General features: G+C 41.1%; 2 protein-coding genes, 1 non-coding gene and 2 pseudogenes across 17 annotated transcripts in view; 1 reads left to right on the top strand and 4 right to left on the bottom strand.

Moving 5' to 3' along the window:
- Nucleotides 1-30,334: 30,334 nt before the first annotated feature.
- Nucleotides 30,335-30,438, bottom strand: LOC111550259. Its single transcript, XR_002733978.1, has one exon. It is a non-coding gene; the product is annotated as a small nucleolar RNA U13 (small nucleolar RNA).
- Nucleotides 30,439-35,083: 4,645 nt separating this feature from the next.
- On the bottom strand, nt 35,084-37,233 carry LOC111550227 (annotated as a pseudogene).
- TNPO3 (transportin 3) lies at nt 37,143-138,314 on the top strand. Of its 4 annotated transcripts, XM_023223531.1 has the most exons (24): nt 37,155-37,679; nt 49,898-50,058; nt 74,232-74,432; nt 75,334-75,407; nt 77,314-77,470; nt 87,953-88,096; nt 91,729-91,904; nt 92,399-92,537; nt 95,428-95,574; nt 99,020-99,127; nt 100,847-100,938; nt 102,834-102,973; nt 106,019-106,210; nt 108,731-108,822; nt 110,735-110,811; nt 112,947-113,007; nt 113,857-113,997; nt 117,334-117,450; nt 118,311-118,405; nt 120,360-120,516; nt 122,627-122,794; nt 125,477-125,589; nt 135,190-135,281; nt 137,115-138,309. In XM_023223531.1, exons 3-23 carry the CDS (start codon nt 74,310-74,312, stop codon nt 135,248-135,250), a joined length of 2,574 nt encoding a protein of 857 aa, XP_023079299.1. In that variant the 5' UTR covers nt 37,155-37,679; nt 49,898-50,058; nt 74,232-74,309; the 3' UTR covers nt 135,251-135,281; nt 137,115-138,309. The 4 variants fall into 4 exon arrangements, with proteins under 4 accessions (XP_023079298.1, XP_023079299.1, XP_023079300.1 ...); XM_023223530.2 differs by lacking the exon at nt 49,898-50,058 and having other exon boundaries at nt 37,143-37,679; XM_023223532.2 differs by lacking the exons at nt 37,155-37,679; nt 49,898-50,058 and adding an exon at nt 61,879-63,002 and having other exon boundaries at nt 137,115-138,314.
- LOC111550226 lies at nt 61,143-62,349 on the bottom strand (annotated as a pseudogene).
- A 4,820-nt stretch (nt 138,315-143,134) lies between the features above and the next one.
- IRF5 (interferon regulatory factor 5) overlaps nt 143,135-144,179 on the bottom strand; it is a 13,174-nt gene continuing 12,129 nt past the window's right edge. For all 12 annotated transcript variants that reach the window (XM_023223519.2, XM_023223526.2, XM_023223529.1 and 9 more), the window contains one exon: nt 143,135-144,179. This exon is cut by the window's right edge and continues 410 nt beyond it. The gene's annotated coding sequence lies outside the window, so the exon portion shown is untranslated.

The following is a 144,179-nucleotide window of genomic DNA, read 5'->3' as shown; positions in this document are numbered from 1 at the left end:
GCCAGAAGGTACCTAAAAGACCATTTGCTCCTGTGCTGCTCAAATTATGCCCAGTTGTCACCAGCACCAGAATCAGCGGTGCTTGTTAAAATGCATATTCCAGGGCCCTGACTCAGAAGCCATTGGGTGGGTCAGAAACCTACATTTTAAATGGGCACACCCCCTCCTCCAGTATATACATGTGGTTATCCATGCACACTAAATTTTGAGAAGTTCTTTAGTTCAGCTCTTTCCATGTACAAGGGAGAAACAAATCTCAGAGGTCAAGGGTCATGCCTAAGGTTACCCAGCAGATTGGCAGCATCACTAGGACTGAAATCAAGACCCTGTACCCTGACCTCACATCAGGGTAAGTTTTTATTCCATGTTTCTGAGAGCCCTAGAGTTTTCAAGAGGTGCTTCAGAGGTTCCACAAATATTTAATTGCAAAGTGACCTGTTTAAAAGAAAACAGAAATTTGGCATTTGCAACTTCCTATGATGTGAATCAGGATTTTAAAAAATCTTGGGGTTGCAAGGATCAGCCATCATGTTCATTTAATGTTACTGAGATCACTGCAAAAGTCCTACCTTTATTATTGACTGACTTAGATAAAATAAATGATTGAAATGCCACTTTTATTTGTTTTATCTATTGGAATTCTGTTTAAAGTTTCATTTGACAAAACAATTCTACTGCTCTATATAAAATGTATTGGGCAATCACTAACTCTGAAAGCACAGTGTTAAGCACTGTGGAAATAAACAAAAACCACCCAAGTGAGAAGAAACAGAAGCTGTTTATTCAGAGCTTGCTTTAGCCAGGGACTCAGCCACCATTACTCGCATTTGTCAGAGACTCAGGCAGGCAGGGCTGTGCAAAGTTTTATAGTGAAACATGGAAGTCTTCAGCTATGCCTTGCTTGGAACTTGTTGGCTAGAGGTAGACTGGCTAGGAATGGAGCATCCAGTGTGATTGGATTGGGGACCATATTTGGCTTTCTGTGCTTGGTCCTGAGTTGGAAGTGGGGGTAGAAGTTAGGACAGCTGCACTTACTGACTTGGTCAAGTTCTGACTGTTCTGGGCTGATTGCTGCAGAGGCTGTGGTTTGGCTTCCTGGACAGGTTGCTGCAGAGGTTGTGGGCCAGAGTTCTATTGTCATATATGATCTGGCCATTGTCTGTTTGTATTTTCAGTCTCTCAGCCTTATCTGCATTACTTCATCTAAGCCCTTTCACAGCCCCATGAGAGTGATAATATTATTATTTCAGCTTTATGAATGAGAAATGGAATTGCAGAGAAGTTAGGTAACTTGGCCAAAGTCAGACAGTTATGAAGAGGTAAAGATGAAACTTGAACCTGGGCTGACGGACCTCAGAGCCCTGGGTTTCTGTCTCAGCTTTACAGGAAAAAAAAAAAAAAATTTTAGAAACTGACAAGCTGTCTAAAAATTCCCATGAAAATGCAAAGGAACTAGATTAGCCAAAACATCTTTGAAAGAGAATAACAAAGTTGGAGGGCTAACACCACCTGATTTCAAGGCTTCATATAAAATAATAGTCATCAAGATGAGGTGCTATTAACATTATGATAGACAGATCAATGGAACAGAATAGAAAGTTCAGACACACATACATACACACACATACACAATTGATTTTTACAAATACCCTAAGGCAATTAGAAAGGATAATTTCTAATGAATAGCTTCAGTGAGTTGGGCTAGAACAATTGGATAGCTATGTGTGAAAAAAAAAACTTCAATTCATACCTCATACCATGTTATAAAAATTAAGCCAAAATCGATCATGCACCTAAGTGTCAAATCTAAAACCACAAAACTTCTAGAAAACATAGAAGTAAAATCTTTGTGACCTTGAATTAGATAATATGTCTTGGATACTACACTAAAAGCATAGTTAATAGAAAATAAATGTGATAAACTGGACTTCATCAAAATTAAAAACTTCTTTTCCTGAAAAGACACTATGAGAAGAATGGAAAGACCAGCCACTGACTGGGAAAAAATATCCGCAAAGCCCGTATCTGATAAAGGACTTGTATCCAGAATATATAAAGAACTTTGGAAATCAAATAAGAGCAAACAATTCAATTTTTTTCAAAAAGTAGGCGACAGATCTAAACAGATATTTCATCAAAAAAAATGAATGGCAAATCAGCACATGAAAAGATGTTCAACATTATTACACATTAAGGAAATATAAATTAAAATCACAATCAGAAACTACTGCATACCTATTAGACGTCTAATTAAAAGGACTGATCATACCATATGTTAATAAGAGTGCGGAGGAACTAGAACTCTCATACACTGTTGATGGGAATGTAAAATGATAAAACCACTTTGGGAAACAGCTGATCTGTTTCTTAAAAAGTTAAACATACTTACCATATGATCTAGCCTTTCTACCTCTGTGTATTTACCCAATAAAAAGAACATGTTCATACAAAGACTTGTACACAAATGTTCATAGTAGCTTTATTGTTTTTTCTTCAGCTTTACTGAGGCATGAGTGACAAATAAAAAATCATAGCAGCTATTTTTTTAAGAGATAAGATCTTGTATTGTTGCCCAGGCTGGACTCAAACTCCAGGACTCTAGTGATCTTCCTGCCTCAACCTCTCAAGTAACTGGGATTACAGGCAGGTGCCACCACACCTGGCTTGAAGCTTTATTTTTTAATTGTATTTAATTTTATTTAATTTTATTTTATTTTTGAGACGGAGTCTCACTCTGTTGCCTAGGCTGGAGTCATGATCTCGGCTCACTGCAAGCTCTGCCTCCTAGGTTCATGCCATTCTCCTGCCTCAGCTTCCCAAGCAACTGGGACTACAGGTGCCCACCACTATGCCCAGCTAATTTTTTGTAATTTTTAGTAGAGACGGGGTTTCACCGTGTTTGCCAGGATGGTCTTGGTCTGCTGACCTTGTGATCCGCCCGCCTCGGCCTCCCAAAGTGCTGGGATTACAGGTGTGAGCCACCGCACCCAGTCTGAATTTTATTTTTTTAGAGATAGAGTCTTGCTCTGTTGCTTAGGTTGGAGTACAGTGGCATGATCATAGCTCACTGCAGCCTCAAACTCTTGGGCTTAAGCAATCTTCCCACCTCAGCCTCCTGTGTAGCTGGGATTACAGGTGCAAGCCACCATGCTGGGCTAATTTTTTAATTTTTTGAAGAGATGGGGTCTTGCTATATTGCCCAGGCTGGTCTCGAATTTCTGGCCTCAAGCCATCTTCCCACATTGGCCTCCCAAAGTACTGGGATTACAGGTGTGAGCACCTCACTGGTCTGCAGCTTTATTTTTAGTAGCCAAAAGCAGGAACCAATCCAATGACTATCAATAAGTGAATGGCTAGACAAACCGAAGTATATTCATATAATGGAATAACCTAGTAAGTGAACATTTTTTCAGTAACAGCTTTATTGAGATATAACTCACATATGTAAAAATTAGCCATTTAAAAATGTAATTTTATAGTTTTTAGTATATGTACGGGGTTGTGCAACCATCATCACAATCAATTTGAGAATATTTGTATTACCTCACAAAGAAATTCTGTACCCTTTAGCAGTCACCTTCATTGCCCCCAACCACCCTCACTCTGACCTGATCAACCACTAATCCACTTTCTGTCTCTATTTGCCAGTACTGGACATTTCATATAAAAATGGAATCAGGCTAGGCATGGCGGCTCACACCTACAATCCCAGCACTTTGGGAGGCCAAAGTGGGCGGATCACTTGAGGCTGGGAGTTCAAGCCCAGCCTGGCCAACATGGCAAAACCCCATTTCCACTAAAAATACAAAAATTAGCTGGGCGTGGTAGCGCACACCTGTGATCCCAACTCTTTGGGAGGCTGAGGCAAAGGATCGCTTGAAACCGGGAGGTGGAGGTTGCAGTGAGCCGAGATTGTGCCACTGCACTCCAGTCTAGGTGACAGAGTGAGATCCTGTCTCAAAAAATAAAAAATAAAAATAAAAATAAATAAAAATGGAATCATACAATATGTGGGGTTTGTATGTGTGTGTTTGGCTTCTTTCAGTTGGCTGAATGTTTTCAAGGTTAATCTATGTTGTGGCACGTATCAGTGTTTCATTCGCTTTTATGGCTGAATAATATTTCACTGTATGGATAGACTATATTTTGTTTACCCATTCCTCAGTTGATGGACATTGGAGTTCTTTTCACATGTTGACTATTATAAATAATGCTGCCATTGGCCAGCAGCGGTGCCTCACACCTGTAATCCCAGCACTTTGGGAGGCCAAGGCGGGAAGATCATTTGAGGGCAGAAGTTTGCGACCAGCCTGGCCAACATGGTAAAACCCCATCTCTAATAAAAAAAAAAAAAATACAAAAATTAGCTGGGCGTGCTGGTGGGCACGTTATCCTAGCTACTCCAGAGGCTGAGGCAGGAGAATTGCTCGAACCCGGAGGCAGAGGTTGCAGTGAGCAGAGATCACGCCACTGCACTCCAGCCTGGTTGACAGAGTAAGACTCTGTCTCAAAAAATAATAATAATAATAGGCCAGGTGCAGTGGCTCACGCCTGTAATCCCAGCACTTTGGTAGGCTGAGATGGGTGCATCACGAGGTCGAGAGATGGAGACCATCCTAGCCAGCATGGTGAAACACCATCTCTACTAAAATATAAAAATTAGCCAGGTGTGGTGGCAGGCGCCTGTAGTCCCAGCTACTTGGGAGGCTGGGGCAGGGGAATCGCTTGAACCCAGGAGGTGGAGGTTGTAGTGAGTGGAGATAACACCACTGAACTCCAGCCTGGCAACACAGCAAGACTCCACCTAAAAAATGTATAATAATAAATAATAAATAATGCTGCTATGAACATTCATATACTGGCTTTTGTGTAGACACATGTTCTCATTTCTTTTGGGTATATATACTTAGGAGTGAAATTTTGGGGTCAAAGGGTACCTCTATGTTTAAATGTTTGAGGAACTGCCAGACTGTTTTCCAAAGTGGCTGCATCATTATACAATCCACTCACCAGCAGGGTATGAGAGTTCCAATTTCTCCCTGTCCTCACTGACGCTTGCTTTTGTCTGTTTTTTTAAATTTTTGTCATGCGAATGGATGTGCAGTGGTATCTCATTGTGGTTTGTTTTTAGTAACAGATTTATTGAGAGATAATTCAAATAACGTATGACTCGCCCACTTAAAGTACATGCAGTAATGTGGCTAGATCTTTAAATAATTAGACCAAGTGAAATAAACCAGACAAAAAAAGAGTATGAACTTTTGAATAAAAGCTATTTTAACTGGAAATAAAAGAATAAATATTGTACGATTGTATCCCTATAAAATTCTAGAAAATATAAACCAATCCATAATTACAGAAAACAGATAAGGGACAATGAGGGGTTGGGGAGATAGTTTGGGGGAAGTTTCCGGGAAGAAGGGATCACAGGAGGACACAAGGAAACTTTTGGGGGCTGATATTTATTTTTATTATCTTTCTTTTCTTTTCTTTTCCTCTCTTCTCTTCTCTTCTCTTCTCTTCTCTTCTCTTCTCTTCTCTTCTCTTCTCTTCTCTTCTCTTTTTTTTGAGACAGAGTCTCACCTTATCGCCCAGGCTGGAGTGCAGTGGCATGATCTCAGTTCAATGCAACATGCACCTGCCAGGTTCAAGTGATTCCCATGCACCACTGTGCCTGGCCTATTTTCATTATCTTGACTGTGGTCATGATTTCACGGTGTATATGTATGTCAAATCTTATCCAATTACACTATAAACATGTAGTTTATTGTATGTCAATTATACCTCAATAAAGCTATTTTGAAAGAATACAAAGGACTACAATATTCTGTTACCTCCCCTTTGTCATGTCACTATACTTTTACCCTGAAAGCTCTCTCCAAACCATACTCCCTAAAATTTATTTTGCTTTCTACCCTCACCAGTGTCCTCCAACTTCTCCCATGCCACATGGCTCCATTCCAAGGCATCCCCTATTTCCAGCCACATTGATTGGTGTTCCTATTCCTCAGCTTCCTGGGTCCCCAGGCTTCCTGTGTTCAAGCACAAACTCTGGAGTTGGTTGCTTGGGTTCCAATCCTGGTTTTTCTGTTCTGACCTTAAGCAAGTTCATTATCCTTTTTATGCCTCACTTTCCTCATCTATAAAATGGGCATAAGCCTCATACCGTTGGTGCGAAGATTAAATGAGTTAATAATATATGTAAATGAGTGAATGGAAAAACTGGGGGAGTCAAAAGTGAGCAGAGGCTCTTCATTTCTACTTTTGTCACAAACCACATTAAATTGTAAATAAGGCCCTTCTCTACTTGACTTGAGGCAGCAGATTGTCAGAAGCATACGGACAGCAATTTCTCTGACAAGACAAAGTAGATATTTTATACCAGGGGTTGGCAAACGATTGCCCACAGGCCAAATTTGGCCCAGTCTGTTTTTGTATGGTGCAAACTAAAAATGATTTTTAAATTTTTAAAGAGTTATAAAAGAAAAAATATGTGGTCTGTAAAACCTAAAATATTTACTACTTGGCCTGTTGGAGGAAGAGTTTGCTGAACTTTGGCTTTTTTTTTTTTTTCGAGACGGAGTCTTACTCTGTCGCCTAGGCTGGAGTGCAGTGGCGTGATCTCGGCTCAGTGCAATCTCTGCTGCCCGGGTTCAAGTGATTCTCCTGCCTTAGCCTCCCAAGTAACTGGGATTACAGGCACCTGCCACCGCGCCCAGCTAATTTTTTTTTGTAGTTTTTAGTAGAGACAGGGTTTCACCATCTTGGCCAGGCTGGTCTTGAACTCCTGACCTCGTGATCCACCCGCCTCAGCCTCCCAAAGTGCTGGGGTTACAGGCGTGAGCCACTGCACCCAGCCATGACCTGTGTTTCATACCGTTAACTATGGGATTAACAAAAAATTTTACCTTTGTGCAGAAGATTAAAAAAAAAAAAGTATGTTCAAGGAGAAGGAGATGTGTTACCTCTTCATACACTCCTACAACCATGGCATTGCAAAAAATAAAAATAACCACCTTTAAAAAAATAAACCTTATTTAAATTGCTATTAAAAATAACAATATATGTAAGATGATTAGATCAGTTCCTGGCACATGATAAACATAGGTAAGGGTTCGCTGTTATTTTTGAAGCAAAAATGAGGATTTGCCAAAAATTGGGTGAGCAGCTTCTTATGGAGGATAAAAGACCTTTCGGGCTGTTTGGGAAAAGCTTCATTCTAAGTTTCTTCTTTGTAAGGGGACCTACTGCTGCCAGCGCTTCTCTTGCTAACAGTTCTGGTGGGTGATTTGTCTTCGTTCTGCATTTCTTTCCGTGGCTCCTGTAGACATTGAGGGTTGGGTTATTTTTTCTTTTATAACTCTTTAAAAATTTAAAAATCATTTTTAGTTTGCACCATACAAAAACAGACTGGGCCAAATTTGGCCTGTGGGCAATCGTTTGCCAACCCCTGGTATAAAATATCTACTTTGTCTTGTCAGAGAAATTGCTGTCCGTAGGCTTCTGACAATCTGCTGCCTCAAGTCAAGTAGAGAAGGGCCTTATTTACAATTTAATGTGGTTTGTGACAAAAGTAGAAATGAAGAGCCTCTGCTCACTTTTGACTCTCCCAGTTTTTCCATTCACTCGCGTTTACATATATTATTCACTCATTTAATCATCGCACCACTGTATGAGGATTATGCCCATACAGTTACTGAGGAGAGATACAAAAGTGGTGCCGGGGGTAAGATTAATCACATGAAATGAAATATGCTCTGAGCTTTTGAACCTTTGTTACGTGAACCCGAGGAATGAAATGATATACTGAGCACTCCATAAGCTGTTTTTTCCAGTCAGTTGTCTGGTCAGAAATTCGTTAACTCACTCCTCCCTGATTCATCACACTGTCAGAAAGCTTATATAACATGGAGTCTGAAGCATTCCAGAATCTTTTTTTTAATAGAAATGAGGTCTCCCTATGTTACCCAGGCTGGTCTCAAACTCCTGGGCTGAAGCGATCCTCCCACCTTGGCTTCCCAAAGTGCTAAGGCTACAGGCGTGAGTCACCACACCCAGCCCAGAATCTTAAATTTACTATTGTACTTTGGGACTGCAGGAACTTAAAAGTAAGAGGAATAAAATTATCATGAATATTTGTTAGAATTCAGTTTGGTAATAATAGAAAAAAAACCTAAAACACTAGCTGGGTGTGGTAGCTCATGGCTACAATCCCAGCACTTTGGGAGGCCAAGGCGGGCACATCACGAGGTCAGGAGATTGACACCATCCTGGCCCACATGGTGAAACCCCATCTCTATTAAATTACAAAAAAAGTTAGCCGGGCGTGGTGGTGCAGGCCTATAGTCTCAGCTACTCGGGAGGCTGAGGCGGGGGAATCGCTTGAACTCAGGAGGCAGAGGTTGCAGTGAGCTGAGATTGCACCACTGCACTCCAGCCTAGCGACAGAGGGAGACTCCCTTTCAACAAAGTGTATTGCTTTCTCTTGTAAAATTCCAGAGGTAGGTGGTCCAGGGTTAGTGAGCACTGCACAGTGTCAGGCACCCAGGCTTCGTGAAGAGCAGAGGCCATAATCTTGTTGGTGTCATAGACCCCTTTGGCAATCTGGTGAGCCTATAGACCCTTTCTCAGAGTAATGATTTAAAGCAAATAGACTAAAACACATAAGACTATAACAAAAGCCAATTATTTCAAAACATAGTTATTAAAGTATATTTTTAAATTTTGATAATTAATATATATGCTTCTATGTTAATACATTAAACAAGTTCTAGTGGCAGATCTAATAACTACCATAATTTTCAAGTGGTGATGAGCATAATGATACATCATGATACCCACAATTATACTGTCATATGAATACATCAAATGTACTGGTAATACACTATGATCTTTTGACTACATTCATGACTGAAGGACATGGTAAATTTCTATTAGAGGTTAGTGAAAGTAATCCCACGCAAGTTCACAGATCTCTTTATTCTATCCATGGTCTCCAGGTGTAGAATCCCTGTTCTAAATCACTGTTCTGTCATGCATCCCTCCATTCCTAGAGTCAACTCATTGTCTAAGGGGGTGGCCATTATATCTGCTTCCCAGGGAGCAAGATGGAAGAAGGGATGAAGAAGGGAAAGGGATGACCCATGCCAGGTGTCTTTTAAAGAAGGTTTCTAGAAGCTGCTGCAGAACACTTTCACTTACATCCCTTGGCTAGAACTTAGTCCCTGTCACCATAGCTAGCTGCCAAGGAGGCTGGAAAATGTAGTTTTTATTCTTAGTAATATGCCAGCTAACAGCTCTGTTACTGTGTTAGAAGGAGGGATTGGCCAGGAGCAGTGGCTCATGCCTGTAATCTCAGCACTTTGGGAGGCAAAGGTGGAAGGATCACTTGAGCCCAAGAGTTTGAGCCCAGCCTGGGCAACAAAATGAGACTCTGTCTCTACAAAAAAATTTAAAAATTAGCTGGGCATGGCGGCATGTGCCTGTAATCCCAGCTACTCAGGAGGCTGAGGCAGAAGAATCGCTTGAATCCGGGAGGCAGAGGTTACAGTGAGCTGAGATAGTGCTATTGCACTCCAACCTGGGCAACAGAGCAGACTCCATTTCAAAAAAAAAAGTGATTGCCCTGAAGAAATCTTTCCCAGCTCCAAACCACTTCTCTTAGATGACATCAATCAGCTCTCTGCTGGTTCAAACAATATGTTGAAAAGAGTGTCAGAGTTAGCTATTTTCATCTTAGTATAGTTCTTTGAGAACTGGGAAGAGATAGTGGGAGTGTCCTGGAATACATACTAGGTTTGGTATCAAGAGACTGGTCTAAATTCTGTCGTTGCCAATAACTACCTCTCTAAACCTCAGTTTCCTCATTCATTTGTAAAGTGGGGCAAACTCATAGCAGTCTTGCTTGCCTTAAAACTTTTAATGCAAATAGTAAAACTCCTTTCTAAGGTAGATTATTATTCTATGAACACCTGTGGTATTCAGAGTTTAATATAAAGAAATACAATCGATATCCATTATAGTTACACCTTGTCTATAACTTTCAAGCAAAATGTCTTACTCGGTAGAATACTCAGCACCTGTACCATGTCCGATAGTTTATAGTACCCAAAGGCACTCAAACATGGTTTTCATCCTCTGTGAGCTTATGGTTTTTCCTCTAATATGTTCTCTTTTTTTTCCAAAATGAAAATAGCTTTTAAAAATTGTAAATATCATATATTCTGGCAGAGAAAATAGAAAAGTATAAGAAGAAAGTAAAAATCTCCTTAAGGCTGGGCACAATGACTCACACCTGTAATCCCAGCATTTTGGGAGGCCGAGGCGGGAGGATTGCTTGAGCCCAGGAGTTCCAGACCAGCCTGGGCAACATAATATTTGTCTTATAAATTAACATAGTGAGACCCTGCTTCTACAAAAAATACGAAAATTGGCCTTGGCTACAGGTGGTGCTTGCCTGTCGTTCCAGCTACTTGGGATGCTGAGGTGGGTGTATCACCTGAGCTAGGGAGGTGGAGGCTGCAGTGATCTGTGATTGCGCCACTCCATTCCAACCTGGATGACAGAGTGAGACCCTGTCTCAAACAAAAGAAACTCCTTCAATCCCATTGCTCAGAGGTAATCACTGCAAATTTTGTTTGTTTGTTTGTTTTTGAGACAGAGCTTTGCTCTTGTCATCCAGGTTGGAGTGCAATGGCACCACCTCGGCTTGCTGCAACCTCTGCCTCCCAGGTTCAAGCAATTCTCCAGCCTCAGCCTCCTGAGTATCTGGGACTACAGGCTTGCAGCACCATGCCCGGCTAATTTTTGTATTTTTAGTAGAGACAGGGTTTCATGATGTTGGCCAGGCTGGTCTCAAACTCCTGAACTCAGGTGATCCGCTCACCTCAGCCAAAGTACTGGGATTACAGGCATGAGCCACCATGCCCGGCTGGTCACTACACATTTTGGTGCTCTCCCTAGCTAGTCTCATTTATAGATGTGACAAATGTAATTAGAGGGGGAAATGGTAATCACTAGAATGTAAAAGGGGAAGTGTTTCAATATGATTTTTTTTTTTTTTTTTGGCAGAAGGGAAAGGTAACATTCATGCATGATATATGATTCAAAGGGTTAAAAAGTGCATAATCCTGTAAAAGGATGTCTTTCTTCTTTCCTTGATTTACAGCATCCTTCCCCAGAGGAAACTTGTTACCACTATCTTGTGTTTCTTTTTTGAGAATTCTTTGCTTAGCTCTGTATTCCTTTGGATGAAGTTTTAAAATTTTTGTCTTATAAATTAACACACAGAACAGGCAAGGTGGCTCACACTTGTAATTCCAGTGCTTTGGGAGGCCGAGGATTTGGGAGGATTGCTTGAGGCCAGGAGTTTGAGACGAGCCTGGGCAACATAGCAAGATCCTATTTTTATTAAAAAATTAACAAAGAAGTCTGGGGGTGATGGTTCACGCCTGTCATCCCAGCACTTGAGATGCCAAGGCAGGCAGATCACTTGAGGTCAGGAGTTTCAGACCAGCCTGGCCAACATGGTGAAACCCTGTATCTACTAAAAATACAAAAATTAGCTGGGCATGGTGGTGCATGCCTGTAGTCCCAGCTACTCGGAGAATTGAGGTGAGGGGATTGCTTGAGCCCAGGAGGTCAAGGCTGCCAGTGAGCTGTGATCACATGCCCCTGCACTCCAGCTTAGGTGACAAAGCAAGACTCTGTGTCTAAAAAGTAAAATAAAAAAAAGTTTTTAATTAACAAAGAAATCAACATACAGCAATATTGACCCTCTTTTGAAAGAACTACAAGTTTTAATACGTGCAGATTCTTTTAACCACCTCCACAATCAAGATACAGAATGGCTTCATCACCCCTCTGAACTCTCGTAGGCTGTCTTCTTTGGAGACAAGGTCTCATTCTGTCACTCAGGCTGGAGTGGCATAATCATGGTTCACTGCAGCCTTGACCTCCCTGGACTCAGGTGATCCTTCCACTTCAGTCTTCCAAGGAGCTAGGACTACAGGTGCACACCACCACACACAGCTAATTTTTAAAGGCTTTTGTGGAGACAGGGTCTCATGTTGCCCAGGCTTGTCTCGAACTCCTGGGCTCAATCAGTCCTCCCATCTTGGCCTCCAAAAGTGCTAGGATTACAGGTGTAAGCCATTGTGGTTGGCTTTATGCTATCTTTCTGTAATTATATCCACCCCTCAATTCCACATCCCTAGAAATCACTAATATGTCCTTCAACACTATAATTTTGTCTTTTTGAGAATGTCATATAATGAAATCATACAGTATGTAACTTTTTTTTTTTTTTTTGAGACATGATCTTGCTCTGTTGACCAAGCTGGAGTGCATCGGCACAAACATGGCTCACTGCAGCTTCGACTTCCTGGCCTCAGGTGATCCTTTCACCTTAGCCTCCAGAGTGGTTGGGACTATAGACATGTGCCACCACAACTGGCTAATTTTTGCATATTTTGTAGAGATAGGGTCCCACTCTGTTGCCCAGGCTGGTTCAAACTCCTAGTCTCAAGCGATCCTCCTGCCTTGGCCTCCCAAAGTGCTGGGATTACAGGTGTCAGCCACTGCATCCAGTCAATATGTAAGTCTTGAGACTGGCTTCTCACACTCACTGTAATGCCTCTGAGGATCATCCCAGTTGTTACCAGTGTCGATAATTCATTTCTTTCCATTGTTGACTGGTATCTCATTGTATGAATGTACCAATGAAGAAAGTTTCTTGGCCAGGCACGGTGGCTTACACCTGTAATCCCAGCACTGTGAGAGGCCGAGGCAGGCAGATTACGAGATCAGGAGTTTGAGACCAGTCTGACCCACATGGTGAAAGCCCATTTCTGCAAAAAATATGAAAATTAACCAGGCGTGGTGGCACACGCCTGTAATCCCAGCTACTCTCGAGGCTGAAGCAGGAGAATCACTTGAACCGGGAGGCAGAGCTTGCAGTGAGCCGAGATCATGCCACTGCACTCCAGCCTGGGCCACAGAAGGAGACTCCATCTCAAAAAAAAAAAAAAAAAGGCCGGGCACGGTGGCTCAAGCCTGTAATCCCAGCACTTTGGGAGGCCGAGACGGGTGGATCACGAAGTCAGGAGATCGAGACCATCCTGGCTAAAACAGTGAAACCCCGTCTCTACTAAAAAATGCAAAAAAACTAGCCGGGTGAGGTGGCGGGCGCCTGTAGTCCCAGCTACTCGGGAGGCTGAGGCAGGAGAATGGCGTGAACCTGGGAGGCGGAGCTTGCAGTGAGCTGAAATCCGGCCACTGCACTCCAGCCTGGGCCACAGAGCGAGACTCCGTCTCAAAAAAAAGTTTCTTTATAGTTTCAGCCACTGAAGAGCATCTGGATAATTTCTAGTTGGGGGTAACTATGAACAGTGCTGTGATAAACATTCACGTGCAGAATTTTGTGTGCACATATGTTTTCATTTCTGTAAATACCTAAGAGTGGGGTTGCTGGGTCATGTGGTAGGTATATGTCTAACTTTATAAGTTGCCCAACTGTTTTCTAAGTGGCTGTACCATTTTGCATTCCTACCAGAAATGTGTGAGAGTTGAAGTTGTTTCACATTCTTGTCAGCACTAGGTGTTCCTAGCATCTTTCTTTTTTTTCTTTTGAGACAGAGTCTTGTCCTATTGCCCTAGCTGGAGTGCAGTGGCACAATCTTGGCTCACTGCAATCTCCACTTTCCAGGTTCAAATGATTTTTTCGTTTTTTTTTGAGATGGAGTCTTGCTCTGTCACCCAGGCTAGAGTATGGTGGCACGATGTTGGCTCACTGCAAGCTCCGCCTCCCGGGTTCACCATTCTCCTGCTTCAGCCTCCCGAGTAGCTGGGACTACAGGCGCCCGCCACCACACCTGGCTAAGTTTTTTGTATTTTTAGTAGAGTCGGGGTTTCCCCATGTTAGCCAGGATGGTCTCGATCTCAACCTCATGATCTACCTGCCTTGGCCTCCCAAAGTGCTGGGATTACAGGTGTGCACTATGAGGCCCAGCTAATTTTTGTATTTTTAGTAGAGAGGGGTTTCACCATGATGGCCAGGTTGGTCTTGAACTCCTGGCCTCAAGTGATCTTCCCACCTCAGCCTCCAAAAGTGCCAGGATTACAGATGTGAGCTCCCATGCCTGGCCTGTTATTTTTTATTTTTATTATTCTATTAAGTGTGTAGTGATGTCTCAATTCGTATTCCCCTGATGGCTAATAATGTTGAAAATATTTTCATGTACTTATTTGTCTTCTATATATTTTCTTTGGTGAATTGTCTGTTCAAGTTTTTTGCCCATTTTTAAATTGGGTTGTTTGTCCATTTCTTACTACTGAATTTTGAGAGTTCTTTATATATTCCAGATGCAAATTGTTTGCCATGTGTGTGATTTGCAATATTATGCCTCATCTGTAGTTTATTATTTCATTCTCTTAACAGTCTTTTACAGAGCAACAATTTAAGTCTGATGAAAACTGGAAGAAAATATTTTAATAAATGTTTGGGTTAGAGGTAAAACTTAATGGTCAGTAGAATACTCAAGAAAGGAAACAGTCTCTCTGCACTGTTTGGTGATGGTAGCTGGCAGGCACCTAAAAACACCCATTTTTGAGCACTTCTCTAGCTTTCTCACTGTGTTATTTTCACACTGTGTTATGGTTTGAATGCTTGTGTCAGCCCAAAATTGATACATTGAAACCTCATCTCCAATATGATGACATGAGCAAGTTGGAGTTTTAAGAGATGAGGTCATGAGGGCAGAGACTTAATCAATAAAATTAGTAACTTTGTAAAAGAGGCCCCAGAGAACTGCACAGCCACTTCTACCATGTGAAGACACAGCAAGATGCTGCAATCTATGAACCAAGAAATGGGCCCTCACCAGACACTGCATCTGCCTGTACCATCAGCCACCCAGTCTGTGGTATCATAGCCCAAATGGACTAAGACACACTGCTTTCTCAAATATTCTTTCTCGCAGTCTCAACAACCATTCTGTCAATGTATTGCCTTCAAACACTTTGAATTGTTGACATTTTCGGAGACTGTGCCAAAAAGGAGCAAATATCCCTTAAGCCAGGCTTCCATCTCGAATTCTACACACAAGATGAAGAGAAGAAATTCTTTTACTCCTAGAAAGGGGTGAAAGAAGGAAAGAGGAAGCTAATAGGAACAGAAAAGCTGTGATCTGCCCGTGTGACCATTCCCTGCCATCTCCAAATGGTCACCCAGCATTTCCAGAAATAACTCATGAATGCTCTGAGTGGCTCCGTCTACATGACAGGGAGTTCTAGATGGAATTCCTTGTAAGCAGCTCTGATGGCGGGAGGGGAGACCATGGGAAAAGGAGTGCTGGGGCTGGCGGAAATCTACAGGGATGATTTTGGATTTCAACAGCCTGTGGCCTTAGCAGGGAATCTATGTAAACTCTGCCGGGAATCCCAAGAAATGAGGCAGGGAAGGGGTGGGGATGGGGTCTCTGCTAACTTCTGGTATGTGCATGCATGTATAAATATAAAAATATCTTTTTTTTCCCCCTGAGACAGAGTCTCATTCTGTCACCCAGGCTGCAGTGCAGTGGCACGATCTCGGCTCACTGCAACCTCTGCCTCCTGGGTTCAAGCGATCCTCCTGCCTCAGCCTCTCAAGTAGCTGGGACTACAGGCGCGAGCCACCATGCCTGGCTAATTTTTGTATTTTTAGTAGAGATGGGGTTTCACCATATTGGCCAGGCTGGTCTCGAACTCCTGACCTCGTGATCCAGTTCCCCCCCTAGATTCCCAAAGTGTTGGGATTACAGGCGTGAGCCACCGCACCTGGGCAATATAAACATATCTTAAAATTTACATGTAACTGGAACCACATTACATATGGTTAGATAGCCCATTTTCCACTCAATGATATGTCAGCAAATATACAATATTTCATCAAACATAATATACTATCACCTGTTAAAGGCCCTGTAAGTTTAGGTGCCATTAAGAGAGAAAAAAAATGCTGCCAATTAAACTGTGATATGCCATGGACTGTAATAACTGTGAAAATGCATAAAATAATCATTTTAGAATTGGTGGCATATGGTAGTATGCATCATTCTTTGTCATGACTGCCTAGTATTTCACTCTGTGGATGTTTCAGAATTTAACTACCTGTCCATAGGTGTATATAGTGTTTCCATTTTTTACTTTGTAGGCAATACATTGTCAAATAATCCTGTACATCTATCATTGCTCACTTGTCAGATTACCTAGTTAGAATAAATTCCTAGGAATGTAGTTTTGTGGGTCAGAGGTTGCAGATATTCAACATTTTGGCATAGATTGCTAGAATGCCCCTCAGCACTCCAAGATGACACCCTTTCCCCCAGAACCTTGATAACATAGATAAATATTTTTCAATATGTAAACTGTTTCCAATATGGTAATTGAAAAGTGCTACCTTATTGCTCTTTACTTGCATTTCATTGACTACTGGTGAGGCTTAATATATTTTCATGTATCTATTTGTCTTTTGTGTTTCTTTAGAAGCCTGTTCATATCCCTCATAAGAGCTGCTCTTTACTCATCTATGTGTTTATCGACACAGGATCTTGCTCTGTCACCCAGGCTGGAATGCAGTGGCGCAATCACAGCTCACTGTAGCCTGGACCTCCCAGGCTCAAGCAATCCTAGAGCTGCTTCTTGAAAAGGAGACCACACATAGGCAATTATAGTAGGTAAATTCATGATTCTTCTAGAGGAAAGCAGCAGAGTCATAGAAAACAAAGAACACCAGATAGGACAAATACGTTTTTCATTTATTTTTGAATTCAGAAACTGTGGTGAAATGAGCAGAATTGCCTGGAAGCTGCTCTGGAAGTTCTTTCAAGATTACCTGGGCCAGCCAGTTGGAACTGCAAGTAGCCCTATTCCTGGTGGAAGGAATTGTCCCAAACTCAGCCTCCACAGTGTGGTCAGACTTCTTTCTCACACAGGGTGACTGCACCTTCCCACAGGCACGAGGTCTCCAAATACTGGGAAGCTGGAGTTCCTGCCATCTCCTCTGAACCCCTGGCACCCTCCATCCAAGTTGCCCAGTACCCAAACAACTCATTGTTCCCCACTCACAGACTGGTCTCTTACATTTACTGCCTAACAAGTACAGCAGGACATGGACCTATCCTGCAGATCCAACCGAGACCCTGACCTTCACATACTTCTCTATGGGATGACAGAAGAGTGGGAGACTCCTGCTTCCCCTTTGCTTGTTGACCCAGCCTTTCCCTAATGAAACCCAATCCTTAGCCCACGCAGAGTGACATATTAAAATTCATCCTAAATCCTGGAACACATGGGCAATGACCCATAAAGGCCAATGTGCCATGACAGAAACACTGAGAGTCATACCGTCCATCACTCTGTCTCAGTTCCTGTTTATTGTTGGCCAGAGAACTAGGATGATCCTCTGAGCAGACAAGTCCTTGGAGGAGGATTAAATGGGAACTATATAAATATTTCCATAAATTAAACCAAGGAGGTATATTAAGTTCAGCTGAATCTGGATACCAACTGCTTCCTTTGACCACATCAGAAGGTCTCCTTTTAAAAGACATTAAAAAAAATTTAAATAACTTTTGCCAGGCACAGTGGCTCATGCCTGTAATCCCAGCTACTTGGCAAGCTGAGGTGGGAGGATGGCTTGAGCCCAGGCGTTCAAGGCTGCTGTGAGCTATGACTGCACCACTACACTCCAGCCTGGGTGACAGAGACCATATGTTTTTAAAAGAAAAAAGAGAGAGAGAGAGAATTACTTTTTATTGTGGTTTAAAAAAAAGGTATAATATAAAATTCACTATCTTCACAATTTCTAAGTGTACAGTTCAGTGTTAAGTATATTCACACTGTCACCAAACCAAAACTGGGTCCATTTGCCAGCATGCAACAGAAAGCCAAACACCAAAACACACAGTTTTTGCAGTGAGAAACGTTTGTGAGTTGACAGACAAAGAGGAAGAAATGGTCAAATCTGTCTCCTGGAGCTGGAGGCTGGGTTGGGTTTTATTAGCATAGGGTAATGAGGTGTGATCTGACTAGATCCTGCTGTATGGTCACCTCAGAGCTCAGTCTGATTGGACTGTGGGTCCTGCCATGGTGTCTGCTTTTATTTTTATTTTTATTTTTTATTTTAGAGGTGGGATCTCACCATGTTGCCCAGGCTGGTCTCGAACTCCTGGGCTCAAGCAATCCTTCTGCCTCAGTCTCCCAAACTGCTGGGGTTACTGACGTGTACCACCAGCACCAGCCTGGTGTCTGCTTCTTAATTCAGCCCGGTTCCTTGGTCCAAGCACTTAGTTCCCATTCGTGGTTTCACACGACGTTCATTTGGGCATTGCCCCCTCCAACCTGCAGGGCCATGACCACTGAAAAACAGCTCACAACTTTGCTACATAAAAGTTGAACCAGATTGGTGTAATGTGGTTACAAGATTGCTGTGCAGCCAGTCCCCAGAACTTCCTCATCTTGCAAAACTCAAATTCTGCCCATCAAACAACTCTCCATTTTCCCTCCCTGCGGCCCCTGGCAACCGCCATTCTACTTTGTTTTTGTGAATTTGGCTGCTCTAGATACCTCGTATGAGTGGAACCAAATAATATTTGTCTTTTTGCAACTGGTTTATTTCACTAGTACAATGTCCTCTTGGTTCATCTGTGTTGTTGCATGTGTCAACATTTCCTTCCTTTTTAAATGGACTGTGGTGATGGTTGTACATTTCTGTGAATATACTAGAAACCACTGAGTTGTAATACTTAAAGTGGGTGAATTGTATGGTACGTGAATTATACCACAATTAAGCTGTTTAGGGGGAAAAAAGGGGGAATTTGTTAGAAGGATACAGGCTCATATAACCCAAAGACAGGGACTGGGCCTGCTGGATGCTCACAGGCTTGGGACTCCGAAGGATACTGAACTAAGCCCTCTGGTTCAGCCCTCTGGCCCAGAGCAGGGGTCCTCACTGTGAGTCAAGCCCCTAACCTGTAGTGTCGGCACCACCTGGGAATTCCTTAGAAAAGCAGATCCTTGGGTCACACCTCATGACTCAAAAATTCTAGCGGCGGGACTCAGCAGACTGTGGGTTCTCTTTTCTTTTCTTCCTTTTTTCTCTCTCTCTTTCTTTCTGCCTTTCTGACAGTATCTCACTCTGTCACCCAGGCTAGAGTGCAGTGGCGCAATCTCAGCTCACTGCAACCTCCTCTGCCTCCCAGGTTCAAGCGATTCTCCTGCCTCAGCGTCCCAAGTAACTGGGATTACAGGTGCCTGCCACCATGCCCAGCTAATTTTTGTTTAGTACAGACGGGGTTTCGCCATGTTGGCCAGGCTGGTCTCAAACTCCTGACCTTAGGTGATACACCCACCTCAGCCTCTTAAAGCGCTAGGATTACAGGGCTGAGCCATCGTGCCCAGTTTAGCAATCTGTGTTTTGACAAACTCTCTAGGTGCTGGTGACAGAGGCTCACATTTGAGAATTCCTGGCCTAGACCACTGCGGGAAAGTGGGCAAAGTTTCCATCTCGCCTCTGCTCCACATGTGCGTTTCCTCTCCCACTGACCATTCACCTCCACATCCCTGCAAAAGTCTTCATGGTAGAAAATGACCACTGACAATTCCTAAGTCGAAATCTCTTTTGGGGCCGGGCACGGTGGCTCACACCTGTAATCCCAGCACTTTGGGAGGCCGAAGCAGATGGCTCACTTGAGGCCAGGAGTTTGAGACCAGCCTGGCCAACATGGTGAAACCCCATGTCTACTAAAAATATAAAAATTAGCCAGGCGTGGTGGCAGACACCTGTAATTCCAGCTACTCAAGAGGCTGAGGCAGAGAATCACTTGAACCTGGGAGACGGAGGCCGTGGTGAGCCGAGATCTCACCTCTGTACTCCAGCCTGGGCGACAGAGCAAGACTCCATCTCAAAACAAACAAACAAACAAAAAACCTCTTTTGGAGCACAAGCCAATCTGAGACGGGCATCCGGTTCCAGTTGCAAATTCCCAGGGAGGAACTCAGGTGATCCGGCTTGCATCAGCAACTTCCTCCAGGCTTTTCCCAGTATACCCCTAAGGATATACTGGAGGAAGGCTGGGCTTGGAAGGTCTAGTTCCCAGAAAAGGCATGAGGGAAACAGAAAAAAAAAAAAAAAAATTGGTGTCTCTTAGGGAAGACAATAGAAGAAAATCTAGAGCGAGCAATCACCTGTGTTTGCCTGGGACTTTCCTGCATTTGGCACTGAAAATCTCATGTCTTGGGAAACCCCTCAGTCCTAAGCAAATAACAATTGGTCACACAAGAACTGAAAAGCTGGACGGGTGTGGTGGCTCATGCCTGTAATCCCAGCGCTTTGAGAGGCTGAGGTGGGTGGATCACTTGAGGTCAGGAGTTCGACACCAGCCTGGCCAACATGATGAAACCCCGTCTCTACTAAAAATACAAAAATTAGCTAGGTGTGGTGGTGGGCACCTGTAGTCTCAGCTGCTCCAGAGGCTAAGGCAGGAGAATCGCTTGAACTCAGGAGGCAGAGGATGCAATGAGCTAAGATCACGCCATTGCACTCCAGCCTGGGGTGACAAGAGCAAGACTCCATCTCAAAAAAAAAAAAAAAGAAAAAGAAAAAAGAAAAAAAGAACTGAAGAGCCAGCTGGGCATGGTGCCTCATGCCTGTACTCCCAGTACTTTGGGAGGTTGAGGTGGGAAGATCGCTTGAGTTCAATTCAAGACCAGCCTGCGTAACATAGGAAGATCTTGTCTCTGCAAAAAATTGAAAACTAAGCCAGGCATAGGGGCATGCACCTGTGGTCCCAGCTACTTGGGAGGCTGAGGTGGAGGATTGCTTGAACCCAGAAGGTTGAAGCTTCAGTGAGCTGAGAGCTTACCACTGCCCAGCTTGGGTGACAGAGCAAGACCCTGTCTCAAAAAAGCAACCAAAAACCTGAAGAGCTGTGGGGGTATGTATGCTTTGACTCTTAGGAAGCGCACAAAAGGAAGAAGAGTTGATGAGATTCTCAGCAAGGGCATGTGGAGATGTTTAATGTATTTTTGGCTACCACTATGACTGGGAAGTGTTAGTGACAGGCTGTAGAGCTTCCTTGCACAAGGAAGAATTCCCCGTAATGCCAGTGGCTCTCCCACTGAGAGACTCTTCTGTAACAAAATGAAGGCATTTCTATCAACACAATTGCACATTAGAATCACCTGGGAGCTTTAAAAGACCTAGATTGGCACTCCAGACCTAGCCCCAGAGTTTCCAATTTGATTGCTCTAGGAAGGCACCCAGGCATTCGTATTTTTAAAAGTCCTCCAGGTGATTTCATGTGCAATGGGTTGATAGCCGTGATTAAGGATCAGAGCGACAACCAGAGAGGAATGAGTCCTGGAAGTTGGAGTCCTGGAAGGTAAAGGATTTGGGCATTGGAGAAAGAGGGCAATTGGAACTTCAGAGGCTGCAGAGAGATCCCGAACGCTGGAGGACAACGATGAGGGCTTTGAGTTTGTTCAGGGAAAGAGCCTTTGGGGTCTAAATGCAGCGGTGTGGAACCAGAGCAGGTACGTACTCAGTACCCGCTAAGCAGAGTGACAGGGAAGGGGAGAGTTATGAGTGGATGTAAATATCTAAATTCTTCAGGAAGCAAGAACTGGCTGGCAAGTCGTTTGGTCCCAGGAAGCAGGAAGCTGCAGGCAGTGTGGTAATGTGACAGTGGTCTAGGGTGCTTGGCTCGTGGGGTAGCCAAGACTTTGTCTTGTTTCCTCACTTGGTAACTCATTAAATACACGATTCCTCTGGTGTTTCACAGGGCTATTGGGGTTTTGGTTAAAAAATCTGTAAATTATTTCCTTTTTTTTTTTTTTTTTGAGACAGAGTCTCGCTTTATCGCCCAGGCTGGAGTACAGGGGCCAGATCTCAGCTTACTGCAAGCTCCGCCTTCCACGTTTAGGCCATTCTCCTGCCACAGCCTCCGAGTAGCTGGGACTCCAGGCGTCCGCCACCACGCCCGGCTAGTTTTTTTTTTTTTAGTAGAGACGGGGTTTCAACGTGTTAGCCAGGATGGTCTTGATCTCCAGACCTCGTGATCCGCCCGTCTCGGCCTCCCAAAGTGCTGGGATTACAGGCTTGAGCCACCGCGCCCGGCCCCCCCTTTTTTTTTTTGAGACTGCGTTTTGCTCTTGTCACTCAGGCTGGTGTTCAGTGGTGCCATCTCGGTTCACTGCAACTTCTGCCTCCCAGGTTCAAGCAATTCTCCAGCCTTAGCCTCCCTAGTAGCTGGGATTACAGGCATCTGCCACCATGCCCGACTAATTTTTGTATTTTTAGTAGAGACGGGGTTTCACCATGTTGGCCAGGCTGGCCTCAAACTCCTGGTCTCAAGTGATCCTCCTGCCTTGGCCTCCCAAAGTGCTGGGATTGCAGGTGTGAGTCATGGTGCCGGGCTTCTGTGAATTATTTTTAAATATTATTTCTAAGACCAGAAACTGACTCCACATATTTGTAAAATGGTGTTTAATCATTTTATGGTTGTTTACAGTGAACCAATTCCAAGGCGCTTTCACATCATCTGGTTCTGCTGTGTGTCGGATGGGTAGGTATTATAAGCACCCGCCCCCTGACGCCCCACTTTTTTTTTTTTGGAGGGGCATCTAACTCTGTCGCCCAGGCTGGAGTGCAGTGGCATGATCACAGCTCAGCTCACTTAAGCCTCGACCTCCCAGGCTCAAGGATCCTCCCACCTCAGCCTCCAGAGTAGCTGGGACTACAGGCTCGTGCCATATCGCCTGGCTAATTTTTTTTTAATTTTTTCAGGGATGGGGTCTCACCATGTTGACCAGGCTGGTCTTCAAGTCTTGGGCTCAAGCCATCCTCCCGCCTTGGCTTCCCCAAGTGCAGGGATTACAAGTATGAGTTACTGTGTCTGGTTCTCCTTTTTGTAGGGGAATCCAGCTTAGGAAGCTAGTTATTTGGCTCGAGTCACCTGGCTGGAAAGAAGTGGTGTTGGGATTGGCACCAAGGAGTCTGGTTTTTAGGACGGCTCTCTTCCTAGTGCTGTACGAGAGAGTTACTTTTCCCCTTACAGTCAGTGGAGCTTTTTGTATTTGTGAGAGAAGAGCATTCATCCATCAGCCTAGTTGTCCAGCAGTTCAGCCAGATCACACCAGCACCAGTGCATTGCTCACCACCCTAAAGTATACTTCAGGGCTGGGTATCAGTAAACTGGATATAATATGAATTATACAAATTAATCTTTTTGGGTGAAAGCTGCTTTTCCCCCTCCTCTACATCTGGATTCGAAAGAGAAAACTGTTGAGGAAAGACTTTGAGTGTGATAAGGGAGATGGGGTCGGGGGTAGTTTGGTGCTCCTTTTACTGAATTAGGGTTTTTTTTTTTTTTTTTCTATTCTCTTTCCCCAGGGTTCTCTGTACCATATTTCCTTTTTTGAAATGAATTTCACTCTGTTTGTGTTCAGAAAAATGTAGACCTACTTAGTACTTTCTCACCCCAGCATGTCACAACTGTCCCTCAGAAAATCTTTGAGTAAGGCTCCTTGTGGCTGTAGGCAGTTAATTTGTGCTGTCATTGAAATGGGAATTAAAAGAAATTAAAGAGTGTGGAAGCAGAAACTCAGCTGTATGTAAGAAAACCCAGTTCCCCCTGAGAAAGAAAAAGAGCTGGAGTCCTTTAAAAATTAATTGCCTATTTTTCTGTGGCTAGTAAGCCTTATCTCTCCTCCTTTCCCTGGCATTGTGAAGACCCTGTTTCCCTGGCTGTGCAGCTGCAAGGTCACTAGACAGATAAACTCAAGTCGTAAAACATGTTTCTCCTTGAAAAGTAAGAAATGATGTAATGCATGTCTCAATTAATTGAATAACTGTCTTTGTTTCTCACTTCTGTAATATGCTTTCCCCTGCACAGATCTCCCCCTGCCCCATGAAATGCTTAAAAGGTAACTTAACTCTTTCTTCAGGGCTCAATCCTTTGGATGTTAATCCAACTGAGCCGGTGCACCTAAATAATAAATATCCTTCTGAACACTTTCTGATTCCTTAAAAATCCTGCAACATCATGATTCATGGAAGTTCGAGATCTCGGTTCAGCATCCTCCACTTCCAGCCCCTCCCACCAGTTTGCATTTGCTTTGCAGTTGAAATCCAGTGAAATGCTGGCTATGACTCAGGGTGATTCTGAGCTGCAGAGCCAGACAAAGGCAGATGCTGTCCTCAGCATGCAAACCCTGAATTGGGTTTAATTGAGGGAAAAGAAATGTGTTTGGTGCTGGATTTGTGGCTGTCTCAGGTTGTGCAGCTGCAGGAATTTGGTCTAGAATATGTGCCCCGAGGGCTGATAAGTCAGGAGAAGTTGAGTCAGGAGAGGATGATGCCATGTGGCCTTTTCTCTGCAAACAGCCACCAAGATTCAGCCAACACTGGCCCCTGACAATTACAACTTCAGGTTTATAGTGTCATTGTTTTGGGGGGGCAGGGGAACTCCAGCTGTGTTGTTTTTGATAAAATATGCTTGTTAAGAATGTAAGTTATCACTGAATGTGGTGGCCTGTGCCTGTAGTTCCAGCTACTTGAGAGGCTGAGGCAGGAGGATCACTCGAGCTCAGGCATTCAAGGCTAGCCTGGGCAACATAGCCAGACTCTGTTGTTAGCTGTGCAATGGAACAGGCTTGGCTGCAGGTGTTGCCTCACTGGGAGCAGAGCTGAGCCCAAGTGGCACCCAGAGCCTGAGCAGTCGCCGCCATGGTGATCAAATTTCTGGAAGTCATCAAGCCCTTCTGTGTCATCCTCCTGGAAATTCAGAAGCCTGAGAGGAGGATTCAGTTTAAGGAGAAAGTGCTGTGGACCGCTCTCACCCTCTTTATCTTCTTAGTGTGCTGCCAGATTCCCCTATTTGGTATCATGTCTTCAGATTCAGTTGACCCTTTCTATTGAATGAGAGTGATTCTAGCCTCTAACAGAGGCACCTTGATGGAGCTGGGGATCTCTCCCATTGTCACGTCTGGCCTTATAATGCAACTCTTGTTTGGCGCCAAGATAACTGAAGTTAGTGGCACCCCAAAAGACCAAGCTCTCTTCAATGAAGCCCGAAAGTTACTTCACATGATCATTACTATCGGCCAGTCTATCATGTATGTGATGACAGGGATGTACAGGGACCCTTCTAAAATGGGTGCTGGAATTTTAAAAATTAATTTAAAAAACTATAATAAACATAAACAATCACTATAAAGAAAAAATTCAGGCTGGGCACAATGGCTCACACCTGTAATCCTAGAATTTTGGGAGGTTAAGGCAGGAGGATCACTTGAGGCCAGGAGTTTGAGACTAGCCTGGGCAACATAGCGAGATCTCATCTCTACAAAAAATTTTAAAAATTAGCATGAAAGCACAGGCCTGTAGTTCCAGCTACTTGGGAGGCTGAGGTGGGAGGATCACTTGAATCCAGAAGTTTGAGGCTGTAGTGAGCTATGATCCCACCACTGCACTCCAGCCTGGGCAACAGAGCAAGAACCTGTCTATAAAAAAAAGATTCAAATGATGTGAGCCTTATTAATGCATCCAACAACTATTTATTTTCTGTCTACCATATGCCAGCCACTGTTCAAAGCATTGGAGATATGGCAGTGATCAACACAGAGTTTCTGTTAGCATTGTTGACCTAAATGAAAGAGGCAGAGACACAAAGTACAATTTGAAGAGTTTACTAGAGGCCAGGCAAAGTGGCTCAGGGCTGTAATCCCAGAGCTTTGGGAGGCTGAAGTGGGAGGATCGCTTGAGGCGAGAAATTCAAGACCAACCCTGGCAACAAAACAATATTGTATCTCAACAACAATGACGACAACAAATTTAAAAATCAGCTGGGCATGGTGGTGCACAACTGCAGTCCCAGCTATTTGGTAGGAGCTACTCAGCAGGAGTATTACTTGAGTCCAGGAGTTTGAGGCTGCAGTGAGCCATGATTGCACCGCTGCACTCTAGCCTGGGTGACAGAGAAAGACCCTGTCTCAAAAAGAATTTGTTTGAGCCAAAGTGAGAATAGCTGCCCAGAAGACTCAGACCCCAGTACCTTTGGATATGAGCTTCATTTGGCCTTTATTATAGCAGGTTTTTAAAGTCAAAAAAGGGGAAAGCTAGTAGACTGATACAAAGTTATCTGTCAAAAATTCTAATTGGTTTATAGAAATAACATTGACTATTGATTGCCATACACTGTTAAGCCACAGAATGTGGGTTATGGTGTCTGGTATGGAATTATTAGGTTAATTTTAATTAATTTTTAGCTACCTGTGGCAATAGCAAGCAGTTTCAAGAGACGAATACATAGTTCAAAAGTAGGGGAGTAGGGCGTGATTGTTTTCTCATTTTCATGCCTCTCTGGGCCCGATAATTTAAAAGAACTCTCATTCCTCAGATAAAAGCTATTTTCTTTTCTCATCAGGGAACTTACACTTTAATGAAGGGAGTAGCTAAAAACAACAAAAGTATGGAATGTGTCAAGTGGTGATAGTGCTATGAAGAAAAACACAAAAAAGAAAATATAAACCGTCTGGGCACGGTGGCTCATGCCTGTAATCCCAGCACTCTAGGAGGCTGAGGCGGATGGATCACTCGAGGTCAGGAGACTGAGACCAGCCTGGCCAACATAGTGAAACCCCATCTCTACTAAAAATACAAAATTAGCCAGGTGTGGTGGTGGGCACCTGTAATCCCAGCTTGGGAGGCTGAGGCAGGAGAATCGCTTGAACCTCTGAGGTGGAGATGGCAGTGAGCCAAGATGGTGCCACTGCACTCCAGCCTGGGTGACAGAGGGAGACTCTGTCTTAAAAAAAAAAAAGAAAGAAAGAAAGAAAGAAAATATAAACCACTCAAAATCTCATCACCAGAGATAATCATTGTAAGCATCTCGTTGTCTATTCTTCCAAACACCTCTCTTTGCCAATATACAAATATGTTTTTGTATCAACAAGCATTTTTACAGGCTGATTCACAACCTGTTTCCAGTAATATTTCTGATATATCTTTTTATGTCAATAAACAAAAACTGATATGATTTTATTTCTAGCTTTGATTTTTTTTCTATATCATGAGTCATCAAGCAATTTTTTAACACAGAAAATTTTAAACATATAGAAAAGTAGAGAGAATGGTAAACACATTTATCCCCTATAACAATTACTATTTTGCCATATTTACCTTTTTTTGTTTATATATGTTAAACTCAATTATAGACATGATGAACAGCTTACCTGTTCTGTTTCCACCCCAACTGGGTGAGCTATAATTCAATTCAAAGGGCTGTTGGTTTTTTAAAAACAACTTTTTTTTTTTTTTGAGACAGGGTCTCACTCTTGTTCAGGCTGGAGTGCAGTGGCACGATCTTGGCTCATTGCAACCTCTGCCTCCCAGGCTCAGGTGACCTCCCACCTCAGCCTCCCCAGTAGTTGGGACCACAGGTGCTCATCACCACACCTGGATAACTTTTTAATATTTAATTTTTTAATTTTTTTTTGTAGAGATGGGTTTTGCCATGTTGCCCAGGCTGGTCTCAAACTCCTAAGCTCAAATGACCCACCTGTCTAGGCCTCCCAAAGTGCTGGGATTATAAGCATGTGCCACCATGCCCAGCCTAATTCTGATGTTATTTACCCAGAGTTAGTGTCAGACTCCACAGGGTTAAGGGCTCAGTCTTTTATAAGATGCTCTCATTTCAGACATCAGCCTCACTTTGGGATGTCCCTAAGCCCTTGCACTTTTGACCAACTGGCTGTAAACTCATGGGTTCCCACAGTCCCCACATGCTTGATAATTTGCTAGAACAACTCACAGAACTCAGGAAAGCATAATACTTATGATTAAAGTTTTATTATAAAACAAGGCCAGGAGCAGTGGTTCATGCCTGTAATCATAGCACTTTGGGAGGCAGAGGTGGGTGGATCACTTGAGGTCAGGAGTTTGAAACTAGCTTGACTAACATGGTGAAACCCTGTCTCTACTAAAAATACAAAAAAATTAGCTGAGTGCATTGGTGTGTACCTGTAATCCCAGCCACTTGAGAGGCTGAAGCAGGAGAATTGCTTGAACCCAGGAGGCGGAGGTTGCAGTGAGCCAAGATCATGGCACTGTACTCCAGCCTGGGTGATGGAGAGAGACTCCATCTCAAACAACAACAACAACAACAACAACAACAACAACAAAACATTGTTAGAGGCCCGGGAAGAGGACAGAGTTTCCATGCCCTCTCCTGGAATCATGGGGCATCACCCTTTCAGCACACCAATGTGTTAAACTAGGAAGAGCTGCTGAACTTTGGTGTTCAAAGTTTTTGCTGGGGTTTCAAGGTGTAGGCATGATTGGTTAAACAATTGGCCACATAATTGAACTCATCTTAAGCTCCTCTCTCTCCTGGAGTTCCTACCAGAGTTCTAACCTTTTAAACACATGGTTGGTCTTTCTGGTCACCAAACTCCATCCTGAAGTTATCTAGGGGTCTGCACAGTCACTTCATTACTATAATGAAGGCATTGCCATCACATGGAAAATTCCAAGAGCATTTGAAGCACTGTGACAGGAATGGGGGATGAAGACTTGATATATTCTTTATTTTACTACGTTGTGCCTAAATACTTTAGTATATGCAAACGCATAGTACATTGAAGGTATTGTAAGTCAAAAGTGCAGACCAGGTGCAGTGGCTCACACCTGTAATCCCAGCACATTGGGAGGCCAAAGCAGGTGGATTGCTTGAGCCCAGGAGTTTGAGACCAGCCTGGGTGACATGATGAAACCTCCTCTCTACCAAAAGTAAAAAGAAATTAGCTGGAGGCCCGGCGCGGTGGCTCAAGCCTGTAATCCCAGCACTTTGGGAGGCCGAGACGGGCGGATCACGAGGTCAGGAGATCGAGACCATCCTGGCTAACACGGTGAAACCCCGTCTCTAATAGAAAATACAAAAAACTAGCCGGGCGACGAGGCAGGCGCCTGTAGTCCCAGCCACTCGGGAGGCTGAGGCAGGAGAATGGCGTGAACCCGGGAGGCGGAGCTTGCAGTGAGCTGAGATCTGGCCACCGCACTCCAGCCCGGGCGACAGAGCAAGACTCCGTCTCAAAAAAAAAAAGAAATTAGCTGGATGTGGTGGTGCATACCCAGCCACTTGAGGGGCTGAGGCAGGAGAATCACTTGAGCCTGGGAGGTCGAGGCTGCAGTGAGCTGAGATGGCGCTCCTTTACTCCAGGCTGGGTGACAGAGTGAGACCCTATCTCACACACAAAGTGCATTTTTCTCTTTCTTTTCGTTTCTTTTTTCTTTTCTTTCCTTTTCTTTTCTTTTCTTTTCTTTTCTCCTCCTCCTCCTCCTCTTCCTCCTCTTCTTCTTCTTCTTCTTCTTCTTCTTCCTCCTCCTCCTCCTCCTCCTCCTCTCTTTCTCTCTCTCTCTCTCTTAGAGATGGGGTCTCCTGGAGTGCAGTGGTGCGATCTCCACTCACTGCAGCCTCAACCTCCCTAGCTCAAGTGATTCTTCTGCCTCAGCCCCCACAAGCAGCTGTACTGTATATATATCACTTTTGCACCACTGTAAAGTCAAAAAATTCATGTCGGGGACTGTCTGCACCTCTAAATAAGTAAGGATATATTCCTTTATAGCCACAATGTCATTACTATATGTAACAAAGTTAATGAGAGTTCTTTCTGCTTGATTTTCAATGGCTGCCTACTATCCAATGCATGCATATATCCTAAAGTTCTTGATGGACATCAAGATGCCTATTGATGGACATTGAGGATATTTCTAATTTTTCATTAGGGGAAACCGCACTAGGATGAACATTCTTTTTCTTTTTCTTTTTTCTTTTTTTTTGAGATGGAGTCTTGCTCTGTCACCTGGGCTGGAGTGCAGTGGCCGGATCTCAGCTCACTGCAAACTCCGCCTCCCAGGTTTACGCCATTCACCTGCCTCAGCTTCCTGAGTAGCTGGGACTACAGGCGCCCACCACCTCGCCCGGCTAGTTTTTTTTTTTTTTTTTTTTTTTTTGTATTTTTTAGTAGAGACGGGGTTTCACCATGTTAGCCAGGATGGTCTCAATCTCCTGACCTCGTGATCCGCCCGTCTCGGCCTCCCAAAGTGCTGGGATTACAGGCTTGAGCTACCGCGCCGGGCCTGGATGAACATTCTTATGCATACATCTTTTTATCCTGTAAGTATCCTGTGTTATTACCTGAGAAAATTGTGACTGCTTGTTTTCCTAGCAGGGAGCTGTGAAATCCAATTCAAAGGCACTGTCTTTAAAAAACAATTTTTTTTCTTCTCTTTTTTTCACATCAGGCAGGGAATGTGCAGATGTGGTAACAAGGCTGGACGGAGGTACGTCTCACACATGCACGTGAAACTCCAATCATCATGCTTATCAACTACAAAAGAACCAAGGTATTGTCTTTCAGTGAAGCACAGCATATCCCTGTCCCTGATGCAGTCAGCATGGCTTTGCCTGAACTTTTGCTATAATCTGTGTACCAAAGAAATCTGATGTGATCGTATTCTTTTGGGCAAGGATGAGGGTCTTCTACTAACTCTCCAAGGCCAGTGGGCATAATGACAGATGCTATGTACTGAGTTGTGTCCCCCCAAAATTCATATGTTGATGCCCTAGCCCCCAATGTGACTGTATCCAGACATAGTGTCTTTAGGAGGTAATTAAGGTCACATGAGGTCATAAGGTAGAGCCCTAATCCGAGAGGACTGTGGCCTTACAAGAAGAGGAGCAAGAAAGTGGTGATCTGCAAGCCAGTAAGAGGGCCCTCTCTAGAACCTGATCAGGCTGGTACGCTGATCTCGACCTTCCAGCTTCCAAAACTGTGAGAAAATAAATATCCCTTCTTCAGGCTGGTGTTTTGTTATGGTAGGTCGAGCTAAGATTTCGATTAAGTTTGACTTCAAAATTCTTGGTGGAAGTGACAGAAACTTAATTTGAATTAGCTTAGGAAAAAAAGAATATTTCTTCAAAGAACTCTAGGAAAGAAAACAATGGGTATTAGAGCAAAACCACTGGCCTCTGCCACACTGCCTTTGCAATTTCTCCCCAAAGTGCAGAGGCTCACTTTACTCTGAGGTTGGAGAATGATGTGGGGGGGTGGGGTGGGGTGGGTGTCAAGAGGCTAGAAGAGAATTAAGGAGGCCTCTGTGGGGCCACAACCTATGCTTATTATTGTAACCTGAGGTTCACCACAAATCATGGCTGCCATCTCATGGTAGATCAAAGCTTTTTTTTGGTGGGGGGGTAGGGGGTACAGAATCTTGCTCTGTTGCCCAGTCTGGAGTGTAGTGGTGTGATCTTGGCTCACTGCAACCTCCACCTCCCGGGTTCAAGTGATTCTCCTGTCTCAGCCTCCTGAGTAGCTGGGATTATGGGTGCACGCCATCACGCCTGGCTAATTTTTGTATTTTTAGTAGAGATGGGGTTTTGCCATGTTGACCAGGCTGCTCTTGAACTCCTGACCTCAGGTGATCCACTCACCTCAGCCTCCCAAAGTGCTGGGATTCCAGGCGTGAGCCACCGTGCCTGGCCAGATCAAAGCTTTTACGGAAGGCTTCATGGTATTGCCTGTAGAGAACTGGAGTGCTTGAGGTACAGCCCTCAATCTTTGGATAATCTCACCCCGAGTCAGTAAAAGAAACAGTCATTATATCTTTCCTTCTTTCCTTCAGAGAATCCATATTTAGCTTGCTTGCAGAAGGAAGGAGTGGGTTTGGTCTCATTAAACTTTGCATTAGAGTCCAGTTTTCCTAGGGTTACCATTGTGCCTAATGACAAAAGTTATAGGACTTTTGGTATTTTAAATATTTCATGTATTTCTAATATTTTATTTCAAATATACTATTCTAACAATATTCGACATCTCTGGTGCATTTATTTGGTGCTTAAAGATGCTCATCTCAATCACTCCTTTGTCTTTAGCCACGAATTAGAAACTGACAACTCTCAAATCTGGATTTTCAACCCACCCCCTGGGCTTCAGTCCCACACACGCTACAGCCTGCTGGTCTTGGCTGTCTGTTAAGTGCCTCAATATTCAACATGGCTAAGATTAAACTCATCTGCATCCTCATATCCTTTTCTGTTTCCATAAAAACCATTTCTTCCTTTAGGTTCCATATCTCAAAAGCCTGGGTTCTCTTCCCTCTTGTCACACCTTGCAGCTCAAATAATCACCATATCAAGATGCTTCCTCCTAAGTTCCTAAATACCTCTCTATCTCCATGCCCACCGCCAACACTTTACTCCAGGCTACCATCACTCCTTACCAAGATTATTACAATAATTTCTTATTTCTGTTCTTGCCACCTTCCCTGCCCAAGCCATTTCACGTTAAACTAGACTGTGTGTGTGTGTTTTTTTTTTGAGACGGAGTCTCACTCTGTCACCCAGGCTGGAGTGCAGTGGCCGGATCTCAGCTCACTCCAAGCTCCGCCTCCCGGGTTTACGCCATTCTCCTGCCTCAGCCTCCCAAGTAGCTGGGACTACAGGCGCCCGCCACCTCGCCCGGCTAGTTTTTTGTATTTTTTAGTAGAGACGGGGTTTCACCACGTTAGCCAGGATGGTCTCAATCTCCTGACCTTGTGATCCGCCCGTCTCAGCCTCCCAAAGTGCTGGGATTACAGGCTCGAGCCACCGCGCCCGGCTGTGTGTGTGTGTTTTTTTTAAGACTAAGGAACTAAGAAACACCTCACTTAAGACATTTGCTAAGCACCCACTATGTATCAGGTAATGGCATGAGGTCATCAAGATGGGTTAAACACTGTTTAGCTTCATTTCTTACTCCTACCCAACACCAACTCTATGCTTCAGCTAGTTTCAGTCTTCAGAACATAATTTTTTCCCTTGCCTCCAGGCTTTCATACTGTTGCCTCTGCCTACAATACTAAACCCTTTGCCTAATTGCTTCCTATTTATCTATCAGTCTGGTCTCAGTTTAGACATACTTTCTCCAGATGGTGTTCCCAATCTCTACTCTGGGTTAGGTATCACTTCTATTTTTTTTCTCTTTTCTCCAACTGTTAGCTAAATATCCATGTGGTGTTTTAATAATTCCTAACCATAGAACTTTTAAAAATAAGTTATATTGAAATATAGTTCACATTGCCATAAAATTCATCCTTTTAAAACATATAAGTCAGTGGTTTTTAGTATATTCATGTGGTTTTTCTGAACATCACCACTAATTCCAGAGTATTTATTTCCATCAATACAAAAAAAAAGAAAAAAAAAAAAAAAACCCAAAACAGAAAACCAACCCTAAGGATCAGCAGTCTCTCCCTACTCATCCTTCTCACGGAAACGACCAATCTACTTTCTATATTTAGAACTTTACTTACTCTGAACATTTTATGTCAATGGAATCATGTAATTAATGTGCTTTTTGTGTCTGGCCACTTGCACTTAGCATAATTTTTCAAGTTTATCTACATTGTAGCATTTATCAGTACTTCATTCCTTTTAAGGGTCAAATAACATTTCATTGTATGGATATAGCACACTTTGTTTATCCATGTATCAAATGACGGATATTGGGGCTGTTTCTGCTGTCTATTATGAATAATGCTGCTATGAATATGCATGTGGAAGTGTTTATATGCACACACATTTTCATTTCTCTTGAGTATATACCTAAGTGTAGAACTGCTGGTTCATATGATAATTCTATGTTTAACATTTTTTTGAAGAGCTGCCAAACTGTTTTTCAACATGGCTGCACCATAATACAATCCCATGAATAGTGTATGAGAGTTCCGATTTTTCCACATTCTCACCAGCACTTAACATTTTTTTATTTTAGTTATTCTAGTGGCTGTGAAGTTGTATCTCATTGCAGTTTTGATTTGTATTTCCCTGATGGCTAATGATGAGCATCTTTTCATGTGCATTTGTGTATCTTCTTTGAAGAAATGTCTATTCAAATTAATTGCCCATTTAAAGAACTGAGCTGTCTGAGGCCAGGCATGGTGGCTCATGCCTGTAATCCCAGCACTTCGGAAGGCTGAGGTGGGTGGATCACTTGAGGTCAGGAGTTCAAGACCAGCCTGGCCATCATGGTGAAGCCCTGTCTCTACTAAAAACACAAAAATCAGCTGGGCATGGTTGTGAGCACCTGTAATCCCAGCTACATTGTAGGCTGAGGCATGAGAATTGCTTGAACCCAGGAGGTGGAGGTTTCAGTGAGCTGAGATTATGCCATTGTACTCTAGCCTGGGCAACAGAGTGAGACTCCATCTCAAAACAAAAAAGCAAAACACACACACATACACACACACACACACACACACACACAACCCCAAAAACTGAGTTGTCTTTTCATTGCTGAATTGTAAGAGTTTTTATATACTCTGGATACTAATCAGTTATCAGATATGTGATTTGCACATTCCCTTCCATGTTGTGGATTATCACTTCACTTTCTTGATAGTATCCTTTGATAAACACAAAAAAATTTGTTTTGAGATATGGTCTCACCGTTTCCCAGGCTGGAGTGCAGTGGCACAATCTCTGCTCACTACAACCCCCACCTCCTGGGCTAAAGCAATACTCCCACCTCAGCCTCCTGAGTAGCTGGGATTAGAGGCACCCACCACCATGCCCCACTCATTTTTTTTTTTTTATTTTTTTGTTGAGACAGAGTCTCATTTCATTACCTAGACTGGTCTTGAACTCTTGGCCTCAAGTAATCCTCTTGCCTCGGCCTCCCAAAATGCTGGGATTACAGTTGTGAGCCACCAAGCCCAGCACTAAATCTTTTTTTAACGAATGAATGGATTGGGTAACTAAAATATCAAGTTTCTTTTCTCTGTCTAAAATTATATCAACTCTGTGCAGTAACAGTGTTTTCATCATGTTGTTGGCAGTTAAAAATTCCTTGAGGAACAAATCAGAAGCAAACAGCAAACGAACACATGAGATGATAGGGATTGTGTGATTTAACAGGTTTTGGAGCAACACTGATCTGGATTCAAATCCTAACTTTAAGAACTGTATCCCTGGGCAAATTACATTACTATTTCTCTTTCTTTAAAATGGTTTTTTTTTGTGTTTAAGTGCCAGGTGTTTATTTCCCTCACATGTGGGGTGGCTCACATATACAACACACACAGGCGTTGGCCCCGTGGGGGAGGGCAGCACCCCTGGCTTCTGAGGGTAGGATCTTGGCCTCACAGTGTAAAAAGGGAGAGGATGGTTTCTCTCTCCTCCCCTCACTAGGGCCTAGGGAACCCAGGAGCAAATTCCACGACTTTCACCTCTCAGCCAAGGAGAAGCCACCTTGGTGACATTTAGTTCCAACCATCATAGTAAGTGGAGAAGGGATTGGCCTGGTCTTTCAACCATGACAGGGTGAAGGTATACATAGTAAAGGAAGATACAGTTTGGATGAGGCCACAATAGGGGGCAGATGACACCATCAGAAGCATGTGCAGGGGAGGGGCAGTCACTCGGCTTCTGGGCTGCTTAGTTCCTGGATTGGCAGGAAGAGTAGGGAAGACGGATGGGGCTCATTGTTTGGCATTGATGATGTCCACGAATTCGGGCTTGAGGGAAACACCACTCATGAGGAAGCCACCCATGTGAGGCTGCCTGGCCAGCTCCTTGCAGGTTGCCCTGGTCACAGAGCCTCCATAAATGATACTAGTGCTCTGAGCCACTGCATCAGAGACGTTGGACTTAAGCCATCCTCGGAGCTTCTTGTGCACCTCCTGGGCCTGTTGGGGTGTTGCAGTCTTGCCAGTACCAGTGGCCCACACGGGCTCATAGGCCAAGATGACCTTGCTCTAGTCCTTCACATTATCTGCAATGACCTTTGTCTGTTCAAAAACAACCTTCTCAAGGATGCCAGCTTCCCTTTCACCTAGCTTCTCCCCAATGCAGGCGATTACTCCGAGTCCCTCTGCCAGAGCATGGGCCACTTTCTGCCCAATCAGCTCATCTGACTCCCGAAAGACATGCCTTCTGAGTGCCCCAGGACCACACCACCTATGTGACTCCTAAGTCTTTGACCATGCCAGGGCTGATTTCCCCAGTAAAGGCCCCATTAGTCACTTCGTAGCAGTTCTGCGCAGCCACAGCAATCTTGGGATCTAGCTTCTGCCAGGCCAAGTTGATACACGCAGTGGGGAGAGCACAAATCACCTCGGTGTGGGCAGGCACAGTGGCCGCGTTCTGAGTGCCAATGAGCTCCCCCAGACACTTCTTCTGCCCGTTATCTTCCAGTTCCTCTCCACGAAGGACTTCCTGGAGGGCACCACGGCGCCGAAGCTGAGGTGCCCTAGGTCAGTGTCAGCGCCTAAAACAGGTTTTAATAATACTTGGCAAGGTTGTTAGGCGGATTAAATGAGATCTTGTAACTACAGTGTTTTACACATTCTGAGTATTTATCAAATAGCAGTTATTTACTAGTGCAAAGGACTAGCAGCAATGTTAATATTAATATACTGTCAACCTTTTGTCCCCAATTTCTTCAGAGTACAGTTTCCAAGATTTCTGTTTTCTTTTGTGAATTGTTAGACCACTGGTATTGGATTTGGACAGAAAGGCATTCACAAAAATACGGTTCAATGTGAGAATAATCCTAAAGATGTAATGCAAAAAGCTCTGGAGTTAGAGCACCAGGAGCTGTAAGCGGAATGAAAGACCTCTTTTAGGCTTAAGAACTAAATAAAGGGGAGCTGAACAGAGATTCTAGGCATTTTGGATTTATCTCAATGTGGCACATATTTCAGGTTTGTAAAATAGTTCAGTTGACTACATGTCTGTCTCCTCCACTAGAGCCAGCGTAGGCACCATGTCTTAAGTCATTTTGGATCTCCAGTACTGTGGCCACTATAGGGAGAGTTGATTTGACGCGCCTTGATCACCAGGGCAGAAAAGGATTCTCTTAAGAGGGATAGGGAAGTCGGAAGGGGGAGGAAAAACCTGGATCCATTTCCAAGGAGCTGAAGGCAGCTTAGATATGGGACACATCTCGGTGCTAAAGCCCCAAGCTGGAAGCGAGAAACCAGGAGAACACCACCCGCTCTTCTTCCCGGCTCCTGGCCCGGCAGGGCCACTTCCGGGAGGGGGCGGGGAGACAAGAGGAGGCGTGCCGGGAAGGAGGCCGTTTGTAGTGTACCAGGCGGAAGTGTGCCAAAGGTATCGGTGCTGTCGCTTCCGGTCCGGGTAAACGCACCTTAGATACACGCTGGTGTGTGGCGTGCGACGATAGCCTTCTGAGGGCAAGTCAGCGAGTGAAGACGGGAGCGCCAGAATCTGTGGACTCAGAAGTCTGGGGTCTAGTGGAAAAACCGGAAAAAAGGCCAGGAACCTGAATACGACCTAATAGCTGTTTCCGAGGGGGCAACTTCCACGGGGAACCTTCTGCCCTGGTAACGGCCAAAGAGGAGGAGATGGCGCCAGTCAGGGAGCGGCCGTGGCCCAGACAGTGAGGAAGCGCGAAGGCGGAGCAACCGTGGAAGCCTCGGGAGAAGAATCAGAGCCGTCGCTACCGCCACTGCCGCCACCACCATGGAAGGAGCAAAGCCAACATTGCAGCTAGTGTACCAGGCAGTGCAGGCGCTTTACCACGACCCAGATCCCAGCGGAAAGGAGCGCGCCTCGTTTTGGCTTGGGGAGCTGCAGCGTTCGGTGAGGGGCCCAGAGAGGCAGTTCTGTGCCGCGGGGCCGGGGCGGGGTGGAACCTAGGCTCCAGGGGAGAACCTGAGCCCGGCGGTTGACCTCGTGAGGTCCTCCTTGGGGAGGAGCTGCTGTCGTGGGGTGGGGCTGCGAAGCTACATCTTTGCCGCTTTTGGGAAACTAGTCGCACCTGATCGGTCGCGAACTGGCCCTTTCCCCACCAGTGGAATCTGATTTGTAGGTCTTATACTTTTCGATTGTGTCATCGATCTAGTCTTGTTTAAGTTCTGCCTTTGCCGTTGCTTCTTGGGCCGTGCTTTTCCGTTTTGTCTTCCTCCCACCAAATCCAACTCCAGTGTTTCTCCACCTTCCGCTTAAGAATGCTTTATTGGTCTCCTCTCCGTGTCTTAAGACTTGCATCCGGCAATTTCCTCCCAGTCGTAGCCTTATGCCTCACTCTTTTTGCCTGTTTTCACTCCAGTTTGAGTCTGTTCTTCTCGAAACTTCTCAGGTTTCTAGATTCTTACTCGTGCGAGTTTTCCCCTTGCTTTGGAATGGCAACATAGTATGAAGAAAAAATATTAATTCTGCGTTCAGAAAATCTTTGGAGTTCTCATTTTATTTCATATTAATCCTCTAACCTTGTTATTTCTCTGGCTTTTAGATTTTTTTATTTATGAGATGGGTATCACTGCTGCTTTGATTATTCCATATAAAACTGTATGTGCATCCCAGTGAGATATTTAATTGTAGCTTATATCGTATTTCTGCATTCTTTGATTCATGTTTTATGCTTCCTTTCCTAATTTTCACACCTTTGCTGTGCTTCATTTCTGTGTGAGTGTGTATTCTTGGTGATCTGGTCGACTTAGGTCCTAATGTAGTATGCACTTTAAAAATTAAGTACTTTGAAAACAACTAAAGAGGCTTTTTTACAGGCTGACAAAATACTCACCTTTACCTTTATTTTTGCATTTTATACTAACAAGCATATTTTTTTGCCCCCTTCCCTGTAACTCATAACTGATACTTAAAGGTGCTCTGCCTTATTAAATCAGCTCCTAGATTGCAAGTTCGTGATATTTAAAATTTTGCAACTTTGACTTTTTAAAAATCTAGTCTTGGTATAGAGCAACTTTGCCTTTTTTTTTTTTTTTAGACAGAGTCTGGCTCTGTCGCCCATGCTGGAGTGCAGTGGTGTGATCTCGGCGCACTGCAACCTCCTCCTCCCAGGTTCAGGTGATTCTCCTGTTTCAGCCTCCCGAGTAGTTGGAATTACAGGCACAGCCACCACGCCCAGTTAAGTTTTGTATTTTTTAGTAGAGACGGGGTTTCAGCACGTTGGCCAGGCTGGTCTCGAACTCCTGACCTCAGGTGATCTGCCCACCTCGGCCTCCCAAAGTGCTGGCACTAGAGGTGAGAGCCACCGCACCTGGCTACAACTTTGACTTTGAATATTAAGCTTAAAAAATTGGCGCCCAAGTCCTCGTCAGAAAATAAAGGAATACAACTCACTGTAGGCTACACAAGAAAATCATTCACATATGGTCTCATTTAGTGTTTCTGTGATCTCTGGAGAGTCACAATTCCCTGATCTTCGTATAGTTTTCTAAAGTATAAATAGGAGAAATGCTACACTACACTGCAAAAGTCATATCTTTCTAATTAAACCTGCTTGTTATGTGTATTTTAAATCAATATTTGAGTGCTTACCATGTGCCAGCAACTATGCTGGCTGTTTGGATTTGGAAATGAACTAGAAAAAAATCTGCTTACCACAGAAGGTGGTTGTGATTAAATGAGTTAATATTCTATGAAGAACTTAGAAAAGTTCTTGGAACATAGAGATTAAAATGTTAGCAATTGTTATTTAAATATTAGTCACTTTTCTCTCCTTACTTTCCACTACTCTATTACAACCTTACATCATCTTCACAGATGGGATTTTCCATTGGCCAAACCCAGCCGGAAGCCAGGCGACACAGTGACCTGTTGGTAAAGTCTATACAGGTCAGCCTATTGGAGCAGAAAACATGACAGAAGAGGGTGGAAAAGTGGATCTGGAAAATGTCCAGCAGTCACACATCATGTTTAGGCAACTTCAGCATCTGGATTGACAGTTCAGCTAACACTTTGGCCTTTTGATTCCTTTACCTCTTCATTCTCTTCAGTCACCTGGTCACACAATCACACCCTGGATCTTGTCTTTACTAAAAAGCCACCACCCAGGCTGTCATGCCTGTAATCCCAACACTTTGGGAGGCTGAGGCGGGCGGATCGCTTGAGGTCAGGAGTTCAAGACCAGTCTGGCCAATATGGTGAAAACCCGTATCTACTAAAAATACAAAAATTAGCTGGGCGTGGTGGTGTGCACCTGTAGTCTCAGCTACTCAGGAGGCTGAGGCAGGAGAATCTCTTGAACCCAGGAGGTGGAGGTTGCAGTGAGCTGAGACTGTGCCACTGCACTCCAGCCTGGGTGACAGAGCCCGACTCTATCTCAAAAAAACAAAAAAGTTACCAGCCAGGCCCATTGGCTCACGCTTGTAATCCTAGCACTTTGGGAGGCCAAGGTGGAGGATCCCTTGAGCCCAGGAGTTCAAGACCAGCCTGGGCAACATAGTGAGACCTCATTTCTACACAAAAATAGGAAAATTAGTTGGGTATGGTGACATTTGCCTATAGTCCCAGCTACTGGGGAGGATCCCTTGAGCCCAGGAGTTCAAGACTGAGTGAGCTATGATTTCGCTACTGCACTCCAGCCTGGGAGACAGCAAGATGGTAAAAATAAAATAAAATAAAGTCACCACACCTCCAAATAGCTAATTCAGACATTGTGCTTTGATAATAACCCACTGTTTTCCAGTTTGCTGGCTCAAAAATCTCAAATAACATCACCCAGGTTTTTTGAAATCTTTATGTAATTTTACTAATATTGAAGTTTTATTTTTAAAACAAAATTTTGTGGAATCTCTTTTTTCCTGTTGGTAATCAAATACCTCTTTTTTTTTTTCATTTTGTTTTCTGTATATCCACAATAAGTCATCCCCAAATCTCAGTAGTGTAAGTATCCTCTTTGTTCAGACTGGTGATTTGTTTTCTTTTTTGGCTGAAGGAAATATCTGTCCCAAGAACCCTCTCCATTTTCCTGCTCCAGTCTGGCCTGGTTCGCTAGGTCTGTTGATAACTATCGTTATGGGATTCCATAAACACTGTTCTAGGGAATTCCCTTTGCCTCTTTGTTGTGCTGAATCCACTGATTCTTGGATTCCATGATGTTTTCTTGGGTTACTCTTCCATTTAATGGATCATCGAGAAGGGAACCTTCATCCTTTCTCTCATTGCTTTTCTGTTGGTCTGTTTCTCTTGGGTTGCTTTTACCTTGAGTTCTCTAGTCAGCCTGGGGGTTGTAAGCTAGACCGCCAGTGTTCTAAAGCCAGGTCAGGGAATGAGGCTAGGGGATGGATCTCACAACTGAGTATGTAGGTTTTAATTTAATCTCTTGTTTTTAGCATGATACTCCTGTCTTTAGCTGAGTCTGTTGTCAGAGTCCGGAGACCACCTACTTCAATCTTTCCAAAGTAAACCTTGAGTCTTCCGTTATGGTGGGAGAGTAGTAGCCTGATTGCTCAGAGTCAGAGAGGAAATTTAGGAGGCTACTGCTTCTTACACAGATTTTGACCCTTTTATTTATTTAAACTTTTTTCTTTTTTTTTTTTTTTTTTGAGACGGAGTCTCGCTGTATCGCCCAGGCTGGAGTGCAGTGGCCGGATCTCAGCTCACTGCAAGCTCTGCCTCCCGGGTTTAGGCCATTCTTCTGCCTCAGCCTCCTGAGTAGCTGGGACTACAGGCACCCACCACCACGCCTGGCTAGTTTTTTGTATTTTTTTTTTTAGTAGAGATAGGGTTTCACCATGTTAGCCAGGATGGTCTCAATCTCCTGACCTCGTGATCCACCCGCCTTGGCCTCCCAAAGTGCTGGGATTGCATGAGTGAGCCACCGCTCTTGGTCCACCCCACCGTTCAAAAAAAAAGAAAATAAAAAAAGAAAATAAAAGTTGGGGTCTCGCTGTATTGCTCAGGTTGGACCCAGACTCTTGGTCTCAGGCAATCCTGTCTCCTCAGCCTCCTACGTAGCTGAAATTACAGGTGCACACCACCACACCCAGCTCCACTCTTTTGTTTTTTGTGCATCTGCCTTCAGATGTACCTGTGCTTCCAATTCCCTAGTCTTCCTGGATTTTGCAGCATGAGTAGTTTGTCCCTTGCTTTCCCCATTCTCATCTCATCCTCCCTCCCCACCCCCAGGCAAATTTCAGCCTTTTCGGATCTGCTAAGACAGTTAACACTGTCCTTTAGCTTTCCAGTTTCTACAGTTGTATTGATATCTGTCATCTGTTTCCATTTTCTTTGTCTTTATGTGTTTTTGCCTTTTTAAAAAAAGATCTTTACTCTGATGTTTAGTGGATTTTTGGAAGGACCTGAGAGCAAACAGCTGTGTTCAATCAGTTAGTTTAGTCATTTTAAACAGAAGTCCCTGCATTAGTTCTTGAATTTTATCAAAACCTCAGTTCATTGACTGTCCCTTCCTTTTTCTGTCTTCGTGTCTTTATTTCTCTCCTTATCAAATGTGGATTCCAAGATCTATCTTTCTAGTTATTTTATAAATATACCATCACCTTTCCCCTCTAATTTGGTCAAACTTCAGCAGCTATGCAGCTGCTTCTCCTCTTGTCAGATCTAGGTGCTTTGCATCTCTCAGTCTTCTGAAATCTCTGGGACCTTAATCTTTTGGTTTATCCTATGTCTTGTCTGCATCTTTAGACTCCTTTACTGAGTCTTTCCCATCAGCTCCAGATAGCTGAAATATTTCTCATAGTACACAAATATTTTGTGGTAGAGTGGATACCGCCTTTGCCCAACTTTACTTTCTTCTCTGCTTTTACTCTTTCCCAACCCTGTCTTCAAATGCAGAAACTAACTCACCTTTTGAAAGCCCAAACTAAATTCTACTTTCTCCTTGAAGGCTTACCTGCTTCTCTTCAGCCAAAAGTGATTTCAGCCCCCACTGAATGCCTAGAGAACTTTATTTCATTGTATTTGCCTTTTTATACACCTTTTTGAAAATAAGTGTTTTGCCTCCCCTACTAGACTGGGATTCTTATCACATTTGTTTATGTAGTCCAATACCCATAGTTGAAGAAATAAACCAAGGTTATTAAGATAAACGATCAAGATGCTTCACACACAGGTTCTTAAAAACGTTGATTGTCACAGTGCATACATGCAGATACTCAGTTGGATTAACTCACATTTTTCTTTATCTGCGAGTTTTATTTTTGCTGTCACTCTTAACCATATACATGGTTAAAAATAAACAATATTCAACTCCTTTAATGCTCTTCAGTCTTTCCAGTCTTTTTTTTCTTTTTCTTTCTTTTTTTTTTTTTTTTTTTTAAAAAAAAAGCTTTATGAGATATATATGTTGCCATCATTTTATACTTGCAGATATTCAGGTGCAGAAAGGGAGAGGAACTTTTGGACTCAATAAGGCTCTCTTTACTTACTTTTTGAGACAGAGTCTTACTCTGTTGCCCAGGTCGGAGTGCAGTGGCACCACCTTGACTCACTGCAACCTCCGCCTCCTGGGTTCAAGCAATTCTCTTGCCTCAGCCTCCCAAGTAGCTGGGACTACAGGCATGTGCCACTAGGCCCGGCTAATTTTTGTGTTTTTAGTAGAGATGGGGTTTCACCATGTTGGCCAGGTTTGTCTCAAACTCTAGCCTTAAGTGATCTGGTCGCCTTGGCCTCCCACAGTGCTGGGATTACAGGTGTGAGCCACTGCGCCTGGCCTGTTTGTTTAGTTTTTTGAGACAGGGTCTCACTCTGTTGCCCAGGCTGTGGAGTGCAGGGGTGTGATTACTGCTCACTGCAGCCTTGCTCACCTGAGTCTGGTGTCCAGGCTGGTCTCGAACCCCAGGGCTCAAGCACTTCTCTTACCTCAGCCTCCGAAAGTGCTGGGATTACAGCCATGAGCCACTGTGCCTGGCCAAGGCTCTCTTTAAGTGGTCACTGAGTGGCATTTGTAATCAAAAGTAATGTGTGTGGTGGTTTTTTTCTTTCCAGAAAATTTTGTCTACTGAAACAAAAGTGCATTTTAAATGTAGTAATAAGTATAGCATTTTAACATCCATTTGAAATTGGTAAGGCATAGAATTTGTGTGGTGAGCTAAAAAACTACTTTCAAGAATATGTATTTGTGAAACTGTTATCCTTATTCCTCCTCACCACCCCAACTAATTAATCTGAGAGTAATTTAGTATAGTTCTAATGACCTGGTGACAGTAGACTTGGTATAGAGGTGTAATTTGAATAGGCTTTAGCCTGTGCTGTGACTTAGCATCTTTTCTCTTTCTCTAATATTTGTATAAAACAGCCATTTTCTGAAGAATCTGTATTCATTGCTCTAAACTTTTTCCACCAAAATTCTTGGAGATGTACAGCCATGGTTATGTTTTATTTGATGGGTAAATATCACTGATAACTTCAAAGTGTTCTAAAAGACAGAGTATTTGGAGGCACATCTTAAAGGAATCTTAGTAGCCTGTCCTGTACATTTAGTAGTTTCATTTGTCCACCCCTAGTAACCAAAATTAGTGGAGAGCTATTGAAGGAAAGACCATCTCTTCATAGGGCCAATTACTTAAGCTATTCAGTTATAAGTTTGTAATTTAAGTTGTAAGTAGGAGATAACTTTTACAGACAATCTTTGGATTAGATGTTACCTCAAAAGTTTTATAGTTCAGTCTGGAAACTGAAAAGGCATGCTTCAGCATGGGTGTATGCAGCTTTTGGATGAAAAGCATCAAAAGCATAAAGCAGATGAAGTAAATCATGCTTTGATAGACCAAGTTGGCATTGTCATGTTTGGTTTATCACATGTCCATAGGAATTTTCTTCTTAGATATGATATCAGAAACGTCATGGGTTGATATGGTTTGGCTATGTCCCCAACCACATCTCACCTTGAGCTGTAATAATACCCCCCCACTTGTGTCAGGGTGGGGCAAGATGGAAGTAATTGAACCATGATGGGGGGTTCCCCCATCTGTTCTTGTGGTAGTGAATAAGTCTCACAAGTTCTGATGGATTTATAAATGGGAGTTCCCCTCCACAAGCTCTCTCTTGCCTGCCGCCATGTAGGACATTGCTTTGCTCTTCCTTCGTCTTCTGCTATGAATGTGAGGCCTCCCCAGCCGTGTGAAACTGAGTCAGTTAAACCCCTTTCCTTTATAAATTACCCAGGCTTGGGTATGTCTTTATTAGCAGCGTGAGAACCGATTAATACATGGGTCATGGAATATCAGCTTCAAACTTCTTTCCTAGTACTTTTCCCTTTTGGAATTTATTGATTCTTTAGCCTAGTTATAAAACGTAGGGTTTTTGGCTTTTCTCTGGTCGTTACTGATTTATCTTGAAAGTTTAGGCATTTTTTGTGTGTGCTTATGCTCACACCTTCCAATCAAAACATGCTTTTGAAAGGAAAGCCTTCTAGAAAATAGATAATGTTCCTATACAACTTCAGTAGATGAGTTCAGTCTAGGAATACGTTATGCCTCACACTGGTAGAAACTGGGAGTATGTAAATAATGAAAACCAAAGATCTTTCTCCCAGAGAGTTTACCAGTGTAGCTGTGTCATCCAGTGTAGCAGCCACCAGTCCAGTGTGACTATTTAAACTTAAAATTAAGTAAAAGTTAAAATCAGTTTCTTTTTTTTGAGACGGAGTCTTGCTCTATCGCCTGGACTGAAGTGCAGTGGCGCGATCTCGGCTCACTACAACCTTCGCCTGCCTGGTTCAAGGAATTCTGCCTCAGGCTCCTGAGTAGCTGAGATTACAGGCGTATGCCACCATGTCCGGTTAATTTTTTGTACTGTTAGTAGAGATGGGATTTCACTGTGTTGGCCAGGGTGGTCTCGATCTCCTGATCTCGTGATCCACCCACCTCAGCCTCCACCCACCTCAGCCTCCCAAAGTGCTGGGATTATAGGCATGAGCCACTGCACCCAGCCTAAAATCAGTTTATTTGCACTTACCCAAATTCCAAGTGCTGTACAGTGCAAATATAGAACATTTCATGTCTTTGAAGTATTGGAGTCTGTTTATGATTTTGTGACAGTATTTCTGTTGCCATGGTAGTCTGTTATGTGGTGGCATTTCTCCATATTTTGATTAGTTTCTCATCTTGTCAGGCCTTGGGCCAAAGTTGATTGTTTGATTTAGGATGTAAAATTATCAGTGTACTGCTGTATTTTCTAATTACAATAGTTTTTCCAGCTTTTCAGATACTTCTTCAGCATTCTTTTATAGTGATTGCACTGATGTTTATAGAGGAAATGGAAAGTAAGTTTTATAGATTTTTTTTGTGGTAAAACATTCAAAACATAAATTTACCATTTTAACTTTTTTTTTTTTTTTTGAGACAGGGTCTCATTCTGTTGCCCAGGCTGGAGTGCAGTGGTGTGATCATAGCTCGCTACAGCCTTAAACTCCCAGGCTCAAGCTATATTGCCACCTCAGCCTCCCAAGTAGCTGGGATTACAGGCATAAGCTACTGTGTCCAGGCATTTTAACCATTTTCAATTGTGCAGTTCAGTGGTATTACATATGTTCACATTGTTGTGCAACCATCACCATGATCCATCTTCAAAACTTTTTCATCTTGTAAAACTAAATCTATGCCCACTAAACACAATAGGTGCCCATTTGCCCCTCCCCCTAGTCCCTGGCAACCACCATTCTACTTTCTGTCTCTATGAATGTGACTGTTCTTGGTACATCATGTAAGTGGAATCATACAGTATGTAGCCTTTTTGTGATGGGCTATTCTCACAGCATAATATCTTCAGGGTTCATTCGCGTGTGTAGCACGTGTCAGAAGTTCCTTCCTTTTTAAGGCTGAATAATATTCCGTTGTATGTATATATGCCACATTTGGCTTATCCATTCATCCATCAGTGGACACTTGCTTGCACCTTTGTGAATAATGCTGCTATGAACATGGGTGTACACATACTTGTGGGAGTACCTGCTTTCAGTTCTTTCGAATATACAGTATACCCAGAAGTGGAATTGCTGGATCATGTGGTAATTCTATATTTATTTACTTACTTATTCGGGGAACTGTCATACTGTTTCCCAGATTTTTAAGCTCTGTTGAACTTAAAAACAAATTTATTTCATAGGAAGTTGAGATTACTCAGACTACCTGTCCTGTATTTCCCTCACTTGTACCATGGTGCTGAAATATTACCAGAGAGTATTTTTCCAGCTGTACAGGTGAAGTCTCTAAGATAAACCTTATTTCTCTTTATTGGAAGTTAACAGTATTGCTACAGGGGATAGTTTTGTAGTGTTTGGTATGTACATACTCTTAAAAGTACTAATTTAATTTTCCTCTTCTGGTAGAGTATCCAAAATGAAATTAGAAAACAAGTATTTTTCCTTTTGTTGGGTTTTCTGTTGACAGAGTTTGCATAATGGTTTTTACTTATTTTTTTCTCAAGCCCACAGCACAATTCTTTTTTCTATTTTGTATTCATTGCTTCCTAGTTGTATTTTCTGTCTCATAGTGTAATATTTTAACAGTTATCTTCAAAACAAGAGAATATATTTGGAACTAGACATGAAAACATAGATTTCTGAGCAAGACTCCATCTCAAAAACAAAAAAATTTAAAAAGGCCAGGCGTGGTGGCTCATGCCTGTATTACCAGCTCTTTGGGAGGCCAAGGCAGGCAGATCACTTGAGGTCAGGAGTTCAAGAAAATATACATGCTTTTATATAAATAAGCATTCAGAGATTTAAAAATCACTTTAATACATTATTACAATACTTTAAGCTAGACATCTTACATTTATATTAAGTTTGAAAAATTTGAGTCTTAAGCACTGTTAACATGCTTTGTATGTACGATAGAATTCTCATCTGGTTTATATGAGTTATTATAAAACTGAGCAGGTAGGCAGAAATAGAGACCAGTGTTGAAAGAAGATAAATTTTCTGTATTTTGGCTTTCAGGAAGCCCTTGCATGGGCTAACCACTTGTTTCAAATGAAATGGTTTCAAGCTTGGCATTTTCTATTTTTAAAGCAAGACTGCCTAGTATAAATAAGGCCCACAGGGAAAAGATTATCGAGTAATGCTTGCCTTGGTCATTCCCAACTGAAGTTGGCTTTATGGATCTAAATTTATTTATCTTTTTCAGGGCCATTCTTGAGATTAATACCCACATTCATAGGTAATTGAGGATTATTATTTTGGGTAGGGATTCTTGTTATGAAAAAATTGGGGCAGGATATCTTAGTACCATCTTATGTGTGACCAACAACTACATAGTTCAGCCAAAATTCATTTGTCAGAGGTCGTTATGATAGAGGATCATTTGAAAGTGCTTGTCTCAGAACTTCTGGGATTTCGGGAGAATCTAGGAAGACCACAGTGTGCGGTGCTGTCATTGGCCTCATTGATTCCTTTCTCTTATTTTGATTAAATTTCAATGTATTTTAGAGATAGGGTTTCACTCTGTCACCCAGTCGGGAGTACAGTGGCAGGATCACAGTTCACTGTAACTAGGGCTTCAGTGATCCTCCCACCTCAGTCCCCTACCCCTACCCCCAGAAGCTGGGCCCAAAGGTGCGCACCATCACATCCTGCTAATTTTTTTTTTTTTCCTTTAAAGACTGGGTCTTGCTATGTTACCCGGGTTGGTGTAGAATTTCTGGTCTCAGGTGATTCTCCCAAAGTGCTTAGATGACAGGTGTGAGCCACTGCACCTGGCCCTTCCTTTCAAGTAATTGTTTTTAGCTATGAATATCTTTCCTCCTGAGGAAAATACTTTTTTTCCTTTTGATTATATATTTAACTCTTATGGAGATGGCTGTGAAAATGTACGTTGATTGAACTTACCTCTGTAAGGGAAATTTTTTGCTTCTAGAAAATGTGTTTATGTATACCCAAGTGTATTTTGTGAATCTGGGAGCTTGCTAGGGGATTTATGATTACTTTACTTTTACAACTTTGTTTTGGAGGATGGGAGTTGCTTTATCACTGCTTTGGTGAAGATATTAGTTAAGTTTGATTTCATCTTGGTTTCTGTGTTGCAGGTCATCTTGCAAAATAAGTTATATTGAAAAATATTTTTAGATAGTGATGGTTATCTTATGTGCCCCTCAGTTTATTTTTTTCTTAATTGGTATCCTTTCAAACCATTTTTCTTCCCACTGTCCGAGAAAATTATCAGGAAGTAATTTGTTGTAAGAAATGTAGCAATTTATCTCATTTTGTAAAATTCTCATAAAGGATTATGTAAAAGAACTTAAGGTAGTTGATGACTTAAAAAATTACTTTTTCTGTTTCAGGTAAATTAGACTTCTTCTTTCTTTACCTGTCTCATGAAAATGATTTTTTCTTGATTTGGGAAATTCTGACTTTTCTAGCGCTATACCACATGGTTGCAGGGCATATATCTAAAATATTGTTTTGTTTGACTGATTTATGGTTTTCTTTTTGAGTCCTTTTTACTCTGTGTTCTGATGTAGTCTTCCTTCCCAGAACTTTCCCCAATATACCATAAATCTTTGAAAATCGTCATTTAATAAATAATATCATTCACTCATTGAAATGCTTAAAAAATGCAGCAACCTGATACTTATGTTACTTCTCAAGTCTTATTGAATTATCTGTATTTCCAGAGCTTTATTTTCTATTTGCCAGAGCTCTTTGGTACTCAGTGAAGTATTTTAGGTAATTCTGCTTAATTTGAGGAGTTTTTGTGTGGAATTAACTAGCAGCTGTAATCTGCTTCTAATTCTTGGCAGCTAATGAGTCCTTAGGCGTCTGTCTGGGTGTGTGCTTGCATTGTTGAGGGCCTGCTCAGTGATTTTGGTTGATTCGGCAGTTTTAGAAATGTTAGTTTAGAAGTGAGTCTTGGAGCAACAGTGCACCATTAAAGAAAAAAGGGAGCAAGTACTTTAGGATCTGCTGTGAAGTATAATGAAGGGCTTAGAGCATGTTAGTGAAAGGATTGCTGGGCCACAGCCTGCCTCATATTCATCACATAGTCATGGAAATATCTTTTGAAAAGACTGATATAAAGGCCTGTTCTGCTACTGCTTTGTGAAATGGAAGATTGGAATTAGATGCTTAAATAGAAAATGTTCTCTTGTTGCAGCCTCTTTGAAATGTGCTGCTAGTGGGAGCTGCAGCTTCCTCCTGCTGACTCTGAGCCCCAGGCTTCAGTTGAGATGGTCCTTTCAGAAATGTGGAGCTTAGTCCAAGCCTGGATTTCAGTGGGTAGCACCTGGCATCTGTGGCTAGAAAGTCCTATGAAGTGTAAGTGCTTTATTCTCTCCTTATAAAGAATCCCTTTTCCTTCATTGATTCTCTTCCTTCCCTTCCTTTTTTCTGCTGTTTAGCAGAGGGGAAGAACAATAAGCAATGTACTGTAGTGTGTAGGGTATCAGGATTTGGTTGAATTTTCTTTATGACTCAGTGGCCAAAACGAGATTTCATTTTGTTTTCTTTTTTGAGACAGCATCTCACTCTGTCACCTAGGCTGGGGGGCAGTGGTGTGATCGTAGCTAGCTGCTGCCTCCAGCTACTGGGCTCAACCAATCCTCCTGCCTCAGCCTCCTGAGTAGCTAGGGCTACAAATACTCCATGCCTAGCTGATTTTTAAATTTTTTTTGTAGAGACAGGATCTCGCTGGTTTCTAACACCTGGCCTTAAGCAAGCCTCCTGCCTAGGCCTCCGAAAGCTCTGGGATTACAGGTGTGAGCCACCATGCCTGGCTGGATGTCAACAATTGTTAAACTCTCCTGGAATTCAAAATAAAGTGATAATTATGACCCTTAACATTTAATATGGGCAATGTCATCATGGGTGATTTTTGATTGGCAATGTACTTAGTAGCCTTGATACCCAAGTTTGCCAAGTGATTCTTTAAGAGTCACTTTCATATTTAGTTATTATTCTGAAAAAAACCAATACAGTATTTGAAAGGAGAAGTACATTTGACCAGAGGGTAAGACAGTATCAAAGTAAATAAGGGTGCTTAAATTTAGAAGATAGTGCTTTCCTTTTGCTTCTACTTGATACGTTTGCACAAGAGTAAGTCAGTGATTTTCTAACTTCCCATAGCATCGTTCTGGGAAATACATATAGCTACCATCCATAGTTTAGTTTAAAAAAACCCCAAACTAGATAATAATATAATGAGCATTAAAAGGTGCAATTTTCAACTTGCAGAAAAATAATTTTTTTTTTTAGATGAAGTCTCACTTTGTCGCCCAGACTGGAGTGCAGTGGCGCAAATTCGGCTCACTGTAAACTCTGCCTCCCAGGTTCATGCCATTCTCCTGTCTCAGCTTCCCAAGTAGCTGGGACTACAGGTGCCTGCCACACGCCCGGCTAATTTTTTGTATTTTTAGTAAAGATGGGGTTTCACCATGTTAGCCAGGATGGTCTCGATCTCCTGACCTTGTGATCCGCCTGCCTCGGCCTCTCAAAGTTCTGGGATTACAGGCGTGAGCCACTGTGCCCGGCCACAGAAAAATAATTTTTTTAAGGAAAGGTAATTTTCTTACATAAAGTGTATCATCTTAAGTGTATAACTCGATTTTTTTTCTTATATGTACATTTTAAGTAATCACAAATAACTTCAAGGCATAGCACATTCTATTACTCTAGCAGATACCTGAATGCGTCTTCCCAGTAAATCATTCCCCTCCCAAAACCACTATTCTGACTTACATCACCACAGATTTGTTTTGCCTGGTTTTTAAAAAATAGCTTTAGTAAAATATAATTCACACAACTACATTTCGCTCATTTAAAGTATACCGTTTAATGGTTTTTAATATAGAGATGTCTTTATCAAGTTTTGGACATTTTCTTTTTTTTAATTTTTTTGAGGTGGAGTTTCGCTCTGTTGCCCAGGCTGAAGTGCAGTGGTGTGACCTTGGCTCACTGCAACCTCTGCCTCCCGGGTTCAAGCAATTCTCCTGCCTCAGCCTCCCGAGTAGCTGGGATTACAGGTGTGCACCACTATGCCTGGCTAATTTTTGTATTTTTACTGGAGATGGGGTTTCGCCATCTTGGCCAGGCTGGTCTTGAACTCCTGACCTCAAGTGATGCACCTGCCTTGGCCTCCCAAAGTGCTGGGATTACAGGCGAGAGCCACCATGCCCAGCTAGACATTTTCATCATACCAAAAAGAGACTTGTACCCCTTGGCCTGTCACCTCCTACCTCATTCCTAGGCAACTACTAATCTACTTTCTGTCTCTAGTGATTTGCCTATTCTGGATATTTCATATAAATGGAATCATATAGTTCATGATCCTTTGTGACTAGTCTTCTTTCAGTTAATATGATGTTTTCAAGGTTCATCCATGTTATAGTACATATTATTACTTCATTCCTTTTTATGGCTGAGCAGTATTGCATTCAACATATATACCACATCTTATCCATTCATTGGGCAGTGGACATTGGGACTGTTTCCACTTTTTGGCTATCGTTTGTGAATAGTGCTATAAGGCATTCATATACAAGTGTTGTTGAAATTTTTGGATTATATGATAACTCTATTTTTTTTTTTTTTTTAGACAGAATCTTGCTCTGTCACCCAGGATGGAATGCAGGGGTATGATTTCTGCTCACTGCAACCTCTGCCTCTCCAGCTCAAGCAATCCTCCCGCCTTAGCCTCCTGAGTAGCTGGGACTACAGGTGCACACCACTGTACCCAGCTAATTTTTATATTTTTTCTAGAGATGGGGTTTCACCATGTTGCCCATGCTGGTTTCAAACTCTTGGGCTCAAGTGATCTTCCCATCTTGGCCTCCCAAAGTGCTGGGATTATAGGTATGAGCCACTGTGCCTGGCTGATAACACTCTATTTTCAACCTTTCAAGGAATGGCATCCTGTTTTCAAAATGGCTGTACCGTTTTACACTCCTACCAGCAGGGTATAAAGGTTCCTGTTTTTCCACATATTCACTAACACTTCTTGTTGTCTTTTTGATTATAGCCGTCCTGTGGTTTTGATTTGCACTGATGGCTAATCATGTTGAGAATTTTTTCATATGCTTTTTGACCATTCGTGTATCTTTGGAGAAATGTCTATTCAAGTTCTTTGTCCATTTTTAAAAAAACTTTTAGGTTCAGGGATACACAGGTTTGTTGTATAGGTAAACCTGTGTCATAGGGGTTTATTGTACAGATTATTTTGTCATCTAGGTGTTAAGCCTAGGACCCATTAATTATTTTTTCTGATCCTTTCCCTCCTCTCAACCTCTTACCTCCAGTTAGTCCCAGTGTGTGTTGTTCCTCTTTGTGTTCATGTATTCTCATCATTTAACTCACACTTATAAATAAGAACATGCGGTATTTGGTTTTCTGATCCTGTGTTAGTTTGCTAAGGATAATGGCCTCCAGCTCCATCCATGTTCCTGCAGAGGACATTATTTCATTCTTTTTATGGCTGCGTAGTATTCCATGGTGCATATCTACCACATTTTCTTTATCCAGTCCACCGTTGTTAGATATTTAAGTTGATTCCATGTCTTTGCTATTGTGAATAGTGCTGCAGTGAACATTTGCATGCATGTGTCACTATGATGGAACAATTTATATTCCTTTGGGTATACACCCAGTAGTGGGATTGCTGGGTCAAATGGTAGTTCTGTTTTTAGCTCTTCAAGGAATCACCACATTGCTTTCCACAATGGTTGAACTAATTTACACTCCTACCAACAGTGTGTAAGCATTTCTTTCTCTCTGCAACCTCACCAGCATCTGTTATTTTTTGCTTTGTCCATTTTTAAATTGGGTTCTTTGTGTTGAATGCTTTCATTTTAGAAATACGGTTTCATTGACTTTAGAATTCTTTCCTTTTTTTCTTCCCATTTTTTAAATCTACCTCTCCATGTCTTCCGGCATCCTCATTCTTGACAAGAGGTCTGCTCTTGCTTTTTACTTTTGTTCCTCTGTATTTAATGTGTCCTTTTTCTCTGCTTGCCTTCAGTATTTCTCTTTATCTCTGGTTTTCAGGAGTTTGAGTATGATATATTTAGAATTTGTTCGCTTATTTGGGGGAGGAGTGAACAGTAACGTTCTCCGTTGCCCTGGTCTACCCTAGTGTTTAGCATTTCTGTTGTCTGCCATTCTCACTGGTAGGGTGGCCTCAATGATCCTAGTTTTCCTTGTGGCATTCATTCTTTGCCTTGCATCTGGCAGGTATTGTGCAAAATAGTTTTTTTCCACTTCTTTCAGTGGTAGGAGACCTCTCGTGGTATTGGTAGTATTATTATAGGCTCAAGACTGTTTTATGCCTATCCCCTAGGGGTAGATGTTTTTCTTTTACGCTTAGTGCAACTGCAGTGAGTCTTAACCTGTGCTTTGAGGGGTGACATGCTTTGCTGCCCCTTCCCCATAGCCTAAGGCTTTTGTTCAGAGAAGAAGTGTTCAGAGATTTTTGTGCTTTTCCACAACAGAGGCTGTTCCCCTCCTCCAGGACTGCACCACCAAAGGAGGTGGTCTTCTGCCCTACCCCCAGTTTTTCTCTTGAGTATCTGGTCTGCGGAGGTGATCCTGCTGGGTGACTGAGTTTCCCTTGTGTCTGAGTCCCAGGGGTTCTGTATGCTCATGCTAGCCTACATGCAGCCTTTCTCAGTTTGTTAGAAGTGTTAGCTGAATTTTCATGAGCTGGTTGCCAGGTGCCGTTAGTTTCTTCCTCTGTCCTGTCGTAGATGAGCCAGTGCTTGCCTTCGTTTTCCTTGTTAGAGGTCTGTCCTTAGATTTCAGTCAACTTGGTTGCCCTAAGACCTCAGCTTTCTGATGCATTTGAGCAAGGTTATTTTATAGTTTATTTGCTTTTGTGTATTATTAACTTGTGGAAAGCAGTATTGTTTCTGTCATTATATATCTTAGGTGGATGTGGAACTCTTCTGAGGTATTTTTATTCTTCATGTATTTTAAATCCCACAAGATATTATTGCTTTATGTAATCAGTGTTAATTGGATTTACGCATATATTTAACTGCTTTTTCATTATTCTTCATTTGTTCCTGATTTCCGTTTTCTCTTTTCCTACTAGGATTTCAGTTATATATGTCTTAGCCTTTTTTACTGTGTCCCACATGTCGCTTGCATTCTTCTCATTGTTTACCTTCTATCCTTTTTTTGACTTTGTGCTTCAGTCTTTCTGTTTTTTATTGACCTGTTATCAAGCATAGTAATCTATAATTCTTCATTTGTCTGATTTGCTGTTTGGCCCTTTCTAATGGTTCTTAATTTCAGGCTCTTTCTAAAGGTTCTTAATTTCAGTTACCGTATTTTTTACTTCTAGAATTTCCTTTTAATTCTTTTTAATATATTCCATTTATTAATGGAATTTCTCCAGTTTTGTCTTCTAAGTCTTTGCATATATTAATCAGTTATTCATTTTTTCCAACTGTTTCTTTTAACCTTTTAGAAGTAAACCTTATAATGCCCTACTCCTTAAACATTTCCACTTGTGGCCGGGCGCGGTGGCTCAAGCCTGTAATCCCAGCACTTTGGGAGGCCGAGATGGGCGGATCACGAGTTTAGGAGATCGAGACCACCCTGGCTAACACGGTGAAACCCCGTCTCTACTAAAAAATACAAAAAACTAGCCGGACAAGGTGGCGGGCGCCTGTAGTCGCAGCTACTCGGGAGGCTGAGGCAAGAGAATGGCGTGAACCCGGGAGGCGGAGCTTGCAGTGAGCTGAGATCTGGCCACTGCACTCCAGCCTGGGCGACAGAGGGAGACTCCGTCTCAAAAAAAAAAAAAACATTTCCACTTGTATCTTGTAAGAACAAGGACATTTTTCTAAAATAAACTAAAACTGTTGTCGCTCGCAAGAAATTTAACATTGATATGATGGTATTATCAGTCTGTATTCAAATTTTCCTAATTGCTCTAGTGACAGATTTCTCTAGCTTTCTAAAATTTTATTTTCCCTAATCTAGGATCCTTCAAGGGTAATGCTTTTCTTTTGGTTGTTGTGTCTCTTTAATTACCTGGGTATTTTTTTCTTTTATGATAATGATATTAAAACACAAATCCAAGACAGGTATGGTGGTGCACACCTGTAGCCCCAGCTACACAGGAGGCTGAGGTGGGAGGGTTGCTTGAGCCCAGGAAGCCAGACTGAGCAACTGTGTCAAGACCCTGTCCCTTTAAAACATACACACATGGCTGGGTGCGATGGCTCATGCCTGTAATCCCAGCACTTTGGGAGGCCGAGGCGGGCAGATCATGAGGTCAGGAGTTCAAGACCAGCCTGGCCAATATGGTGAAACCCCCGTCTCTATTAAAAATACAAAATTAGCCGGGTGTGGTGGCAGACGCCTGGAGTCCCAGCTACTCGGGAGGCTGAGGCAGGAGAATCGCTTGAACCTAGGAGGCGGTGGTTTCAGTGAGCCGAGATCACACCACTGCATTCCAGCCTGGGTGACAGAGCGAGATTCCATCTCAAAAAAAAAAAAAAAAAAAAGAGAAGAAAAAACACACACACCCCACACAAATCCAGAGTGGGCCATTTTGTCTTAGTTTTTAGTATGCCTCGCTATTTAGATTTGTCTGGTTCTTTTCTTATGATTGCATTTAGGTCAAACCTTTTTTGGAAGAATACTGCATAGACAATAATTTGTCGTTTTTACTGAATCACATCAGGAGTCACATAAAAGCTATTGGTGATGTTTTATTACTTTGGTTAAGACATCAGTTATTTTAGTCTTTGATAATTCATTATCTAGATAATGGTTATTTTCTATTGTCTGTTTCTTTCTAGTTGTTGTCACTTGGTTTTGCTTTTCTCCCCTCTCAGACGTGGTCTCGCTCTGTCACCTAGGCTGGAGTGCAGTGGTGTGATCACGGCTCACTGCAGCCTTGACCTCCTGGGCTCAAATAAATGGACCTTCCACCACAGCCTCCAGAGTAGCTGGTATTACAAGCATGTACCACCACATCTGGTTAATTTATTTATTTATTTCTTTTTTGTGTAGAGATGATGTGATGTCTCACTTTGTTGCCCAGGTTGGTCTTAAGCCCCTGGCTTCAAGTGATCCTCCCACCTCAGCCTCCCAAAGTGCTAGGATTATAGGTGTGAGCCAGTGTTCCTGGCCTGGCTTTGCTTTTGTTTGGTAGATGCTTGATATGTTGTTTAAGAAAAGTTGAAGAGATAAATGATGTTTTCTTCCTGAAATGATTTTCTTTTGCCTCTGGCAGGTCTTTATGACAGGAACAGATCTCTTTGAAATTCAAAAAGGAATTGAGCAGATTCTAAACTGTGTTTCAACCGTTTTTTTGTTTTGTTTTCCTAGACAGGGTCTTGCTCTGTCGTCCAGGCTGGATTGCAGTGGCGTGATCATGGCTCACTGCAACCTCTGCATCCTAGGCTCAAGCAATACTCCCACCTCAGCATTCCTGCCCACACCCCCCAGTAGCTGGGACTACAGACACGCCATCATGGCAAGCTAATTTCACCTTGTTGCCCAGACTGGTCCTGAGCTCCTAGGGCTCAAGCAGTCTTCCTGCCTCAGTTTCCCAAAGTGTTGGGATTACAGGCATGAGCCCCTGGGCCTGGCCTACTTTCTGTTTCTATGAGTCTTGCTACTTTAGATATCTTATGTAAGTTAGAATCATTCAGTATTTATCTTTTAGTGATAAATGTATTTTCACTTAGTATAATGTCCTTGAGGTTCATCCATGTTGTAGTGTGTGTCAGAATTTCCTTCTTGAAGGCTTAGTAACATTCCACTGCATATATATACATTTGTTTATCCATTTATCCATAGATGGGCATTTAGGTTGCTTCTGTCTCTTGGTTATTGTGAATAATGCTGCAGTTGGCTGCAGTTGGACATGGGTGTGCAAATATCTTATCTATTCGAGATCTTTTTTTTTTTTTGAGTTTAGCTCTGTTGCCCAGGCTGGAGTGCAGTGGCATGATCTTGGTTCACTACAATCTCCGCCTCCCAAGTTCAGGTGATTCTCATGCCTCAGCCTCCCAAGTAGCTGAGATTAACAGTCGTGTGCCACCATGTCTGGCTAATTTTTGTATTTTTGGTAGAGATGGGGTTTTGCCATGTTGGCCAGACTGGTCTTGAACTCCTGGCCTCAAGTGATCACCTGCCTCCCAAAGTGCTGGGATTACAGGTGTGAGCCACTGTGCCTGGCCCTGTTTGAGATTTTATATTCAGTTCTTTTAGATATATAGCTAGAACTGGGATTTTTGGAACATATGATAGTTCTATTTTTAATTTTTTGGGAGCCTCCATCCCCATTCCCACCAGTGATGCAAAGGTTCCAATTTTTCCACATCCTTGTTAACACTTATTATTTTCTGAGGTTTTTTGCTTTTTTTGGATAGTGGTCATTGTCTTGGGTGTGAGGTAATATTTCATTGTGGCTTTGATTTGCCTTTCCCTATGGTTGGTGATGTTGAGCATCTTTTCATATGCCTGTTAACCATTTGTGTATCTTCTTGGGAGAAATATTTGTTCAAGAAATGCCATCCAAGAAATCGTTGTCAATTGCAATGATTATGAAACTTTTCTCCTAGGCTTTCTTCTAAGAGTTTTATAGTTTCAGGTCTTACGTTTAGGTCTTTAGTCCTTTTTGAGTTAGCTTTTATGTGTGATGTAAGGGACTAACTTTGTTTTTTTTCATGTGAATATTCAGTTTTCCTAGCACCATTGTGTAGTCTTGGCACCCTTGTCAAAGATCATTTGAATCCTTTACAGGAGGGTTTATTTCTGGGTCTATTCCATTATATTGGTCTATGTGTCTGTCTTTATGCTAGTACCATACCATATTGTTTTGATTACTATGGCTTTGTTGTAATAAGTGTTGAAATTAGAAGTATGAGACCTCCAATATTATTCTTTTTTAAGATTTTTTTGGCTCTTTGGGGTCTCTTGAGATTCCATGTGAAGGAAACAATTCCATTTTCTGCAGAAAATGTCACTGAGATTTTGGTGAAGGTTACATTGAATCTGTAGATTGCATTGGGTAGTACTGAAATCTTAACAATATTAAGTCTTCCAGTCCATGAACATGAGATGTCTTTCATTTATTGGTGTCATCTTTAATTTCTTTCAGCAATGTTTTGTAATTTTCAGTATACAAGTCTTTAATCTCCTTGGTTAAGCTTATTCCTGAGTATTTTATTCTTTTTTATTCTATTGTAAATGGAATTGTTTCTTTTCAGATTTTTCATTGTTAGTATGTAGAAGCAACTAATTTTAATCTGTTAATTTTGTGATCTGCAACTTTGCCAAATTCATTTATTAAGTCTAACAGTCTTCTTATGGAATCTTTTGGGTTTTCTACATGTAAGATCATGTAGAATGCTCTTACATTATGTGTGACCAGAGATTATTTTATTTCTTCCTTTCAACTTAGATGCCTTTTGTTTTTCTTGCCTAATTGCTCTGGCTAGAACTTTGAACGCTATGTTGAATAGAAGTGGCAACAGTAGACATCCTAGTCTTGTTCCTGTTAGAAAAGCTTTTTGTCTTCAGTGTTGTATGGTGTTAGCTGTTGATTTTTGCATATATGGCCTTTATTATGTTGAAGTTGTTTCCTTCCTGGTTTGTTGAGTGTCTTTATCATGAAAGGGTGTCAAAGTCTGTCAGATGCTTTTTTTGCATAAATTGAGATGACCATGTCTTTTCCTTCTTCATTCTGTTAATGTGGTGGATTACTTTGATTTTCATATGTTGAACCACCCTTGCATTCCAGGTATAAATCCCACTTGATGATGATGTATAATCCCTTCAATATGCTGTTGAAAAGCCAGGCATGATGGCTCATGCCTGTAATCTGACCTATTTGGGAGGCTGAGGCAGGAGGATTGCTTAAGACCAGGAGCTCGAAACCCATCTGGGCAACATAGCAGCACCCCCTCTCTAAATTTAAAATTTTGAAAATAAAAACTTAAAAATTGAGAAAAAAATATGCTATTGAGTTCCATTTGTTAGTATTTTATTAAGGGTTTTTGCATTACTATTCATAATGGATGTTATTAGTCTATAATTTTCTTTTCTTGTTTCTTCTAGCTTCGGTGTCAGAATAATGCTGGTTTCATAGAATGAGTAGGAAGTGTTCTTTCCTCTTCAGTTTTTGGAAAGAGTTTGAAAAGGATTAATGTTATTTCTTTACATGTTTTGTAGAATTCACCAGTAAAGCCATTTGTTCCTAGGCTTTTCTTCATTGGGAAGTTTTTCATTACTGATTTAATCTCTTTACGAGTTATAGGTCTATTCAGATTTTCTGTTTCTTCATGATTTAGTCTTGGTAGGTTATGTTTCTAGGAATTGTTTATTTCATGTAAGTTATTCAATATGTTCACTTGCAGTTATTCATAATAGTTTTTATAACCCTTTTTATTTCTGTAAAATTGGTAGTCATCTCCTGACTTTCATTTCTGATTATTTAAATCCTCTCTCTTATTTCTTTCTTTCTTTCTTTTTTTTTTTTTTTTTTGACATAGAACCTCACTCTGTCGCCCAGGCTGGAGTGCTGTGACACGATCTCGGCTCACTGCAACCTCTGCCTCCCGGGTTCAAGCGATTCTCATGCCTTAGCCTCCCAAGTAGCTGGGACTACAGGCAGCTGCTATCAGGCCTGGCTAATTTGGTGTGTGTGTGTGTGTGTGTGTGTGTGTGTGTGTGTGTGTATTTTTAGTAGAGACAGGATTTCACCAGGCTGGTCTTGAACTCCTGATCTGAAGTGATCTGCCCACCTTGGCCTCCCAAAGTGCTGGGATTAACAGGCGTGAGCCACTGTGCCCAGCTCTCTCTTACTTCTTAATCTAGCTTAAGCTTTGTCAATTTTTTTGTTGTTGTTAATTTTGAAATACTTTACTTTAAAAACAGGTCACAACACTATGGCCCATTCCATTGTACAAGCTACAGATGCTTGCTTAGCAGTCGAGGGGCACTCTTGAGTACCATATCTGAAAAGTGAATAAAAATCCTTATAAAACAAATATTTAAATAGTTTCCATAGGAACATAAATAATGTGTGAACTATATCCTAGTCTTCCATATTGCCACATCCATACGAACCCAACTCTTAACGAAAAGTGAGTAAAAATCCATATAAAACAAATATTTAAATAGTTCCCATAGGAACACAAATAATGTGTGACCCATATACTAGTCTTCCATCTTGCCCCATCCACGCGAACCCAACTCTTATGAAATCCCTTAATTCAAGCAGGACTCATAGTTAACAACTACTAGAGTGATATCTACATATTAATACTAGCGGAAGCACAGGTTGCTGAGTGATGTTTCATTCCATTTTCCCAAGCATAAGTCACAGGTAGGGTGCTAATGCCCTGTTCCTCTATCTGGGGTGGGAGGTAGTGGTTCTAGATTTGCTACATGAGTTTCGATGCTGGTCCTGATATCACATGTAGATTGTTGGCCTCTGGAATCCAATGAAAGTAGAAGTAGCAGCAAAAGTGTCAGTGCCCATGTTTTTAAAGAGCAGCATCCAATTACCTACATATATTTTGGGCAGATCACACTGCTCAACAATCTGATCAAGGCCATCACATGTTCTTCCCATATGCTGGATGAATAATACTTCTCACTGATGTCGATCTCTTTTGCAGCAGGGGCTTTACATGTGCATGATCATAAAGGATTGATGAAATGATCCATATACTTCATCATTCATATAATACCTAAAGGTCTGTTCACTTGACTCATCTTCCTTATCAGAGTCTGTCCTTTTTTTTTTTTTTTTTTCTTTTTGAGACAGAGTCTCGCTCTGTCACTCAGGCTGGAGTGCAGTGGCATGATCTTGGCTCACTGTAAGCTCTGCCTCCTGGGTTCACGCCATTCTCCTGCCTCAACCTCCCGAGTAGCTGGGACTAAGGCGCCCGCCACCACACCTGGCTAATTTTTTGTGTTTTTTTTTTAGTAGAGATGGGGTTTCACCGTGTTAGCCAGGATGGTCTCGATCTCCTGACCTTGTGATCTGCCCGCCTCCAGGATGGTCTCGATCTCCTGACCTCATGATCTGCCCACCTCGGCCTCCCAAAGTACTGGGATTACAGGCATGAGCCACCGTGCCCGGCCCTGTCTGTTCTTTTAATATGATATTTTTGGCAATGAAGCTGATGCCACATGAAATATCTGCCTGGCTTAGCTGTGACTTTCACTCTAGAGTCTGGTGGAAAATACTTGTCAAACTGTGCTGGGTTGATTACACTGGTAATACTTCAGATTTAAGCCTCACATCCTCAGATCCAGGAAAGCAACTGCCAGTATCAAGCAGTTACATACTGAAACCAAACTCAACTCCTGTGTCAAAGACACAGTGGACATTGGAGGCTACCTGCATAAAGGTCTCAGGATTGGTACAGCTACTTCCTACATGGAAGCTGACACCAGTGACATCAATATTTAGCTCTTTTGCCCATTCCAGAAGAAGCCTGCTGGCTTTGAGCTTGGCACCAGGTTTAACACGGAGGTGACGGACTGCTTTGGAATCATCATTTGCAATCTTAAAAACCAACTCTGCTTTGAGTGTGTTCTGGCAACTGACATCAACTTGACCTTATTACCGAAAATCATCATCTGGACTCCATTATTGGCAGTGTACTTAATTTGAGACATTTGTTTACAAGAATTTGCATAGATAAACCTCTTTGGGGGCATCCCCAGAATCTGCACCAATTGTATTTCAGCCTTGCTAGCACAGTCAAATCCTGTCCCAGTGGCAGTGAGAGTCTTTATGATGGCTCTGCTATCATTATGTTTGACTGCATGAAAGGGGGTGACATGAGGAAGAGCTTTTAACCATCTTAGATGTATCTTTAGAATGTCTCTAAGGTCCATGACATAGAAGCCATCCTAATCATCATCAGAAGAAAATTCATTAAATTTTTGGTCCAGAATGTCTTTGGCAGTAAAACCTTCATCAAGGAAGCGAGTGGCAGTGAAACTCCTCATTACTAAACTTTTCATGGTGTCTTGATTTTCCTCTGAAACACAACAAAATGGAAAACTAAGAGATGGAATTGAAAGAAATATTTCCAGCTTCTCACAAAGACAGTTCTCCAGGAATTCCAAATCCTGCCTCTTGTGCCCTCAGAGCAGCAGTGGAAACATTCTCAGAGCACCTGGGTACCATGGAGAGTGAAGATGCTGCTCTCTGAGCCAGAGCTACAGGACCTCTGTGCTGTGCCTGTCAGTGCCTTGCTTCTGCCCGCCAGAGATGCTGGCCCAAGGTAGCGCTGGAGCTGTTGGCAGAGGGGCGGCCAGTGACTGCGGCTGCCGGGACTGACCTTGTTGATCTTTTTGTAGCATTCCCTTGATTTTCCTATCCTCTCTTTTGTTAATCTGTGCCATAAATCTTTATTATTTCCTTCTTTCTGCTAGCTTTGGATTTAGTTTGTTCTTTTTCTGCTTCCTTAAGGTATAAAATTAGGTTGTTGACTTAAGACCTTTTTTTCTTTTTTAATGTAAGCAGATACAGTTATACATTTTATTTCTCAGCACAGTTTTTTTTGCATCCCATACATTTTGGTATGTTGTGTTTTTTATGCTAGTTCAGTTTAGTTTAGTTTTATACTAGATTTTATACTAGTTCAGTTTAATATGCAACATTGGGGTTTTTGTTCTGTTTTATTTTCTAAACATAAACACAGAAACACAACACAAATGTATAACTTAGTGAGTTACTATATGCGGATGTCCTTTTAGCCACCACCCAAGTCAAGAAACATCTTCATTTGTCTGAAGATGTTTTCTGATTTCCCTTCCTTGACCCATTGGTTTTTTTAAGAGTATGTTGTTTAATTTCCACATATTTGGGAAATTTCTAGTTTCCCTTTTGCTGTTGACTCCTAGTTTTATTTAATTGTGATCAGAAAAGATATTTTGTATGATTTCAGTCTTTGAAACTGTATTAAGACTTACTTTGTGGCCTAACGTATCAGTCTTTTTAAGGAGTGGTATATTTCTTGTTTCCGTCACTGGGTCCCAGCTTGAGAGTTTGGAATATTTACTAGGGCTCCTCTTCGATATCTCTGAATTCCAGTTTTGATTTCCCCAGTCTTGTGAGGATGTCCAGAGATCTTCAGCTTCTTAGCCTCTTGTCTTCCACTTTCAAATTGGCAAATGCCATGAGGGGAAAAGTGGAGCCGAAGAGTGAACTGAACTCTATGCTCTTCCATTCCTTTCTCTCTGGGATCTGTGGCCTCATATTTTAGCTTTGGTGTCTTTAAAAATGTTCTTTGTCGGGAGTATTTAGTGAATCTTTTTTCTTTTTTCTTTTTCCTTTTTTTTTTTGAGACCGAGTCTTGCTCTGTTGCCCAGGTTGAAGTGCAGTAGCGTGTTCTTGGCTCACTGCAACATCCACCTCCTGGGTTCAAGCGATTCTCCTGCCTCAGCCTCCCGAGTAGCTGGGATTACAGTGCGTGCCATCACACCCGGCTAATTTTTGTAGTTTTAGTAGAAATGGGGTTTCACCATATTGGGAGGGCTAGTCTCGAACTCCTGACCTCAAGTGATCTGCCTGCCTCGGCCTCCCAAAGTGCTGGGATTGCAGGCCTGAGCCACCGCGCCTGGTCTTAGTGAATCTTTTCTGGTAGTTTATGAATTGGTGTAATAATACCAGATGGTCTGTTATAACCAAAGTTGAAACACCCGATAAATATTATGAGAGAGGTAGCATTATTGTTTAGGGAGCATATGGACATGAAACTAATTCCTGTGTGTTATTAAAAAGCTTTACTACCTTTTCTAAACAAATTTTATAGAAAAAAGTCTTACAGGCCGGATGTGATTGTTCATGCCAGTAATCCTAGCACTTTGGGAGGCTGAGGCAGGCAAGCCCAGGAGTTTGAGACCAACTTAGGCATTATAGCAAGACCTGTCTCTACAAAAATTAAAAAAAAAAATTAGCTGGGTGCCGTGATGTATGCTTGTAGTCCCAGCTATGCAGGAGGCTAAGGTAGGCAGATCACTTGAGCCCAAGAATTTGAGGCTACAGTGAGCTGTGATGGTGCCACTGCCCTCCAGCCTGAGTGACAGAGAGAGGCCCTGTCAAAAAAAATTTACAAGATCTGTATCACTTTTTAAAAAATTGAATATAAAGTACAAGTTAATAAAAAGGTAATTACAAAAGACATTTTAAAAATAATCAAACAGCCGGATGCAGTGGCTCATGCCTGTAATCCCAGCACTTTGGGAGACCAAAGCAGGCAGATCACCTGAAGTCAGGAGTTTGAGACCAGCCTGGCCAACATGGTGAAACCCCGTCTCTACTTCTCTACTAAAAATACAAAAATTAGCTGGGTGTGGTGGCACATGCATGTAATCCCAGCTACTTGGGAGGCTGAGGCAGGAGAATCTTTTGAACCTGGAAGGCGGAGGTTGCAGTGAGCTGAGATTGTGCCATTGTACTCCAGCTTGGCCAACAAGAGCGAAACTCCTTCTCAAAAAAAAACAAACATCATCAAAGGTGCTTGAAAAATAAATCTCCTGTGCATCCCTACCCTCCAAGTTAACCAGTTTTGCATCTCTACCTCTAAGATTACTGGTTTGCCTGGGGGTAAGTAATTGTTTTGTTTTGTTTTGTTTTGTTTTGTTTTTGCTTCTGCCCTTCATTTTTGAGGTCTCTACTTTTAAGGAGATAGAAATGTTTAAAGTCAGAAGTACAGATAATTGAGAATGATACGGTTGGTATCTGCTAGTTTCTATCATTTAGATAGTTCTTGACTAAACTATCATTTAGTTTCTGCACAATGTGGCACTGCACAGGCAATTTTTTCCCCAAGGGTCTTGACCCTGGTGGGTTGACAGGTGGATTTCATTTGGGAAAAAGATTTTTTTGTTTGTTTGTTTGTTTTGAGACAGAGTCTCACTCTGCCACCCAGGCTGGAGTGCAATGGTACAATCTCGGCTCACTGCAACCTCCACCTCCCGGGTTCAAGTAATTCTCCTGCCTCAGCCTCCTGGGTAGCTGGGACTACAGGCACACACCACCATGCCTGGCTAATTTTTGTATTTTTAGCAGAGATGGGGTTTCACTATGTTGGCCAGGCTGGTCTAGAACTCCTGACCTCAGGTGATACACCAGTCTCGGTCTCCCAAAGTGCTGGGATTACAGGTGTGAGCCACTTCGCCCAGCCTACATTGGGGTTTTTATTGTTGTTCTGTTTTGTTTTCTAAATGTAAACACAGAAACACAATGCAAATGTGTAGCTTAGTGAATTACTATATACGGTTGTCCTTTTAACCACCACCTAAGTCAAGAAATAGAACTTTGAGCACAGTGGTTCAAACCTGTAATCTTGGCACTTTGGGAGACCGAGGCAAGAAGATTGCTTGAACCCAGAAGTTTGAGACCAGCCTGGATAACATAGCGAGACCCTGTCCCTTTTTTTTTTTTTTTTTTGAGACAGAGTCTTGCTCTGTCGCCCAGGCTGGAGTACAGTGGCCGGATCTCAGCTCACTGCAAGCTCCGCCTCCCAGGTTTACGCCATTCTCCTGCCTCAGCCTCCCAAGTAGCTGGGACTACAGGCGCCCGCCACCTCGCCTGGCTAGTTTTTTGTATTTTTAGTAGAGATGGGGTTTCACCATGTTAGCCAGGATGGTCTCGATCTCCTGACCTTGTGATCCGCCCGTCTGGGCCTCCCAAAGTGCTGGGATTACAGGCTTGAGCCACAGCGCCCGGCCGACCCTGTCCCATTTTTATAAAAAAAGAAAAGAAAAGAAATAGAACTTTACTGGCCATTCCACTCCAGAAGCTATTCTTGTACCACTTGACATAACTGCTTTCCTCCCCATAAAGGTAACCACTGTCCTTTTATAATAATCTTTTGTGTTTCTTTATGGTTTTATACTTAGTGGCTTAGTGGGTCTAGCTGGTTCTTTTTTTTTTTTTTAGCCGGGGTTTCGCTGTTGTTGCCCAGGCTGGAGGGCAGTGGTGCAATCTTGGCTCACTGCAGTCTCTGCCTCCTGGGTTCAAGCAGTTCTCCTGCCTCAGCCTCCTGAGTAACTGGGATTACAGGCACCCACCACCATGCCCAGCTAATTTTTGTATTTTTAGTAGAGATGGGGTTTCATCGTGTTGGCCAGGCTGGTCTCGAATTTCTGACCTCAGGTGATCCACCCGCCTTGGCCTCCCAAAGTGCAGGGATTACAGGTGTGAACCACAGTGCCCAGCCTGTTTTTTGATGTGTTTTCTGAGTGTCTTAATCTGCAGGTTCTCTCTCTCTTAATTTTTTTTTTTTTTTTTTGACAGAGTCTCGCTCTGTAGCCCAGGCTGGAGTGCGAAGTGTGATCATGGCTCACTGCAGCCTTAAACTCCTGGGCTCAAGGGATCCTTCCCCTCAGCCTAGCTGGGACTAAGGGGCATGCCACCACACATGGCAAATTTTTCAAAAATTTGTCATAGAGACAGGGTCTTGCTTGTTACCCTGGCTGGTCTCAAACTCCTGGCCTCAAGCGATCCTCCTGCTTTGGCCTCCCAGAGTGCTGGGGCTACAGGTGTGAGCCACAACACCTGGCTTCTGTAGATTATTTATCTGTTGAACTATCAGGGCCATTTGACTTGTAGAGTTTCCCACAGTGGATTTTGCTGATTTTATTGTCATGATTCAGTTCTACTCTCCTTTGTTTTTCCTGCAGATTAGCTGCTGGATCTAGAGGCTCAATGAGGCACAGATTTGATTTCCTTGTTATTGTGGTATCTCCTTTCATCAAGAGGCATATAGTGTTTGGTTTTCTGGTGGTTCTGATTGTTTACCACGATGAAGCAGATTACCCCAAAACTTAAGTGATTTGAAATAAAAACCATTTTATTGTATCTCATAACTTTGTTGATCAGGAATTTGAGCGGGCTCAAATCAGCATCCGGGATGCTGATTATGCTCCTTCGGTTTTCATCCATTTGGTGGCTGAGCTGGTCTGGAGGTTCTAAGATGGCTTCATTTACATGCCTGATAGTCTGGTGGGAATGACTGGAAGCCTGGATTCAGTTGGGCCCCTCTAGCTTTCCATGTAGTCTCAGGGTTCTTCCACGTTCTCTCCAGCAGAGTAGTCTTAAGTTTTTACAGGCAGTGGCTTTCCTCAAAGTAGTGTTCAGGATACCAAGGCAGAAGCTCCAAAGATTCCTTTGACTTAACCTTGAAAGTCCCGGAATGTCACTTCCTGCCATATTCTGTCAGTTATGCAAGGTATCAAGGCCAGTGCAGATTCAAAGGCATGTAGAGTCTACCTTTCAGTGTAGGATTAGCATTATATTCACAGCTATCTTTAATCCACCTCATTCTTTTTTGTGTGTGATGTAACTAGCTGTTATTGTTCAGTGCTTAATTCATTAATTGTGGGTTGTGAAGTGTTAATATTCTAAATCTGTTATTTCTTTACTTACATGCTGTTAGGTTAGTGCCAAAGTAATTGTGGGTTTTGCCATTGTAATACTTCTATAAAGAGACTCTTCTCATCTGTTAGGTTACTTAGGAGTACAGTTTATATAGGAAAACCAAGATAAATACATAATTTTTTCCCTTGTAAGATAATGAGTTTATATTTGCTTGTAATTGTTACCCAAAATGGCCTGTGGTGGCCAGTTTGTTTTTTCCTTGTATCCCTTGCTGAATCCGAAATTGTCCTGTCTCTGGCCAGATGGTTGCCTCCTTGGCTCCTCAGTACTTTTGAAATGACTCTAATAGTCTTATTGACTTCTGTCCTTTCTAGTAAGACAAGATGTATCATGGGCCTATCTTGTATATTTAATATTTGGTATCTTTTAATGGGAAATTGAATTTAAAGGCTACAAGGTAGGCGCTAGGGATGCAAGTTGTTACTAAGTTGGACAGTATGTTTAGGGCTTTCAGTGGATAGAGCTAGGGAATTGTATATATTTTATATATATAGTATATATAAATCATCTATGTGTGTGTATACATATGTAGAAAAGTAGGTATATAAATAGTGGGTATAAGTACTTAAAGGTAAAATATCTCATGAATTTATATTGCCTTTTCAACTACAGCACTATAAAGTTTTTAACTTAAGCCTTTTTATGTCTGCGCTTCTTTTCTTCCATACTGAGAATCCAGGTTGTGAGGGACACAGACAGTGATAGAATATCTCATAATTACTCAGTAGCTCTGTCCCACATTAGCCTAGTCAGTAGCCTCAGACTAACAATACTAACACTACTACCATCAGCGTAGTTCTGCATGTGCTCTCCCCTTTTTTCCACACTGTCTGTACAGAGCTTGTAATCATTACATACCATTTCTCTTTTGACCTTCATTTATTCGTAATTGTTGTAATAAACTATGGTTAAGATTCACCCCCAGTCCTTACATTGATGCCTTGTTCTCTCTAATCAGTTTGATTGTCCAAAGCTCTTTTTTTTTTTTTTTTTTTTTTTAAGCAGATTGTTTAGGAAGGGCTTATAGGAATAATATCTACATTCTTGCAAGTAACAGTTTCTGGCCTTTATAATTGAAAATCAGTTTGACTTGGGACCGGGCACGGTGGCTCAAGCCTGTAATCCCAGCACTTTGGGAGGCCCAGACGGGCGGATCACGAGGTCAGGAGATCGAGACCATCCTGGCTAACCCGGTGAAACCCTGTCTCTACTAAAAAAAAATACAACAAACTAGCCGGGCGACGTGGCGGGCGCCTGTAGTCCCAGCTACTCTGGAGGCTGAGGCAGGAGAATGGCATAAGCCCGGGAGGCGGAGCTTGCAGTGAGCTGAGATCCGGCCACTGCACTCCAGCCTGGGCGACAGAGTGAGACTCCGTCTCAAAAAAAAAAAAAAAAAAAAGAAAAAAAAGAAAATCAGTTTGATTTGACATAAAATCTTTGTCACATTTTCTTTCTTAGCATATCTTTACCATGTTCTTTCATTTTCTTCTGCCATGAAGTATTCAAGTCAAAATAGATGATAATCTAATTTTTTCCCTTATAGATCATTTACTCTTTTTATATAGATGTCCAAATTATTTTATTCTTTTTCTTTAAGTATATTAATTTTACCAGATTATGTCTCAGTATTGGTTGTTCTGGGTTGGTATTTTTAGGTATATGATATACTCTTTCAATGTATAGTTCCATGTCTTTCTCCCTTACCACCCAACATTTGAGAAACCTTTTCTGTTTTTTTTTTTTTTAAGAGATGGGGTCTTTTTTTTTTTTTTTTTTTAGCTTCTATTGGTGTGAGATGGGGTCTTTCTCTGTCACCCAGGTTGGAGTACAGTGATGGGATTATATTCATGTATTTACCCTTCCTCTTTTGATAACTTTGATACCAAATTTTTTAAATTAAAAAAAAATTTAGTGGCAGGATCATAGCGCACTGTAACCTCAAACTCCTGGGCTCAAATGATTCTTCCTCCTCAGCCTCCTTAGTAGCTAGGACTACAGGCACACACCACCACACCCAGCTAATTTTTTAAATTTTTGTAAAGGCAGAATCTTGCTATGTTGCTCAGGCTGGTCCCACCTCCGCCTCCTAAAATGCTGGGATTATAGGTGTAAACTGCCTTGCCCAACTAGGAACGTTTTCTTGAATTACAGTTTTTGATAATTGTTGTGTTTCCTTGTTTTGATTTTCTTCTTCAGAGATCTCTGTTGTCTAGATGTTAGATCTTTGCCTCTGTTCAATATTTGTCATTTCCTCTTGAATGTTTAAAAAATTTTTTTATTTAAAAAAACACTCCTTTTCGTGTGTTTCTCTTAAGACATTATCTGATGTGTTTAGTCACAGTGAAATTCCTCCTAATCTTCATCTCTGAAGGGATTTTCTTCTTTAATTTCTGTTTTTTTCCTGAGATTTTTACCGCATTTCTGAAATTTTCCTTCCCAATTCTGTTCTTCCGTGTCTTGTATCATTTTCTTAATGTTGTTTAGCTCATTTTGAAATAATAGGCTAGGTTTTTAAACCTGTTTTTCTGGTCTTCTTTCCTCATAAGGTGTTACTCTGCTTATTTTCTCTTTCAGCCATGTATGACATTTGACCTCAGTTGGTTATTTTCTGTGAAATTAGTTTTTCTGAATTTCTAGAAGGAGGTTTGATTAAGGATAATACTTTCAACCTTTTCTTCCTTCATCTCTATCATACTTGTCCTATATTATTTTGGTTTTTTTTCACAGCAGTTTTTCCTCAGTTGGGGTCTTTTCCTCACTGTTTGTTTTCAAGGTTTTATAAAGGCTAAACTGTTGGCATCCCCTTCACACTTATACTTACTGGCTATTGGATTGGGTAAAACCTCCTCCATTTTCTTTCTTTTGAAACGGAGTCTCACTCAGCCGCCCAGGCTGAGTGCAGTGGTGTGATCTCGGCTCACTGCAGCCACCGTCTCCCAGGTTCAAGTGATTCTCCTGTCTCAGCCTCCAGAGTAGCTGGGATTACAGGCCCCTGCCACCATGCCCAGCTAATTTTTGTATTTTAGTAGAGACGGGGTTTCACCATGTTGGCCAGACTGGTCTTGAACTCCTGACCTCAGGTGACCTGTGTGCCTCGGCCTCCCAAAGTGCTGGGATTACAGGCATGAGCCACCGCGCCCAGCCCAACCTCCTCCATTTTCAACTGCCATCCTCAGATTGGCTCCTTGTACTTTCTAGTGAATCTCTCTTGGTTCTTGGTGTTTCTCTATTCTTAGGTCCATTAGACACCATGTTGTTTGCCTCTGCTTTCACATTTACTGAGACTAAAACTACACAGATCTTATAGATGTCACTGGCTTGTCTCTTTCCACTTATATTTTGGGGTTCTTGTAGATACCCTTGGAGATAACTAGACAACACCTAATTTTGTTGCTGTCTAATGCTCTGTTTTTATGAGGGATTTGTGGAGATTGTATAAAGCTTCGTAGAATCTTTTTGCTATTTAAAAATATATTGGCTAGGCATGGTAGCTCACGCCTGGAATCCCAGCACTTTGGGAGGCCAAGGCAGGAGGATCGCTTGAGTTTAGGAGTTCAAGACCAGCCTGGGCAACATGGTGAAACCCCATCTGTACAAAAATTACAAAAATTAGCTGGGTGTGGTAGCAGACACCTGTAGTTCCAACTACTAGGGGGCTGAGGCAAGAGGATCTCTTGAGCCCAGGAGGTCGAGGCTGCAGTGAGCTGAGATCGTGCCACTGCACTCCAGCCTGGGTGACAGAGTGAGACCCTGTCTCAAAAAACAAAAAGATATTAATGTGAGCAAAGTAAAGATATTCTGATGGTATATTAAATCATAGGCGTGCTTGGATTACTGGTTAATCAATGGCTAAAAACTTTGGAAGATTTTTTACTTGAGAAAGGAAAATTGGTGCTATTAGTACTACATTAATTCATTAAATATTTGTTGAATACATTTGAGACACGATGCTTGGACTAAAAGGTACAAAAATTAGTAAAATATACTATATCTGTAAAGAAGTTAACACCTCATGCTTACTTTGTACCCCTTATTTCATCGAAAGCTAATGTTGGGGTTTTTTGGTGGGGGGTGGGAGGAGCGGTTTTTTTAAAAACAGGGTGCCTGTTGCCTGGGCTCAAGCAATGCTCTCGCCTCAGCATCCCAAGTAGCTGGGACCACAGGTGCATGCCACCATGCGCAGCTAATTTTTTATTTTTTATTTTTTATTTTTTCGTTCTTTTAGACAGAGTCTCACTCTGTCACCCAGGCTGGAGTACAGTGGTGCAATCTCAGCTCACTGCAACCTCGGCCTCCTGAGTTCAAGCTATTTTCCTGCCTCAGCCTCCTGAGTAGCTAGGATTACAGGAGAGTGCCACCACACCCGACTAATGTTTTTGTATTTTTAGTACAGACAGGGTTTCATCATGTTAGCCAGGCTGGTCTTGAACTCCCGACCTCAGGTGATCTGCTTGCCTCTGCCTCCCAAAGTGGTGAGATTACAGGCGTGAGCCACTGTGCCGGGCCCCAGCTCATTTTTTAAATTTTTTGTAGAGGCACGGGGGTCTTGTCATGTTGCCCAGGCCAGTGTCAAAACTTCTGGGCTCAAACAATCCTCCCCCTTTGGTCTCCCAAAGTGCTGAGATTATAGGCATGAGCCACACGCCCAGCCTAAAGCTTTAGTTTTATGTCAGTAAATCTGTAATTAGGAAATTCAGGGTCTTTATTTTCCATTTACTTTAGGAACTTGTACAAGCCGTTTATTCTACCTGTTTCTATATCTTAACTTGCTTCATATCTATCTTTGGAAAGATCTTGAAGGATACACAAGGGATTATGTGTTACTTGTGAAGAGCTCTGTCTTCAGAAGAAATTGACCCCTTCTCTTTACAATGTACACTGTTTCTGAATTGAGATTGAAATTTTTTTTCAGTCCATTATTGCCAGTCCATATTAGTCTTCTTCCAGAGGCTGTTTAGCATAGAATTGGATTAGAATTAATCTAATTAATTAGTTGTCTACAATCTACTGCACGATTTTGCTTACAAAGTTGTCTTCAAAATATGGCTCCCCTTTATAGTTGTGACTAGCTACTAGAGACCAGATTTTATACTTTGGTTCTTTTTATTATGTCTGTAGATAAGTTTATTTTTCCATTGAAAATGATTTCAGTAGCCTGTGTAGCACTTTGCCAAGTAGTAATTCATCAGAAAATAATTGAAGGGACCAGGCATGGTGGCTCATGCCTGTAATCCCAGCAGTTTGGGAAGCCGAGGCAGGAGGATTACTTGAGGTCAGGAGTTCAAGATCAGCCTGGCCAACATGGTGAAACCTCGCCTCTACTAAAAATACAAATATTAGCTGGGTGTGGTGGTGCACATCTGTAATCCCAGCTAGTCGGAAAGCTGAGGCAGGAGAATCACTTGAACCTAGGCAGCAGGGGTTGCAGTGAGCCTAGATTGTGCCACTGCACTCCAGCCTGGGTGACAGAGCAGGACTCTGTCTCCAAAAAAAGAAAGAAAATAATTGAAGGATGTGAAATATTTACTTGAGCCAAGAGAGTTTTTCTTCTGTTTTATCAGGAACTAATAATTGAAATGTAGGGCTACTGACACCAATATAAAATATATTCTTATATTTATAGATATATTAAAACAGCTTCTGGATTCAATTCTTAGAGTGAACAAAGCTTTATTTTAAGCAAGAAAAGAGAAGAAACATCCAACCATAGCTTAGGACTGGAAATTATACAGTGACATTTTAGTTTAGTGGAGACTTTTGGGATATTTTTCTTCATATTCTTGACACCCACACAGTCATTCAAATCAACAAGATTGTATCTATTAATTTAACTGATAGTTCTCATGCCTTCCTAGAATTAGTCAGATTTTAGGTAATTACTTTGTTGAACAGAGCATACAACAATGTATTTTGAACTGTTGGCTGAATTACTGGGTAATTTAGCTTGTCAGATTTTTCTTTCCGTATACGTTGGTCTAAATATGTTTATATAAGTATTGAGATTGTGGCATTAAAATTAGAAAAGTAGTCTTCTTTAAGACATCTTTGTCTAATACGCTTTCAGGTTCATGCATGGGAGATCTCAGACCAGTTGTTACAGATCCGACAGGATGTGGAATCATGCTATTTTGCTGCACAGACCATGAAAATGAAGATTCAGACCTCATTTTATGAGCTCCCCACAGACTCTCATGCCTCTTTACGGGACTCATTACTAACCCATATCCAGAACTTGAAAGACTTGTCACCTGTCATTGTAACGCAGGTAAATCCTGTGCTTCTCATTAGAGAAATTTGTATGGCCATTTGAATTTATGAGGATTATTTTAATTGGTATTGCTAGGCCATGTGAGGTAATGTTAACTTCATTACAGATGTACTGCTGTATTCTTGTAAGTGGATAGAAAATGAAATTTTTAATCTTTTGTATTAATCTTAGAGTTCATTTGGTTTTGAACTAACTTAATACCAGAAGTGGTTAAGGTGAATATATGTTTTCACAGGCATGCTAGGTCAGAGGTTTAGGTAGTTGCCTTTTAAGAAATCTTTTCTGGGCTGATTGGCTTTAGTAAAGGTCTCATGAATGAAAGGTTGAACTAGAGCATCTGTCCTTTTCCCCCTTGGACAGGGAAATACATTAGATAGGAAAACCGGAAGCTTCTGTGAGTACATGCTCACATGTGTCCTCTGCCTGGCATAGAAGTGCCCTTGAAGAGGAGGCTTTTGCTTAAGTCTTCAAGATGAGAAATGGAAAGAGAAGGGAAATGGCAATCCATTATTTGAGAACTGAGTCAAAGGTCTGACTTTGTTAGTAGCTTTGACCTTTGGCATAGTATAATTTATATGTCTGTGAAGTTCTGTGGTATTGCCAAATAAAAGTAAATATTGATATATTTTGAGGAATGTCCATACTCTGTTGTTTAACTTCTTTTCTGTTTTTTTTTCTTTAATTTTTAAAAGTTAACTCTTAAATTTCAGCAATTTATAGCTAACCCAGAAGAGTTTACATCAGATACATATAACTGAAGGTTGGGAGAAATGGGGGAGGGGAGGTTAGTCTTAGTTGTTATATTGTTTGGAAGAAATGTAATTTCTTTGCTTCCCAATTAATATTCATTGTAACCCTATTTCTGTTCATCTGTCTTCATTTATTCTCTCTTATTCAGCTGGCTTTAGCAATAGCAGATCTTGCCCTACAGATGCCTTCCTGGAAGGGATGTGTGCAAACACTGGTGGAAAAGTAAGTAATTTGTATCGACTGTATATTAGCATTTGGAATTGCCATTAACCTACACAGAGAAATTTGTTGGCAATAGCTAGATATTTGACTATTTCCCTGAACTCTTAACATAGAATTATATTCTTAACCTTTGTTAAATTAAGTGAAACTTATCTAAAATTTTAAATACTAGTGAAATATATTGTGTGGGATGTAAAAGACTAGTAATTTATGTAACACACACTTCTTGAATTAATTGCAGCAAAGTCTTTTATTGCCTTGTGGATCACTCTCACTAACTGGCATGACAGCCATTTTGTAAAAATATAGAATTTAAGAGTATATTAAATGAGAAGTTGTTATGAATATATGTTTTTACTAATTGGGGTTTGTTTCACGTTTATCAGAGGGACAGTATTCTTTTTAGACACACAGAACTTTCTACTTTGGAACAAGTATTCCTTCTGGGTCCTGGCAAGATAATCTTGATATTTGCTTGCATTAGGTTGGGAAGTTATTTTTGAACAAAGTAGATGTACTTTTTACTTACAATGTAGTGTGTCATTACAGCCTTTTATGGATAACTTTTTATTTATTTTATTTTATTTTGAGCTGGAGTTTCACTCTTGTTGCCCAGGTTGGAGTTCAGTGGTGAAATCTCGGCTCACTGCAACCTCTGCCTCCCAGGTTCAAGTGATTCTCCTGTCTCAGCCTCCCAAGTAGCTGAGATTACAGGCATGTGCCACCACTCCCAGCTAATTTTTATATTTTCAGTAGAGGCGGGGTTTGGCCAGGCTGGTCTCGAACTCCTGACCTCAAGTGATCTGCCCACGTCAGCCTCCCAAAGTGCTGGGATTACAGGTGTGAGCCACCTCACTCAGCCTGTATAACTTTTCTAAAACTTATTTTTATTTTTTTTGAGACACAGTCTTGCTGTGTCACCCAGGCTGGAGTGCAGTGGCACAGTCATGGCTCACTACAACCTCAGCCTCAACCTACCGGGCTCAAGTGATCCTCCCACCTCAGCCTCCTGAGTGGCACAGTCATGGCTCACTACAACCTCAGCCTCAACCTACCGGGCTCAAGTGATCCTCCCACCTCAGCCTCCTGAGTGGATAGGTTATTTTTTAAAGAAAATTTTTATTGGGGAAATTGACACATGCTCCTTGAAAAAATTCTAACAGTATGGAAGCGAACCCCATCCTCTCTCCCTGTCCTTATATATTGTTTTTGAAACAGGGTCTCGCTCTGTCACCCAGGCTGAAGTGCAGTGATGTGATCATGGTTCACTGGAACCTGCAACTCTTGGGCTCATGAGATCCTTCTGCCTCAGTCTCCTAAGTAGCTGGGATTACAGATGCACACCACCATGCCTGGCTAATTAAAAAATTTTTAATGTAGAGACGGTCTCCCTGTGATGCCCAGGCTGGTCTCGAACTTGTGGGCTCAGGTGATCCTCCTGCCTTGGCCTCCCAAAGTGCTGGGATCATAAGCATGAGCCAGCACACCTGGCCCTTAACCCTGTATTTTACAAGCAACCACTATTAACAATTGGCTATGTAGAGTTTCCTTTATGCATTTTAAAATAAATAAGTGCATATATATTTTAATGTACAAATATCTGTGTATTTGTTCACCCGTATTCAATATGTTTCATACATGTTTTTTACTTACTACATTGTGGACATTTTTTCATGTTAGGACATACAGATATCACGTTCATTATAATGGCTATGTTTCATTGAAAAACTGTGTCCTTTTTTTAATCTTAACTGATTTTGGAGGACATTTATGTTTATATCTTTTTTCTCTCCTGAATAGTGGTGGGAATGCTGCTTTTGTTGTGAGTTACTCTGATGGCTGTTATCTTACGTGATTGTGTATTTTCTGGCTATAAATAACATATCTCCCCTTTTTTCTTTTGCAGATACAGCAATGATGTTACTTCTTTGCCTTTTTTGCTGGAGATCCTTACAGTGTTACCTGAAGAAGTACATAGTCGTTCCTTACGAATTGGAGCTAATCGGCGCACAGAAATTATAGAAGATCTGGCCTTCTACTCTAGTACAGTAGTATCTCTATTGGTGAGTAAGTTTGAAATACTAAGTTGCTGCATAAAGGCAGAAAACCATGATGGTTATTTTGTAATCCAATTGCATTATTGTGAAATAGCTTTCTTTGCAAAATCTAATGATGATGCTTTGGCATTTATGTAACACCTTACCATTACAACATACTTTCAGAAACTGTGCTTTTTAAGTTTCTGTATAATCCTCTAAAGGTGACGCTATCTCTTTTATGAATGAAAAATGGACTTTAGAGTTACACAGCTGTTAATTCAGAATTTGAACTAAGGCCATCTCATTATATATCTTGTGCTCTTCTACTGCTTAATGCTCCAAACTGTTGACTGTTAATAAAGGATCATGCAAAGGGAAGTGTGTATAAACCTACTTTACTAAGAAAGAATCCTTCCTTTTTTTTTTCTAATTGATACATGAGAGTGGTACATATTTGTGGGGTTACATGTGTTACTTTTATTTTTTGAAACAGGGTCTCTGTCTCCCAGGCTGTAGTACAGTGGCATGATCTCAGCTCACTGCACCCTCCCCTCCTGGGCTCAAGTGAACCTCTCACCTCAGCCTCTTGAGTAACTGGGACTACAGGTGTGCGCCACCATGCCCAGCTAAGTTTGTGTTTTTTTTTTTTTTTTGTAGAGATGGTGTCGCTTCATGTTGCCTAGGCTGGCCTCGAACTCCTGACCTCAAGTGATCCGCCTGCCTCGGCCTCCCAAAGCTCTGGGATTACAGGCGTGAGCCACTGTGCCCAGCCAGTGTATTATTTTTATCCAAGTATATAATATGTGATGATCAGATCAAATCAGGTGATGATCAAATTGAGATATTCATCACCTCAAACCTTTATCATTTCTTTGTGTAGGGAACATTCTAAATCTTCTCTTTCAGCTATTTTCAAGTACTCAATAAATTATTAACTATAGTCACTTTTTTGTGCTGTGTAACACTATAACTTATCCTTTCTATTCAGCTGTATTTATGTACCCATTAATCAACTCTTCTTCATCCTCCCTTCCCCATTACCCTTCCTAGCCTCTGATCACCACCATTCTACTCTTTACGTTTATGAGATCCTTTTTTTTTCACTCCAACATAGCAGTGAAAGCATGCGATATTTGTCTTTCTGTGCCTGGCTTGTTTCACTTAACATAATGTCTGACAGTTCCATCCATGTTGCTGCAAATGACAGGATTTTATTCTTTTTGTGGCTAATGAATATTTCACTGTGCACGTATACCATTGTTTCTTTATCCATTCAGCCATTGATAGGTACTTAAGTTGATTCCATATCTTGGCTCTTGTGAATAGTGTTGCAGTAAACATGGGATTGTAGACATCTTCTTGATATACTGGTTTCTTTTCTGGGTATTTATCCAGCAGTGGGATTGCTAGATCATATGGTAGTACTATTTTCAGTCTTTTAAGGAACTTCGATACTGTTTTTCATGACTGTACTACTTTACATTCCAGAGCGTTCCCTTTTCTCTGCATCCTTGCCAGCATTTGCTATAGATTTTTTGCCCATTTTTTTTATCTTTTTTTTTTTGCTATTGAGTTGTTTGGGTTCCTTATATGTTGTCGTTATTAATCTCTTGTTGGATGGGTAGTTTGCAAATATTTCCTCCCATTCTGTAGGTTGTCTCTTCACTTGGTTGATTGTTTCTTTTGCTGTGCAGAAGCGTTGTAGCTTGATGTAATCCCTTGACTGTTTTTACTTTGGTTGCCTTTGATTTTTAGGTCTGTCTTAAGAGATCTTTGCCCAGATCAATGTCCTGCAGCATTTCCCTAATGTATTCTTGTAGTAGTTTTACAGTTCACATCTTGCATTTAAGTCTTTAATCCATTTTGATCTGATTTTTGTATATTGTGAGAGAGAAAAGAAAGGATCCTCTCTTAAAGATGAACTGAAATTTTGAGAGGGAGGTGATAGATTTTGCTTGACCTTTTGAGGAGTATCCCATTATGGATGAGCTAATACACATTTTTAAAAGAATTAGATGTGATTAAGCTCCTTTCAGTTAGTCGACATTTTTAATACTCTAGAGCAGGAGTGGGTAAATCTATAGTTTATGGGTTGGCTGCCTCTTTTTGTAAATAAAGCTTTGTTGGAACACAGTTATGCCCATTTGGTTATATTTTATCTGTCTATTTTGGACTATATCAGCATAATTGGGTATTTTTCACAGAGACCATATGACCTGCAAAGTGTAAAATATTTATCTGGTTCCTTTTTTTTTTTTTTTTTTTTTTGAGACGGAGTCTCACTCTCACTCTGTCGCCCAGGCTGGAGCGCAGTGACTGGATCTCAGCTCACTGCAAGCTCCGCCTCCTGGAGCGCAGTGACTGGATCTCAGCTCACTGCAAGCTCCGCCTCCTGGAGCGCAGTGACTGGATCTCAGCTCACTGCAAGCTCCGCCTCCCGGGTTTACGCCATTCTCCTGCCTCAGCCTCCCGAGTAGCTGGAACTACAGGCACCCGCCACCTTGCCTGGCTAGTTTTGTGTATTTTTTAGTAGAGACAGGGTTTCACCATGTTAGCCAGGATGGTCTCGATCTCCTGACCTCGTGATCCGCCCGTCTCGGCCTCCCAAAGTGCTGGGATTACAGGCTTGAGCCACCGCCCCCAGCCTTATCTGGTTCTTTATAGAAAATGTTTACTGGTTCCTAAAGTACATGGTAATAAATTGATTAGCCCATATCTCATTTATAGGTCTTTATAGTCCAGCTTATTTTTCTCAATAATGTGGTTATACAGCTTGAATATCCCTTATCAAACACTTCTGGCTTGGGACCAGAAGTGTTTAGGGAAGGGCAAAAAAAGTAGTATTTGGGATTTCTGAGTTTTTTAAATTTTGGAATATTTTCATTATATTTACTGGTTCAGCATTCCTAATCTGAAATGCTCCAGTGAGCATTTTGTTTGAACGTTATGTTGGCACTGAAAAACTTTTGGATTTTGGAGCATTTTGGAGTTTGGATTAGGGATACTTCACCTATAGTAAATTATTTTTCAGAGATGTGTTTCAGTACAGCAAGATCATAGATCTTTTTGTTTGAAAAAAATTAAAATTCTGTTAAAAATTGTGTTCAGTTTTGTATTAGAAATTCATTGGAGGGCTGGGTGCGGTGGCTGACCCCTGTAATCCCAGTACTTTGGGAGGCTGAGGCGGGCGGATTACTTGAGGTCAGGAGTTTGAGACCAGCCTGGCCAACATGGTGAAACCCCATCTCTACTAAAAATACAAAAATTAGCCAGGTGTGGTGGCACACTCCTGTAGTCTCAGCTAGTCAGGAGGCTGAGGCAGGAGAATCACTTGAACCTGGGAAGTGGAGGTTGCAGTGAGCCAAGATTGCGCCACTGCGCTTCAGTCTGGGCGACAGAGGGAGGCTCCATTTCAAAATAAATAAATAAATAAATAAAATAATCCTTTTAAGTTAAATATATGTTTCTCACTTAGCCATTTATTTTAAAGAAATCGTTTTATGGAAAATTAGAAAATATGGACAGCAAATTACATTCAAACCATCTGTAGATCATACAGTTAACCCTTTCTTCTATGAACATACTTCTTTATGGACATATATACAGATATTTTAAGCCCAAATGCAATTATACTTTACTTATTCTTCTGCATCTTGCTTTTTCAGTCATCTGCTTATCTTTTCATGTTAGTAAGTTTTCATATCATCTGATAAACCCAGACCATATTCACATTTCACCAGTTGGTCCTAAGATATTATTTACAGGCCAGGCCTGGTGGCTCATGCCTGTAATCCCAGCACTTTGGGAGGCCAAGGCTGGCAGATCACAAGGTCAGAAGCTCGAGACCATCCTGTCAACATGGTGAAACCCTGTCTCTACTAAAAATACAAAAATTAGCTGGGTGTGGTGGCATGCACCTGTAGTCCCAGCTACTTGGGAGGCTGAGGCAGGAGAATTGCTTGAACCCAGGAGGCAGAGGTTGCAGTGAGCCGAGATTGCACCACCGCACTCCAGCCTGGGTGACAGAGTGAGACTCCGTCTCAACAAAAAGAGAGAAAGAAAAAAAAGATACTCTTTACAAAGAATATCCAATCTATAACTATGCCTTGTATCAGGTTCTTAGTCACAGTTCCACATCCTGTTCCTTCTTTAAAATGACATGACTTGTTGAAGAGATTGTACCAGTCATTTTATAGAATTGTCTTACCTTTATGATTTTCTGATTGTCTCTCCTTTGTTTCATTTAGCTTGTTTTTCTTTTCTGTGTATTTCCTCTAATTGGAAGTTGTATCTAATGCAGCCCTTCTCAGTAGGCGTTCCTCAAGAGAATTAAACCTAAAGCTTTCATTATATGTAATGAATTCTTTCATCTACATTAATAATGGTTCTAGCTATATACCACCCTTAGGATAATTAAGAAGATAGGCACTCAGATAATTTTCTGAAAGACTTAAGCCTCACTATGTTGCCCAGACTGGTCTCAAACCTGGTCTCAAATGATCCTCCCTCCTTGGCCTCCCCTAATGATGAGATTACAAACGTGAACCACCACACTTAAGCTATAGGATTTAATTCTTTCCTAGGATCCTGATTGAGAAAAACTGAGAGGCTTGGATGATTAGTTTTTAAAAGTTAAACATTTTGGGATAGAATATATCATAGGTACTTGATGCTATGTCTTAGTATATATACAGCATTCAGTTGACCTTCTGTTAGTGATGCTAGGGTTGACCACTGGATTAGGATGAAAGTCTGATCCTTCCATTTTTAAAAGTCACCTTCCTCCTTTGTAATATAATGTAGTTTATGTGATGGAAGCTTGTTATTTTATGAATGTTCAATTCCCTGTCAGACTTTAGCCTAATTATTTTACATTCCAGTAGATAATCCTTACTTTAATCAATAATTTCATTATGGGCCAGGCAATGTGGTTTATGCCTATAATTGCAGTATGTTGGAAGGCTGAGGTGGGAGGGTTGCTTGAGGCCAGGTGTTCAAGACCAGCCTGGGCAACATAGCAAGACCCTGTCTCAAAAAAAAAAAAAAAAAAAAAAGAATTAACCAAGCATGGTGGCATACACCTGTAGTCCCAGCTACTCAAGAGTCTGAGGCAAGAAGGATCACTTGACCCCAGGAGTTCAAGGTGGCAGTGAGCCATGGTTGTGCCAGTGTACTCCAGTCTGGACAACAGGACAAGACTCTGTCTCTAAAAATAATAATACTTTCATTTTGCAGTGGCTTGCAAAATGATATTTGACTATTTCTGTCATTCCTTGTACATATAAGTTGGCATTCTTATGGGCTCCTACTAGAAGGGTAGGATAAATCTTAATTCTTTTCAAAATGAGGGTTTATTTTAAAGCTGCCTTGAATGTTAATTTTTTTTTCTTTTTCTGTTTTTGTCTTTTTGAAGTATGATGGACTCATGTTCATTAGGTCCAACCAGATGTTTCCTTTCCAAATTTCAGAATCCCATTCTTTACCAGTCAGTTTCCTAACTTTCACATGAGAAGTGTGGAGAGACTGTAAATTCAACTGTTGTTTGTAATTCAGCAAGTCACACAGTTTTGTATGTGAGTTTCAGCAGTGCTAACTTTGTAGCCACAAAAAATAAGAGCTGCTTTTAGACTTGGCATGAAAGCTCTGGTGCTCACACTATGGCTTGAGTTGAGAATTAATGGACTCGAATTTGTCATTTTCTTTTTGTAAGCACTTGTGAACTTAAAATAATCCAGTCCACATGTATTTTGTGTCATGGTTATTGCCACAGCAGTCAACTACAGCAGCCACTTGGGCATTCAAGGCACGTGCTTGACTTAGCACATCATGACAGTCAATCACAGGTGATATTTTCCTAATTGTGCATTCTGAAAAATATATTTCCTGTGGTGCTTAAAAATGTCTCTAATTTTGTCACGTAGCTTGTCATGTTATAGAATCCAGAGGATGAAATTAGTCCAAAATGGCCAAGAAAAAAATAGGCATGTGGCTGTAATGCCAGGGTCCAAACTCCTCTTAAGACCTTTTCTCGGCTGGGCGCGGTGGCTCAAGCCTGTAATCCCAGCACTTTGGGAGGCCGAGACGGGCAGATCACGAGGTCAGGAGATCGAGACCATCCTGGCTAACACGGTGAAACCCCGTCTCTACTAAAAAAAATACAAAAAAATAGCCGGGCGAGGTGGCGGGTGCCTGTAGTCCCAGCTACTCAGGAGGCTGAGGCGGGAGAATGGCGTGAACCCGGGAGGCGGAGCTTGCAGTGAGCTGAGATCCGGCCACTGCACTCCAGCCTGGGTGACAGAGCGAGACTCCGTCTCAAGAGACTCCTAGAGACTCCGTCTCAAAAAAAAAAAAAAGAAAAAAAAAAGACCTTTTCTGGTTTAGTTTCCTGCATGCTCTCCTTTAATGGTTACATTCTATCCTATTTCTTGTTAGTATTATACTTTTGTGGTCTCTCCTAATGGACCCATTCCTAAACATGGTGTTGAACTTTTTGAAGTTTTAAATGTGTTTCTGCATGCTGTCATAGCTGAACTGAACCTGTGCTTCTAATATTTTTGTCTCTCCACCTTCTATTTTGTTAATCTAAGATCTCAATTCTTATTTATCCCTGCTATCTTTTTACTGGTGAGCTCTTCTGGACTCTGGCATTTATCTTGAAGCTTTTGAAGACTTACTTTAAGAGACAGATTTTTAACATAGCATAGCTCTCAAAGAGAAACAGAAGATAACTCTTAGTTCTGATGCTTTAGAATGTATGTTTGATTTAATTTGCAGAATTTCATCTTTTCAAAGAGATTAGTTTTAGAAACAGGTTTTTTTCAGAATTTGGTCCTTCAGTTTCAGTCTGTAGTTAGAATGTACAAGCAAATCCTTCCACTTGTATACATCATGTCTTATTAAAATTGAAATGACATTCAAGAAGTATAAAGGCCAAGTGATTATGTAATTATATATGCTTGTTGGAAAAAGGTGGAGTTGGAAAAAGGTGAGTTTTTATCAACAGCATCAAAGATTCAATTGAGAGTTTGAGACAGGTTGAGAGGGAGAGAGAATGAGTATCAGCTCTTAAAGAGAAATCTCTCAGTGGCTCCAGTTCATGTTAAGGGAACTTACTCTACTTTCAGCCTTGAAATTAAGTGTTCCTGTGCCTTTATTAGTTTATGTATCACATATTTAAATATATTGCATATATTAGTGTCATACTCTGTTCTAAAAATTCTGGCCATTTTAGTGATTCTAGGCAACTGCCTGGCATCCGTGAATATTTTCTGAGTTTCAGGGGAACAAAGAAAGTCTTGAGGTAAAAAATAACTAGAAGAACTTAATGGGGCCAGAACCATATTTGCCACATTTTCTCATCTCATTTAGTGTGTTTTCTGGTAACTTTTAAAGTGTTATTTTATTTTTTAATCTGTAGAGACAGGGTCTTACTTTGTTGCTCAGTTTAGTCTGGAACTCCTGGGCTCAAGCAATCCTCCCACCTCAGCCTCCCAAAGCGCTGGGATTACAGGCGTGAACCCCTGCACGCAGCCTCTGATGACTTTTTACGAGTACTTTCCCCTCTAAAGCAAGAACTCAGTTCTTTCCTTTCCTGCCATTCTTCCTTGTTTTTTTTTTTTTTTTTTTCCAGACAGAGTCTGAAAGTCTAAGTGTTAGAATGACTGGTCAGCTTATTTGTCATGTACTTTTCTTCCTCCCACTGAAATATAATGGCCTGGAAGAGAGAGAAGAAATAGAAGGAATCAGGTATATTAATGTACTTGAACTTCCTTTCTTCTGTTTTCTGAGAAGGAAAGGTTGTTTGTTTTGTTTTGTTTTGTTTTGTTTTGTTTTGTTTTGTTTTGTTTTGTTTTTGAGACGGAGTCTCGCTCTGTTGCCCAGGCTGGAGTGCAGTGACGCGATCTCGGCTCACTGCAAGCTTGGCCTTCTGGGTTCACGCCATTCTCCTGCCTCAGCCTCCCGAGTAGCTGGGACTACAGGTGCCCGCCACCACACCCGGCTAATTTTTTTGTCTTTTTTAGTAGAGACGGGGTTTCACCATGTTAGCCAGGATGGTCTCGATCTCCTGACCTCGTGATCCGCCCGCCTCGGCCTCCCAAAGTGCTGGGATTACAGGCGTGAGCCACCGTGCTCAGCCGTTTTGTTTTGTTTTTAAAGGTAGCTTCCAGACCTGAATATCTTTTTTTTTTGAGACAGAGTCTCACTCTGTCACCCAGGCTGGAGTGCAGTGGGGCAATCTCCGCTCACTGCAAGCTCTGCTGCCTCCCGGGTTAACGCCATTCTCCTGCCTCAGCCACCCTAGAAGCTGGGACTACAGGCGCCCGCCACCACGCCCGGCGAATTTTTTTCGTATTTTCAGTAGAGACGGGGTTTCACCGTGTTCACCAGGATGGTCTCGATCTCCTGACCTTGTGATCTGCCCGCCTTGGCCTCCCAAAGTGCTGAGATTACAGGCATGAGCCACCGCCCCTGGCCCAGACCTGAATATCTTTTTTTTTTTTTTTTGAGATGGAGTCTCGCTCTGTCGCCCAGACTGGAGTGCAGTGGCCAGATCTCAGCTCACTACAAGCTCCGCCTTTCGGATTCACGCCATTCTCCTGCCTCAGCCTCCCCAGTAGCCCAGACTATAGGCGCTCGCCGCCTCGCCCAACTAGTTTTTTGTATTTTTTTTAGTAGAGACGGGGTTTCACTGTGTTAGCCAGGATGGTCTCGATCTCCTGACCTCGTGATCCACCTGCCTTGGCCTCCCAAAGTTCTGGGATTACAGGCATGAGCCACCGCGCCCGGCCCAGACCTGAATATCTTAAATAGCCCTCTGTGGGAATGAGCTGGCATACAGTCACTCATTAACCCCTCACTTCTGTTCATCTTAGCAACCTAGCATTCTTTGGAGCACAATAATAAAGACAGTCATGTTCAATGTAGATTTATGTAGTAGATGAAGCTTTGAACTTGGAAATTTTCCTGTGCGTTTTATATCTGCATTGTAACCACAAATATCAATATTTAGATCTGATTTAATAATACATTATGGGATTTCACCTCCACTCTCATGCCTCCTGAACCCCATGAAAATTACATTTCTAACTCATTGCTTGCAAGAGCTATTTTAAAACATTCTTTGTCTAGAAAAAGATGCATTACATTTTAGTTTGGAAAAAATATATATCACAAAAACAGTCTACAAGGAGAAACAATGAGTTTTAGTCTAATTCTGCTTTATCTTTTTTATAGTATTTATAGTAGTATCACTTTCTGTGGGATGACATGTTTATTATTCTATTGCCAAAGCTGAAACATTAGCTTTTCTTGTGGAAATATACAGTAGTATGCCTAGCTTACTCTAGGTATCTATTCTGTGACAACCAGGTATATAAATAACTACTTATAAAATAATTTTTTGGATAATACAAACTTAATGCAGAAGTGGGAACTAAGAAATTAGTAAGTTATTTCTGAAACAACTTGGGTAAGTCTGTAACCTCTCTGTACCTTAGTTTTCCCATTGAGAAAGTAGAGACCATAATAGTAGCTACCTATAAAGTTGTATTTGGGGATTGTGTTAGTGCAGTCTCATGCTGCTATAAAGAAATACCTGAGACTGGGTGCAGTGGCTCATGCCTGTAATCCCAGCACCTTGGGAGGCCAAGGTGGATTGCCTGAGGTCAGGAGTTTGAGACCAGTCTGGCCAACATGGTGAAACCCTGTCTCTACTAAAAATACAAAAAAGTTAGCTGGGTGTAGTGATGTGCATCTAATCCCAACTACTTGGGAGGCCGAGGTAGGGGAATTGCTTGAACCAGGGAGGTGGACGTTACAGTGAGCGGAGATCGTGGCACTGCACTCCAGCCTGGGCAACACAGCAAGACTCCATCTCAAAAAAAGAAAAAAAAGAAAGAAAAAACACCTGAAACAAGGTAATTTATAAAGAAAAGAGGTTTAATCAGCTCACGGTTCTGTGGGCTGTACAGGCTTCTGCTTCTAGGGAGGCCTTAGGAAACTTAACAATCATGGTGGAAGGTAAAGGGGAAGCAGACACATCTTCACATGGCCAGTAGGAGAGAGAGAGAGGAGGGGGAGGTGCTACACACTTTGAAACAACCAAATCTCGTGAGAACTATCAAAAGAACAGCAAGGGGTATGTTCATTCCCATGATTCAGTCACCTCCTACCAGGCCCCTTCTCCAACACTGGGGATTACAATTTAATACGAGATTTGGGTGGGGACACAGAACCAAACCATTTCGGGGATTAAGTAGATTAGTGGTATTTAGAACAGTGGTGCCTAGCTGGATGCAGTGGCACATGCCTGTAGTCCCGTCTGGGCGATGTAGCAAGACCCTCTCTCTTAAAAGGAAAAAAAAAGACAGTGACACTTAAATAGCACTTTTAACTGTTGGGTGTTTTATTGCCATCCTTCTCATTATTATACTTGTAAGGTGATTGTAATAATGGTTTAAATATATAGATTAACATTATTCACTTTAAGTTTTTTTCCCTATTCAGATGACCTGTGTAGAAAAAGCAGGAACAGATGAGAAAATGCTTATGAAGGTTTTTCGCTGTTTGGGAAGTTGGTTTAACTTGGGAGTTTTGGACAGTAACTTCATGGCTAACAATAAATTACTAGCACTCCTTTTTGAGGTTTTGGTAAGTAATGACTTTATTTATCAAAGTATTTCTGCCAGTCACTTCTTCGTAACTAACCTGCTGGGACATAACAGTGTTTTCATATTTTTGCACAGTAACTGGAAGGCATGTATTAAGAACACAGCAATATTCCTTGCTACCAGGTACCAAATTAGAAGTATCAGTTTTAATACTCAAAATAAGATATAGTTATGTTTAAGGAGAAAACAATCTTATATGCTGATACATAATTTACATATTAAAATTCAAATAACCATTGGTATCTTTTTCCTCGTTTTAAAAATATAAAATTATGTATTTCAATAATGGTCATTGAATCCTAGACATTTCCATGATATAATTATATGTGCATCACAAGTTTAGGAAAAAACAGAACAGAAAGAATTAAAAATTATGTTTAGTGCACCCAGAGACAATTATAGATGAAGATACTATCTTTGTAGTTGAGATTAGTTAAACATCATTGTATGTGCAAAATGGATTTGGGTTTTTGAGATTAGTAGAGTAAGTACTAATGTATTTTTATATACTTGTGTGTTTTTTCTTTAAGCTTTGAAAGTAGCAGTGCCTAGTAATATAGTCTTGGTAGATAGGAGGTAGGGAGTCATTAGAATACGATTACATTTTAGAACAAGAAACATAACATTATCTCAAGCATAAATATTATTGAAGGAGTGTTTGGAGAGGTGAAAAACTGTCTTTTTCTGCTGGAGGGTTTCCTTCAATGAAGATGTATTAGTATGGAAGCTGCATGTATTCTGAATGTATGCAGATGCACTGCACTGTTACTTAGAAAATAGTACCATGATGCTAGATTGATGCCACTGTCAATTAAAGAAAAGAAAGACGTTCTTCAAGGAGACATTTGACTTGTCAGTGGTAGTGTATTTCTGCTGTCATTTTTGCATCAGAAGCTAAGTCTCAGGAAAATGAGGATGCCAGTCATTGTTTTGCTTGCCATTGTCTGTCTTCATGTATGTTGGTATCCTTCCTCAATAATGATAATATTTATTACCACCTCAACAAATAGTATGAAGAGTAATCACTGTAAATAAAGTCATGTCCCACTTTTGTTTAAAAAATTTACATGTGATTACATATAAATGGAGGACAGTTTAGAATATACTTCAAACTTAACAGTGGTAATTTCTGGGAATTGGGATTGGAGTAAGGAAGCAGTTAAGTAGTATGCCAGGATTATATTATCTCCTCTACAGATCCAGTGTCAGGACCCCTCTGTCACTGGTAAGAGTGTTTATCTAGGGTCAGGGTAAAATGTATTCTCATTTTTACATTCATTCAGTGGTTTAAAATCATGCTACTTTTTTTCTTTTTGGGGGAGTGTCACAGGGAGTTAGGGTGTCTCTCTGTTGTGCAGACTGGAGTAGCTTCATTGGCATGATCGTAGCTCACTGTAGTTTCAAACTCCTGGCTTCAAGCAATCTTCCTGCCTCAGCCTCCCAAGTAGCTGGGATATAGGCATGTGCCACCATGCCTGGCTAGTTTTTAATTTTATTTAGAGACAGGATCTCTCTTTGTTGCCCAGGCTAGTCTTGAACTGGCCTCAAGCGATTCTTCCACCTCAGCCTCCCAAAAATACTGAGATTACAGATGTGAGCCACCACACCTGGCCCATGTCACATTTTAATTTGCTTTATGTTTGGACCACGACTTTCTTGTACAACTTTCCCCCAATAGCTTTTTAAAAAAACTTACAAATTAAAATACTTGATATATACAAAAGAATAAGTATGAACACTTACTATTTATTTATTTATTTTTGAGACTGAGTCTCGATCTGTCCCCCAGGCTGCAGTGCAGTGGCGCAATCTCAGCTCAAGGCAACTTTCGCCCTCTGGGTTCAAATGATTCTCCTGCCTCAGCCTCCTGAGTAGCTGGGACTACAGGTGTGTTCCACCATGCCTGGCTGATTTTTTGTATTTTTAGTAGACAGAGTTTCACTGTGTTAGCCAGGATGGTCTCGATCTCCTGACCTTGTGATCTGCCCACCTCGGCCTCCCAAAGTGCTGGGATTATAGGTGTGTGCCACCGTGCCCAGCTCGAACACTTACCTTTTAATAACTTGGTAATATAATGAGAATCTTTGAACCCACTATTCAATCTAAGAATAACCTAATGAATAATTTGCATCTTTGTGCTCTCCCAAACCTGCTTGTATAGCTTTTTGTCCCACTGGAGATTTTAAATATCCTTTTAAAAAAATTATTCAAGGAAGACTAATATGCCCTTACTAAGTGCATTTAACCTGTCAACTGTACTCTCTTCACTAGAAACCCTGGAGAATTCCCTTCTTGGCCATTTTGGTCTGCTCTGATTTGCATCAGTTCTTTAGATCTACTCTCCACCATCTTGGGACTTGTCTTTACTGTGCTTTCTGGATTAGGTTAGCTGTTTCTTTCAAACCCCCTCAGACAACATCTTCAGGAAAGATATAATGGAAAATAAACTTGGAATTTTTGCATGACTGAGAACTATTTTTATTTTGCTTTCAATCTTGATTGATGGCTCAGCTTTTTAAAAAGTTGTAGGTTGAATATTATTTTCCTTCAAAAGTTCAGAGGCCTTGTTCTCCTTTACTAGCATGCATCATTGTTAATGAAATGTTGGAGAACTCTGATTTCTGCTCGTTACTATTACCTCCTTCTCTCTTCCCCAGAAATTTTACAGACCTTTGTTTAACTTTGGTATTCTGAAATTTCACAGTGATGTGTTTAGGTATGTGTCTTTGATACTTGTTGAGCCCTTTCATTTTAGGCAGTGCTTGAATATCAGAAAAAGGATTGAAAAGATTTTCACACACTAGAATAGGGTAGGGAACACATGGCATTCCATTTGGACCTTTGTTTAACTTTGGTATTCTGAAATTTCACAATGATGTGTTTAGGTATGTGTCTTTGATACTTGTTGAGCCCTTTCATTTTAGGTAGCACTTAAATATCAGAAAAAGGATGGAAAAGATTTTCACACACTAGAACAGGGTAGGAAACACATGGCATTCCATTTAGAGGGGCTGGTGTGAACAAGAACATGGAGATTACAAATGATATGACCATGACTTAGGGACAGAAAGACTGATTTGCTTGATATATAAGGAAACAGAAATAGGATTGGGAAGATTGATGGATGTTTTCTCATGGAAGCCTATGACTTGACTGTTACACATATAAAGTACATGTTCAGAAAGAGGCTGTAATTGAAAGAAAGAAAGAGGCTCTAATTGTTTTCCTATTACACTTATCCATCACTGTCCTCAAAGAATTGGTTCCAGGACCACCCACTACCCCTGCCCCTCTGTGCACAGTTTCCAAAATATACAGATGCCCTAGTCCCTTATATAAAATGGTGCAGTATTTGCATATAACCTCCCCACCTCTTCCCATATACTCTAAATAACCTCTAAATTACTTATAATACCTAATACAATGTAAATGCTATGTAAATAGTTGTTATAGGGTAATTTTTAAATTTGTGTTTTTCATTGTATTATTATTTGCTTATATTTTGAATATTTTCTATTGATGCTTGGTTGAACCCTAGGGTATGCAGGGCCAACTGTAGATCACTCCTTAGTGATCATACTTCTTGCTTCCCTATTCCTGCTACCTCCCCAGCAACAGGATAAGACCTCATCTAACCTACATGAAGCTGCTTCAGACTGTGTATGCTCAGCTCTCTATGCCATTGAGAATGTGGAGACTAACTTGCCATTAGCTATGCAACTTTTTCAGGGAGTGCTGACGTTGGAGACTGCCTATCATATGGCTGTGGCACGTGAAGATTTAGACAAGTGAGTAATTGTTTAAGTCTGGAGCCCTGGGTTTACCTACAGTCTGGTCATTCTTTTAAGTCACTTTTTATTATTCATCTGTCATTTGTGATTCTCGGTGATTCTGTAAATGTACAGATAGTTGCTTCCTAAAGACACTCTACTACGCTCTTCTGAACCAAGAGTGGCAAATTGGATGCAGGGTTTGTAGAATTACCATAGAAATGGTAAGGCTTTAAAAATTAGAGACAAATTTTAAAATATCAAGTGTGATTTGATGGGAATTTTTATTCAAATGTTTTAATAATTGAGAATTTGAACTGACAAATCACGTGTGTAGGAGTGTATGATCTAGGTAAAGGTGTCTGTCATGGGGTTTGTGATACAACATAGTAAATAATCACTAGATGTCTCTTAGACTGAGGAACCTTTTATTTATTTGATTAACTGTGCCTGTATATACTTATAATATCCAGATTTCTGACTTGTTGTTCTCATTCGCCTGTCTTCTACAGAGTTCTGAATTACTGCCGTATTTTCACTGAACTATGTGAAACTTTTCTTGAAAAAATTGTTTGTACTCCAGGCCAAGGTCTTGGGGACCTCCGAACTCTGGAGCTGCTTCTTATCTGTGCAGGACATCCTCAATATGAGGTAGTGTTTATGCTATTCTAAGGCCATTATTCTCCAAGTTGTGTGCTGCATATTATCTGTATTTCATTACCTCATGCCCAGCTTTTTATTGTTGAGAAATTATAGTCTTGTTTTTAATTAATGTGATTTCCTCTGTTTTGGAATTTTAAAAAAATTATATTTGGGTTTCTGCGTTGTGTCCATCTCTGTTTTCTTACCTGGTTGGCTAGGCTGACTGTGGTAGACCCCTCAAGGAACTCGTTAGAAAGCAAGCCTTTCCAGTGAACCCCTTGTCTAGCTTGACTTACTCTCTAGAGCTTTACAGCTAAAAAACACCAAATTCTAACTATACCTCCACAAATCTTAACATCCCCAATTTTTCTCCAAATGATGGATGAGAATGACAAAGGGATTGAAAAGACTTAAGGGTCTCTGTCATTCAGAATCCTTGACACCCTACCTACCGAGGTTTGCTAGATTTTTTAAAATCTCATTTATTTGAGAAGTTTTATAGTATAAGAAATGAGAAAGGGTCAGCCTTGGTGGCTTATGCCTGTAATCCCAGCACTTTGGGCAGGCAGATCACCTGAGGTCAGGAGTTTGAGACCAGCCTGGCCAACATGGTGAAACCCTGTCTCCACTAAAAATACAAAAATTAGTTGGGCGAGGTGGCTCATACCTATAATATCCCAGCTACTTGGGAGACTGAGGCAGGAGAATTGCTTGAACCGGGAGGTAGAGGTTGCAGTGAGCCGAGATCAGGCCACTGTACTCCAGCCTGGGCGACAAGAGCAAAACTCTATCTCAAAAAAAGAAAAAAGTGAGAAAGAAGTGCTCCCAAGTTGGGCACTGTTTTAAATAGCTCTGTTTTGGATCCTTGATGGGAAAAGGATGGTAGGGACCCTCTTACTGTGCCTTAGGCACAGTGGTCCTATGACTCTCGACCCATTTTCTGTTATCACATGCAAGACAAGGTTTATTTGTTTTACATAATGTCATGAGGATACCTAGATTTGAGTGGAACCCAAAACATTTCTGGGAGAATGTAACCTCACACAGTTATCACTCTAAACAGTGCCATGTGGAAAAGAGGCTACGAGTAAAATCCCAGGCCTTTTCTCCCTTTCTGTCACACTCAAGAAAACAGGTGAATAAAAGTGACATGAAGCTGAATCAGTTATATTCAGGAGTTACAGATGATTTTGAATCTCAAATATTCAATGAAGTGATTTCAGAAGTTTCAGAAAAATACTTTAAAAAAGACTTCTGGCCAGGCGCGGTGGCTCACACCTGTCAGCACCTTGGGAGGCCGAGGCAGGCAGATCATAAGGTCAGCAGTTTGAGGCCAGCCTGACCGACATGGTGAAACCCCGTCTCTACTAAAAATACAAAAATTAGCTGGGGTAATGGCGCGGGCCTGTAATCCAGCTACTCAGGAGGCTGAGGCAGGAAAATCACTTGAACCCAGGAGGTGGAGGTTGCAGTGAGCCAAGATCGCGCCACTGTACTCCAGCCTGGGCGACAGAGCAAGACTCCATCTCAAAATAAATAAATAAATAAATGAATGAATGAATGAATGAATGAATGAATGAATGAATAAAAAAGACTTCTGGCTGGGCATAGTGGTTCATACCTCTGATGAGGTTCATACCTCTAACACTTTTGGTGGCTGAGGTGGGAGGATCGCTTGAGCCCAGGAGTTCGAGACCAGCCTGGGCATCATTGGAAGACCTTGTCTCTACAGAAAGTTTTAAAAATTAGCTAGGTGTGCTGGTGCACACCTGTCATCCCAGCTACTCAGGAGGCTGAATGGGAGGATCGCTTGAGCCCAGGAGTTCGAGGCTGTAGTGAGCCATGATTATACTACTGCACTCCAGCCTAGGTGGCAGAGCAAGACCCTGTCTCTGCAGAAAAATTTTTAAAATTAGCTAGACATGGTGGCAAGTGCCTGTAGTCCTCCTAGCTACTCAGGAGGCTGTGTGGAAGAATCACTTGAGCCCAGAAGTTCAAGGCTGCAGTGAGCTATGATTGTGTCCCACTGCACTCCAGCCTAGGTGACCCTGTCTCTAAAGAAAAAATATATATCTTTTGAGACAGGGTCTCACTCTGTTGCCCAGGCTGGAGTGCTGTGGTACGATCACAGCTCACTGTAGCCTCAGCCTCCTGGGCTCAGGTGATCCTCCAACCTCAACCTCCTGAGTAGCTGAGAATACAGGCATGCGCCACCTACATGCCTGGCTAATTTTTGTATTTTTTGTAGAGATGGTATTTTGCACCTGGCTGAAATTTGTTTTAAGTAAAATAAAATTGGACGCGGTGGCTCATGCCTGTAGTCCCAGCACTTTGGGAGACCTAGGTGGGAGGATTAGTTGAGGGCAGGAATTCAAAACCATCCTGGGCAAGGTGGCGAGACCCTATTTCTACTAAAAAAAAAAAAAAAAATTAGCTGAGCTTGGTGGTGTGTACTTGTAGTCCCAGCTACTTGGGAGGCTGAGGCAGGAGGATCGCTTGAGTCCAGGAGTTAGAGGCAGCAGTGATATGTGCTCGTGCCACTGCACTCTAGCTGGGGCAACAGAATGAAACTCTGTCTCTAAAAAATAAATAAAAATAAAGACTTCCGTGTCTGTTACCGTTTTCTCTAAATTCAAAATTCAGTGTACTTTTGGAGGCATTACCTCAGGACTAAATGGAATGTAAAGCCAGTCATTCTAAATGGAGTTTTGGGCCTAACATGGGAAGACAATTTGGGGAGATAATAGTAAATCTGCTAGAGAAAAGGTGACTTCTTAACTGACTCCACTCATATTATTTAAAAATATATCTTTCTTTCTGTATGGTCGTGGTGATAATAAAATGTCTTCTTATTCTATTCCTTTCCCATTCAAATAAATCATCTCTTTTAACCTAACAGGTAGTAGAAATTTCATTTAACTTTTGGTACCGACTGGGGGAGCATTTGTACAAAACTAATGATGAAGTTATTCATGGCATCTTCAAAGCTTACATTCAGAGGCTGCTTCATGCCTTGGCTCGACACTGCCAGCTGGAACCAGACCATGTAAGTTCCCTTCTCTACCTCTTCAAATCTTAATTTCTTCCTCTTGTCAGTGCCAACTTGAAAAGGAACTGAGAAGATAGATAATAAACCTGGCTGGGTACCCTGGCTCATGTCTGTAGTCCCAGCACTTTGGGAGGCCAAGGTGGATGGATTGCCAGAGGCCAGGAGTTCAAGACCAGCCTGGGCAACATAGAGAGACCCCTGTCTCTACAAAAAGAAATAAAAACAAAATTAGCCGGGCCTAGTGGCACACGCCTGTAGTCCTAGCTACTCAGGAGGCTGAGGTGGGAGGATTGGCAGGTTTTGTCACTCTACAGCTTATACTGAAGAAGTCAGTACCAATATAATCTGTTAGGCCTGTTTAGGAAAAAACAAAAACAAACAAACAAAAAACACTCCAGCTAAACCAGTAATTCTTTTCCTAGGAATTTATCTTAAATCTGCAGAAGAAAAAACAGCTATTTTGTATACAAAATGTTATCTATAAAAGTAAAAATTATAAACCCATATACAGCAGTATAATAAGAGTTATATGAATTATATAAGAAGAGTTAGGATTTAGCAACTTGATGGAGCAATTAAAAGGTAGTGAAATGATGGTATGGTAAGAGAAAAATCAGAATGTAAAATTTTGTACTCCTTTTTTTTTTTGAGATGGGAGTCTTGCTCTGTCGCTCAGGCTGGAGTACAGTGGTGCCATCTCGGCTCACTGCAAACTCTACCTGCCAGGTTCACGCCATTCTCCTGTCTCAGCCTCTTGAGTAGCTGGGACTACAGGCGCCCACCACCACGCCCGGCTTTTTTGGATATTTAGTAGAGACGGAGTTTCACCATGTTAGCCAGGATGGTCTCAATCTCCTGACCTTGTGATCCACCCACCATGGCCTCCCAAAGTGCTGGGATTACAGGCGTGAGCCACCACGCCAAACCAAAATTTTGACTCTTGTTAATAGTAGAAAATAAGTGGTTAGATGAAAACTAATACAAAAGTGAAATATTTGTGTGTATGATTTTGCCCCACGAACATACACATTTTAAAAATCTTATTTATACTCATTTTATAGTTTAAAAGAATATAGAAATCTATTTGCTTAGAAAAAAATACTAGAAATATTATTAGTTTATTAGAAAACTCTTCAAACATCATGCTTAATCTCTTCAAATTTTGCCACATTTATTTCATCCTGTTGGTTGGTTGAATCCATCCTTTAATCCAGGACCTGCAGTAAGTTTTATTGCTTACAATTTAAATCCCACGTGCTATTCCCTTAATTTTAATGTTGGTATTTTGTTGGAGTCATGGTATTTTGTATCTCCACACAACCTTAGTTATGATTTAGTCTAATGGTTTTCAGACTGCACCCACACGGAGTGCAGTCGACCACACGGAGGCCGAAGTGGGTGGATCACTTGAGGGCAGGGGTTTGAGACCAGCCTGGCCAACATGGCAAAACCCCGTCTCTACTAAAAATAGAAAAATTAGCTGGGCATGGTGCCGGGTGTCTGTAATCCCAGCTACACAGGAGACTGAGGCAGGAGAATCACTTGAACCCAGGAGGTGGAGGTTGCAGTGAGCCGAGATTGTGCCACTGCACTCCAGCCTGGGCAATAGAGCCAGACTCAGTCTCAAAAAAATAAAATAAAGTGATGACTCCTGTCTTCAGCTACATTTTATTTGGAAGCCTGATTTATAAAGCAGGGCCCCTTTGGTTTAAATGGCTTTGTGCTTGATCCCTTTTGTGCCTTTGCTGATTCTGTGGCACCATTTCCCTTGCGGGTAATTTCTTACATGTGTAAGTGTATAGTGCTTTATAATTTGTATAGTGCTTTATAATGTTAGCCATTATCTCATCTGAGATAGCCATCATTTCCTCCTCATTCCTTGACCTTAATTTCTTCATCTTAAAGCAAGGAGGTTGAACTAGATTAGCAATTCTCAATAGTACTAAGGGCTTTTCCCAGGTATTTGGGCCCAAGATTCTCATACATGCCTTTAACCATCTTATAATTGCTAACTCTTTGTTTACTTACAGAAGTGTGTCAGAATAGAAAAGATACCGAAGTGTTTGTAATAGGAAACCATGGAATATAAATGATGTTTAAATTTTTTAATGACAAATTTCAAATGCACAGCAAACATGAAATAATGTCATAGAGAACATCTGTATACCTACCACCTAAATTCCACTATTCATATTTTACTATGCTAGTTTTATATATCTGTCCACCTACATGAATTTTTTTTTAAGTTTAAAATTCTGGGCTGGGCATGGTGGCTCACATCTGTAATCCCAGCACTTTGGAAGGCCCAGGCGGGAGGATCACTTGAACCCGGGAGTTTGAGACCAGCCTGGGCAATATAGTGAGACCTTATCTCTACAGAAAATTTTAAAAATTAATTGAGGCCAGGCGTGTGGCTCATGCCTGTAATCCCAGTACTTTGGGAGGCAAGGCAGGCAGATTGCTTGAGCTCAGGAGTTCGAGACCAGCCTGGGCAACATGGCAAAACCCCAACTCTACAAAAAATATAAAAATTAGCCAGGCGTGGTGGTACATACCTATAGTCCCAGCTGCTCAGGGGCTGAGGTGGGAGGATTGCTTGAGCCCAGGAGGTCAAGGCTGCAGGGAGCCGAGATCAAGTCACTGCACTCCAGCCTGGGCGACAGAGCAAGGCCTTGTCTCAAAAATGAAAATAAAATTATATTTTCTGTGTGAAGTTATTGTGACAGTGGTTGATTTTGGTAGATCTTGAAACATAAATCTTCAGAGGTTTGTTTGGCACTAAAGAGCTGACCTTCTCTAGATAGGCTTATCAGTTAATTTACTACTTCTTCCAGGTCACTTTTCACTCTCACCAAGCCACATTTTTCCAACAACAGAACAAGCTGTAGCTTAGAAATACAAAACACAGCCGGGCACGCTGGCTCATGGTGGCTAACACTTTGGGAGGCCGACGTGGGCAGCTTACTTGAGGTCAGGACATCAAGACCAGCCTGGCCAACATGGTGAAACCCTGTCTCTACTAAAAATAGAAAAATTAGCCAGGTGTTGTGGCGTGTGCCTGTAATTCCAGTTACCTGGGAGGCTGAGGCAGGAGAAACACTGGAACCTGGGAGGTGGAGGTTATAGTGAGCAGAGGTCGCACCACTGCACTCCAGACTAGGCGACAGAGTAGGGCGCTGTCTCAAAAAAATAAAAATAAAATACAAAACACACACACAGACCAAATAGTTTCTCATGGTAAAGGCAGAGAATAGGTTGTGTTGACTTGGTATACCTCACAGTTTGGGAAACCCTCCATCTAAAATAAAAATACCCTCATGATTTAGGCAACTTCTGTTCATTGAAACTTGACTGCTTAATGGTTTTTTTCGTCTTGATTTTATAGAGGTCATTGAAAGCCGAAGTGAGTTTAAAACAAATGTTATCTGATTTGAAATTTTAGGAGGGGGTTCCTGAGGAGACTGATGACTTCGGGGAGTTTCGGATGAGGGTATCAGACCTGGTAAAGGACTTGATTTTCTTGATAGGGTCTATGGAGTGTTTTGCTCAGGTAAGCCTATTTGGAGATTGTTTCCAGTTTTACTAGTCGCCTTAATTGTGTTCACTTCTGTGTCTTCTGTGAATGTTCCATCTTATTTCTTCAATCTTAGTGGCTGAATGAGATAATAGATATGCAAGTGCCTAGCACACTGCCTGGCATATAGTAGCTATGTTTATTTAACATTTTATAAGTCAGTTGCAGTTTATGGATGATTTGGTTATGGTTTACTCTCTCTGCTTGCAATGATTGCTGTTCCACTTGTACAGCTGGAATAGAAGATCATAGATAAGCACTAAAGCCTCTAGGATACTTACAGGGAATTTGGACCTAGCCAGGAACAATAGGCAAGTGTTTCTGCTTTAGTAATTACGTACCAACTCCTCGTAACTCTTTTAGTTATTTGGCATTATCTTTGTCCACACTTACGGTTAGATTCCTGTGCAGTTTCATCCCAGAGGTGACTATGCTAGAGTAGAAGATTCATAGTCCAGAGGTTTTCCTGACAATCAGTGAGTAACATTTTACCTCATAAGGTTACAGTCATCATCATTCCATATCACTTAACATTAATATAATTTCAGGCAGTTTTCATATTGCTGGATTATACTCTAATGAGCTCTGAAATACTACTTTGGAAGCTTTATCACGGCAATACTGAAGTAACCGAAATTTTTTTTTTTTTTTTGGTAACTCAGTCATTTTTTGTATATTTGGGAGTCATACAATCTAAAAAATGTTAATAACATTATAACTATTTTCATTATATTAAGCAAAGCATGCTTATTGACCCATCTGTGAAGAGTTGGGGATTCTTAGAAAGCCACTTAAATGAGATCCCTGGATCTTAGACAGATGACCTCTGCTCAGATATTTCAGCTCTTCTCTCTTTAGCCCTATGGCTTTGAGAAATCCTTTGAATATCTCAATCCTTTGACTTAATTTACAAATTTATGTAAATTATCAATGCTGTTCAAGATACAGTCTCTGGAATACCAACCCCATGAAATGTTTTTTGCCAAAAAAAGTTATATCATTAATTAAAATTAGGAAATGGTGTAAATAGTATATTAAAGGCTCTATGAAGTTGTATAACAAGAAAGCTGTTTAATTTTGCCTTCCCTAGCAGTGTGTTATTTGACTGTAAAATATTAGTTAGTCATGTTCTGTAGGTGGATATAATCTGGGAAATTCTGGACCAGAACATCTCAGAGTATTCTGCTAGGTGTACCTTTTTTAAAAAAATAAATTCTGCTTGGATACAGTATTGTGATAGGTGCTTCTAAACAGCTGCTTTTTAGGAATTCAGTCAGTACTACCAGTGCTGATGCAGACAAGTAGTTAAAACAATAGAAATGTAAAGCCAATACGTATGTAGAGGATTTGCATTGTATCTCTATTTTAAGTGTGTTTATGTATTTATCAGTTATTATCAGGAAAAGACACTCATGTACTGTGTTTTTGTTTTTCTCATAGTAGTCGTTTTCTGGGGGCAGATGATAATTTTGATAAACTCTTGGGAGTCTAAATGGGTTTATTTCAAATATTAAAATAGTTATTCCTAGTTAGTAATGATGTAAAAAAAATGAAAATAATATTCTCATCTGGCTTGAGAGATAATTAGATTTAGAAACAAGGAGCAGGATTTACTTTAACTGGATTTTTTGTTTTGTTTGTTTTGGCATTCTGTTTTCCTTTTAATGGATCCATAATCCACCTCTTCTTCTCTAGTTATATTCTACTCTGAAAGAAGGCAACCCACCCTGGGAGGTGACAGAAGCGGTTCTCTTTATCATGGCTGCTATAGCAAAGAGTGTTGATCCGTGAGTGTCTCATAAGTCTTTTGCTGGGAACTCTAAATATCAAGAGGAAGGAAAATTACACTATTTTTTTTCCTTATATGGTATATACCTGAGACTTTTAGAACTTCTTACTTCTGTTGTGCTGTCTAGTCTTCTGACTTATAGTGTTTAGTCCAGGGTCGCCTGAATTGCTGATACCATGTTTTAACAACATTTCCTAGAGTTGAAATTATTTTAGTCTTGATGCTAGGAATAGAATGCTGATTTATTTTTCCAACTGAGGCTCCCTTGTGAAAGTTGGTATGGTAAAGAATTTGTTAGACTGTTTAATTGTTGGTATTTGCTTAAAAGCAATTGAATAGACACTAATTTGGGTTTTCTGCTTTTGTGACCTTGGGTAAGTTATCCTTACAAAATTAATTACATTGTTTTGAGTTTCAGAGAGGCAAGGCCTAGGCACCTTTTCACCTAAAAGAGCCAGATCTAAAGGGCAGTTACCGTTTTTGTTATTGCCATTGAAAAATTTCAAATTATTCAAATTTTACTTCTAATTGCTTAGAAATTCTATTTATGGTATGAAGCCCTAGAGACAGAATTTACTTTGTGCCTTGAGTATATAAATCAATGTTAATATCTGCCACGCTGAATTGTGACGTGATACCTGCAGTCAAGCTCTATATTCAGTCTTGATTGGAGAGATGGTTAAGGCAGATATTTATAAAAAGCACAGTGCTTCTTTCTTAGCTGCCTTTCAGGGCCTCGTCAATGAGATATTGTTTCTAATCCAGTAAATATTCAAGGAGGTTGAATAGGTTTATTTTTCTCTATTAAGAAGTCCTGGTCCTTAATTATATACCACACTATTTACTCTTAAACCCATTTTGGTGTCATTTTGAAGCTTATTAAAATAAGTCTGTGACAAGTCTGAAGCTTATTAAAATCATTAATATTCTAACTAATATGTCTTGGTTTGAAAAATGATTCCTAGATAGTCTTCATTAATTGATTTAGTGTCCCTAGGAAACATAAGGCATAAATGAGAGATTCAATATATTTTTTTGTTTATCTGCATTTCAAGCCAACTGCATGATTATAATTTCTTAGTGCATATAAAAGGACTTAATAGTCTAGCTTATCAGCAGAGGGTGGTCTTGTTCTAATCCAGGATATTATTTACATTTTAAACATCTTTCATTTCTGGATTAAGTTCTGCCACTTTGGGGGCATCCTCCACTCTACTCAAAAGGCGTTTAGCCAGTATGTTTTGTCGGGGGCAGAGGGAGAAGGAAAGGGAACGGATAAACTCATGGAGCTGTGGAAAATGTTTCGTTAACTTTAATTTTCCCTCATGTTCCAAATCGGGGCAACTTAATCTATTCCTGCAGCTTGTTTTCTTGTTCTTTCAGTTAGTGAACTGGCTACCCATACTTACCTGTTCTTAAAGTTTCCAATATCCAGGTGTAAGAAATCTTTGGAGAATAACAACAAAGAGTGGTCTATCAGAATTATATATTCATCTGTTCAGCCATTCAGCAATATTTATTGAGTGCCCACTATGTGCCAGGCACTGTTCTAGGTGCTGCAGCTATAGGACGAAATAAAATAGATTCTTTAAAAGAAGACATTCATCCACAGTAAATGTCTGCCTCTCCACCTTGATGTGTCTTTAGACACTTTACTGGCATTCAGAATATTAAGGAGCCAGTATGCTTTTCCTGAAACAATATCTTTCATTTCTATCTTTTCCTCTTTTTTGAGGATTTGAAAATCTTTCATAACAAATACCAAGTACTTTTATTTTAATAGTTATTTAGAAAGAAGCTCTTTAGTAATGCTGTGTGTCATCACAGCCTGTTATTTGGCCAGAATATAACCTCTGAAATCAGTAACTGTGAGTACTTACCGCCTATACTCAGGGAGAACAATCCAACACTTGTGGAAGTCCTAGAAGGAGTTGTCCGCCTCCCAGAGACTGTACATACGGCTGTGCGATACACCAGCATTGAATTGGTTGGAGAGATGAGTGAAGTCGTTGATCGAAATCCTCAGTTCCTTGGTATGTGTAATCTCTCTCCTCTGCCATTTCTTAACTTGTCATTTTTCTGATTTTTCTTCTCATCTCTTACTTTTGCTTGAGTTTTCCTTTCTATTTTTTTAACACGAGAGTGTTTATAGAAACTGAGAGTAAACAATATGTTGTAAGTTAGTGCTTAGTTGATGTAACACTTATAATCTGATCTAGGAGAAAGACCTTTGAAAGATTAGATCTACAGATAGGGAAACACTGAACAGTTTGCTTCTAGTACTCTGTTTAAGCATGAACATTTCTGTCTCTGTTAGTCTTTGGCATATGCTAATCAGACTCTCTTATAGTTTTAACATACTAGAAGCTACTAAAGGACCAAAGCAAAGGAGGTAATTTTTCACTTGTAATACATGCTTCATTTAAAAACCAAGAATTATTATTCAAAACTAAATAACTGCAAATTAAAATGAAGACTGTTGTATAGCCTCTGGCTGTCCTTATTGACTTGAAAAAATAACTAAAAATCATAAGTAACAACTTTAAAATTGAAGGTAAAGTTAGAAATCATTTATTCTAATCTCCTCATTTTACAGACAAGGAAAGTGAGGCCCAAAGAGACGAAATAACTTATCCAGGGTAATATATATCAAGCCCTGACATTTAAGAGGGATACATTCTGAGAATTTTAGGAATGCCAAAATTTGTGATTAGTATTAAATCATTCAGTTTGATGTGTTTCCTATGTATATCTTTATTATTGCCTTTTTACTTGATTTTATTTTACGTATCTGTTTTTAGTGACTGAAACACATGCTCAAAAGAGTGAATGTGTTCTTTGTTTCTATACACTGAGCTGCTTTCTAAGTTCAACGTACTGTTTCTTTTTGTTTGTTTTTGTTTCTTTTTTTATTTTGAGATGGAGTCTCGCTGTGTTGCCTAGGCTGGAATGCAGTGGCCCAATCTCGGCTCGCTGCAACCTCCACCTCCCAGGTTCAAGTGATTCTCTTGCCTCAGCCTCCCAAGTAGCTGGGATTACAAGTGCGTGCCACCACGCCTGCTAATTTTTGTATTTTTAGCGGTGACGGTCTTTCACTATATTGACCAGGCTGATCTCAAACTCCTGACCACAAGTAATCTGCCCGCCTCAGCCTCCCAAAGTGCTGGGATTACAGGCGTGAGCCACCACACCTGGCCCAACGTACTATTTCTAAGTGATTTCAAAATGACTGTTTTTTAGTTCTTAGATTTCTGCACTTTATCTGGCTCAACATTTGGCTTTCTTTTCTGAACCATTTTTCCACCAAGGAACAGTAGATTTGTTTGTTTGTTTTAATACTTCAGTTAATGTCCAGAAAGCAGCAAATCTAGGTTGACTTGCAGACTCTTATCAAAAGATGTATCATTCAGTGCCACCTTGCAGTATCTCATTCAGATTTGTGCCTCAGCAGTAGACAGATTGCTCTATGTTCATACTCCAAATAGTCAAAACTACAAATACCCAATTTGGGAGTCACAGAAGTCTACAGTATTAGAGTTGCTTGGGCTAGCTTCTAGATTCTAGGTCTTTTGATTCCTAGACTAAACAGGGTGAGGTTTTGGTTTTGTTTTTTTCTTTTTGGTGAAGGTAGGCAGATTGTGCTGAGTTTGGGCATTGTATTGATCATTAGACTAGAAATGGACATGATGGTTTTAAATGGGCTTTAAGACATTATTCTTGGTCAGGCACGGTGGCTCATGCCTGTAATCCCAGCACTTTGGGAGGCTGAGGCTAGAGGATCATCTGAGTTCAGGAGTTCGAGACCAACCTGGCCAATAGGCGAAACCCTGTCTCTACTCAAAATACAAGAAAATTAGCCGGGCTTGGTGGCACATGCCTGTAATCCCAGCTAGTCAGGAGGCTGAGGCAGGGAGAATTGCTTGAACCCAGGAGCGGGAGGTTGCAGTGAGCCAAGACTGCGCCACTGCACTCCAGCCTGGGTGACTGAGCGAGACTCAATCTCAAAAAAAAAAAAAAGAAAAAAAAAGATGTTATTCTTTTGATTCTTTCCACTTTTTCACAGGTTGCTCTACAAGGTCAATATAAAGTACTCACAATGACCTTTAACAATATATGGTTTTTTGCTCAGGCGTAGTGGCTCTCAGTGGTAATCCTAGCACTTTGGGAGACTGAGGCAGGCGAATCACTTGAGGCCAGGAGTTTGAGACCAGCCTGGCCAACGTGGTGAAACAATCATCTCTACTAAAAATACAAAAATTAGCCAGGCTTGACGCATGCCGATAGTCCCAGCTACTCAGGAGGCTGAGGCAGGATAATTGCTTGAACCCGCGAGATGGAGGTTGCAGTGAGCTGAGATCGCACCACTGTACTCCAGCCTGTGGGACAGACTGAGGCTCTGTCCCCAAAAATAATATATAGCTTTTCTAAGGTTTTTTTCCCTATAGGAAAACATTCTGATTTGTATAAAAGAAGGTAAAAAGATGAGTAGAATTAGCCCTATAGAAATTCAACTTTATAATAAACTTTCTTGGAACACTTATATTTGGCAAAATTAAAACATAGTGAATTAATTCATCTAGAAGTGCTAAAGATTCATCTGCCTATTTTTAAGGCCTTTTGTAACTAGAAAGAAGTATAAAAATTTCAGCTTTAGACAGCTATCCTTGTCGTGATTCATATAGGCTGTTTTACCAAGTAATTCATCTCTCGGTATAATTGTAACTCCCTGAGCTTTTGCATTCTTTCTTACATCACCATATTCTTAATACCTGGATTGCCATATATGCTCTTAAGTCAGTGGTTTACAGACTGCTCTGTGAATCCCTGGGAGTTACGTTGACTGCCGTGAGGGAAGAAATGGAAGACGAAATAGCTGGGGCTCAGGGCCTGTTGATAATATGTAAGTGAGATCAGCTCCATTTTTATGTGTTTTATTTATTGTGGTTCTGAACACATTTCACTTTTTAAAAGGGTTCTTTTGCTTTGAAAAAAGAAAAGCAAGTATACCTCTGTTCTAACAAACTAGAAATTTTCCTTTAGTTTCAGATATGTAATCTCTGCTTGGCTTTTCTTCTTAGACCCTGTGTTGGGCTATTTGATGAAAGGCTTGTGTGAAAAGCCCCTGGCTTCTGCTGCAGCCAAAGCCATTCATAACATTTGCTCTGTCTGCCGAGATCACATGGCTCAGCACTTTAATGGACTCCTGGAGATTGCCCGTTCCCTTGATTCCTTCCTGTTGTCTCCAGAAGCTGCTGTGGGCTTGCTAAAAGGTATTTACTTGATGTTAACCACTAATAGTCACCTCAAACCACTACTTGGGGTAATCTTACATCTGTAATATCCCAGTTTTTCAGTTGCAGTGGGCTTAGTGATAAGAATTTATGAGATGGGGAAGGTGGCTTTTCCACTAGAGGGGATAGTGTTGACTATATGTACATGCATTCTTTTCTTGGACTATCTTAAGGTGATATAATTAATTAATACTACTTGTAGTATGTATAGCACAGACCTAGATTTGGGTAGAGACAACATATTCAAACTAAACATGGCTGCTTTTTAAGTTGGAAGAATAAGAAGGGAGACCAAAGAGGCATTGCCATACCAAAGAGGTAAGTGGGAGTTGAAAGGTAGTATACATGGATCAGTGCCATGAGTAGAAGTCAGGGGTGCTGGTCTCTTAGCAGCCTTTAACCATTACTGATCAGCTCAGTGATTCTCTATCCAGAGCAGCCATTGTCATGAGGCTCAGACTTAATTGAAGAAATAGAGCTATTAAGGCTAGGGGAAAAGACTTAGAACAGCCTTTAAGCATGGTGGCTATTTTTAAATATTTGGAAGATGGTCTTATAAAAGAAGGATCATATTTATTTTATGAATAGTCACTTGTCAGCCATTTATAGGGAAGCATATACTGGCTCTAGGAAGAAAACACTTTCTAACCATACTTTCTGAACACAGATTGGAGTGCCCTGTAAGGTAATGAAATTCTTATCACTGGTAAATTAGAGAGGATTGAGGTATATCAAAGGATTGGGTAAAATAACCTGTGTAGTATCTTCTAAGCCTCTGTGACTTGTTAAACAATTAGCCTTGGCAAGAGTAGATGGCCTTATTTGTGAATTCTGTCCTTTGTCATTCATATGACCAGATTCCTTACCAGCTAGTGTGACTGTGCTTTTTTATATCAGATTTTCTTTTTGTACCTTGGGTTTTTGTTGTTTCCCTTCATAGGCACAGATAAATCAGAGTCAAATATTCATGTCATTTTCTAATGGAATTTAACCTTGATATTGAAGTGATGTCTTACCTATAGTGCAATGTGGCCTCCCAAATTTCAGTGGTATCTAATAGATGTGGAAAATGGTTTTCAATTTTATTTATTTATTTATTTATTTTAGAGACAGGGTCTTGCTTGTTGCCAGGCTGGGATGCAGTGGCAGATCATAGCTCACTATAACTTTGAACCCCTAGACTCAAGTGATCCTCCTCTCTCAGCTTCCCAAGTGGCAAGGACTACAGGTGCACACCAGTATGCTCAGCTAATCTTTTAAATTTTTAATAGAGACAGGGTCTTGCTATATAGCCCAGGCTGGTCTTGAACTCCTGGCTTCAAGTGATCCTCCTGCCTTGACCCCCCAAAGTGCTGAGATGCCTGGCTGAAAACTTTTTAAAGTAACATACTTTTCTATAGGAATTAATTAAACGGAAAATCATGCTGAAATTAGGCTTTTCCCTCCTAGTTTTAAAGAAAAGTCGCGGAGCTTGCAGTGAGCCAAGATCATGCCACTGCACTCCAGCCTGGGCGACAGAGCAAGACTCCATCTCAAAAAAAAAAGAAAAGAAAAGAAAAGAATGTCTAACTCATTTATGGCTTATAGATGGCCAGGAAGATTCACTCTGGATTTTTATTCAAATTTGAAGGTATAGGGATAAATTACTGTTCTGTTGAATGACACTTAGGGGAAAAAAAATTATATTCAAGGTGTCTCTTGACCACGAAGGGACCTAGGCTAATATGTAATCCTTTGGATTTGGGGAAGGTGTTTCAGCAGTTGGTGGGGATAGAATGGGGATTGCAGCAAGAGGGAGGCTGAGTAGGAACAGTCTGGACCGTCTGTCTCCACTTGAACCTAACTGCCTCTGTTGTTTTTTGTTTTAAGGAGTTCTAAGTCAAGATTTATTTAGGAGGGAAAAAGAAGGGGGTAGGAGGCTTTTGTAACTTTTTTTCTTTTTGAAAAAGAAAGGCAAATTTAACTGTTACTTCGCTGTTCAAGTCACTTATTTCATAAAGAAACTGAAGCCCAGAGAAAGTGTCTCTTATAACCTCACAGAGAGTGTTATGGTGTAAGAGTGAAATCTCTAATTTCAGCCCATTCTTCTAAAAGCATTATGTCAGAATTTCTCTTTGATAAGAATTGCCGGAAGTACTTATCAAAAATAAAGACTCTCTTTGACCCACTAAATCAGCATCTCTGGGAAGTCTGAGAAACATTACACTATGGTTATACATTTTAAAATAGCTTTGCCCTTGGCTTTGTGAAGGAGATTTTAAAAGTCTTTGACAAATATTAACTTCAGTTGTAAGTGTTAGTCAGTCTTAGCCTTCTGAGCCAAATAAAGAAAAAACAACTGTAAATAACAAAGTGTTACAATTTTAAAAAACAATGCTGATCTTTTTAAAAGAGTGGAACCAAACCAGTTTCTTTTTCTGTTCATTGATACGATGTAGACCGGTTGAGTTACCTCAATTCAGCATTTATTTTTCATTTGTATCTTCCTTTGTTTTTCAGGGACAGCACTTGTCCTAGCCCGATTACCTTTGGATAAGATTACTGAATGTCTTAGTGAACTATGTTCTGTTCAGGTTATGGCATTGAAAAAGGTAAGTCCAATTAAGGAAGGTGTGAAACAAATATAAGGTGTTTACATGTTAAAAATGAAAAGACAAAATTACTTATTAACAGATCTTTTATCTACTTAGAAAACCCAAGAAAATGCACTAAGAATTTATTAAAATTAATAATGCTATCAAAGTAACTGCATACAAGAAATACGTATTTCAGAATTAATAGAGTCTCACTATATCAGTGTTAACGCAAAAACCAAATTTTATGAAATGTTTTAAAGTGGTTTGTCCTGAGCCAGTATGAGTGACCACAGCCCAGGAAAACCCAGTCTTGAGGAGTTTTGGGAAAGTGTGCTTGAGGTGGTGGGATTGTGGTTTGGTTTTATACATTTCAGGGATGCAGGAGTTACAGGCAAATACATAAATCAAAATACAGAAGGTATTTATACATTTCAGGGATGCAGGAGTTACAGGCAAATACATAAATCAAAATACAGAAGGTATACATTGGTTTGGTCTAAAAAGATGGGCTGTCTTGAAGTGGGGGCTTACAAGTCATAAGTGGATTCAGAGATTCTTTAATCTGCAGTTGGTTAAAGGAACAAAAAGCTTGGGGCTAGCAGAAAGGAATGTTTAAGTTAAGGGTGCTATGTCAGAGTCAACCATAACTTTGACAGTTTAATAAGATTGATGGGCTATAGATGTGACTTAACTCTTGCCTTGTGTGGCCTCAGATCTTGTTTGTAATTTAGTATCTTATTGCCACAAGGAGTCTTTGATCAGCCGGGCGCGGTGGCTCATGCCTGTAATCCCAGCACTTTGGAGGCTGAGGCAGGTGGATCATCTGAGGTCAGGAGTTGAAGATAAGCCTAACCAACATGGTGAAACCCTGGTCTCTACTAAAAATACAAAAAGTTAGCCAGGTGTGGTAATGCACACTTGTAATCTCAGCTACTCTGGAGGCTGAGGCAGGAGAATCACTTGAACGTGGGAGGTGGAAGTTGCAGTGAACCGAAATCGTGCCATTGTACTCCAACCTGGGTGGCAGAGCAAGAATCCATCTCAAATAAAAAAGGTCTTTGATCAGTCTTATGATCTCCATTTAACATTAATGCTGGCCACTTGTACCTAAACTCCAAAAGATAGGGAGTGTAACAAAAACCTATCTGACCTATCTTCCCGTCATGGCTGAGAGCTCCATTTTTAGAGTTTCTCTGGAGTCTCCATGGTAACAGGAAGGGCCTGTTCAGTTGGTGGGAGACTTAGGATTTTATTTTTAGGTTACACTGGTAATCATCAGTTAGAAAATGTAATGGGAAAAGAATTCATTCAAGTTAGCAATCAACGTCAGAACCTACCATGTTTCCTTGAAAGATATTTTAAAGATGTCAACTCTTCTCTAGTTATAGTTATAGTACAACAATTGTAGACATACCAGTGAGATTTTTAGAACTTGATAAAATAATTCTGTAGTTCATCTCTGATGATTTACTTATGGGAGTATCTAAGAAATTTTAGGAAAGAAGAGTAAGAGACAATTTGCTTCAAATGTATTACAAAGCTATAATAAATCTAAAGCTTTATAATATAAAGCTAAATATATAATCTTTTACGTACTGTGTAACATAACGTATATACACTCTATTATATAATAGTAAAGTGAATGGGAAAAAAAATCAAATGATACTATTTTCTATTCCTCAGTAATCAGACAGTAAAATGTTGTAATATGTAGTCTTGGCCAGGATGCAATAAGATGGAGGAAAGTAGTTTGACAGTTTAAATTAAAATTTGCACCATTTGAGTAACTTTTAGAACTTTATATACTTTTAGGACTTTATTATAAGGAAATAAGCAGAAACTGAGACAAAAGTTGATGTATGTTGCAGTGTTGGCTGTAGATTTGTACATGTGACAATTGGGTGTTAATGTCCTTTTGTCTCTTCAGCTGTTGTCTCAAGAGCCCAGCAATGGCATATCCTCAGATCCCACAGTGTTCTTAGATCGCCTTGCAGTGATATTTAGGTAAGAAGGGAGACATTGGGTGCCTTACTTGGGTTAAAGGCTCAGATGAAACCATTGTGTATTGAAGTAAGCAAGTATTTTTTTCTCATACTTCCAAGTATCTCCCTGTGGTTTGGAGACTAATTAAACCAGCTGTTACCTGAAGTTCTGGGGCAAAGGCAAATTCTAAGAATTCATTCCTGGTAGATCTTTATGTTAAAATACTCTTTAAAAGTGGATGGCTAGGCGCGATGGCTCATACCTGTAATCCCAGCACTTGGGAGGCCAAAGCAGAGATTGCTTGAGCTTAGGAGTTCGAGACCAGCCTGGGCAGCATGGCAAAATCCTGTCTCTACCAAAAATATAAAAAGTTAGCTGAGTATGGTGGCATGGGCCTGTGGTCCCAGCTACTTGGGAGGCTGAGGTGGGAGGATCACTTGAGCCTGGGAAGCAGAAGTCACAGTGAGCTGAGATTGTGCCACTGCACTGCAGCCTGGATGACAGAGTGAGAACCCCATCTCAAAAAAAAGAAAAAAAAAAGACTCTCTAAAAATGGAATTATTTTGGTCTCCAGTTCTGTGGACACCAAAAGACCAAACTTTCACATATATCATCATTCCACATGCATCAGAATCACCTGGGCTTATCAAAACAGATTGCTAGGTCCCATCCCCTCAGTGTCTGATTCATTGGATCTTGGGTAGGACCTGAAAATTTGCATTTCTGATAATTCCCAGGTGATGCTGATGATTCTGCTTGCTATTCCAGAGACCATACTTTCAGAACATCTCTCTATATAGTGTATGGGCACAAAAATATAATGAAGTTTCTTCAGTGATCAGGGGAAATTAATGCATCTTTGAAGTCAAGAGGAGGAGCCTAATGATTAAAAAGGCATTTGAGTGACAGTTTTCAAAGGGTGATTCTTACTGAGTAACATAATTTATAATTTGTGGGATCAGTGTATAACTGGAATGTTATAGTAATCGTTGCATAGAAGCCTATGTGGGATAAATATTTAAAAAGGTGATGTGTTACTAGTTATTGTCAACAGATACCTTTCTCTGAGTTGGTGCAATGTTCTCCTTTTATAATTAGGAGAGCCCTGTTAACATGCCATTCTGAGAACCTATTAACAGTAACCCTTATTTCACAGTAAATGAAAGAAAATCTGCAATAGATGTAAATACTTGAATTAAAGTTAAATTTTTATCAAAGTTGCTGTTGGGCTTTTTAAAACTAAAGTGTAGCTTTCCTTTAAAGTAATTGGTAGTTAATTATGTGTTTGTTTGTTTCCTTCTTTTCTTCAAATTAGTGGGCTCTCGAATTAGAGGAGTTGTATCTGGCTGATTGTGGATAGTACATTGGATTCAGACTAGAACTGCAACATCTTTGGACTACAGTTCCTATAGCTTTTAGTCTTTTAATGCAAGGAATGAAGCAATACTTGGTGTCTAGTAGTGGATTTAGACAACTTGTGTGTATTTTTTTGTTAATTTGGAAGAAACTACATATTCAGGTTTTTGGGTTTTTGTTTGTTTGTTTTGAGATGGAGTTTTACTTCATCCACTTCTTGTCCAGGTCGGAGTACAATGGTGTGATCTCAGCTCACTGCAACCACTGCCTCCCAGGTTCAAGCGATTCTCCTGCCTCAGCCTCCCAAGTAGCGCCACTACCAGCCTCCCAAGTGTCTGGGATTACAGGCTTGCGCCACCATGCCCAGCTAGTTTTTGTGTTTTTAGTAGAGACAGGGTTTCACCATGTTGGTCAGGCTGGTCTTAAACTCCTGGACTCAGGTGATCCACCCGCTTCGGCCTCCCAAAGTGCTGGGATTACAGGTGTGAGCCACCACACCCAGCCCATATTTGGGTTTATAAGGGGGAAATAATGGAAAAGATAGCTGTAGCACCTCACAGCCCATGTACCCAAAGTTGGGTTGAATTTGCATGTTATATTGGAAGTGACTTGAAGATGGCCAAAAAATGATAGGATGATTTAAAATATGTGCTTATAAGGGTGATGTAAGTAAATGACTTTATCATCTGGTTTTCTTTATTTGGTGAACATGATACTAAGTAAGCAAGCAGGAATCAGGGCTCTGGGTCCTCAGTGAAATTGGTCTTCATTCACTATTTTGGGCTGTTGTCTTTTCCCAGGCATACCAATCCCATTGTGGAAAATGGACAGACTCATCCATGCCAGAAAGTCATACAGGAAGTAAGTGCTTATGGATGCTTGTGGAATCAAGGCTTGCTTCTTTTTTCCTTACAGGGCTTTGGGTAACTCACCTGAGGAGATACTGTCTTCCAAGTTTATAGGGAGATTCAGTTTGTTGATATTGTTTCAATGAAATGAGGGACAGAGCCATCTAAATATCTTTTATTTTAGATTTGATAACAAAACAGGCTACAAGGGAATGCATTGAAAGGCCAGAGAAGTGGTAGAAAGAGATTCACTGTGTGACTCCTAGAGTAGCTGGGAGGCCTGATCAATACCAGCAGAATATTTTTGACAAAGCTGGTGACTTCAGTTTCCTCAGTGATGACATATTTCCCCTCTGCTTTTTTCACTGAAGGTTATGTGAGGATCAAAAGTCCTGTTTTAAGAATTGCTTTTGAGGCTTCAGAGGACAAATGACATCAACACTACATATTTTTAAGTGTCCAGTGGTCTCAGATGATGCCATTTCCTTAACTCTAGTCCTTTTGTTCAAATTCTTCCACCTTCCAGGAACTGTCTTTAAACATCTCTTCCTGTATAGCTCGTACTCATTCTTTTCATCGCCTTTCAGGAAGTCTGAAGTTTAGAAATTGTGTATCTCTGCCTTTTAGCAAAGTTAGACATGCTCTTCTTCCAGTTCTAAAGAGGCACTGTTTTCTCTTGTTAAGTGGTAGGGTTTTGTGGTGGGTAGTCTGTTGAACCTGTGCATGCTGGCCATGTGTGTTCCTATACAGAAAGTTTTTTCCCAGTTATTTAAAAGCTAAATGAGGTGTTACCAACTTAGCAGTTTTTTAGGTCCTAGTTGTTGATGATTTTCTTTCTTGTGCTCTTTTACTTTTGACCCAGATATGGCCAGTTTTATCCGAGACTCTAAATAAGCACCGGGCTGATAATCGGATTGTAGAGCGTTGTTGCAGGTGCCTGCGCTTTGCTGTTCGCTGTGTAGGCAAAGGATCTGCAGCGCTGCTGCAGCCACTAGTCACACAGGTAAAGTTATCTGGGGCGGGTAGGGGGCGGTGGTGAGGGACATGTTCCATATACAGGATTAGAAAAAGGCTAGGCATGGTGGCTCACATTTGTAATCCCAGCACTTTGGGAGACCTGTGCAGGTGGATCACCTGAGGTCAGGGGTTCAAGACCAGCCTGGTAGGCCGGGCGCGGTGGCTCAAGCCTGTAATCCCAGCACTTTGGGAGGCCGAGACGGGCGGATCACGAGGTCAGAAGATCGAGACCATCCTGGCTAACATGGTGAAACCCCGTCTCTACTAAAAAATACAAAAAACTAGCCGGGTGAGGTGGCGGGCGCCTGTAGTCCCAGCTACTCGGAGGCTGAGGCAGGAGAATGGCATAAACCCGGGAGGCGGAGCTTGCAGTGAGCTGAGAACCGGCCACTGCACTCCAGCCCGGGCGACAGAGCGAGACTCTGTCTCAAAAAAAAAAAAAAGACCAGCCTGGTCAACATGGTGAAACCCTGTCTCTACTAAAAATACAAAAATTAGCCAAGCATGGTGGCACGCACCTGTAATCCTAGCTACTCGGGAGGCTGAGGCAGGAGAATTGCTTGTCTCCCAGCCTGGGTGACAGAGCAAGACTCCATCTCAAATAAAGAATTTGAAATAGGAGCCTTTAGGACAAAACCTTTGCTGATGAAATGAAACACTTTTGTATTTATGAACAAACTAAAAAAAAACTTGAAAGAGATTAATGCCTGTGATAGGTACATTGTATATAAGGGAAACAGCCTAAAATCTCTTCTGTATAGTAGCTATAGCAGTATTCTAAGTAGAAACACAGCCCAGTGTGAAATTCTATGAAGCAAATGACTCGTGCTCAGTCCTTATATACTAATGGTAAGCATTTTTATATTGAGATCCTTGGGAAAAAAATGTAGCAAGTCACACTTTGCTGTTTCTTGGCCCAAAGGGATTTTCTTCAATCTTGGCCACAGTTAGTTGTCCACGGAAGTCTCTTATTTGTCAAAAAATTGGACTGTTTTAGTCATTAAGATTGATATGTAATTATGATGGTATGTAAATGATGTTCTCTAAAATCATATTCTTGTCTAGAACTATATGAGATGCTTATGCTTAAGTCACTAAGTCATTTATGTTGATGTTAACCTTAGAGCAGGGCCAGGATGCCAGTGCCTAGGACACAGGATTTAGGGATGCAAGGCAAAGTGCCAGGCCTGTATTTGCAGGACTCTGAGGTGCGTTCTGAAATTTTGTACCCATGCTGTGAGGAAAACAGTCACAGAGCTCCAGGCTAGAGCCCTACCCCACCCAACCTGAAGTGACCATGCTCTACCTAAGGAGGACACCCAGGGTGCAGATTTTAAGGAGGTCTTGACCTTAAGAGTGAGTTCCCCCTTAAATTCTGCACCATAGGTGCCCTCATCCACAGGCACAGGCATGCTGGTGCAGTGGTGGTACTTGGATAACCTTGCCTCTCTAAATTGTAGATTTGATTAAAGGTTGTACAGGTAAATATTTCAACAGAATTTTAATTTTTAGTGATTTTCTCTACTTTCACTATATGCTGAGCACCATAATATATGTTTGCATTTAGGCAATTGCTACCTCTGGTCAAGTGTCCCCTTCAGTGCAATATATTCTGGGTCTACCACAACTTGATAGAATGCCCCTTTGCTATTGGAGGATACCCTCATGATTTTGATACTGTTTTTTAATTCCTGCCAGTTATATATGACGAACTCAATAGAGTAGGTAGCATTATTATATAGGAAGTGTGTTCTGGAGTCAGTACATGTGACAAAAATGAAAATTATCCTTTAAAAAAATCCCTTAACTCAGGAGCCAGCAGTCTATAGTCAGTGGCCTTGCCACCTATTTTTTTTTAAATGTTTTACTGAGCTATAGCTATAATTAAGTATTATCTATTGGTCATTTTTGTGCTACACTGGCAAACTTGAGTGGGCAGAAGACTGAATGGTGGACAAGATCTGTACTTTTTACAAAGTAGCCCTTTAAGAAAATGTTTGGCAATCCTTGACTTCATCATTCCTTAGTAGAGCATATAATTTTGAGTTTACATCATGGAATGGATTCATAGCTCCTATCTCATGCTCATTCCATGGCATAGGCCAATAGAAGAATTAGTTACTGTATCCTTTCAGTGCCCACCAAGTTCATAGAGTTGAATTTGTGTAATAAGATCAATACATATGTACTGTGGTGGCATTTTAAATAGGTGAGTGTACAATTGCTTCTTAATTCTGGGAGGATAGTGGAGTAAAAATTCTAAACAAATTATTTAAGCACATATTGTGGCTGGGCATGGTGGTGCACATCGATAGTTTCAGCTGCTCAGGAGGCTGAGGTGGGAGGATCCCTTGAGCCTGGTAGGTTGAGGCCACAGTGAGCCAAGATCTCACCACTGCACTCCAGCCTGGGCAACAGAGCGAAACCCTGTCTCTTAAAAATAATAATAATAGGCTGGGCGCGGTGGCTCAAGCCTGTAATCCCAGCACTTTGGGAGGCCGAGATGGGCGGATCACGAGGTCAGGAGATCGAGACCATCCTGGCTAACCCGGTGAAACCCCGTCTCTACTAAAAAATACAAAAAAAACTAGCCGGGTGAGGTAGCGGGCACCTGTAGTCCCAGCTACTGGGGAGGCTGAGGCAGGAGAATGGCGTTAACCCAGGAGGCGGAGCTTGCAGTGAGCCAAGATCCAGCCACTGCACTCCAGCCCGGGCAACAGAGCGAGACTCCGTCTCAAATAATAATAATAATAATAATAATAATAATAATAATAATGTGCATATTGTACTAAAATTTTTGCTCTGCTGAAATCCAAATAGCTTCATAGAAAACACTATTTTTTACTTAAAAGATAAAATAGGTTTAGGAGCAACTCAAAATTTAAACAATGCTTTCACTGTCTTCTCCAAGATGAAAGTGTTTGATATTGTTTTCCCAACTATGGCTATATATACTATTTAAAAATATGATTTATCTACAGTGCAAATGAGAGCAACCTTTACGTACTGGATGAAATATTCTGTGCTGGGGTTTTGCAAATAATTCATGAGCTCCCTGATAGCTTCCAGCTTTAAGTATTAGACAACTCTTATACAGCATTGTCTTGGGAAGATGAAAGCTCAAAGGGTTGGAAGAATAGAGAACCTGAAAATCATTGAGATATTGAGCCCTATGTTTCACAAAATAGTGCTAACAAGCTTTACTATCTTGCCTTAAAGAGAAGAAGTCAATCTATCTCTGAATTTCTTCCTGGAGACGGTTTCGTAAGTTGGTACTTTTTGAAGGGCGAAGCATTGAACTAATTGTTTTTTTCCTCGACAGATGGTGAATGTGTACCACGTACATCAGCATTCCTGCTTCCTGTACCTTGGCAGTATCCTTGTGGATGAATATGGCATGGAAGAAGGCTGTCGGCAGGGACTACTAGACATGCTCCAGGTATCTTTTCCATGAGGAGTATAGATGCATCAGGCTTAGAGGATCTGAAGGCCTACCAGCCTATTCTTTACCATGTCTTTAATTCTGTTGCTTCTTTATGTTTTCCCCCAGGCATGTTGATTTCCTAGTAACAGGGAGGTAGAAGCTTCCTAGTTGTTCTCTGAACAGGCCTGTTTGAGAGAATGAGAGACTGACCACATGAGTGTAATGATTATTACAGATGTTACTGCCTGGTTTATGCTCTTCCAGAGATAGGGTGTTTGGAAGAGGGGAGGAGGTGAGCAAAATGAATCTCTAAGCTCAAGCATTATTGTATTTTTAACTTCTTGCCTGGAACAGCCAACTGACTAGTTTTCTTAGCAGCAGGGAGGGTTTTAGAGTTAATAATAGCATTGGAAATAGCTCCTCAGATACTGCTTTTCCCTCCCTTCCAGCCACAGAGGGGGAATATTGAGTTTAAGAATGCTGTTTCTCAAGATGTCTTTTCATTTAAAATTGATATTTCATAATTATTATAAAAATTTCCACTCCCTCAGTGGACTAAACCATATCTAGTACCTAAATAGAGTCTGCTTTCAGAAATTTCTAAAGCTTTGAGATGACATCTGTTGAGTTTTATAAACTAAAATCTGTATCCTCAACCCTTTCTTAAATGTGAACTTCATAGGTGAAAACTGTTTATGTCAACTGGGAAGGATTTATGTCTTTCTTTTCCTGATCAGATTCTCATTACAGTCTTTTCTTTTCCCAGCTGTGCTTTTCTTCTTTGTTCCTTTTGTACTTATTGTAATATTTGGCAAGTCTGAATGCTGTGGCATTTCTGAAAAAGGATTTCTTTTAAAATCAGTGTTCTGTTTTAGGCACTGTGCATCCCCACCTTTCAGCTCCTAGAACAGCAGAATGGTCTCCAGAATCACCCTGACACTGTAGATGACCTGTTCCGGCTCGCCACCAGGTAAATCCTTCTGAAGAGCCCATTTCTTAATTGCTCATCCTATCACTGCTTAATCTTGCCATCTGACCCTTGGTTGTTTTATTCTTGTAAAATGAAGTCACTGGAGTAGGTAGATTAATGATTCATAACCCAAAGGTAAATTGCAAGCTGATATATCCCCAGCAATGATGCAGAGAATGGCAGGAAGCAAGGGATAAAGGAGCTGAGTTCCTGCCAGGAAGGAGGGCACACACACAAGACAATGCAGTGTGCCTGGCAAAACACCTGACTAGATCATTTCTACAGTCCTCTGTAGTTTTTGACTGTTTGTGCTGTTGTGATTTCATGTTTCACCTCAGCCTTCTCTTTGAGAAGCTTAGCGTCCTTTAGATATAATCAGTTTCAGAATAAAGAATGTCTGGGATTTTAAGATGCCTTAGCACTTGTCTCATACTGTATTTCTCAGCTCTACCCACAGCCTACTTTATCAGTAGCACTGATGATATGATTGCCAAACTTCTGCTTGAATTCCTTAGTCCCTAACTAAGGAATTTGAACCAAACCTGTTACCATATCAGCATTTAAAAAAAAAAAAAAAAAAGAGAAAAATCATTATTTTCAAAACAACAAAAGCCCAACTGTTATTTCATTTACAAATGCTAAGTAATACTGACTTGATTGTTTCATCTTAGGATTGATTTTTTTTTTTTCTTTTTTCTTTTTTGAGATGGAGTCTTGCTCTGTTGCCCAGGCTGGAGTGCAATGACATGATCTCGGCTCACTGCAACCTCTGCCTCCTGGGTTCAGGTGATTCTCCTGCCTCAACCTCCTGAGTAGTTGGGATTACAGGCGCCCACCACCATGCCCAGCTAATTTTTGTATTTTTAGTAGAGACGGGGTTTTGCCATGTTGGTCAGGCTGGTCTCAAACTCCGGACCTCAGGTGATCCGCCCACCTTGGCCTCCCAAAGTGCTGGGATTACAGGCGTGAGCCACCATAACTGGCAGGATTGAATATTGAACACTTTTTTTTGTTAGTTTTTGGGTAGGTTAGAAAAACTGTTTTTTTCTTTTTTTAGTTGATAGAATTGTTGGATGGGCTGTCGCCCTCTGTTTTCTTAGGGTATGTATTCCTTGGAAAACTAGTCCCTAGAAATGTTCTTTGTACAAGTGATGAAACAAGTTTGGAATATACTGTATCTTTTTTTGAAGAGATTCTCCCTATATATTAAAGGAACTTGGAAACCCGATAGTGGTTTAAAACAAAAAATAAGCAAAACCACTTTAAAAATCCAGCAGCATTTCCCAAGCTTATTTGAACACACAACCTTTTCTTTGAGAGATTCCTGTTGATATCCTGGGAACCAGAATTCTGTGAACTTTAGTTTGGGAAATGCTATTCTAGCATCTTTAGGACTTTTTAACCTAGGAGAGTTTCTACTTGTAAGTCCTTTTGACTGGTCTTTCTTGATTTATAAAATCTTAGTTGGAAATTAGGTGTGGTGACATGTCTTTTAATACACTAATCTAAGATATGGTCCTTTTTTTTTTTTTTTTTAAGAGCAACTTTAGGTTCACTGCAAATTTGAGTGAAAAGTTGCTGCCATATACCCCTCCCTCCTAACATGTACGGCCTTCCCCTCTATTAGCATCCCCCACCAGAGTAGTACAAACCATGACCCTATATTAACACATCATTATCACCCAAAGTCCATAGTTTACATTAGGCTTCACTCTTGGTGTACATTCTGTGGGTTTTGACAAATGTGTAATGATATGTATCTACTGTTATAGTATCATACAGAATACTTACACTGCCATAAAAATCCTCTATGTTCTGTCTATTCATCCCTTCTTCCCTGAAACCCCCACCAACCACTGATCTTTTTTACTGTCTTCATAGTTCTGCCCTTTTACCCTGGCTGCTTTTATAGCCTAAACTTGTCATTTATACCTAGTCTCACTTTCCACACCAGGTTTATTCAGCGTAGCCCTGTCACCTTGCTGCGGAGCCAAGTAGTCATCCCTATCTTACAGTGGGCCATTGCCTCTACTACCCTGGACCACCGGGATGCCAATTGTAGTGTCATGAGGTTCCTACGAGACCTCATTCATACAGGGGTAGCCAATGATGTAAGTATAAAAATGATACCATTTCTACTTAACAGTTTTTATCTCCTATCTCTTTGTCATTCCTTAGGGGAAAACCAGCATCTCAGTATTTCCTTACTTGATCTGTATTGGTAGACATATATCATAATGGATCATTCACTAGTCAAAATATCAACTAAGACACTTATGCTGGGTGCTTTAGACTATATAAAGCAGTCTAAAACTGTTCGTGCTCCTAAACCATTTGGTGTCTAGTTGAAGAGAGAAACAAGTTTAAAGAGTTAAGTAACAACAAGAAGCCAGTATTTGGTGTTTTTTATTTGTTTTTGAAACAGGGTCTTGCTCTGTCACCTAGGCTGGAGTACAGTGATGTGAATCTCAAGGGATCCTCAGCCTGAGTAGCCAGGACTACAGGCATTCAACACCATGCCTGGCTAGTTTTTATATTTTTTATAGAGATGGGGTTTCACCATGTTGCCCAGGTTGGTCTTGAACTCCTGGCCTCAAGTGATCTTCCCACTTTGGCCTCCAATATTTGATTGTCAGATGAGTGATCAAAGTCGTGATTGGTATGAGGTCAGACGAGGGAAAGCTCTAGACCAAAAAGAGTTGGAATAACTTTCTGGAAAGGGAGGGATTTAAATGGAGCCATGGAATAGAGGTAGAATTGTGATGGATTAGAGAGGCAGATAGTCATACTGCCTCTAAATCAAGATCAGAGCAAGTCAGAATAGTACTAAGTTTGTTAGTAGACAACTAAGCAGTGGGAGCAGTAGTGTGGTTCACAGGAGTTTTGAAGTTAGGTTTGATTAGATGTGGAGTAGAATTGTAGACAGGGGAGAGCAGCGAAGAAGTATGTATTTACTTCTGCATTCTATTCAGGCTATTCATTTAAGAAGTTTGGCAGTAAAAGAGAGAAGAAAATAACTAGAAGGGAAAGGCAATTTAAAAAATATTTTTCTCAAGATATTAGAAATATATGTGTTTTTAAAGACCACAAGAAGGGTTGGGCACAGTGGCTCACGCCTGTAATCCCAGCACTTTGGGAGGCCAAGGCGGGCAGATCACTTGAGGTCAGGAGTTCAAGACCAGACTGGCCAACATGGTGAAACCCTGTCTCCACTAAAAGTACAAAAATTAGCCAACTGTGGTAGTGGATGCCTGTAATCCGAGCTACTAGGGAGGCTGAGGCAGGAGAATTGCTTGAACCCAGGGGATGGAGGTTTCAGTTAGCCGAGATCAGGCCACCGCACTCTAGCCTGGGCGACAGAGCAAGACTCTGTCTCAGAAAAGAAGAAAAAAAAAAAATTAAAGACCACAAGGAGAAAAAAAAATAAGGGTTTTTTTGATAGAAAAAAATTAGATCTCTGATAGATGTCTTCAATTCTTATTTCAGTTGGTTTTGTTTTGTTTTGTTGTAACGTGGGGGTCTGGCTGTGTTACCCAGACTAGTGGCCATTCACAGGTGAGATCCCACTGCAGATCAGAATGGAATTTTGACCCCCTCTGTTTCTGACTTGGGCTGTTCACCCCTCCCTCTTTAGGCAACCCAGGAGTGGTTTCCCGCTCCTAGGAGGTCACCACATTGATGCTGAACTTAGCACAGGCACCCAACTGGTATAGCATGCTCCAGCCCAGAACACCTGGGTTTAAGCTGTTCCCCTAAGCCTTTGAAGTGGGTGGGACTGTGGTGTGTGCTGCTGTGCCAGGCTGACTTGATTTTTATAAAAGGAAATAGGAACACAAGTTATTTTTCACATTAAAGAAAAATTAATACCATCACATAGAAGATGAGAAAAAAAATTTTAAATTTGCTAACTTTAATTCTTAACCATGTTTTCTGCCTTCAAATCATGAAAAATCTAAGCATTAATCTCTGTTGAAACCCATGTTCATTCCTTGGATACTAATGAACTCTTTCATTTTCTTTCCAAAGACAAAACATTTTCTTGACTTTGTGAATCCAGCTGTTACTTTACACACACCTGCATACACACACATACACACCCGCACACACAGACATACACACTTTCCGACCTATTAAAGAGAAATTACTAAAGGGAAAGGAGTGCTTGGTCTTTGGGAAATTGAGACTAGAATTTATCTGATGTTCCTGTTTTCCTACATATAGCATGAAGAAGACTTTGAATTACGGAAAGAACTGATTGGACAGGTGATGAACCAGCTTGGACAGCAGCTTGTCAGCCAGCTGCTGCACACCTGCTGCTTTTGCCTCCCCCCCTATACCCTACCAGATGTGGCTGAAGTGCTCTGGGAGATCATGCAGGTTGACAGACCGGTAAGATTGTTTTCATAAGGAATTTATCTCACAGGCTTTGGTTCCTTAAGGCCAACCCTAATTTTGCAACTAGCCCTGTTTTCTGTCCATGGAACCAAATTTAGACATATTGCCAAGTTAGATTGGTAGATGAAGAGGCCCGTAAAGGTCAGTAATTTATATTGAGTTCTTTAAAACATGTTTCTATGTCACTGTCATAGGGGCTATATTACCAGAAGTAAGTATCAAGCATTGAATTCAGTCGTGTGACTTTCCAGTGTGAAATTTGTTCACTTGTGAGAGATGTCCAAATGTCAGTTTTATTAGTTGCATATTACTCAAGTAGTATTTAATCCTTTGAGACTTATTCTATAGCACTGTATTATTTCTTGGTGATACATCTAACCAGAACATTTGGAAGCACATAGTTGTCAAAGTAACCCACAGTGTACAGTTGGATATATTTCCCCTCTGGATTTCTTTGAACCAGATCCTTTATCACCCACCTAAGGATGGAGTTGTTTTTTTAAAGCTATCTGATAATGCCCAGGTAATTTCAGTACTGGGCCACATGACCATAACTCAGGTTATGTGTACTGTGTGAAAGTTGAGTAGAATGGTAAAATATAATATAACCTGAAATTGTTTTTAAAATGGAATTTATAATTTTTAATATTACTATAAAAGCAGTTCAGGAAAGTACTCAATGGGACCTAGTTAAAGTGAACTGTCTTACGGAACTGCAGAATATAAAATGAATAATAATAATATATAATAGATAGTACCTATTCCTTGCTGGTTCAATACATATGTTCCATTTCAACCTGATAGAGTAGCATATTTGCTTTTCTAAAGAAAAGTACTTTTTGAGCCTCCAGGAATCAGCAAATTTAATTCGGAAGTCCTTGACCTGAGGGAAAAAGTCTTCATACTCTGCTTAAACTTTTTACAAATACACTTGGTTCCCAAGTAACAGGAAACTTATATAAATCTAACTTTATTAAAACATTCTTGATTGTAAACATATTGTTAAGTGCTAACAACAGCAACAACAACAAAAAATGAGAACAAGAAGTTTGGACAGGAATAGAAACCAGGTAGCCATGTACTCAACGGGGTGTACTGTATATCAGCCAGGCACAGTGGTTCACGCCTGTCTTCCAGTACTTTGAGATAAACCAAGGCAGGAGGATCACCTGATGCCAGGAGCTTGAGACCAGCCTGGGCAACTTAGACCCCATCCCTACAAAAAAAAAAATTTTTCTTTTTAATTAGTTGGGTGTGGTGGCATACATCTCTAGTTCCAGCTACTCAGGAGGGTGAGGCAGGAGGATTGCTTGAGCCCAGGAGTTCCAGCCTGCAGTGAGCTATGATCATGCCACTGCACTCTAGTCTGAGCTGCATAGCAAGACCCTGTCTCAAAAAAAAAAAAAAGTTTGCTATATAACAACTATTATGTATTTTTAAGAATTAAGGAACTGTTTTGCATCCATAATTAAGAAATGCTTCGTACTTCCTGAGCATTTATAATACTTTCGCTCTGGCTTATTATGGTCATAAATGAATATGATGGGAAAATATATAATGTAAAAAAAATTAGGTATAAAAGAGTAATTTTACAGCCCAAAACTGACTGAAGTATATATTCCACTTAAGAAAGGGATGAAGAAATATTAGAGCTGACCCAAAGGACAACAATAAAACTGAAAATAAGAACCCAGAGGAAGTCTCTAGAATTTTTATTTTTGAAAGGAAGGAAGTAAAGGGAGTAGAGACAATTCTTGTGCATAGGAAAGGCATAAAGAGAATGCTCAGATATGAGCAACAAGAGTAAGGTTTTTTAACACAAAGAGCAGGCAGATATCACAAAGGAACTGAATGGATAGGACTTATTCTGAGAGAGATGGCCTTAAAATCCTTAAGATTTTGGACTCATGTATACTTTCTGACATGGTGGCTTAGTATACTTTTTGCCCCTCCTCTTTCAGGTATCTGAACCTTTACTTTGGATCGCTTTTGATCTTTAAGCTCAAGAGTTTTTGGAAATCTGTTTAATTTTAAAAATATACTGGTCAAGTGCTTACACCTGTAGTCTCAGCACTTTGGGAGGCTCTCTTGAGCCCAGAAGTTTGAGACCAGTCTGGGCAAGATAGAAAGACTCCTCATCTCTTAAAAAAATGGTTTTTAATTAGCCAGGCATGTTGATGGACTTCCGTAGTCTGAGCTACCTGGGAAGCTGAGGTGGGAGGATCACTTAAGCCTGGAAGGTCAAAGCTGCAGTGCACTGCCCGCCAGCCTGGGCAACAGAGCGAGACCCTGTCTCAAAAAAGAGAGCAAGTGTGTGTGTGTCCGTGTCTGTGTTTGCATGCGTGCATATGTATATTTGTCATATACGTTATGACAGGAACAGAACAATAGCCTCATCCAGAAGAAACTTCACTTCTAAGGTGTAGAAGGTCCTTTTCTGAAATGATGCCTGCTGCCCCTTTGAAGGGAAGTCTAGGCATGCATGTTCAGACTGCCATCAACCCAAAGGGTTTGAAGGACTAATGAGAGCACTTTTGTTGATTCCTTTACTTGCTCCCACATGTAGGGAAGTAAATGCTACTGAGGAAAATTTGTGGGGTTTTGTTAGTATCTATAGGGTCTCAGGTGAGTAAGCCATGCTTCCTTTTAAAACTCTTACCCTTATTCCCTGTACAGACTTTTTGTCGTTGGTTAGAAAATTCCTTAAAAGGTTTGCCAAAGGAAACAACTGTGGGAGCCGTCACAGTGACACACAAACAACTTACAGACTTCCACAAGCAAGTCACTAGGTGAGTGATACTGGGGGTTCTTAAAAAGGAGGTGTGGGGTGTGGGAAGAAACATCTCTTTATTTCTTATGTGCCCTTGGAAATGGACAATTTGTATTCTGTTTAACCTTGAATTGCACAACTTGGCATTGGAAGCCAATCTAGCGGGAAAACATCACCATGCTGTGTATGTATGTACATATATTTAACATATGTGCTAACTGGTATAAGATTTTTAATGGTAAGTGGAGGCACTATTTCTCCCACAGGAAAATGCACTGAGCAGCTCACTCCCCGTCAGGAGATCTGTCTATATTTTTCTAAGTCCTTCTGAGTTTTCATCCACATTCGGGGGTCAAGAATGTAGGTACCTGAGTAAGGCAAAGCATTGGTTATAAAACATAGAAAGTGATGTAGACAACAGTGAATTGGAGAATATTCACCATGCCTAAAGAGAGTCAAATTCTAATTTCAAAGAAGTTGTGTAGTCCAAACAGAACATCTGCCTGGGATACATTAGGCCCATGAGGCACTTACAATCTCTGGATTACAGCCTAAAATGTAAAGTGGGTATGTTTTTTTACCGTGAACATAAAAATATTTTTAATACAGTTACATAGTCTTCCTACTTGTTTTATAGCCATAAAGGTGTTACTTGGTTTCCTTATAATGCCTCTGTTATAAGTAGACATTTAGATCATTTTTCAGTTTTTTAGTATTACAGATAATGTCAAAAATAGAACCTTTTCCTTCTTTTGAATATTTTCCTTTAAAATTTAATCACTGAATCAAAGGTTATGAGACTTATGGTCTTAATATTAGTGACAGCAACTTAAGTTGGATTTTATAGCTACTTGTTCCCTTGCCCTGATACTCTTTTTATATTTAGAGTCTTTAGAGTTTTGACTACATTTTAGGCAATAACTTATAAATACAGTGTGGAAAGATATATAGGTCAAAGAAGGAATGTTATAGCAAGATTGGTAGTAGTGAAAAAATTGGAAATATTCTACTTGCCCATCAATAGAGAAAATTTAAATAATTAACAGTGTTCTTATACTGCTAAATAGTCCCAAAGATGAACAAGAAAGAAGAAATACATGATAATATGGAAAAATATACAAGATAAATTGTAAAGGTTAAAATAACAGTATTATATAACCTAACTTGAGCTTTTAAAATAATTCTAAAATTTTTTAATTGTTATAAAACACACATAACATGAAATTTACAGTATTAACCATTTTTATAAATGCAGAGTTCAGTAGGGTTAAGTATATATTCATATTGTTGCATTACCAATATCAAGAACTTTTCCATCTTGTAAAACTGAAACTATACCCATTAAGCAACAATTCTGCATTCTCCCCTCTCCCCATCTCCTGGCAATTACCTTCCTACTTAATGTTTGAGTCTGACTACTATAGATACCTCATATAAGTGAGATCATACAGATTTGTATTTTTGTGGCTAGCTTACCTCACTTAGCATAATGTCCTCAGGATTCATCTATGTTGTGGCGTGTGCCAGAATTTTCTTCCATTTAAAGGCTAAATAGTAGTCCATTGTATGCGTATACCACATTTTATTTATCCTTCCATCTGTTGATGGCCATTTGGATTGCTTCCACCTCTTAGCTGTTGTGAGTAAGACTCCTATAAACCCAGGTGTACAAATATCTCTTTCAGCCCCTGCTTTCAATTCTTTTGGATTCCCAGAGGTGGAATTGCTGGATCATATGGTGATTCTATTTAATCTTCTTTTAATTTTTTGAAGAACCATCATACTGTTTTCCATAGCAGCTGCACCATTTTACATTCCCACTAGCAGTGCACAAAGTTCCAATTTCTCCACATCCTCACCAACACTTGTTATTTTCTCGGTTTTTTGAGAGTAGCCGTCTTAGCATTTCACACCCAGTGTGAAGTGATATCTCATTGCGGTTTTCATTTGCATTTCCCTAATGATTAATGATGTTGAGCATCTTTTCATGTGCTTATTGGCCATTTGTTTATCTTCTTGGAGAAATGTCTATTCAAGTGCTTTGCCTGTTTAAAAATTGGGTTTCTTTTGTTGTTGAGTTGCAGGAGTTCCTTTTATATTTGGGATATTAATTCCTTATCAGGTACATGATTTGCAAACATTTTCTTCCATTCTTTAGGTTGCCTTTTCATTCTGTTGATTGTGTCCCTTGATGCACAGAAGTTTTTAATTTTGATATAGCCTAATTTATCTGTTTTAGTTTTGTTATCTGTTTGGTGTCATATCTAGGAAATCATTGCCAGATTTAATGTCATGAAGTTTTCCGCCTAGATTTTCCTCTAAGAGTTTTACAGTTTTAGGTCTTATGTCAGGTCTTTGATCCTTTTTGAGTTAATTTTTATATGTGGTATTAGGTAAGGGTCCAGCCTCTTTCTTTTGCTTGTGGATGTCCAGTTTTCCCAGCACCGTTTATTGAAAAAGACTGTCCTTTCTGCACTGACATCCTTGTTGAAAATCATTTGACCATATACAGGAGAATTTATTAATGGGCTCCCTATTCTATTCCATTGGTCTACGGTGTATTTCTTTATGTCAATACCATGCTGTTTTGATTATTGTGGCTTTGTAATTTTAGAATCAGGAATGTGAGGCCTGTAGTGTTCTCTTCAAAGATTGTTTTGGCGGCAAGGCGCGGTGGCTCACGCCTGTAATCCCAGCACTTTGGGAGGCTGAGGTGGGCAGATCACGAGTTCAGGAGATCGAGACCATCCTGGCTAACACAGTGAAACCCCTGTCTCTACTAAAAATACAAAAAATTAGCCGGACGTGGTGGTGGGCACCTGTAGTCCCAGCTACTCAGCAGGCTGAGGCAGGAGAATGGTGTGAACCTAGGAGGTGGAGCTTGCAGTGAGCTGAGATCGACCACTGCACTCCAGCCTGGGCCACAGAGTGAGACTCCATCTCAAAAATTAAAAAAAAAAAAAAAAAAAAGGATTGTTTTGCCACTTGGGGACCCTTGAAATTCCATGTGAATTTTAGGGTAGATTTTTCTGTATAAGAGGTTGTTGGGATTTTGATGGGGATTGTATTGAATCTATAGATTGCTTGGAGTAGTATCGAAGTCTTAACAATATTAAATCTCCAGATCGACAAATACAGTATATTGTTCCATTTATTGGTGTCTTTAATTTCTTTCAGCTACATTTTGTAGTTTTCAGTGAATAAGTTTTTCACCTCCTTGGTTAAATTTTTTCATAAGGTTTTTTTTATGCTATTGTGAATTAACGAACTTGTACTTTAAAGAGCTGTTTTATTATAAATTATACACACACACAGGCTACTTTATGCACAGTAAGTCTTTGGAAAGATATATAAGTGAGACTAGGAGGGGAGGAAGGCTTTTACTTTTCATTTCATAACTTTCTGTACTATGTGCACTTTTTTATGAGCATAAATTACACTTTTATGGGTAAAATCAGACTTAGAAGGGAAAGAAAATGAACTTTAAGCAGTGGTACAAGAGCTAGTTGTCTTTTCTCAGAATTGATTTCTTAATGTCACTTTCCAAAATAGTTTACTTTCTCATCTTCTGGAATGTCTCCAGCAATTTTGTTAATGTTAAAATCCCAAACCATGGAATGCTATTATTTTATAGTTTACTAAGTAGCTTAAGTAGTAAGCCCAGTATGCCCCAGAAATAACTCACTTTTAGCCATAGATCAAGTGACATGCATGACTGAAAAATAACATGTGACCCTTCATGACACATTTTGCCAGAAGTGAGGATTTTCCCTCCACTGGGTAGACATATATATTGACTGGGGTGACCTTAAAAATTATTTGATTGCTTTTACTGTGAATATTCTCAGTAGAAGTAGTAGTTGCTTCTCTCTGCTTCTGTTTTGCATTATTCCCTTCAGTGCTGGTTACAGTATAAGGGCAGGATCATATTGGCTCTAATTTTCTTAAAGCAAATGGGAACCTAGGGGAAGTCCTCCAAAGATGGGGTTTGGAGTCAAGAATATTTGTTTGAATCTTGCCACATACCCTATTACTTTGATCTTCAGTTTAATCAAGTGAAATAGGGTTAGTACTACCAGTCTCATAAGGTTACTATGAGATACCATATGGAAATCTAAAGAAGATCTTGCACATGGTATGTGATCAGTGAATGTTAACTCCCTTCTCCTCAGAGGAGAAACTGCTAGAATGTCATTATGTACTTGCAAGACTAGCTGGGGCATGTCTCCTGTTGACTTTAAGGCAGCCACCCACACATTCTGGAATAAGTCTCTGTCAAGCCCTCATTCCGTCAGTGGGACTAATATATAACAAATAAAATAATATGCTAAGTCTGAAATCAAGGTCATAGATATCCTTTCCTAATTTATGATAATTCTCGGGGCAAGGAAAAGAGACCTAAGTAAAGCAGTGCTGTGGGGGGGGAAATCTGTGATCTTTGTCCTGTGATATGGGAAAATAAGGTGCACCACCAACCTGACCTACTTGATCTTTCATTGCTAAACAAGTTTTGCAGCTCTTCCTGTAGCAGGCTATAACATATGAAACATAGTGGTGGGAAATGAACAGAAGTGAGAGCTAATGTTGAGGTGCTAGAGAAAGGACTTGAGATTGCTCATCTCCTCTTAGTAATTCTCTTCCTCTAGATTGCCTATAGTAGAAAGGACAGAAAGCCCTTGAACTTTCTGTCCCATTCATGACTCAGTCTCCCTTTTGATTTTAAGGTCCTGTAACACCTGCCTCAACATGCTACTTTGTTTGCTATTCTGGCAGAGAGGGTGAACTGGTTCAGTTTCATTTCAGCAAGCCCAAGCCTGCTTTTCACGTGGTACTGGTAGTTAATTCCCTAGCTTTTTTAGTTGGTCAACTTGAAGAAAGCTGGGACGTTTCATTCTAAAATAACATTCTTGCTTTCCAAATGCCAAATGAGCCCATCATTAACTAAGACCAATTGGGAACAGAAAAAACCCTGCCATCATTTCCATTTCTCTATCTTGGTGTTTATTCTGTGACTGCTTGTCAGTTGCCTGGGGAGCTTCAAAGCCAAAAGATGTTGTACATGGGAAGCATTGATACTGGAATTAGAGGCCAGTAAGGGGTTGAATCCCTAGTCAAGTCACCGGAGTTTCATTATTTTCTGTTACCTACCAGGTCATCGGATCAAAAGGGTCTCATTTCTCAGCACTCCCCTAGTAATCTTATGGGGCTCGAAAAATAGTGACCATAAAAGCTTTCAGAAATGTGGTGGAAAGATAGGAATTTGGGGACTAGAAGCCAGAAAATAGAATCTAAAAAATACTGGCAGTGGAAAAAATAAATAAATAAATAAAATAAAAAGCTAAGAAATATCAAATGTCAGAAGGACTGAGACAGAAAATACAGTCATGTGTTACTTACTGATGGGGATATGTTCCAAGAAATGTGTCATTAGGTGGTTTAGTTGTTGTGCAAACATCACAGAATATACTTCTACAAACCTAGATGGTATAGCCTACCGGACATCTGGTCTATGTAGTGTAGCTTATTGCTCCTAGGCTGCAAACCTGTACAGCAGGTTACTGTACTGAATACTGTGGGCAATTGTAACACAATGGTAAGAATTTATATATCCAAACATATCTAAACATAGGAAAGATACAGTAAAAATACAGTATAAAAGAGAAAAAAAAAAGGTATGCCTGTATGAGGGCACTTACCATGAATGGAACTTGCAGGACTGGAAGTTGCTCTAGGTGAGTGAATGAGTGAGTGAGTGGGCGAGTAAATAGAAGGCCTAGGACATTACCATACACTACTGTAGACTTTTTATAGATACTATATACTTTGGCTACACTAAGTTTACAAAAAAAATTTTTCATCAATAAAAAATCAACCCTTGGCCAGGCACGGTGGCCCATGTCTGTAATCCCAGCACTTTGGGAGGCTGAGACAGACAGATCACTTGAGATCAGGAGTTTGAGACCAGCCTGGCCAACATGGTGAAACCTTGTCTCTACTAAAAATTTTAAAAATTAGGCAGCCGTAGTGGTGGTCACCTGTAATCCCAGCTACTCAAGAGGCTGAGGCTGGAGAAACACTTGAACCTGGGAGGCAGAAGTTACAGTGGGCCAAGATCGTGCCACCACACTCCAGCCTGGGTGACAGAGTGAGACTCTGTCTCAAAATAACAACAACAACAATAATAAATTAACCCTTGCTTACTGTAACTTTTTTACTTTATAAACTGAATTTTTTAAAAAACTCTTGGACTCCTTTGTAATAACATGTAGCTTAAAACACAAATTGTACAGCTCATAAAAAATTTTTTTCTTTGTATCTTTATAAGCTTTTTTCTATTCTTAAAATTACTTTTTTTTATTTTTTATTTTTTAAAGCTTTTAAACTTTTTTGTTAAAAGCTAAGACACAAACACATATTAGCCTAGACCAACACAGGGTCAGGATCATCAATATCACTGTCTTCCACCTTTACATCTTGTCCCACTTAGAAGGTCTTCAGGGGCAATAACACACATGGGGCTGCCATCTCCTAGGAAAACAATTTCTTCTGGAATCCCTCCTGAAAGACCTGCCTGAGGCTGTTTTACAGTTTTGTTTTGTTTTGTTTTTAGTAGAAGGAATACATTCTAATGATAAAAAGTATAGTATAGTAAATACATAACCCAGTAATATAGTTGTTTATGATCAAGTATTGTGTACTGTAGATAATTGTATGCATTGTTGTTTTATACGACTGGCAGTGCAATAGGTTTGTTTATACCAGCATCACCACAAGCATGTGAGTAATGCAACATGCAGTTGTTCATCTCTATTATACTCGTAGGACCACTGTCATATATGCAGTCCATCGTTGACCAAAACATCACTGTAGCACATGACTATAGTTGTAACATTCATGGAGCTTTTTTTTTTGAGATGGAGTCTTGCTCTGTCACCCAGGCTGAAGTGCAGTGGTGTGATCTCAGCTCACTGCAACCTCTGCCTCCTGGTTCAAGCGATTCTCCAGCCTCAGCCTCCTGAGTAACTGGGATCACAGGTGCCCACCACGTCCGGCTAATTTTTGTATTTTTAGTGGAGATGGGTTTCACCATGTTGGCCAGGCTGGTCTCAAACTGCTGACCTCAGGTGGTCTACCCACCTCAACCTCCTAAAGTGCTGCGATTACAGGTGTGAGCCACAGCGCCTGGCCTCAAGGAGCTTTTTGATCCATTTCATTGGGCTGCCCACCAAGGACACTTAAGTTAGACATTTGGCTGAAGTGTTTGACACCAAAGCACTTGCAGATAGGATTGGGGCAGAAGCCGAGTTGACAGCGTAGCCTGTCCCTCATTTCATCCTATCTCACTGCAGTTCTCCCATACTTGCATTTTGGTTTCAATACTTTCTCTCATGCACCACAAAGGAGGCTGTGAAGTTATTTCTCTTCCAAAGTCTCTGCCGGGCACAGTGACTCATGCCTGTAATCCCAGCACTTTTGGAGGCTGAGGCAGGATGATAGCTTGAGCCCAGAAGTTCAAGCAGCCTGGGCAACACAGTGAGACCCTGTTTCTATGTTTTGAAAACAAAACAAAATGGAAGTCTCTTGAAGAAGGGTAAAATTTAAAACATGTAAGACATTAGGATAGCAAAAAAATCTCAGTCTCCAGCACTGTCCTAAGTTTCAGGGTTTTCTATTATCCTAGTCCCTTGTAATAACACACCACATAGCAACTTCTCTTGGATTACAAATCTTCCTCCTTCCTGACATTGGGAGCATGAGTGGTATGGGCTCACATACCCTGGCTGCCTCCTTAACAGTCAATATTAATTTGGAAGTAAAATGAGAAATGTAATACTTTAATTGAAGCTTATTAAATCCACAGAGGTAATGGCAATTCCAATAAAGCCAAAAGACTTTTTTCATTTTCTTTCTTTTTCCTTTTTTTTTTGAGACAGGGTCTTACTCTGTTGCCCAACCTGGAATGCAGTGGCACAATCACGGCTCACTGCAACCTCAACCTCCCCAGCTCAGGTTATCCTCCTGCCTTAGCCTCATGAGTAGCCGGGACCATAGGTGTGCACCACCACACCCAGCTAAGTTTAAAATTATTTGTAGAGATGGGGTCTCCTTGTGTTGCCCCAAAGTGTTGGGATTACAAGCATGAGCCACTGTGCCTGGCCACCTGCCTTATTTTCATTACATTTTTAGGATGGAGAGACTAGAGGAAACTTTCTAGAATGTTCTGTTGAATCAAGTCATGGGGTCTAAGTCAAGGTTCTTAATGATGTTTCAGAACTTATAATGGGTAGGGAAATCTGGATGTAGGAACTTAAGTGGATAGCTGTATTTTCACTTTTTCTGTTGGATCACTTAGAGCAGCTCCCTCCCCTGGTGTTTAATCATTATAAGATGGAAAGTGTGTTTTCATCTGCATTGAATCCTAGGCTGTAGGCACTGGTATCTGAGTTAGTTGAGCCAGGGAGAGGGCCACAGGAAGGCAAGCACTTTATTAAGAATTGCTTCCTGGCTGGGCACGGTGGCTCACGCCTGTAATCCCAGCACTTTGGGAGGCCGAGGCGGGCAAATCACAAGGTCAGGAGTTCGAGACCAGCCTGGCCAACATGGCGAAACCACATCTCTACTAAAAATATAAAAAATTAGCCGGGCGGGGTGGTGGGCATCTGTGATCCCAGCTACTGGGGAGGCTGGGGCAGGAGAATCGCTTAAACCTGGGAGGCGAAAGTTGCAGTGAGCTGAGATCGTGCCATTGCACTCCAGCCTGGACGACAAGAACAAGACTCCCATCTCAAAAACAAAAAAAGAGGTGCTTCCTTTTCCACAGCTTTAGCTTAGCCTCATGTTCATTTAGCAAAAACTGTTACGAAGACAGATACAGTAGAATGAACCTGGCATCAGCTGGTTTCTTGGTGACAGTTTTGGACAAAGGGAGGTTGGGGGGCTTTTGAAAAAACAGGGTCAGATGAATATTGGGCTATTCATATCACATAGGCATCTCCTGCTTCGTCTCTCTTTCTACATGTTTTAACTCTTTCCTTTCTCCCTCCTCCTCCCACAGGAGGAAATCCTGAGCAGCCTGTTCAACTAGAAAATCAATGACTGATGGAGACTTAGTTGCTAGACCAGCCTTTGTAAACAAAATCTATCTTTGGAAGAGAATGAGGAAACTTATGAGAGCCTTAGCAACCAAGTGTTGTTGTAGCAGCCTACATGTATTGAATACTATTTTGTTCACTGCTCTATTATCATAAGCACTCTGTATATGGATGATTTTAATCCTCTAAACAGTGTTATGAAGTAGATAATATTAACAGATGAGGAAACTGAGACAAAGATTGGTGACTTGTTCAAGAGCACAATGGAGCCAAGATTCAAACTCGGGCAGTTTGTGTCCAGAGTCCACTCTTTGAAGACCACCAAGCTTATAACTTTTCTCATACATAATAGTTAATTTTTGCCCCGAATTACAGAAAGATCTGAAGCCAGGGTCACTCAGGAAACGATGGAGAGAGCTCCTAGCAGAGTTGGGACAGTTCTCAGTGTGCCCCAATGTTGCGGTGGTTTTTCAGCATATTCTGTCTTTTCTCCTCAGTCAAGGACCAACCTACCTTTTCTTTTCTAGTGCTGAGGAATGTAAGCAAGTTTGCTGGGCCTTGCGAGACTTCACCAGGTTGTTTCGATAGCTCACACTCCTGCACTGTGCCTGTCACCCAGGTGAGGATACATAGTTCCCAGCTTTTCTCCAGACTGTCGGGGATGCCTGGGAATGGGCATAGGTTTTAATGCCTATCATGGGACCGGTCTTATAGCTGGAGTCAGGGAAGGACTCAGCAGTTTAACTGTGGTGAACAGCTGGAATATATGGGGCCCAGATTTTCCTGGGCCTGGGCAGCCAGATAATAGTCAGTGTCTTTGGGGGACCATTTTTAACTCCATAAAAAAGTAACTGTTGCAAAGTGCATTGAAAAATTTTCTTCCCCCTTCCCCTTACAGACACTTCTAAGATGGTAAGTGTGCATGGCAACAAACAAGTATTTTTAACCTGGCTACTTTGGCAAAAACAACCTCAAGTAGACTGTTATATGTGTTGCCAGTCTCCTAAAACTGACCCTCCAGATGTAATGAGCAGAGAGCTTATTCTTATCACTTTTATGACCTGAATGCTGAAGTGCCTGGTTTTGACCAGGGCAGGAGGTACGAGCTGAATATCCCTTATCCGAAATGCTTGGGATTTCGGAGGAAAAAACACTTTCAGAAGTGTTTTTCGGATTTTTGATTTTTTTGGGATTTTGGAATATTTGCAGAATGCATACCAGTTGGGCATTCCTAATCCAAAAATCCAAAATCCAAAATGCATCAATGCGCATTCCCTTGAGGGTCATATCAGCGTTCAACAAGTGTCAGCTGTTGAAGAATTTTGGCTATTCAGGTTAGGGATGCTTGGCCCTTACAGGAAAGGAGGAGCATCTTTGGCTCCCAGTGAGCACTTTTCTCCACGTGCTTTCCGTCTTCTGATTCTGAAGCAAAGCAAGAAGCTTAGCAGAAAGGAGTGGGTAGTAGAATTTGGATGCCAATTTCTTGACGGAGAGAAGAAAAGCAACTCTCCTTTAAGCCCGCTCTTTGATGTCTCAAGGCAAGTTTCTTCTCCCAGGAGGCAATTCTTCATGAATGTAGCACTCACTGGTAGTTTCTGTGATAAATGCATTCGTAGGTAAAGGTGATGTTCAGCAGTGCCTTGCCACACCCAAAATCATTTCTCAACTTTGATTGTTTTAATGAGTAATAATATCATTTGGGATCTCCAGGTTTTGCGTGGCGTCTGGGTTAGCTGACATTGATACACCTCATAAGGTTGCTCATGGACAGCTGTCGGTGTTCATGGTTAACTTTTATTGTGCCCTTACTGTGTGTCAGGGCACTGTTTTAAATGCTTTAGATGTATTAGATAATCCTCATCTGCTTTTCTGGATTTGTTACTATTTTTCCTACTTTACAGATGAGGAAATTGAGGTTCAACAATGTTTTAACAATTTGCCTGACAGTTACTGGTGGAGCCAGAGTTCACATGTAGATATTCTGGTACCAGAGTCCTCACTTTGAACCACTCCACTTAACACAGTATCCTTTCGATAGCATCTAAATTGGTGTTTTGTTTTGTTTTTAACTGGTTGGTAGGCAAAGACTTGTTTCAAAATAAAATCGACATGAAGCCTGTGGGATTTAGCAGACTGAGGTGGAGCTTCCCTGGTTGCTTTGAATGGGAGACCTGGACCTGTTGGCTCTTTGCCCTCCTGACACGTCATCCCTTGTTTCCACAGCACACTCAGCATTGGAAGCACACTGCAGATGGTGTCTCATTAATGCAGTAGCTCCCTTGAACCCACAAGTTAAAACTCCAGACTTTTATTTATTTATTTTTTCTAAGTTTGTATGGCAAACTTCAGAATGAGGTACCTGAGGAAATATAGAAACCTCTGCCTTAAGGTTGATTTTACTAAATGCTCTGTTTTCTGGTGCAGTTATTGACTATCTTATCTCTTTTGTCAGGAATGTCTTTTTTAATTAGAAGACAGGAAGAAAACAAAAACCAGACTGTGTCCCACAATCAGAAACCTCCGTTGTGGCAGAGGGGCCTTCACCGCCACCAGGGTGTCCCGCCAGACAGGGAGAGACTCCAGCCTTCTGAGGCCATCCTGAGGAGTTCCTGTTTGGGGGTGTGAGGGAAAATCAGCGCGGTTTTTAAAAAGATGGCTGAGGCCTGCCCGGCGTGGTGGGAGGGGAGCTGGTTTCCTGGTGAACTTTCTAAAAGGAAAAATAATTTTAAGTAAAGAAAAAAGAAAAAAAAGGAAAACTAAACAGAAACCAGAACTGAAACATTCACCTGGTAGCAAGTGACACATGCACGCACACACATACACGCACAAGCGCCAGTGCGCACGTGCACGTGGAAAAACAAAAGGACAAGCTTTCTGTGAAACAAAATATTTACTTAGGGATAATGTGGGGATTCACGTGAATTAAATAGCTGCAATTGGAAGAAGAGGGTCAGGGTCATTTGTTCAGGTTTTCTATTGTTTTGTCCTCTGTTTCCTCTTCTCCCCTTCCTTCTGTTTCTCTCTCCCCTCCTTTTAAATGCAAATGAGTAGAAATTTATTCTACCTTCCCCAGGTGTTTCTTCCCACCTTTAGAGTTGTGTAGACAAGGAGGAGTAAGCAAGGAGCCTGTTCTGCTTTCTATTGTGGTCACATTGGTGATGCTCAGGACCTGCCAGGGTCAGAATTTATGGATATCTGAACCATACATCCATAACCATATCTCAGTCCACTTCCAATCCACATCAGGTTGTTGTCTGCCTTGGAGAGAAGAGCCAAAACTGGGGTGGGGTGGGGGGTACAGGATATAAATGTGTAAGTTTTTGTTTTTTAAGGTTTTTTTCTTAGTGAATTATTCACCCACAGACATGAGAGAAAAAAAAAGAGGGAGGGTGTGTGGAGAAAAAATGTTTACAGGGCTAACAAGGGATGATGTGTCATTTAGTATTTTACTAAAAAGTGTGGAAATGACTTGATTTCAAGGGGAGGGTGAGGCCAAAGAGGGAAGCCCAAAACAGATCTTAATGTTTCAAAGGAGTGCAGCCCTGCACAGCCATCAGATATGAGGGCACTGTTCTGTCTGGTGTTGTAGCCATCTCAAGAACAAATCAACAGCAACAAAAGAAAAAGAATAAATTTTTAAAATTTAACCAGTGTTTCTTTGTTTTTACTTTCATTCACTGCCTTGTAGCTCAGAAATGGTTCAGCTAGACTAGCTATGGAATCAGCCTTTGGTACCTGATAGACATCTGGGGATGGAGTTGAAAGGGCAGGCCCCTGCCCTGATGCCACAGACCCTTCAGACTTCAGGGAAGTGGCTCATTCTGCACCTTTTATTCTCCTCATTCACACCAAAACTCGTGACGCTTACATTTTACCCTTTCGTGTAGCTCCGTGGGAAAGGGAGTTGGGTTACTTTTTCATGTTAAACAGTGTGGTATGGTTTTTCTATTGTGGCCACACAAGTAGACAGTTTCCTGGCCTACAGATTTATTGATCTTTAAAAAAAAAAAAAACTTTATTGAAGTATCATTAACATAATCTGCATGTGTTTAAGGTATACACTTTGATAAGCTTTGACATAAGATACATCCATGAAACCGTTATCACAGGGTAGTGAACACTTTTTTTTTTTTTTTGAGACAGAGTCTTGCTCTGTCACCCAGGCTGGAGTGCAGTGGCGCAATCTCAGCTCACTGCAAGCTCCGCCTCCTGGGTGGTAGTGAACATACTCTTTATTGCCAAAAGTTTCCTTGAACCCCTAGGTAATCCCTCCTTCCTGCCTCTTCCCATCCATCCCCATTTCCACATAACCACTGGTTTTCTGTCACTGTAGATTAGTTTGCATTTTCCTGAGTTTTTAATAAATGGAATCATAACAGTCTGTTATGGCAGTGGGGCTTTGAGCTAATAACGGCGGAGCTGTATTCTAATGTGATACATCTGGCAGTGTTGTTGATATACTGACACTTCTCTGCCTTTTCTTTGCCTGTCACTTTAACTTTTTCACTCCTGGGCATAAATCCTCAAGCTACAGAACAATAGGAATGGGTGAAACAAATCTTCCAGCATAACATCAGTGGTACACAGGGTTTTCATCTCTAAAGAGGCAATAATAGAAGGAGAGAAAAAAACTTGAGTGTCTAGAGTGATAATCAGATTCCAAGGATCAGCACATTGCCCCAGCCATCCCTCTCAGGCTCTGGCTAAATAATAAAACCTTTAAGTGTTGTCCAACCATAGGTCCTTGAAATAACCAGTTGATTTTGCTCTGTTTAAGGAATTTGGCTGTTTTCACAGGCAGTTATGTGGGGAACTGAAAAAAACGTGTGGAAGACTTAATGCAACCCTCCCAAGCCACTGAAAAACATCCTGTGGAATGCATATCTAAAGCTATAGCTTTGCAAACAGCCCTGTGTTATTAATAGTGTCAGAACGTCACTGCTTACTTAAGCCTTACAGATTATTTGAAAGGGCTGCTCTGAAGCTTTTGGCAGAGCAAGGATGCCCATCTAGATTTTAATTTAAAAAGGAACTGTTCAGGATCAGCTCACCTAATGGAGATGCTGTGTTTCTGCATGGCATTGTCTAGTAGAAATAGGATGAGTATCTCCCGTCCACGTGGGCAGGTCAGCTAACTGCATCGGAACTTGCCTAAGTCATCTCCCCACAGAATTGTCTTCCCATGATAGGATTAGCCATGAAATGTTGGTCAAGATTATGTGGAACACAGATCATCCATTGGGGCTATTTCCAGCAAGACTGTACTAAAACACAGTAACTTGTAATCCTTATGTATCTGAAGGGAATTGTTACAAAGAACAGTAACTGAGAATGCATGCCTAAGACATAAAGGAAATTGTGCTTTTGAATGGCATCAACATTCATGAGTTTATGTAAATGTCTACCTTGTGTGGCCCTGATTTAAGTGAATCATCAGATGAAAGCCACAACCAAGAGACCTTAAAGGTTCAAGATTTTGCAACCAGATGTGCCTGATTCTTTGGGATAGATTACCAGCAAATGAGAATATTGCCTTCCAAGAATGCTCCTTCAGCAAAAATGGGAAAAGCCATTGATATCTTCTACTCTACAGAGACTGAAAAGGGTAGGTTTTTTCTTTTCTTTTTTTTTTTTTTTTTTTTTTGAGATGGAGTCTTGCTGTGTCGCCCAGGCTGGAGTGCAATGGCGGCATCTCAGCTCACTGCAACCTCTGCCTCCTGGGGTCAAGCGATTCTCCTGCCTCAGCCTCCCGAGTAACTAGGATTACGGGCACCCAACACCACACCCAGCTAATATTTGTATTTTTAGTAGAGATGGGGTTTCACCATGTTGGCCAGGCTGGTCTCGAACTCCTGACCTTGTGATCCGCCTACCTCGGCCTCCCAAAGTGCTGGGACTAAGGGGTGAGCCACCGCACCCAGCCCGGGTAGGTTCTTTATGTCAAAGAAAAGCTGAGAGTCTTAAAAGGGTATATTTAGTTGGTTATAAGGATGAACTTGGTGAGGACAAGGAGCTTGAAAAAAGGGAGAGAAACTGCTGGGGCTAAAGGGCTGCATTCATCCCCAGGGCTGTGGGCATCAAGGTCCTGTGGGTTCCAACGTAAGCTCCAGCACAGGCCACCAGAGCAGTCAAAAGCTACTACCAAGGGGAGCCCTAGCCTGGCTTCAGAGCAGTGAATTGTACCACAGTGGCCTGCTCTTACCTCTGGAGTTTGTTATATACATCACTTCTGGGTAATGTTCATCCACAACTGGCTACCACAACACAGAGATCTCTAAGTGACAGGTTTTTTATTGTTGTTTTCATTTTATTTTTAAGAAACCAATAAATAGAAATTCAGGGAAGATTGTTGGCAGTTACTCAACTGCTAGCAGTACTGGGGAAGTCAGCCCACTCTGGTCGCGAGGGGCACCTGGCCCTTCCAAGTCTCCCCAGTTCGTCTACACTCAGTCTCCCTGCTCCACCATTCATCAAGGGTTGCAAACTCAAATGCCCTTAGGGACACGGAGAGCAGTGCAAGGAAGCAGGCCAGGAGAGGACCATATTGAACTGGGAGAATATTCCCCACCCGGAGTTCCAGCTGATTATTGCCTTTGAGGAATGTGTGACAGTGTTTTCGTATTTGCCAGTGTTTTGGAAGAAGCTGGAAACCAGGTATGTGACATCTCCCATCTCCTAATCTCAAAACATTGAAAATTTCAAGAGGGAATAGAACTGCATAGGCCTGTGCGGAAAAGAGGTGCACACCTTTGTAAATGATTGAAAACTAAGAGTACAGACAAAAGGAGCGCTACGTAATCACTGTACTCTAGTTGGTGAAGTTTAAGAGGATGCAGGTGAACAATTCTAAAATCACTGTACCTGTGTACATACAGAACATCGGGGAGGATGAAGAGTAACTTTATGGTAGAGGAACCTATCACTACCTCAGTCAGAAACAGTAATAAATCAGGTTAATAGTATGCACCCTTGACATGATGTAGTGGGAATGATGCTTCACCTCTGTGGTCTTCCATACAAAAACCATGAGAAACAGGTGGGACACAGTGGTTCATACCTGTAATTTCAGCTGTTTGGGAGGCCACAGTGGGAAGATCACTTGAGGCCAGGAGTTTGAGACCAGCCTGGGCAATATATTGAGACGAGGTCTCTAAAAAAAAAAAAAAAAAGCCAGGTGTGGTGGTGTGCATCTGTAGCCCCAGCTATGTGGGAGGATCATCTGAGCCCAGGAGTTCAAGGTTGCGCCATGGCACTCCACCCTGGGCAACAGAGCAAAGACCCTATCGCTAAAAACAAATGAGAAATACATCAGATAAGCCCAAACTGGGGGACACATTTAAAAAATGGCCGGTATTCCTCAAAACCATCAAGACCGAAAACAAGAAAAGTCTAAGAAACTGTCATAGACCAGAGGAGTCTAAGGAGACGTGACAAGTGAATGTAATGTGATACCTTGGATAGGATCCTGGAACCGAAAAAGGATATCCGAAAAACTCATGAAATCCAAATAAAGAAGTTGAGTTCACTAGATGTACCATATGACCCAGCCATCCCACTACTGGGTATATACCCAAAGGATTATAAATTATGCTACTACAAAGACACATGCACACGTATGTTTATTGCGGCACTATTCACAATAGCAAAGACTTGGAATCAACCCAAATGTCCATCAGTGACAGACTGGATTAAGAAAATGTGGCACATATACACCATGGAATACTATGCAGCCATAAAAAAGGATGAGTTTGCGTCCTTTGTAGAGACATGGATGCAGCTGGAAACCATCATTCTTAGCAAATTATCACAAGAAGAGAAAACCAAACACCGCATGTTCTCACTCATAGGTGGGAACTGAACAATGAGCTCACTTGGACTCGGGAAGGGGAACATCACACACTGGGGCCTATCATGGGGAGGGGGGAGGGGGGAGGGATTGCATTGGGGAGTTATACCTGATATAAATGATGAATTGATGGGTGCTGACGAGTTGATGGGTGCAGCACACCAACATGGCACATGTATACATATGTAACCTGCACGTTATGCACATGTACCCTAGAACTTAAAGTATAATAAAAAAAAAAAAAAAAAGAAGTTGAGTTCATAGTAATTGTCCACATGGTTTCATTATTGTCACAAGTGTGCCATAATAATGTAAGATGTTAACAATAGGAGAAACTGGGGGTCCATGGGAACTGTATTAGGAACTTTTCCATAAATCTAAAACCATTCTAAAATTGTTTATTTAAAAAAATCTGTACGGGTCACTTAACCATGTGAAAAGCTACTCGGCCTTGCTGATAACGAGAAGTGGCACTGAGATAATATCTCACCTGTCAGATTGACAGAAATCCAAACAGTGATGATATATTCTGTGGATGAGGCTGTGGGGCCAGGTGTCCTTGAACATTTGTGGGGGTTTAATCCATTTTGTGTTGCTATAAACGGAGACCTTTCTGGGTTATTTACACAGAAAAAGGTTTGTTTGGCTCACAGTTCTGATGGCTGGGCATCAAGATGGGGCATCTGCACCTGGTAAGGGCCTGGGGCAGCTTCCACTCAATGACTGAAGGCAGAAAGGGGGCTGGAGTGTGCAGAGATGACACAGAGGAAATGAGAGGGGGTAGGTGCCAGGTTCTTTAGCAACTGGCTCTGAGGGGACTAAGAGTGAGAACTCACTGCCCCGACCTCGGGGGACAATATAATAAATATATTAAATATATCAGGATGATTTGCATGCATTGCCCTGATACATTTAATAGCACAGGAATGTACACGATAGAGTGACAGATTTGAATGGTCCCAAATGCAGCTGCAATGCTGGCCTGCCCTTTTTCACCATTTCTTATGGGAAAACTGATTCTGACAGTTTTCCAGATTGTGCACACATTTAAAAATACACACCCTTGCTTCAGCCAACTTCCTCCTGGAAAGGAAAGCCAGCCAGGTGAGTGTTTATGAAGGCCCAACTGACTCATCAGCCCAGAATCCAGGCCCTCCCAGTGCCAATGGTTGCAAGCTGGGGGCAGGTGCTTGGGGAGTGGGCCAGCGGGCATCCGAAACAGAGCCTGGTGGAGCAGCATGGGAGCAACTGGTAGTAGAAAAAGGAAAGAAAGAGCTGAGTCTGTTTTTAACATTTATTAATCCACAAATACATAAAAATTATTTCTACTCCAAGTTCTTGGGCTCTCAAGAAGGGGGGTAGCTGCCAGCCTTGAGCATCTGATGTGATACCTAAGTGCTCACTCATATTATCTCAGAGGAGAGGGAGATGAGGAAGTGAGGCTCAAACCTGCAGAGGCCCTGTGCGGGGGCTTGGCCCACAACACTCTGGCTTTTTCTGCCAAAGGAAATGGGGCAATCACAAGAGTGGGCCACTCTTAGGCAATTCCTCCTATACAACTAGGCACCAGGGTTGGGGGAGTTCCTTCCCTGCTCATGGCCAAGTTTCTCGAGAGCCAGGCTGACCAGACCAGAAACAACTGAGACAAGGAGAGATAGGCCTGGGAAGGCA

The sequence above is a fragment of the Piliocolobus tephrosceles genome, chromosome 8 (genome assembly GCF_002776525.5).
Source record: "Piliocolobus tephrosceles isolate RC106 chromosome 8, ASM277652v3, whole genome shotgun sequence".
NCBI classification, from domain to species: Eukaryota; Metazoa; Chordata; class Mammalia; order Primates; family Cercopithecidae; genus Piliocolobus; species Piliocolobus tephrosceles.
Note: the sequence above shows the minus strand (reverse complement) of the source record. Positions and strands in the feature narration are given on the sequence as shown.

What these genes read in the sequence shown, in the direction of transcription:
- TNPO3 (XM_023223530.2), top strand. Translation starts at nt 37,560, where the DNA reads ATGGAAGGAGCAAAGCCAACATTGCAGCTAGTGTACCAGGCAGTGCAG. An exon ending in TTGGGGAGCTGCAGCGTTCG is followed by an intron (nt 37,680 to 74,231) that starts GTGAGGGGCCCA and finishes ATACGCTTTCAG; the next exon opens with GTTCATGCATGGGAGATCTC. An exon ending in ATACAGGGGTAGCCAATGAT is followed by an intron (nt 120,517 to 122,626) that starts GTAAGTATAAAA and finishes TCCTACATATAG; the next exon opens with CATGAAGAAGACTTTGAATT.